The sequence below is a fragment of the Anabrus simplex genome, chromosome 1 (assembly GCF_040414725.1).
Source record: "Anabrus simplex isolate iqAnaSimp1 chromosome 1, ASM4041472v1, whole genome shotgun sequence".
Classification (NCBI taxonomy): Eukaryota; Metazoa; Arthropoda; class Insecta; order Orthoptera; family Tettigoniidae; genus Anabrus; species Anabrus simplex.
In genome coordinates, this window is record NC_090265.1 from 1,089,447,867 (window position 1) to 1,089,553,694 (window position 105,828).

The window sequence follows — 105,828 nt, forward strand, 5'->3', positions numbered from 1 at the left end:
ATCTATGTCGGTGCGACGTAAAGCAAAATAGCAAAAAAAAGTAGTAATATTAATAACAATAATGATAATAATAATAATAATAATAATAATAATAATAATAATAATAATCTAGGTCTTCAGATTCGTGATAGGAAGTGGAAGATAATTGACACCTTCGAATGTCATGATATCGTGTACAGGAACTGGAGGAGGAGTATGGTCGGCTTGAAAATAGTTCCTAAATCTCTACTTTCTAGTACAAGTGTTAACCAAGGGAAATGGTGGTGAGGTTACGGTTATTGTATATTTGTTACTGTGGTTTGGGTGATGTTGTGTATAAGAGGTTGCAAAATATTCATCACTTGATATTTATACTTATTGTTAGTGTATATATATGTAACGTATTTGTGCTAACTTGTTTCGATGTTGTATATGTACCGTCTTGGATTGTACTTTTAAAAGTAAAAAAGCTAGGTTACCATCCAATTAAAAATATATTGAAGAATGAAGACATTGAATTCTGATTCCATATCGAATTAAGAAAGGTATTGCCATCAGAAAGAAAAGAAGATAATACTTCTCATGCCTGGGAAACATATATTGCTATTTTCAGAATAGAATAATAATTGATCAGTGGAGGTCGAGCAGGAAACATTATCGGGAGTAACATAACTTGGTGCAGGTAAGTATATGTAATACCACTGGCTTGAACCCAGGAAAGATAGCCAAATAAGTTATGATCCCCTGGAAGAACTAGGAGAGACCTGGTTATAAAAGTGGTAAAAGGAAGTGATAATAATAATAATAATAATAATAATAATAATAATAATAATAATAATAATCTATATATTTAAAACGCAAGGCTTTTCCTTTTGCAATCCGCCAATAACTCCTTAGAGGACCGAATTTTATGAAATGTGATTTAGACAAAAGGTACTGACATGTATATTATCTGCCAACATTATTGTTCCCTTTATTTCAACTATTAGTCTATTAGTATTTTAGTTTACGAAATTAACATGCGCATAATGTTATTCGCTCATATACGACAAATATTATTTCTGTCTACAATCCGTCAACGACTTCTACTTGCCCGATTTTCAAGTTGTTTCCTTTAAATTAAAGACACATATCTCTAAACTCTGCATCACTGCGTCTTTTCGTTGATAGTTATCATTTTAATATGAATTTTAATTAATCGGTTGAAGCTTCCTCTCGACTTCACAAAGCAGCTTCAGTCCGTTCCAATAACTGCAAGAGATGGCAATACCGTACTTCATTCTGAATTCAACAGATGGCCTAACCATAGTTATATTCTAGCAAAGTCTATACACGACCGACTTGATCCCTCGCTGAGCTACAGCGACGCATCAAGTCGGCCGTGGTCTATATCAACGATCTACCGTAGAACAACACAAAGAGGCGGCAGCGCTGCCAGCCTGAAGATAATTGAACGGACGTCTGCCGTGTTTTCAGTGATCAAGAAAAGAAGTGGGAAAGGCCCCTGAATGAAGAAAAATGTTGAAAATACGCATTATAAAACCGCTGGTGCAAAATTAAAGACCGTTAACCAAAAGCTTAGAGCGTTAATAATCATAGAGTGCGAATAGCGCCATTTGAAAAATGTTGCTGCGCGAGGCCATCACTATCAGCTGATTGTAGAGTATTTCGAAAAGGATAAGGGGATTCGTCATTCAGTGGCATACGAATACGACATAAAATCGGAACCCTGGTGGGTTGTTGTGGTTCAGCGTAAATTGCCATAAAATCCGTGGACATAAATAAGTATTTATGGCGTAAGTCCTTAAAAAATCGGGACCTACGATATGTTACAACCTTTCTCATCATATTTTTAAACGTATTGCATCCCGCTATAATTGAGTATGCTTGCCGGCCCCGTGGTATAGTTGTAACGTGCCTGCCTCTTACCCGGTGGCCCCGGGTTCGATTCCAGGCTAGGTCAGGGATTTTTACCTGGATCTGAGGACTGCTTCTAATTCCACTCAGCCTACGTGATTAGAATTGAGGATCTATCTGACGGTGAGATTGCGGCCCCGGTATAGAAGGCCAAGAATAACGGCTGAGAGGATTCGTCATGCTGACCACACGACGCCTCGTAATTTGCAGGCGTTCAGGCTGAACAGCGGTCGTTTGGTAGGCCAACGTCCTTCAAGGGCTGTAGTGCCATTTGGGGAGGTATTTGTGATTGGTGTACGTTTGACTGAAATAGAACTACATCAAATAGTCCAAGTACAAGGAACGGTTAGTATATATTTATACACAGGTCTGGTAACGCTCTCAGAACTCTTTGCGTCAGCGGCCATTTTGAGACTATAGAGCTCTACTTTTTGGCTTTTGCATGTTATCCAGTGCAATGAGATTGAAGTCATAAGGATTATTGTGTCGCTCTAAATTGTAAAAATCACTCATATACCAGGTGTAAGCATAAATTTCTGCCGGTTTTATTGTGGTAAAAAAACACGTAATTTTCAAGGGAAATTCATTGACCATCGACTTCTGCACTCTTCGCCAATCTTTCAGGTAAGTTATGATGCCACAAAAACTGCTTGTCTTTTGCGGCAAACCATTTTCCAACTTCCTCCAAATTGCTGAATTGCTGTTCTGCGAGCGCGTCCCCCATTGATGCGAAGAGGTGATAGATGGCGCCAGGTCGGGGCAGTATGGCGGGTGCAGAAGGATGTCCTATCCAAGCGATTTCAAGGTGTCTTTCACTGGTTTTGCAGTGTGAGACGGCGCATTGTCGTGTAACAAAATTACTTTGCCATGTCTTCTGGCCCATTCCGTTCGTCTTTCGATCAATGTGTGATATAAATTACCGTACTCATTTGTTGGCGATAGCGTTGTACATTAATGGTATCATCGGGCTTCAAGAGTTCATAGTACACAATACCGCTCTGGTCCCACCAAGCACAAGGCACGGTCTTCACATTGAAATCACCACGTTTGAAGTGTCGGAACCATGTCTCACATGTTCTAATCGATGGAGCGCGTTCACCTTATGTTTCTACCAGCAAACGATGACTTTCTTTCCACAGCATCTGTGGGGCAAGAACAAAATTGTACTTTTTGACAATTATTTTACCTATCTTCGACTTTTGGAAAGCCTGAAACTATAAAAGACCTCGGCATGTGGCACATAAAGATCTAACAGGCAGGGCTGTCCACAAAATCTACAACTGAGAAGAGCCAGATAAAAAGAGAGTATGATTACAGATTTTCGAATACTGGTTTGGACTTTTTCAATGGGCAAGACAAAAAAACCTGTACACTTTGCATCCAATTACCAGGGTCAGAAAAATTCATGTGCAACGAAATCAGAAAAATGGATCCAGACAGAGTGCTTTGTGGAATACCACCAAGTAGACTTGTACAACACTTTGCATATTCCCATTTGGCATTTTTGTTAGTCAGATTGATTGCTTTCATTTTACTTCTTTATTATGTTCATTTTATAATGGTTTGCAAATTTTATCGATCTTGAAAGCCAAGAATAACGGCCGAGAGGATTCGTCGTGCTGACCACACGACACCTCGTAATCTGCAGGCCTTCGGGCTGAGCAGCGGTCGCTTGGTAGGCCAAGGCCCTTCAAGGGCTGTAGTGCCATGGGGTTTGGTTTGGTTTGGTTTGGTTTGGTTTGGTTTGGTTTGGTTTGGTTTGGTTTGGTTTGCAAATTTTATACTTCTGGTATTGATTCTCATTGATTTTGAGAATATTGTTAGTAAAAAATTTTGTCCTTCAGCATTTTTTATGTACTTATATGTAAGGGGTGACTAGAGGACTGACGGTATTTAAAGGTTCAACTGATAGATTGTGTTCCAAGTCACTAGTGGACTGAGGGTACTTCAGAGTACCATGAAAATACTGGGTACTTGGAATTGTTGTATTTTGAAAATACTGCTTGTGTGTTTTATTTGAATGGTATTTAAAACATTTAAGGTCATAAAATGCATTTTTTTCATTTTCTGTACTTTTGGGACTCAAAGGGTTAAATAAGAAAAGCAATGCGTGCCGCAAATGTTCATTTCCAGGCACAAACGTTGACTTGATCACTGAACGATACAACACAGACGCTAGTGTTTGGCGGTATGTTAATGTCAGACGAACAAACTGACGTATGTGTCAAATTCATACGCTGCATACTGTTCGCTGGCGCCATCTCTTAGTGAAACCGGGAAGGACTTATGCACACAAAAGGTAAAGGGACTAAATTACTTAAATTTTCGAGAGATAAGAATAGGAGGGAAAAATGGGTGCAGAGCTGCCGGCGTGATAAGTGGCAGACAACAGAACATTTACAACAATGCGAGGTTTGCTTAATAAAAATTAATCACCCATGTGTCCGCTTCCCTAGCGTAAAGTTTAGTGTCATTAGCTGCTGTCCTCGAAGGCACGGGTTTGATTCCCGGCACTGGCAGAGAATTACGAGTGGCAAGAGGGCTGGGATGTGATACAAAATGAAACACGCAGATCACATCCATTGGGGGTGTGTTTGGAAAGAGCTGCACCACCACAGGAGGAGAACATGAATTTTGTCCGACTCTATGGCTAAATGGTTAGCGTGCTGGCCTTTGGTCCAAGAGTCCCGGGTTCAATTCCCGGCCGGGTTAGGTTAAGCTACATTGGTTAAATTCCGATGTCTGGGGGGCCGGGTGTGTGTGTCGTCCTCATAACTAGAATTCATCATAAGTGGGGCCCCATCTTCATAGACACGCAGGTCTCTCCGGAAACCACACTGCATTATGTGCATGCCCTGATGTGCATTAGCAGACTTTTGAAAGACATCATGGGTAACTCAATCTTTTGGAGGGAAAGGTATTGTTCTAGGTGGAGATTTTAGACAGCTTTTGCCTTTTGTTCCACATACTTCCAAACAAGCTGTTATTCTGAACTATATTAAATTTTCTCCTCTTTGGTCAGAATTTAAAATATTTCATCTGTTTAAAATATGCGAGTAAGAGGAGAAGAATTAGTATATACTAATTGTTTGCTGAAAATTGATAATGGAAATTATCCTTTCGTGAATCATTAATCGCCAGGAAAATCTATTATTGATTGGCCATCGTCTACCATCGCGAAGCAAGACATCGTATCTGAAATTTAATTTGAGTCACCAGAATATGCTATAAGTTTCTCCAAAATTTCCATTCTTGCACATATAACGAGCACTGTGATCAAATCAAATCTACACGAAACGGCCAGAAGGTACATCAGTGTAAATAACTTAATTACTGAAGATAAAATGAAACTCTCCAATTTTCCATAGAGTTTCTGAACAGCTTATAATTAAGTGGCTTACCTCCTTATGTCCTTAAATTAAAACCTAGAGCAATTGTAATGTTATTAAGAAACGTAAATGCTTCACAGGTGCTTCTATACGAAACATGATTAATTGTATAAAAAATGCATGACAGTTGTTTTGTTTGAATCTCGAAATCATTATTGTGTTAAGTGTTGGACAGAGAGTTTTGATTCCTAGAATTGATTTAACCTCGTCGACACTACTGTTCCATTTCATTTTAAAGAAGCCATTTTCCTATTCGCCTTGCATTCAGTATGACGATTAACAAAGCTCAAGGACAGACATTAGACCGTGTTGGTTTATATTTATCCCAACCTGTATTTATCCATGGTCAGCTGTAGGTAACAATGTCTAGAGTTCTATCATTTGACAATCAGAAAGAACAACTAGTACCAGCGAGCCATAAGACAATAAATGTGGAATTTAAGGAGGTGTTCTAACATCACTACATTTTAGAGACACTGGACTTAAAATTATCTGCAAATAGGTACTAGTTAATTCCTGGAGTCTGTATATAGCCGCTGCAAACTACATGTAGGGATTGCTGTCACTGAAAAGTTTACCGAACCAGGGAATTAGTATTCCATTGAATTTCAACAACTTCAGCCTAGTAATTGGTTTATTTTACATTACGTATTAAAGAATGAAACATTATAGAAGTACAGTATATGATTTCGGATTCGATTCTCTAAGAATGTTTTTCTTCCTCTTTAAACAGTTTTAGCTAATACATTTTCTCCGGCAATCCTTTTTATCAAAAAAGGATATTGATTAACTCACTCATAGATACCTAGTATTCAGATTTAATACTTCAGAAAAATTTTCTTGAACATGTTCATTCAACGTATCGGGTTGTGTATTTATATTCATTGATTAGCACCGATTTTCATGAAACTGGAAATGTAATATACTACGTAAGAGTTCATTACACAATAAAACGATATGCACAAAATAAAAATATATTTGATTAAGGTTATAAAGTGAACTTTACTGTCAGAATATTGAAGATATTTACAACCTTCATTAGATCTATCCAGAATAATACATTGGGTTTATGTCTTCGGAGATCTTTGTATTCTTCGTGACTCCTCAAGGTTTTGACGAAGATAGCAACAAGTATTCTTCCACTACAAACTGACCGAGAGAGAAGCACACATAATACCTTTGAGGTGTTATGTGGTTGGGGAAGCCTCGCCCCGCTCCCCCAGAATGCGTGGCGACCAACCAGTGTATTATGTCGCCTCCGCCAGTCTGTAATGTCAACCGAAGGAACATTACAATAAATTTGGGAAAAGGATGGGGTTCGAACATTAGTGGGAACTGGAAACAGATCTCAGTTAAATCTCAGTCTAATAGTTCTCATTACTGCTAAACCCTCCTTTATCTGCCCTTTGAGCTATGTATTGTTTGTACCTGGTAATAACTCGAATATTTCATTCCGAGGCCATGAGTCCTGCCGGGGTTCCTATACGACTTCTTTTGGTCAATTTTTGTAGTTTTCTGACCCCGGCAGTATAAATTTTAAGAGGCCTAGGGATGTTTTCATTCTATTACATTTTTCATTTCATTTTTCGAACAGTTATTCCTCTTAGATGGTTGCCCAGTTGTTCTTCCTCTTAAAACAATAATAACAACTACCACCAGTGTGAGTCCTGATCAGCAGGCACTAATTTTGGCCTATGAAGAACCCTGTAAAGGGCTCGGTAATAGAACTCGGTACCACCGATATAACAGCCAGACATTCTATCCGACGATTTTTTGGGACAATTTTGTGTGAATTCTGCCTTCCAACGTTACCCTACACTATGAATTTCGAACGCAAACCAACGAATTCCTTACTCGTATACATACGTAAACCTTCATTATAGACAGTTATGCTTTCCAGCGCTCAGTCTGCAAGCCTCTGTGAACTTACTAAACTCCGCAACAATTCTCTACTTCTAACTAGCTCTGTGGCGTTCTAAGCTGAGTCTAACCATCGTCGTCTTGATCCCCCTCTACGTCTCTCACCCTCCGTGACCGAGTCCGTTATTCTCCTAGGTAACCTATCCTCCTCCATTCGCCTCATATGACCCACTATCGAGACGTTTTATGCGCACAGCTTCATTAACAGAGCTCATCCCTAAATTATTCTTTATCTCCTCATTCCAAGTAACCTACTGCCGTTGTTCAAACTTGTATGTACCAAAACTCATTCTTCGCTACTTTCAGGTCTGTTACTTCTAGCTTACGAATAAGATATCCTGAGTCCACCCAGCTTTCAATCCCGTAAAGGTAAACACACCAGTGTACAGAAAGTTTCGTCCGGGAGCGGACTTCTTTCTAACATACTATTGTTGATCACAACTGCGAGCTCACTGAATTAGCTTTGCTGCACCTTGATTCAATCTCACTTATTATATTACCATCCTGGGAGAACACACATCCTAAATTCTTGAAATGATCTACCTGTTCCAGCTTTGTATTCCCAACCTGACGTTCAGTTCTCTCAGGTGTATTACTTACTGAAATCACTTTAGTCGTGGAAAGGCTAATTTTCATACCATGCTCATTGCATTTATTTTCGCATTCCAAGATCCCCCTCTACGTCTCTTACCCTCCATGACCGAGTCCGTTATTCTCCTAGGTAAGAATGCAGGTTTACAGTACAATCGGCCATTAAGACCAAGTCGTCAGCAAAAACCAAACTGCTCACTGCATTTTTACCTAGCTGAATCCATCCGGCCAACTTATACCTTTCCGTAAATGATCCGTGTAAGCTATGAAAAATTCGAAGATTACAGCGTTGTGAGTACTTTGAGCCAAGAAATCATTCTACCATCAGTTCTCACCGCAGCCCATTTGCCACATAAAATGTCTTTCATTGCTTTTAATAATCTATCCGTAATCTCATAGTTCCCCTGTATGGTGAATAAGTTTTCCCTCGGCATTCTGCCATATGCTTTCTCTAGGTCTACGAAACATAAACAAAACTGCCTATTCCTCTCGTAGCATTTTACAATTGTCTGGCGCATACTGAAACTCTCATCCTGACAGCCCCTCTGTGGTCTGAAATCACACTGGTTTTCATCCAACGTCCTCTCAACCACTAATCGCACCCTCCCTTCCAAAATCCCAGTGAACACCTTGCCTGGTATGTTGATCAGTGAGATACCTCGACAGTTATTGCAATACTTCCAGTTGCTTTTCCTACAGATGGAGAAATTTCTGCTTTCGTACAATCTGAAGGTACCTTACTAACATTCCATGCTAATCTTATTACTCTATGAAGCCATTCATCCCTGTCTTCCACTATATTTCACCATTTCAGGTCTAAGCTGCTCTATGACAATGGAGTTTATTTACCATCCTTTTCACTTTCTCAAGCGTAACTTCATCAGTATCATTGTCCTCCTCCCCACGAGCTCGGTTTTCACGGCATCACCAGAAAGGTGTATTTTTATGTTGAGAAGATTTCCAATATTTTCCTTCCACCTGTCCAATGATTCTATGAGATCTATTATGGGTTCACCTGATTTACCCAAACACTATTCATTTCATTTTTCCTTCCCAAAGATATTTATTAGAAATTAATACTGTCCAGAGAGGCTTCCCGTATAACTTTCCTGAACGCAGTAGACACAAACGTCATATTTATCTTCCTGTTTTCTCAATTATTGTACTTGAATTGGTTTTGAAAACTATTTTCGCTTCGACAGCCCATTTGCCATTTAATTCTACACTGACCTTAAACTTCTTTCCCACCGTTCGGTACCTACTCGTTTCCACAGCGAATTTATTGTGATTGTTGCCACCACCCATCTCTACGTTTCCTTGTTGACACATTCATCTGAAATATATATTTAACATTACTAGAGAATACTTTCAACACTCCCCCCCCCCCAACTCTAGCCGAAAGGAGTGTGCTCTTCTAGGTGTATTAATCTCTTTGAAGCTGATGCTGATGGCTCAAAAATCTTCTGGTGATCAGATGATGAGTCCAAAGTCCACCGATGATGAGCTGGTGACTCCGAAATCCTCTTACGATAAGCTGGTAATTCCAAAATATTCTGGTGATCACCTGGTGACTTCAAAATCCTCTGATAAGCTAGAGACTCCAAAATATCATATTGATGAGCTAGTGACTACAAAACCTTCTGTTGATCAGATGGTGACCCCAAAATAATCTCATAATAATGAGCTAGTGGCTACAATATTATACGATGATCAGCTGGTAATTCCAAAATCGTCCGATGATTAGGTGGTGACTACAACATCTTTTGATGATGAGCTGGTGACTATAAACTTTTTGATGACAGCTGGTGACTGCAAAATCTTCCGATGATAGCTTTGACTACATAATCTGATGATGGTGATGATGATGATGATGATGAACTGGTGACTACAATATCTTCTGATGATGAGTTGGTGATTACAAAATATTCTGATGAAATGAAAGGGCGTATGGCTTTTAGTGCTGGGATTTTCCGAGGACAATCTTCTGATGATGACATGGTGACTCTAAAATCTTCTGATTGTCAGCTGGTAACTCCAAAATATTCTGATGATGTCCATTCTCAGTCATCTTGATGTCCATCTTGGCAACACATTCGGAGGGATACAGCAGTCCTGCTACCAAAAGAGGAGGGTTACAGGAAGGTAACCACGTCTCTTAAACGACTCTTTTTCTTAGAACACTGTAACTTCCGACTGGAAGTGTGGGAAAAGCGTCAACACACGACCCATTGATGGTATGTCAGTTCGTACGACATTAAAGGTGTGCTCTTAATGGGGATCAGCCTCGTTATGTAGTCATTGTGCGGACCGTACAGAGAACAGCACCACACAACAATAGCAAGTTTAGTATTTACTGCGGACGTTGAGTGTTCCCAGAAAATAATTATTTTAAAAGTAATTTAATTGTACAGATGAAACCTCTCGTTTTTCTTCTAGACAAATTAATGTCACTATAAATACTATAAATGTATAATACAGAATATGACGGATTTTCATTGAAATTGCGTGCAAATCTATTCGACATATTTTTGTCTTTCACTTTTAAGTATGTTATTCTTTAAGAATAATTTCCAGAATATATTTCTCATATAATCACGTTGTATCAAGCTTTTGCCTTTTATTTGACCCACGCAAGCCTACGCAAATAAAATTAGTTCACAATTTACATTGTAGAATAATAAACACGATATTAATAATAGCAACAGTTTCCTTGGAAACTTAACTAAAATATTTCTTTTCCAACTTAATATTTGTGATTCTGCAAGCTAGCTTTTACTCATATTTGTATAAGTTGTTTCGCGTGAACCGCAGCTTGTCATGAAAGGCGAACCCCAGGAATATGACGTTTCGGTTCTAATAATCGCACATATACTGCCTAGAATTCGATTGGCTGCCGCCTTGGTGAGATACCGGAGGCGGTGATACTCAGATATGCTCCCCTAGCATTTGTAATTACGGTAATTGAAACTAATTTTTGAACGGAGAATGTTAACAAATACAATGGTTTATGTAACGCAGGAGTTCCTAACCTGGGTCCGTGGATCGCCTTCAAGGTGTCCTGAAAGTGAAGTAAAAATGATTATTTAATTATTAATTTTAGTTTTCGTAAACTGATATGCATTTCTATAAAAATCCGTTCCCCGATGATAACTGACAATGGTGCGAGTTTATGAAATACTTGACTGTTGCGACGTTGTCCTCGTCTATTTAAAAAGTTTACTAAAAGTAGCTTTGTCTAGTCCGTCAAGCCATTCTACTGGACCGAATTGCTTTTTTTTAATTATCTTTCGAATTACCTGCCGGTGAATGATCAGACAATGACTGTTCCCTAAATTCAGTCAAATTTGCGAAATCCTGAAATAAAATCACTAAATGACCACTCCAATAATATTGCTGGCGAAGGCTTACCGTAGCTCGCAATACATCCCGCACTTAGCGGCTTGCTAAGCGCTTAACACTTTTAGGCAATTGGGTGCAAATAGGTGATTTTCATCCTTAGAACTGCGATTGCATGCAGCCATGTATGATTACAACCTACCAAGCCACAAAATATCCACCTCCTACGATAATCGAAAAAATACTGTTCTCTGCTAGATACTTATTGATCCTCTGACGTTTCCCAGCTTCTAAATAAACTCGATAGATGGCAGAACATTCCTAATATATGGCATGCTGCTAAGAAAACAGTCGACGTACGTCACAGATGGGAATAAAGTCGACTAGCTTTCTGCATGACTATCAATGAAGTGCAGGGACAAACTCTTGAAAAAGTGGGTGTCTACTCACCCGAGCCAGCATTCGGTCACGGCCAATTATGTTGCACTATCTTAGGCAAGATCGTTTGAAAATATTAAGATTCAGATACGCCGGAATGCCTGGAGCACCGTGAATTTTGTATACAAAGACCTGTTGTAAACTACAGAACGAATGAATCAATTATTATGTACCAGAATTACGTGTTCTTAAAACTATTGAAAGCGGCAGGCAAAGCAATAGGCATATCAAGACGAGTTATCTGACCTATTTATAACAAATGCTGCGGAGCATCACGCGCCCACTAGTTATAATATAAGGGGAGTACAAATTGTTTCTGTTCGACGGCCGTGCAGTCCTGAATCGGGATGCCAATCAAGCAAAATCGCCGTGAGCACTGAGGCATTCATTTCACCAACGCACCAGGTTGAAGATCCCCGTGTCGTAAAACACCGTGAAGAAGTCCGTAACCGCCTGCTGCACATCCTCCCCCGGCGGAAAGCGTCAACCCTTCAAGGCTTTTCTGAGGGCACCAAAGGCGTGATAATCGCATGGGAAGAGATCAGGACTATAGAGCTCATCCGCCGCCCGCTTCTTGCTGTCCGTAATGGCCTCCCAGATCGACCGGCGTCTTGTGCCGAAACGCGATCCGCACGAAACTTGGTGCACCGTTCCACGACGGTAGTTTTCGACAGACATTCTGCCACATATGCAATCTTCATTCTCCGATGGATGTCCACCGGTGTTTAACCTTCGGCAGCAGAGAACAGAATAACAGCACATTGGTCCTGTTTGGACGCATTTGGTAATAACGTCGCCACAGTTCATGTGGTCGCATTTAACGCACGCACCTCGGCACGATACGACTGAATCCCTTTGCCCACATGTCCGTGTTTATATACGCGCTACATTGCCTGTCCGCTGCAGCAACGCCCTCAAACTGAAACTTTTGATAATGCCATGTCTGTCTGTTAGGTCATCAGCCCAGAGGCTGGTTGGATCCTCAAATAGCACCACCAAAGGTTATGCGGTTATAAGAAAACCCCAAAAACCAATGGCAACACCAAAATGAGGCGTACTAGGCAAGATGAGGAGTGAGGTAGTTTGCCATTGCTTTCCTCACTGGGTCAGAAAGTACTATTGCAGCACGACTGACCCTATGAGCAGCACCTTTCATAACACTCAGATGCACTAGTCGTGCTCTGAATGTCATTACTCAGCACTACCCATATCCCAGCAACTTCCATATTGTCACAGCCAGGGATGAGACTGGGACTTCGGCGGAAGCTACACTTTACTCTGGCCTGTGCCAAGAGATGGACGCAAAAGTACTGTATCCATCAAGAAATGACAGCAGGCAGCGATAATGCCATATATTAGTAATAATCATAATCATAATCTTCATCATCATTATCATGTTGCGGCCTCAGCTATACTGTGCAGGAATCTTGATTTAACGCATTTTGATTGCCTGTGCGTGATTTCCGTTTTCCTCTTTTCTCGAAAAAATCTGAAAGAAATTTGAGCCTTTTACCAGGAGACCTAATGCTGAGTTTTAATTAATTTTAACTGCTCATTACCGACTGTGTCACCAGAGATATTTTTCACGCCATTATCGTATGATATGGGATGGATCCATGGTGTGACCCAAAGGAGGAGTATAGCACAGATGAACGACATCACAGCCAGACATTTCTGAGGACTCCATGGACGCAAGTAGCATCGTTCAGCTTTTCAAGTTCCTGTAAATTAACTTACCCTGTTTCCCAACGTTTCTTGTCCGTGTGGCTTTACACCATCTCTGTTCATGTAGAAGAAAGAAAGCCTGTGCTGTCACTATGTTAGCAAACGAAATAACAGCTGAGAGACAATATGGTACTAATAGTGTGTCTATTTTTACCGCATGAGTCAATATGTGATGCGCATACATTTCCATAAGGGCAAGATAATTACCGATGTGATCAAAACAACCACGGAGAACCTTGAGTTCATGAACCAAACGGAACAGCACACGTCATAAGCTGTATAGAACTACTAAACATGTGTGTCTTTCGGAACTGTTAATTTCAGCTATTCATCCGAAATATTCCTCATACATTTATTTATTTACTAGCATTTATACCAGTTATTCGCACGGCAATTTGCAATGGAATATAAGTTCGCTTCATAAATTTACATCAAGTTCCGTGTCTCAAATCACACATTAATATACGGCACCTTTAAGTAATATGTTTCTCCGGATGCTGTGGTAGTAGTGTGGTGCACGACAAAGCTGAACCGAATCAAGACTAAATAAGGAGGATTTCCAGATGGATATTGCGATAGAGAATCTGGCCCAAACTTGCGCCAAATTGCATTTGCTTTTCAGCTGCATACCGTTGTCCCACGACATTTTGACTAAAAATTCAGTTTTCATAAATATTTCCATCATTATCCGTCGTACGACATATATGGGACTAAGGGAGAGACATACTAAAATAAATGTTTCCATGTCCTCAAATTAGTTTATTTTTCACTGAACTTCACTATAGCAAGCTATTCAAAACCGCTTATGCCAGCATTTATGTAACACAGAACTGCTTACAGATCAACTTCTCTTCAATTACCCCCCCCCCCTGTGAGTGTTGGGAGTAGAATAACACCCACGGTATCCCCTGCCTGTAGTAAGAGGTGACTAAAAGGGGCCCCAGGGGCTCTGAACGTTGGAGCATGGGTTGGCGACCACGGGGCCCTTAGCTGAGTCTTGGCATTGCTTCCATTTACGTGTGCCAGGCTCCTCACTTTCATATATCCCATCCGACCTCTCTTGGTCAACTCTTGTTCTTTTCCGACCCCGACGGTATTACGTATGGAGACCTAGGGAGTCTTTCATGTTCACGCCCTTCGTGGCCCTTGTCTTCCTTTGGCCGATACCCTCATTTTTCGAAGTGTCGACCCCTTCCATTTTTCCTCTCTGATTAGTATTATATGGAGGATGATTGCCCAGTTGTACACTGACTGAGCAAATGTCATGGAATAGCGGAGCACTGATGCGCAGGTGTGTTGTCTGCGCACCACACGCCCCCCATGCCAGCGGCAATTGTATAGGAGACCTTGTGAGCAGTGGCTGTGCATGTGACAGGTGTAACAAGGAACGTCGTCATGAGCTGACACCGTTCGAACGGGGTATACTGGTCGGTGCCCGACGGATGGGAAGTGCGATTTCGAAAGCGGTGCGGGAATTCAGCTTCACACGATCAACCGTGCCCAGGGTGTATCGTGAATGGTTGAATGCAGGTGTCACCGTCCACAACAGACGAATGACCGGCCGTCCAGCCACCCTCGATAACCGTGACCTGCGACATCTGAGACGGATTATCAATAGTGACAGACGGGCAACCGTGCAACAAATCACAGCTCAGTTCAACACAGGTCGTGCTAGACACGTCTCCCAGTGGACAATCCGTAGGAACATGGTTCCTATGAGGTATGGGAGCCGGCGATGCACACGGGTGCCACTGTTAACCCAACGTCATCGGGCACAACGACGCACATTTGTCGCCAGTCACCAGGGATGGACACTGGAACAATGGCGTAACGTGATATGGTCGGACGAATCACGATTTCAACTGCACCATGCCGAGGGAGGGCGCAGATCACATAAAGCGATGGATCCCGCCTGCCTCGAAGGTGTGGTCCAGGGCGCTGGTGTCTCTGTTAGGGTCTGGGCTGCATTTTCCTGGTATGTAATGGGCCCCCTAGTTGTTCTGGAAGAGACTTTGAATGGTACGCGGTATGTTGAGCTCCTCGGAGACCATCTCCACCCATTTTTGGCCTTCCAGCGCCCACACGGTTCTGCGGTGTTTCAAGATGATAACGCGCTCCCACATCGCTCCCACGTCGCCCGGGAATGGTTCCAGGAACATGCAGCGGAGGTCCAGCGACTGCCATGGACACCCAGGAGACCCGATATGAACCCTATCGAGCATATCTGGGATATCCTGGAACGCAGGCTCCATGCCATGGATCCTGCACCCACGAACAGACCAGCATTGGCGGCCGCTCTGCAAACGATTTGGTGTCAGTTGCGTCCAGAGGACTACCAGGGACTTGTTGACTCACTTCCATGGCGTCTCACTGCAGTTCGCAGGGCCAGAGGAGGCCCCACGCGCTATTAGGTGACTATCCCATGACATTTCCTAAGTCAGTGTACATCTAAAACAATAATCACCACCACCACTCTTCAGTTACCAATAATCTTCTTGCTGGCCATTCTCTCATTTTTGAGTCAGAACGTGATATGATTTGGATCAGTTTTACGGCCGGATGCCCTTCCTGACATCAAGTCTAAGTGGAGGGATGTATGTGTTGGGCGTGACTGAAGTGAAGTGTATTAAAACGAACATATCCATAGAGCCATAGAAATTAATCATATGGATTTAAAATCTCAGAACAGGCGTAAATCGAACCCGTCACACTCTGCATAGAAGACCAGGCAACTGACCAATCATCCAAGGAGCCGGACTTTCAATTACCAACAATTGAGAAGTTTAATTCCTGGAGTTTATTTTTATCAGAGTCTCTTCCATTCAGAACAAATCTTATGTGCCATTTACAGTAAATAATTCTGCGAAATTTCTTCTAAAAATTGAGTTCCATATCCGCAGTCGCTTAAGTGCGGCCAGCATCCAGTATTCTGGAGATAGTGGGTTCGAACCCCAGTGTCGGCAGCCCTGATTTTGGTTTTCCGTGGTTTCCCATTTTCACACCAGGCAAATGCTGGAGCTATTCCTTAATTAACGCCACGGCCGCTTCCTTCCCACCCCTACCCCCATCGTCGCCATAAAACCTATCTGTGTAGGTGCGACGTAAAACAAATTGTAAAATAATAATAATAATAATAATAATAATAATAATAATAATAATAATAATAATAATAATAATTGGTCTTCGATCAAGAGATTATAAATCGTGAAAATTGTCTTCGTACTAACAGGTTGCGTGAAGTTTTTCTTTCGATAGTTTTTTCAACACAGCCGAGATTACGACCAGTAGTTTTGCCAAGTATTTTTAGTGTGTAGTATACCGTGATGTACTGAGTGTTTATTTAACGTTCAATACCGAGAACGAAACCATCCGAAACAGAACTGAGTCACACCAAATACGTGAATTAGGATACTTGTTATATTTTTGCTGTCAGCAAGCTCATATAGTGCAAATTGTCACCAGGCTTGTTTGTTGACACATTTTACTGCATGACTTATCATCTACTATTACAGTATGCTGTAATGCATTAATACTGAAGCCCGTTAGATCGTAAATCAGGCTGATTACATTCCTGTGGTTGTGAATACTATATTCTATTCAGTTTGTCGACACTTAATTAAACAGTTGAATTAATTGGATGGATACCTAAATAAATGTTCTTGTATGCATATAAAATACTGACTTTGCTGGCTAGACCTAGTTTTTAAAGTACTGGTATGCTATGTCTTCTGGTATGGGCTAAAACAAATTTGTAACTGCCATTGACCAGCCTCAGTCTCATCCCTTACTTTGACTGTATCCAAGAGACTGAGGTATGAGCGATGGTAGTAATTTCATTTCTTACGCAGCGAGTTCCTTCTATGAACGATCCGAAAATATAACTCATAGGTTGATGCCTGCAATTCAGTGGGCTTGTTCGCTCAGTGACGATGTGCAATAGCAACTTCTGGCTCGGTGTGGAAAGCAACGGAAAACTACTTCACTCTTCATTTCCCTTGTAAGCACAATGCTGACGATATCCATACGCTGGAACCATATTATAATTGCGGTCTTACCTGAGACTTATATGCCCTCTCCTTTACATCCTTAATACAATCCCTAAATAACATCATAACCAAGAATAGATCTGTAACCTTAATTTACAAACCCGTTTATGTGATTACTCCAATAAAGATCTTTCGTAGGTGCTTTACAGTAATGCGCATGAGAACATTCCACTCAATCAATCAGGCAAATGCTGGGGCTGTCCCTAACTGAGGCACAGCCCCAGTATTTGCTTCTTGTGGAAATAGAAAACCACGGAAAACCATCTTCAGGGCTGGGGTTCGAACCCCACTATCTCCCGAATACCGGACACCATTTCGAAATAAGTCCTGAAGAAGGTAGTACTCATTATGAGGTTAATTATTATTTGCATGCATACTTATATTACTCGTATTTACATATTGTGAAGTAAAAATGCGGAAGGAAGTTTGCAATCGATGGAGCTGGTGACTGCCGTGGTTGTAGCCTAGTGCGGGCTGTGTTGCATGATACGGCTACCAGATATGTTTGCCTGAAATCTGGTGACACGTGTCAACCCCACAGTAAAATCACTACTCCGATACCCTTAATGCTATGGTTACTGTTGTTATCATTCAATATTATTATCATTTTATCTCTATATTAACTAAAATTACTAACAAACTGAAACAAATTATCCTGCATAAACCACACATATTTTCCGATGAATGAATATTTTGCAATATGCCTGGTCTTCAAACAAACTTTTTTACAAATTCTAGACATTTCGTCAGAAAATTTGTGATAACAATCAACATGGACTCGACTGTATTAACACGTAACCTACCTTGTTTGTTCACGATCATAGCCAAGAAAACGCTCCCAGCCGAATCACTGCTCCCTTTTAATCTTGTGATCTGACCTTGCACATAAGTTTTACTATAAATACTACAACATTTTATTTTTTTAAGCATGAACTCCAACGAATGCGTGCTAATGAAGACGGAGAAAGCACTGGAACAACAATTACTTCTGTTTTAATTTTTGAACGTCATAGAAGCACTACGAGCACGACCAGTTGTAAAGGGTTCTATCACATACTTCCAGTCGGTGTAGCCTCAAAGTAGAGCCTCGTGCAGAGTATTTAATTATGAGTCAAGTAGTTCACCAACACTGCACAACACAAATAAACACAAAACACACTACCATTTAACGTATGAACATAAATTCTTTTCAAGCACATTCTCAATAGAGACGAGCTGCGTATTATTTAATGAATAGCCTGATATATAATTGTTACAAAATGACTTAGATATTGAATTATATTATGACCAAAAGTACTTCTATGTTGCAATAAATCCTCATAATTTTATTATTGGGGTTTCTACTCTTTTGTAAACCAGAATAAAATAAATAAATAAGTAATCTAGTGGAGAACTTCGACTACAGACAGTTTTATCTGTCATACGCTGTCAAAATCCTTTACTTTATTGAACAATGATAATCTTCTCTCATATTAACGACAATTGTAAAATGTCAATATAATAAAAATCTTCCGGGCTATTATTCCCTGGTCTACTCCTCTCGCTTCTCCCAGACGTTTCGACTACTGCTGCGGTAGTCATCTTCTGTGGCGTCCTGTAGATACGCTCTCCTGTACACTCGGAAGATTTTTATTATATTGACACCGGCCATGAAAGCCTTCATACTTTAATGTAAAATGTCATGTTTGAAATCTAGGACCATTTTGGTGTTTTTGAAAATTCGGAGACATTCTGTGGATAGATTTTAACGGCGGACAAATATGTACATTCGAGGTCTGCCCTCAGTAAGCGGGGATATCTGATGACGTTACTATAAGGTCCTACTACTAAGTCAGATAACTCATAAATCAACAGTAGTTAGTTAACACAAAAGTGTATTCTCTCTACATACTATAAGAAATTCGTGATGTGGTGTCTCACTTTCACGTTATGCTTCCGATATATGGGGCACTGATATCTTGAATGTGGTCACCTCGCTGTTACATACCATCTTTAAAGGAATATTGCTCTTGCTGAAGCGAGGCTCCAAAGATAGCGAATAGAGAAAAAAGTTTTTAATATTTCGGAAACGATACAAGTGTGGCCCTCGGGAATCGTGTTTGACAAGCTTTGATTTACGAAGCAGCCTCCGGTATCGTCTAGCCCTCTCGCGGCTGCCAAGAAGTTTCCCTGCTCCTTGCCCGCGCTTGAACTAGGGATTATGCGGGAATATATGGATCTACGTCGATACATCAGTGGTAACTGTGAGGTGACCTCGATAAAAGACTGAGCGAATTTTTAAATCTCCACAGCCTACACAGGAAGTCAAGTGCCAAACTTATATTCAAACGCTTTGGTTTGTCGTATGAAATCAAGACGCTGAAATATCCTCTTCACACCCGAGGCACATTTTCATGGAAAAATTAAATCGGTTTTTGGTGTTTCAATACATCCATTACTACTATCTCTGATCCCGGTTGCAACTATGCAATTAAAATTTGTTCCACGTTTGGACCTAATGTCGACAAAATAATAATGTACTGAATTATTTGAAAATATATACGAAAGTACTGTATATCATGCCTGTTGTATTTCTTGGTGGGTGCAGTATTTTTGTATATTTCATTTGACACAGGTCGGGAGAAAATGAAGCTTCCACCGAGGTCTCAGTCTGTTTATGACTTCAACAGTATGGAAGCTACTGAGGTATGAGTGGTGTTGTAATGACTTTCGTAGCACAAGTGCATTTGGATGTTATGAAGGGTGCTATTCATGAGACTGGTCGTGCTACATTTGACCCAGTAAGGAAAGCAATAGCAAACTATTCACTCCTCACCATGTCTTCTGAGACTCATTATGATGCCATCATAGCTTCTCTTGGTGCGGGCCGATGACTGAAAAGAGAGACCGTACATCTTCCTCGCCAACTATTACAGACCTGATCCTGCATCAGACTCCTAGACGAATTGCTTAGCGTTGTATAGGGAATATTAAAATAACATAAATGAAGTTTTCATAGCTTTTAGTACCAAACAATTTCCTTAATGCTCGAGCCATATTTTTGTACAAAGTTTATCCATGAAATACTCAAGAATTGGACGTATCAATTCTTGAGTTCGTGCTACGAACTAAAATGAACAACGTCACTCGTATTATCAAAATGGGAAAGACTGTGTACCCATAAAGTAATCCTCTGTGAATTCCTGTATCTCCTTCCCTGTGGGAGGGGGTGGTAGAAAAATACCTACGTTATCGCCTGAATGTCGAAAGAGACGACTAAACGGGACCCCAGGTGCTCTCAACTTGGGTCCACGGGTTGGCGACCACGGGGCCTTTAGATGAGTCCGGGTATTACTTCCACTTACTTGTGCCAGGTTTCTCACTTTCAACTTTCCTATCCGACCTCCCTTGGTCAACACTTGTTCTTTTTCTATCCTGAAGGTATTAATTAGGTTTACGGGCCTAGGGAGTCTTTCATTTTCACGCCTGCTGTGGCCATTGTCTTCCTTTGGCCAATACCTTTATTTTTCGAAATGTCGGACGCTTTCCATTTTCCCCTCTGATTAATGATATTAGAGGATATTTACGTGGTTGTACTTCCTCTTAAAACATTCATCACCACTACCAACCTGTCTCTCCATTCTTCATGTGTAGGATGTACACCAGGAACTGTGGAGGACACTGTCACAACCTTCGACTCAGACTAATTAGGCAAATAAAGTGGCTACAGCGAGATCATGCGACAAAATTTCATCCTAAACCAAACTGCTTGAAAATTCTAATTTCATCGATAATCATAGCACAAACTCTATTTTTCCTCACATGTGGACATTGAACCTTGAGATGACATATTCCTGTTAATTCATATCACGGACTTTGGTAATCCTGGTCACAGTCTCGTGTGTTCGGAGTATGTATGAAATTTAATTGATGATTTGTGTTGTTGAGGTTACTCTATCGGTTGTTTATATGTCATTAATTGGGAATAAGAATGGGATTACATACTCGGAGGGCTTGTAGTGGGGACCAAGTAGAAAACATTTTGAGTAAGAACTCATGTCCTGAAATGTACCGTTACCCCGCTACAAGTAAAACACCACTACGAGTTTAAATGTTCCGAGTGTATTACTATCTGATGTCTGGCACCATAGCTAAATGGTTACAGTGCTGGCCGTTGGTTACAGAAGTCCCGGGTTCGATTCCCGGCAGGGCCCGGAAATTTTAAAATTCATTGGTTAATTTCGCTGGCATGGGGGCTGGTTGTATGTGTCTTCATCATCATTTCATCCCCATCACGACGCGCAGGACACCTGCGGGTGTCAAATAAAAAGAAGTGTACCTGGTGAGCCGAACATGTTCTCGGACACTCCCGGCTCTAAAAACCATACGCCACTTTATTCTAACTATCTGATGGCACAAACCTGCGCGAAGTCACGAGCTTGCTGGGGAAACGAGGGGAAGGAATGTAGTGGAGGGGAGTAACTACTGCTCTGCAACTGGGTGCAAAATGAAGCCTTTCCTCACTAATGCAGTCGTCAGGAGTCATGTGATCACCTCGGTAGCAACTAGCGACGTAAACATTCCTCCACTCTCACTCACACTGCAGCAAGTAGCGAGCAAATATGGTTTTGTGCCATCAGGTTGCAACCGCGCTGTAGCTACTGCTCATAAGTAACGCGTCAGACACTGCTGTAATCCACATCGATTGCACAGACTACAGTATCGTTCGCGAACTCATCGACGAGTCCTCTTCAACTTCAGGATGTTAGGTGTCTTTAAGACTGGCCTTGGGGCACCATAGTCGGCCCCGGTGGCGGTGAATGTATCTGATTGATGGAGCCGCTTAATTAACTCAGGCAGGATTACTTGATTCGAGAACTGGAAAATTCCAAAGAAAAGCAGCTCGATTTGTTCTGCGTAATTTCCGATAAAAGAGTATCGTTTCGAAAATTTGCAAAGTATGAGCAGGGAGATCTTGGGGAAAAGGAGACGATCTGCTCGACTAAGTGGTATGTTCCGAGCTGTCAGAGGAGAGGTGTCGTGAAATGACATTAGAAGTTGAATGAGTTTGAGTGGTGTTTTGAAAAGTAGGGAAGATCATAATATGAAAATAAAGTTGGAATTTTAGAGGACAAATTGGCTCAAATATTTGTTTATAGGAAGAGGAGTTAGGGATTGGAACAATTTACCGAGGAAGATGTTCAATAAATTTCGAAATTATTTGCAACTATTAATGAAAGACAAGGTAAGAAACAGATAGGGAATCTGCCACCAGGGCGACTGGGCGACAGTGGTGATTGCTTGATGACTGATGTGCGATTGTGTCCGAAGGTGAGGAAAATGTTCCTGATATAGCTGACGAACAGCCCTCCCATTATACTTCGCTTCGTTGTACAGTAACATCATATCGGAATACTCTCAGAATATGTAGTGGTGAAACGATACGTTTCCGGATATGGCTTACTGTTCACAATGTTATCCTTTCGGTCTCCACTTGCAAGCCCTCTGTATGTGCTTCGTACCATCCTGGCATTCGCTTGGAGTTGAAATGACACGAGCATTAGATCTGTAGGAAAAAATAATGCATCCATATTTTACTGAATGTATTTCGGCCCTTTAATTTGAAGAACTTGATGGATGTTGTTCAAAATTAGCAAGTGTGCAGTAACACGTTTACGTGAGTCTGAACGCATTCCACATATCTTACCCAGATGTATCCGACCTTGAGTTTGACAAGTGAACATACAATATCCAGAGTCCAATCCGTATTCCCTTTCGTATTTCGTGCAGGTAAGAGGGTTGCATCCGAGTGATTAACGGGAAGTTTGACTTGAAATCCAGATTTCCATAAGAAAGAGAAGAAAACTGTGATTGCGAAAGTTATCTCACTCAGCTAATATCTACAAATGTTTCTTGATCTCTTCTTCCTTGGCGTTTTCCCTTCAAGATGCGGGCTTCACCATTCTTCACACACACGTACAATATTCAAGGTCCACTCCAAATTCTCTTTCGGGTAGGTAGGTGGGCTTTGAAACAAGCTACAAATGCAAGTTAAACCAGAAAACTAACTTTTCAGCAAACGAAGTGGTAATGTAGCTAGAATTCCAAAACTGATCTCACTCACTTATGAAAAATAATGGATTCAACCGACAAAACTTTCCAAGAAACATACCAAGCCTACATCAGAGCCCTAATTAATTTTGTGGGAGTTCTCTATTTCAACATTTCACGTTCGATGAATTGTATTGTTAATTTTAGATACGAATTTATGACAGACTAAAAAACGTTATTAAATATCAAGCTGCGATACTGATATTATTATTATTATTATTATTATTATTATTATTATTATTATTATTATTATTATTATTATTATTCCGGGGTTAACCGTGGACCAGCAGAGATGAAAGAAGGTACCGGCGTGAATGGGTCTAACTACCATGTCAAGAATTGAATTTAAAACGTAAACTGAAGGTTATATTTTTGAAAACAACAAAATTAACAAATTTTCACTTAGTGAGATGTTCGACTCGTTGGCTGAATGGTCAGCGTTGTGGCCTTCGGTTCAGAGGGTCCCGGGTTCGATTCCCGGCCGGGTCGGGGATTTTAACCTTAATTGGTCAATTCCAATGGCCCGGGGGCTGGGCGTTTGTGCTGTCCCCAACATCCCTGCAACTCACGCACCACACATAACACTATCCGCCACCACAATAACACGCAGTTACCTACAAATGGCAGATGCCGCCCATCCTCATCGGAGGGTCTGCCTTACAAGGGCTGCACTCCGCTAGAAATAGCCACACGAAAAAAAACTTTGTGGGATAACAAAAAAATCCAAGATTTCAGAACTTTAACTCTCTTGGGCTTCCAGCCCCTAGTTTTACAATTTCTTGAGCTCCTAGCTCAAATTTACAAAAAGCACAAATTTACACCAGGGCATGGAGCGCTTGCTCCCAACTCACAATATCAAGCCTTCCAGAGGCACTTTTACAACACTAGAAAAGAGCTGTCGTGCTCTGAGTTTTCCAAGCCTATTCAAGTAGATATCAGAAAATTACAATCACTTGCCATCAAGGCACAACTTACAAATTTGAAACAGAGGTATCTAGTACGCAACCTATTGGGCCTTAGCGGAAAATAACAGATTAAGTAAATGGCCCGAAACACAAATTGAATGGAGGCGTGTACTTGCTCCCCTACATATGAATTCTTAAAACCTAAAGGGCACTAAGCCGATGAAACAGGGGCTATTCCCAAACGATGGAGGAGACTTGTATAAGAATAAATTAAGACATTACGGAAAGGAAGAAAACCAGTTACAAAACGTAGTCACCTCAAACCAATATGAAGGGGAGCTCGAGAGGGTACATCACACTCTATCCCCGATTTACAGTTAAAGTTTTATGAAATTATTACATAAGCAGGCCGAAGTTACATTTTCAGAAAAGTAGGTTACATAGTTAAAGTTTCGTACCTCTCCCTCGGGTTAAACTGCAGAGCTAGCAAGAAATAAAGATGTTAAGTGGCCATTACCTTGTCGGTGTACTGCTGCCTGATGAAAGAGGCGCCTCCCGCCTCCTGCTTGAAACACTCACTAGGTTAGATGACGATCAATTGGCCAAGAGACGAGAAAATCCGCAGTTTATAAACCCTCGGGGAAAGTTCGAGACCTTTCACGAATAAACCAGTCACACCCTCTCAATTTATTGGTCAGTTTGAAAGGTTTCACTCCAAATCGAAGAAGAAAGCTGTGATAGGTTGAAAATTAATTACAGAAATTTGGGATTGGCTGGATTCAAAACTGGTGGAAAGAAAAGAAAAATATTGCCAACCCAAAAATAAATGAAAAGCAATTAGTAAAAAACCTTATGAATACAAAACTTCTTCAAATCAAAGGTTCCTTCACTTCGCATCAGGGTGCATGATCATAGTTTTTCAGCAGTGACATCTATGGAAGAATGTCCAAACTTCTTGATGAAGGACAAACAAAGCAAGTAGAAATTCACACAGTACAGGAAACTTCACAATAACAAAATTACATCAAATTTCTGTGGTGACATCTTCTGAGTAACGTTCTAAATGGTTGTATTATTGGTTTCACATTTGGTAGATAGAGGAGTTCTTTTAGGCGCTCATTTTGAACGCGCTCGGTACAATTATTATTATTATTATTATTATTATTATTATTATTATTATTATTATTATTATTAGTATTATTATTATTATTATTATTATTATTTAGGTTCGAAAGAGCAACTATAGACTACGTTCATACCAAGTGCTTCTTTCCTTTCTTATTCCTTTTCTCCCATATTTATTTCATTTTATCTCTCTTCGTTCCTCATTTCAAACGGCACCATATTTCTTTCCTTTATTCATCATCATCATTATCATCATCATCATCATCAAGATCATCACCGTGTATTCAGCCTTACAACTGGTTTGTCCGCAAGATGAGTCTTCTCAAATGAATATATATTCGGCTGTTCTTGTAGTTTCTTCATAATTGTTTAGACCAGTACACCTGGAGAACGTGTTCATAAACGTGTTCCTTCCCCACCCACAAGCGGTTTTCCATTTATTATTTCCGTCAAGTATTTCAATGATTAAATCTCCATGTCGTGATATATGCCCTAGCAATGATGATCTTCTTTCTTTGATCTGAATGATTAGCTGTCACTTCTCGTTAACTCGCCAAAGTACGTCCAAATTGATCAAAGTCTCCACCCAGTCTATTTTTCCACACGTCAGCAGCACCGCATCTCAAAGGCTTCTAGTTTTTGACAACTTTTTTGAATGTCCACGTTTTGCCACAATATATACCGTAGCAATTGGCCACGCGTAGGTATTTTAGGAACTTTCTCCTTAAGCTGAGGGAGAAGTTGCGTTGACATATTTTTATTATTATTATTGTACCGGGAGGTACACCTCAACGCCGCTCATTCAAAATAACCGCCTTTATAAACTCCTCTATCGATCAAAAAGTGAAACTAATAACACAACAAGTTGGAACTTTAATCAGAAGATGTCTCCACTGAAATATTAAGATATATTGTTATTATGCAGTTTGATAAACTGACTGAATTTCTCCTTGTTTTGTTTTGCTACGCATCAAGCAGTTTGGACATTTTTATACAGATGACACTACTAAAAACTATGATCATGCACTCTGGTGCAAAGTGAAAGAACGTTCAACTTAAAGAAGTTTTGTATTTCTAGGTTTTCCATAACTGATCTATGTTCATTTATATTTGGGTTGGCAACCCTCCTTTTCTCTTTCCGCCAGTTTTGAATCTGGCCAATGAAAAATTTCTGTAATTAATTTTCAACCTATCACAGGCTTCTTGTTCGATTCTGAGTGTAACTTTGAGATTAACCAATTACATTGAGAGGGTGTGGCTGGTTTAGTCTTGAATTCTCCCGAACCTCCCCTGAGGTTTTATAAACTGCGGCTTTCCACGTTTCCTTGCCAATTGATCGTCGTCTTTCTGTCTGTGTGTGTGTGTGTGTGTGTGTGTGTGTGTGTGTGTGTGTGTGTGTGTGTGTTAGGCAGGAGGCGGGTCCGCCTCTGTCTTCGGTCAGCAGAACATCTATAAGGTCATGGCCACATAAATTATATCTTTCTTGTTGTAGCCACCTCCGCAGCTTAATCCGAGGGGAAAGGTCCGAAACTTTACTATGTAACCTTTTCTAAAGTATAACTTTTCTTTCGCCTGATGTAAAAACTTCATAATATCTTTAATTTTAAATCGGGGATAGAGAGTGAGTTACCCTCTCGAGCTCCCCTTCATCTTGATTTGAGGTGTCTGCTATTTAGCAACCTTTCTTGTAATGTATTGCAGTTATTTCCATGCGTGCCACCTTAAGTAGCTTGGGATTAGCCCCTGTTTCATCGGCCGAAATCCCTGTAGGTTTTAATTTTTCATTGTCTGGGAGTGCAGTGTACGCCTCCATTCAGTTTATGTTCGGGCCGTTTGTTTAACCTGTTCTTTGTCGCAAAGGCCCTGTAAGTTGGGTACTAGATACCCCTGTATAAAATTATTCTCTATTTGTAAGTGGTGCCTTCAGAGGCCAGAGATTGTAAGTTTTGATGTTGTCTTGAGTAGGCTGGAAGAAAGCGAGAGCCTGTAAGCTCTTTTCAAAGTTTTGTAACAGTAAAGTGTGCCCTTGGGAGGCTATATATGTTGTCATTTAGGGATCAAGTACTCTTGAATTAGGAGATTTCTGCCCTTAACTAAATAATACCATTTCCATTTGTAAAATTGTAAAACTAGGGGCTTGAAGCCCAGAATCTGTAATAATCACTGATCTTGGATTTTCCTAGCCTTGTTTCAAGATTGCTTTTGTACCTGATATATTGTTATGTTCACTCAGTGAAAAATATTGTTAATTTTGTTTTTGGAGAAGAAATATAACCTTATAAAGTTTTAACTCAAGTTTGATATTGTAGATAGACCCATTCACCCCGGTACCTTCTTTAACCTTTTTCTGCTCCACGGGTATCCCCGTAACAATTATTATTATTATTATTATTATTATTATTATTATTATTATTATTATTATTACCATCATCTTCATAATGTTAGAATGAAATGTCATTTAATTGCTTTGGTACAGTACATGCTAAAAATGTGAACCATCATGAGACACATGTGCTACTGTTCATAACGTTACTAAAATTTATTGAACCCATTGATGAAGAAATGTTGCTGTAAGAACACAAATATGGGTTATCTCGTCGCATAATTTGGACATATTTTTAGGTGGGTCATTTATTTTGAAAACTGATTCTTTAAATATGCTCGATATGGAGGCATCTGGGGCCGGGAGCTCCGGGGTGAAGGAAGGGTACATGAAAGGAGTTCCACGAAAAATTAGACGATTTCCCAGGTGTCGTACAGAAGGGTAAGTGACTCCCCATAGTGTAGATTGTAGCTCCATCTTACTGAGTCCACTGATCTTGAACGGGTAAGTTTATGGCAAGAAAGAACTGCTCAAATCCCATAGGAATGTGGTAAATATGACTATCTGGTTTACTGTTTTTGTATTCTGTACAGCAACCTCTGCGAAATAAGGACCCAATATTCCGTAACTACTACTCTTTGTAGACTCTGACACCTCTTGGAGAAATCGTCAATGATTCTTGTTTGTGGTGACGGTTCTTGGGTGCCCTATTTTTCCATTTCGTTGGCATAATCCTTATTCCGTGTGGCAGGCGGCTCACACGAACTCAGCAACTTTTACCTGTTCAACACCCGAACTCCGTAACTTGCCCAAAACAGCCCTTAGCGCTAGTACACGACTCCAAAATTTGCAGCAGGCCTGTAATTTCTTCTTTGTCACTCCCCGTTACACATCAGTAAGCCACACAATGGCGAGCTTCAATTATCAGTACTATTATTCAGGAGATATTTTTAAGCTAACGATAACATTTAAGCTTCGTACGAGACACATTCTAAAAAGTGAAATCTGTCCATTTCACCACTTTGCCATTACACAATTTTCTTCTGGATGTCGTTCTTCCGTTTTCTTGTCAGTTTTTGGTACGGAATCGGAGACGACACGAATGTAATAAGTGTCTGCTTTTTCTCTTCTCAAGGTGGATCATGAGTGTGATTCCCGACGTGCCTAGACAAAACATGATCACTTCCCAGTGTTGAAAGTTTGCATAACACTTCTCCTTTCTTCGAGCATCTCCAAACCTATTCTCCAGTAGATTTCACTGTCCTATAATGTGTGAATGTAAAGATAAAAAAAAGTAAGAGTGACTGACTCCTTCCACTATACATTACTTTTACACTGTTCTTCATCTTCAGTAACACTATTCTAAACGTCTAACAGCACTTTTCAATGCCTTACTTTCTCGGTACTAAATGCACCGCTACTATGCTTTTCTCTGCCGCCAGGTTCAAGCTGGTTGGACGCACCTGTTTTTCTATCTGAAGGGCAAGTTGCGGAATTCGGGTATGGTGATTTACTGGTCAATTCCGCGACCTTTCCTGAATTGCGGTGTTCGTGTCCGTCCCTGACAGAACTTGTCACAGACAGCTTACATTGTTCAATTATTTGGTGCCTCTTTATTATATCTCTCCTGGTACTGTTCTTTAACGTGAACCAATCCCAGCCCATTCTGACACCCTACTCCGTATGCCCAAAATTATGTTCTATGATAAACACCTTATTCTATGTTGTGAGAACCATAATTGCAGAAGTCAACACAACACTGAATTCATAACATGTCAAACCATTATTTACAATAAATAAATAAATAAATAAATAAATAAATAAATAAATAAATAAATACATAAATAAATAAATAAATAAATAAATAAATAAATAAATAAAGAAAGAAAGAAAGAAAGAAAGAAAGAAAGAAAGAAAGAAATAAATAAATACATCGTTGCTAGGTTAATGTGTACAGGAAATTAAGAATTATTTCAGTGTCGTTTGTTTGCCACATACCATAGAGGATCGAAAATAAACGAAACCAATATTGAGAGTAAGCATTTGATTGATACATTCTGAACTATTATGGTTTCTATTGATATGAAAAGTCAAAGAATTATTTCACTCATGTTCATAAAAACCAGAATATCTTGAAAAACTAGAGATAGGAAGTTCATATTCACAGAACATGTGCACTAGTATGTTCTGAAGAAATGATTAGCATTTGAACCATATCGGCCCACAGGTGCAAGGTCCACATCGCTATATCGGCGCAACACCACCGACTGGTAAAATGTGCCTGCGGCTCTCATTCTTGTTATAAACCGAATGAAATGGATCAGTGTGCTTTGATCACACGTGGAGGAAACCTCGCAGATGAATGCGGGAATCGTACCGTCAAGTGAGTGAGTTTGAAAGAGGGCGCACTGTTGGCATGAGAGAACGCGATACATAAATCCGGGAAATTGCTGCTCGTGTGGGATGAGTGTGTACAGAATGGTTCACAGAAGGCCGTAGAACACGACGAGATTGGTCTGGTCGCATCACCCATACCATCCTCCGAGAAGATCGACGCCTCATCAGAATGGCATTGCAGGATAGATTTGCGTCCTCCTGACCTTTGGCGCGACAGTGGAACAGTGTAACACATCGTACACTATCGGGAGTGACAGTTCGTCGCCGTTTATTACGGTCTGGGTTACCTGCATGCCGTCACCTCTCCGCCTACATTTGACTAATGTGCATAAACATGCTAGTTTGCAATGGTGTATGGAACGACGGTCACTGGGGTCAGGAATGGCAGCACATAGTGTTTTCGTTCCAGATTCTGTTTGTTTGAAAATTATGGCCACATTCTGGTTCGCCTCAGACAGGGGGAGAGGCATAACATTGACTGCATTCGCACAAGACATACAGCGCCAACTCAGGGCCTTATGGTGTGGGGTGATATTGGGTACAACCACAAATCACAGTTGGTGTGTGTCCAGGGCACTGTGACCAGTTTGACCTACGTGAATGACATCCTGCGACCCGTAGACATAGCCTTTCTGCACGACACCCCAGACGCCACATTTCAGCTGGACAGTGCGCGACCAAATGTTGCTGCACAAACACGTGCCTCCTTGTTGTCACAGGATGTCAGACTGTTGCCCTGGCCTGCACGATCACCGGACTTGTCGCCAATCGAAAATGTGTGGGATATGGTGAAACAACGGGTGCGGCGCTGTGACCCATTGCCAAACACCAAAGTTGAACTGTGGAACCAGGTGAATGCAGCATGGATGGCTATACTCCAGGACGCCATTCACGCCTTACACCCGTCAATACCACCACGCATGGAACAAGTTATCAGTGCCCACGGAGGACCAAGTACCTACTAGGCAACAGGACACATGCTGAACCTAGATGACTGAAATGCTAATCGTTTCTGCAGAACATACTAATGAACATATTCTCTGAATATGAACTTCCTATCACTAGTCTTTTAAAGTGTTCTGTTTTTTTTGTTTTTTTTTAATGATCATGAGTGTTAATTCCCCTTCAAGGCGGCACGAATTACCTACTTCAATGTTGTATTTCGACCATCGAAACCACTGATTTCATTGAAATATTTTTGCACATTCATAACGAAGCTAAGTGGTTAAAATCCTGAAAGAAGAAAATATCTCTGTACATGGACGAATTCCTAAGCCTTAAACTTTCAGCAAAGAACTTTTTTACCTGATATAAATTAAGGCAGACTTCAAATCTGGCAGACGCAGAGAAGAATGCACAAATTATAACCCAACGAGTCATTCCTGGTTTAGTGTTTCAAGTTTCTCTTCTAAAATATTCTACTCCTAAAACGTAATCACGAAAACAATTTCCTTTGTCGAATTCCTTGAACAGTAAAGCTATTATTGCTAATTAGATCAATGCACAACAATCTCCAAACATAATACAATGATTCCAGATTGATTGATTGATTGATTAAAGCAAATAGCAAAAAAAAAAGAAAAGAAGCATGGATAATTTTAACAAAACCTTTAAAGGTTTTCCAAGAACATACATACATACATTATCATTGTAGACTGTTATGCCTTTCAGCGTTCAGTCTGCAAGCCTCTGTGAATTTACTAAACGTCGCCACAATCCTCGATTTGCAACGAGTGTTGTGGCTTCATTTAGTTCTATACCTCTTATATTTAAATCGTTAGAAACCGAGTCTAACCATCGTCGTCTTGGTCTATCTCTAGTTACATTAAAATTCCTCTTAGTGCAAATCAGCCGCATACAGTGAATAATAATATATTTTTCACATGAACTTAATTTAGTTCCACCTCAGCAGATGGCTGTAAAGCAATAAACACAAACACTTGAATTTTACGTTCACTTTGCATAGTTCAGTTTGTTTGTTCAGATGTATAAGTACTGGTTGATAGTTCGGTAGCTGCTCAGTTGAGGGGTTCGGCGGAGTCATGAAGAAGTTCACGGTGATTATATTTTGTATCCTGGTTCTTCTTCACCAAGTACTTTGCCGGAAACATGGAAACCGCATGCGTCACGTGCTTCCAAGACATTTAGATCACTGGTTACCTAGAAGGGCAGCTCACATATTTCCCCGGTATGTTCTACAAAGTTTGTTGGGATGAATCATCATAGTTCTTTTAGAATAAAGCTCTTGCTGTAACATTAGGTATGTTTATGCAACATTAAATTGAAATTGAGTATTACAAGAAATATAAAGAATTTTGTTGATTAATGGACGGGGGCTTCAGCACAGAAATTCTTCTCGGAGATCTACGTCAGTGGTATGTTTCACCTACATAACTTACTTGGCTTAAATACATTATGTTAGTGACAGAAATGATTTATTTGATTTCACTACAGTTTAAATTTTAGAAGCAGGTGATAATGGTTATTGTAACTAAAGTCCTGAAGAGATTACACATGATTCGTTTCAACAGTGTTTCGTATTGACTTACAGATTGGACGAAAATAAATTACACAGAAAGCAACCCATGCTGTGCATCGTAGGTATCGTTGGAAAGATAACACGACAAGTCTGTGGCATAACCTTTGTGTGGCAAATATATGCTACTAGCAACACCACTATCCCACCCCACCTCGGGCTTCGCACGGGAGCAATTTTGAATAGACCGTTTGAGAATTCGTTGTAGACAAGATTGGTTGTTTCCTCTTGATGTATGCACAGTCAAGCGTGCAGAATCTTGCCAATATGGGAACAGTGGTTCATGTCGGTAATGGAACGTTATAACCTGCTTGCTTCGCCCAGTGCCAGCCGATCATTTGGCTCTTGCAACTCCGTGTGTTGATTGACAGCCTACACTTGCCCTTTGTTCGTGCTGTTGTCTTACGCGGTCGAGATAAAAAGAATCAGGTTGAAATCTGATAGACTAAAAACCTTCATATATTATATTCACTTAGTTATTTGACCACTGGTTTGATAGTAAATGAGTACCTTTCCTGTAGTGCAAAGCGTTCAACTGGAATGAAATCTCTGAACTTTTAGGGTATCAAATTAAACACATCAGTAATTGTAATAGTTTTATTCCTTTACATGACTGAAATACTAGTAAATACATTTTCATTACATTTAGTTATTTCCTAATTGTGATTATTTGTTAGATACAGCTTGTTGTCCAAGAAATAACTAACAAATGGAGAAAATGTATACGACTAATGTGACTACTGCTCGTGTTAGAATGATTCAGAGTGATGTCTCCAGAGTTTGAGAAAATTTCAGAGACAAAAGATAAAGTCACCTCCTTACAGGCTACGAAGGCCCTTGGAGGTGTGGAAGGTAAAGGCTGCCACCATTGTTAACCGCGGCACGTGATGGGGTAGAGTGGTTAGCTCTACGCCCGGCCGCCTTTGCCCCCAGGAATTAACCTGGTACTCACTTTTGGTGCAGGCTAAGTGAACCTCAGGGCCGTTTGCACCTCCGGAAGTGGAAATCTCGTTTCTTAAATTTTTATGACTTCCTGACGGAGATTCGAACCCACGTCCTTCCGGGCGAACCGAGCACGCCTTTACCGCCTCGGCCAGGCAGCCCCTCAATGGACGGCACCACTTTTAAATATTCCCCGGATTGTATTCAAATGTTTAAATGAAATGGTAATGCCAAAGTTTGACTCGGCTATGATCGAAGTTTACAAGTACATTCCGACTCTGGGGAATAATCTCTTGTTCAAATTAGAACGCACAACGAAATCCAGACAGGTACTCAACACACAGCATGATAGTCGCTTGACGTCATAGTATCAAGGTCGTGAATCAAACCTGGCCCTCTCTGTTTTAGTCCATCCTCATTAAGTGATACTTCATTATGGCACTTGTTGGAGATCCAACCGGACTTCAGTCTGAGGACTCAATCACAACAGGCGAACCAGGACCAGATCACAGTATAAACCAAGGACAATTACATTTTGAGCAGGTATATGTCCGAGAGTTTAACGAAAAGTAAAAGCTCTTTGCTTTCGTGGTGGTCTTTGTTGTCGGTGTTGTTCAAATTAATGTGATCTATTTTCTGCTTATATTATTATTCACCAAGTAGAGCAGGCTTGGGCACAGCGCCTAGTTTTCGCTGGCCTTGCAGCTCTACATTCGGTCCCAACAGTCGACTGCCCTCAGAATGGTTTTCCGTGGTTTTCCATTCTCCTACACTAAGGCGAATGTCGGGACAGTACCTTTATAGGCCACAGCCGTACCTACTTCATCTTCTCCGTCAATCACCTCACCAACACAAATCTCCTTGCTCTGAGAGACGGCGTCACCCTCTAGGAGGCCAGCCGCACCCTGTCTGCGTATGGAATGAATAACAGCCACGGTATTCCCTACCTGTCGTAAAAGGCGACCAAACGGGGCCCCAAGGGCTCTTAACTTGTGAGCATGAGTTGGCGAATACGGGCCCCTTAGCTGGGTACTGGGATTGTTTCTACTTACTTGCGCCAGGCTCCTCACTTTCATCTGTCATGTCCGACCTCCCTTGGTCAACTCGTGTTCTTTTCCATTAGGTTCTGAGGGTTAGGGAGTCTTTCATTTTCACCCCGCCCTTCGTAGCTCTTGTCTTTCTTTGTCCGATACCTTCATTTTTGGAAGAGTCGTACCACTTTCATGTTTCCCACTTCTCAGTGTTATATAGAGAATGGCTGCCTAGTTGTACTTCCTATTAAAACAATAATCACCACCACCACCACCACCCCTATCATTTTTAGACGCAAGTACATTCGTAACACTTGTTTCAATAACTGTTCACATTGATACAAATAATTGAAAATACATTTTTGAGGCGTGCACATTAGAATCGGATATTCTCTGCAAGAATATAATGAATTAAACACATTACACCTTAAAAATATAGCGTAATTTATTCTGGTATACTCCAATTAAAATATATACATATATAGTTTTCTTTTTCTTTTTTGCTAGTTGCTTTACGTCGCACCGACATAGATTCGTCTTATGGCGACGATGGTACAGGAAAGGGCTAGGAGTGGGAAGGAAGCCTTAATTAAGGTACAGCCCCAGCATTTGCCTGGTGTGAAAATGGGAAACTACGGAAAACCATTTTCAGGGCTGCCGAGAGTGGGGTTCGAACCTACTATCTCCCGAATACTGGATACTGGCCACACTTAAGCGACTGCAACTATCGATCGGAAATATTTGGCCAGTGCTTAAATTTGCTACAGTATGGTGTAGATCAGGGGTTTCCAATTTGTAAGGGCTCGGGGGCCATTTTGGAAACCTTAGTCATGTTCGCGGGCCGCACTTGAATAGGCCAATTTTCGTAAAATTCTGCAAATAGCGCACAGGTACCACTGTGAAATAATATGCATATTTCAACTTTAAAACATTCAAATTTGGATAAAAGGGTGAAATTTGGAGCCGGGCTGAGTGACCCAGACGGTTGCGGCGCTGGCCTTTTAACACAACTTCGCAGGTTCGATTCTGAGTCAGTCCTGTTGTATTTAAAGGTGCTCAGATACGTCAGCCTCGTGTCGGTAGATTTACTGGCACGTAAAAGAACTCCTGTAGGACAAAATTTCGACGCCTCGGTGTCTCCAAAAACCGTAAATGTAGTTAGTGGGACGCAAAAATAATATTATTACTTGAAATTTGGATTTTAAATGTTTTAAAATAAAAAATAATCTGTTGAGAACAAGTGCATACGTGAAAAGAGGAACTAGTACTAAAGAATAATTAGTTCTGACTTGGGTCTATAAGGCGTATACAAATTAATACGTTTTTGAACGATCTAATAAATATTTTTGTGACTTTTCTTCACATTATTTCTTACAGTGCTTTCGCGGGCCGCAAAAATGGCACCGCGGGTCACATGCGGCCCGCGGGCCGCCATTTGGAAACCCCTGGTGTAGATCGTACAGGCAGCGACACAACGCCGGGAGTTGGGCGGCGGGAAGTAACCTTGCACCTTAAAGGGAGACAATGACTCTGGGCGGATGAGCTCTCGTAAGAGGGTGATGGACCCTCAGTGAAGAAAATGACATCGGCTTCAATCGGGTAAAGGTCGTTCTCAACGTTAGGAGTGTATACAAAACGCATCTGTTCACTAGGTTACAGGGGCTTATTGTCAAGTGCAGAATGAAGGAGTACTCTGCGCTCTATTTGGATTTTATGGCGAAAAATAGCTGGCTCTATTGCAAAGTAGTCTTTGGGATTACAATCCTCGAAAGATCTCAGGCGGAAAATTGGTAACGAAGATACTAAAAGTGAATTCCTGCTACTTGAAGGGACATTTTTCCTTGGAATCATAATGAAAGGTGCCTAACGAAGTGCAAGCAGTCACAGTAACTGAAGCTAGGCTGACCGAGTATTAGATCCACCGTGTTTGAATGGTCCATTACATTCATAACTGTGTTCACAATGCTGATATTGTATATTATAGAAAAACGTATAATTGTCCCCACCACAAAAATGTATTTATAGTCGGCCAAAAAAGTATTGTCACACCTACATTTCAGGAGCTGGACAGTATTGGCACACGTATATCACTTGGGCCGATGACCTACATGTTCCGTCCCTTTAAACAACAAGCAACAAACATATGACACTGAATGGTGTGTTCTTTCTTTCGCAAAAGTGCACAGTGTAATAGCTACTGTGCATTAACTTCGCTTTGATAACAGCCTATAAACGCCAAGGTATGATATTTTTTTCAAATTCCGGGTCACCTTCAACCTTTCTTCCAGGAGCAGTCTCTCCAAGCGCTGTTTTCCGGACGAACACTGTTGTCTGACTTGCTTGTCGAGATGTCCACAGGTTATCGGTTAGGTTGAGATCGGGACTCTGCAATAGGGTAATCACTAGACATGGGATATTTAAGCTTTTGCCTATTATTTTTCGTATCACCCTATCAAGCCTATCTGTGACAGTTATGCGTATTATGTACCCACAGAATTTTTTTTTGCTTTAAATCGTATGTAGCTTACATCATATAATAAGCAGTAGTTTCATTAACTTATTCGACTGTTAAGTTTTCACAGTACGCATCTAAGATAAAGACGCAAGCCATGCATTAATATTGTCACCGGACGAGTGGGCCGCGCTGTTAGGAGCACGCAGCTGTGAGCTTGCATCCGGGAGGTAGTGGGTTCGATTCCCACTGTCGGCAGCCCTGAAAATGATATTCCGTGGTTTCCCATTTTTACACCAGGGAAGTGCTGGGGCTGTACCTTAATTAAGGTCACGGCCGCTTCGTTCCAACTCCTAGCCTTTTCCTATCCCATCGTCGCCATAAGACATATAGTGCAAAGCCACTAGCATTAATATTATCAATTTATCATATTAAGTTTTCACGGCACACATCTAAGAAAAACAGTCAGCAAAGCAGTCGAGAGGGCGAGTGTGGGGGTTGTAAGGGAAGCCTGGAACCACGAAGTCACTGATTTTACCGTTATCCCCGCACCATTCTTTTCTACTAGAATGAGACAGAAGACAGGGAAGAGCAATATCTACAGTTTTCGGATAATGACGGTATCAAATTCGTGGATTTCAAAAACCTATTTGATCATGGGCATTGATAAATTATTTTTCTTTACAGTTGACTGAATGAGTTGAGGCTAAAAAATCATACGAAGTGCTAGTTTCCTTTTGATATTTTGCTAATGTTACAAAATGGTCTAAAGAAAGAAAAATCAATAATGCAGTGGATTGCAGACTTTCCGTGTTCAACTACAGATGGAAATTTATTTACCTGTCAGCAGTGCAACAAATAAGCAAATCGAAATGTTTTAATTAAAACTTTTCTTTTCACTTCAGGGATTATGAAAATATGTTTCTTTTCCTTCTTTTCACAAATTACATCAACCTTACGTGTCCGATGCCGTTTGTAAAGATGTCCTTTTTTCAAGGTAATATACGGCCGATGCAAATGAAACTTATAGCAGTAAAGGGGCATTTCCCAACTACCAGAATTCACAATCCATTATATTTTATACACACTTCGTTGTGCCAATTCTCATAGCATGGGATATATGAAGCAACGTTCTAGAGCTAAAATTTGTTTACTTTTTCCATATTAAACTGTAGTTTAGGCAATATTTTATATATTCGTAATAAAAAGCAAAGCAAAGTCACCTCCGTCCAGGCCATGAAGGCCTTTCGAGGAATGGAAGGTAAAGGCTTCCACCATTGTTAACCTCGGCATGTGATGGGGTAGAGCGGTTATCTCTACGCTCGGCCGCCTTTGCCCCCAGCAATTAACTTGGTACTCATTTTTCGTGTAGGCTGAGTGAACCTCAGGGCCATATGCACCTCCGGAAGTGGATATCTCATTTCTTAAATTTTACGACTTCCTGACGGGGATTCGAACCCACGTCCTTCCGGGCGAACCGAGCATGCCTTTCCGCCTCGGCCAGGCGGCCCCTATATATCCGTAATACTTTTATATAAATCTGAAGGAAAACTCGTTTTTTTTACGAAGAAGCATTTAATTACACTCTTTTAATGCTCATTGTAGCTAATTTTAAAAAATCCTTTAATGCACCTCAGTAAAACCTTGTTTAAGGATGTAGCCTAACAAACGCTTGTACCATGTTAAAATACAACAATGTAGGCATGGCGTTCGACAGAAATCCCTGGTATATAGTACTGGAAAATGTGTCAGATAGTTTGAATTGGTGTAAACAGACCTGCCAGAAGGATTTAATCCTGTAGGGTTTCACTGTACAAGTACGCTCCAGTCATTTCAGTAAATGAAATATCATTCTCTGCATTCAAACTAATCTTCTACAGCAAAAGCCATAAAATTACATCACAACTTTGAGGAATGACAGTGATTCACCGTGCACAAAATTATGGCAGAAACGACAGTGAGAACGACAATGATCCACGAATAAATTTGTTGTTGTGTTGATCAAGTTTTTCCACTTTTAGCGATTTCACCTCAACCAGATTTAAACTATTGTACGCAAGTGCTAAGTTATAATGTCTTGCGTGTTTAAAAAGAATACAGACACTGCATTAACCATGAACGTAAATAGTGGGACGTAAAATAACATTATAAAATATAAACACAATGTTTTACTGTGTTAGAGTATTCCTTCATAGGTACAGTACATTTAATTTCATTGCACCTATTTTAAAACAATAGGAACCTATTTTATGCATTTTCCCCTCCTATATAGGTGCCTAAAACTTCTTATTTTAGGGACCTAAAGACCCAATGTCTAGTAATAACCCTACGTGGAGGGTTATTTATAGTAACCACTCCCAGGTTTTCATGGGAGTATGTTTTGGGTCGTTGTCTTGCTGGAAGTAAAACAATCCATCCAGTCCCAATTTCTGCACACTAGGGAGCAAATTACATCGCAACACGTCGATGTAATTATTTCATATAATCAATTGCACCATTGACTGCAGCTAGGTTTACAACGCCGAAAGCCACCATACATCCCCGTACCATGACACATCCTCCACCATGTTTGACCATGGGAAGCAGGTGTTTGACTTTGAGCTCTGTGTTGGGCTTGCGCCACACTTTCTTCCCTTGATCGGATTGACTTTCGATTCGTCCGAAAGTACAAACCATGTTCCAAAATTCGATCGGCTTGTTGCTGCATTCCTTTGCAAAACGCAGACATGTTTAAGGTTAACTTCCTGAAAGATCTACCATCCATATGAAGCCCATTCAAATCTTTGCGTATAGTTTAAAGACTAGTCCGCCTGTTGGACGTTGTCTGAATATCCGCAGCAACAGTTCCTGAACTTGTAAATGATTCTCTCTGAGAGAGACTGATAATTCGTCTACGCCCTCGGGTTGTAAGCACTTTCAGACGTCCAGATCGATGCTTACTTCTCTACTGGTCTCCTTGTATTTTAATTATGGCTCTTGCTGTGGTGTAGCTAACAGAAAGTTCCCCACCAATCTGTCGATAGCTTTTTCCGCCTTTGAATGGAGCAACACTGCCCTATCATGTAATGACACTGCATGTTCCTTCGTCTTCGGACTCATGACACAAAACTACATCAAAATCTACCATAACCAAGGTAGTTGAATTGGAAAGAATGCTACTAGTTAATAAAATGTGACTCTACAACAGGAAATATCGTATTATATTATATTAAAGTTTTGGAAGACAGTGTTTTGCAAATTAGGTACTCTTTTCTGCTGTCGATGAGATTCAATCAGGGTGTCTCCGTCCTCACGTATCCGCTAGTTCTATCCTTAGAGCTTTGCTCTCATTCTAGCCCTTGAATCTGGTGTGATGAGTTGAACTCCTTTCTATCGTTGTAGTCCTTTCGAATATACATATAAGACGATGTGACGGCACAATTGAATTCACACTGCTCCATGGAAGTGTAAAGAATCTTCCGCAACATCGATTCACGACCACGTTTTCTGTTTCTGTGGAGCTATGTAAAATACTTAACTTCCAGGAGTAGCAGAGAACGAGGTTTGTCGTTGTCAGCTTACATGCACTTTACTTAGGTAAAGGTGTGTCGCGATAAAACGTCTTATTCGTTGAGGTAAATCATTCATAACAGTTCATTGGTTACAGATATTACTTCCAGAATGTCCCAATATAGCACAGGCAAGCACACCACTGGCTTTGAGATCATGCCGTTTCTTCCCTCGTTGAGAAGAAAGGCACAATAAACAATCTCTCTCTCTCTCTCTCTCTCTCTCCCTCTATATACAGGGTGTTAGGGGTATACGTGCAGACATTAAGCTAGACGGCAAAGAAAAATACATCTCACAATATATGCTATGTATTTTTTACCTTGTCCTATTAGTTTGCCCATAACTGAGCCAAATATTTCAGGACCTAATGTGTTTTGAACGGCCGTAGCAGGATATGCCGGTTACGTCATTCTGTCCACGCGTAGTGGAAGCACAGTAGCAGAGTATAGGGCTTGTTGAACCTGTTTCTTATCGCAGGCCAACGCATGTTGTTGTGCACTTCCCCTAAAGCCTTGGCAAGTAGGAGAGGATGACTCACTTGCCAAGCCACTTGCTGTACTCGAAAAGCGGTCTAGGGTACTCTGTGTGAAATGTACACAGAATTCTTACAGTGACCTCGAAGATACGTACCAGCACATACATGCGAATCAAGTATTGTGAAGTTGTGTGTGATTTTTAAGACGTCAATGGCATTACTCAGTGATCCCAGCTGACAATATGAAAGGAAATAGTTAATAAGTAAATTAAAAATGAGCGCAACATTTCTGTGCTCTTATTGCGACAGTCCACGATGAATTTCTGACAATAGACAATGCGAGTTTTCTATGCTTATTCATAAACTTTTCAGGTCAGTGAAAGGACGGTGGACACTGAAAGAAAAGGTTGTAAGTATTCAGTCATACTGTAATTAATGAGACAGATTTCAAAAACCGTAGCTGCAAATATGCGTGAACATTGCTTGAAGGAAAAATAGCTACTGTGGATTTGCTTTGCTAGTTACTTTACGTCGCACCGAGACAGATAGGTCTTATGGCGACGATGGGACAGGAAAGGGCTAGGAGTGGGAAGGAAGCGGCCGTGGCCTTAATTAAGGTACAGCCCCAGCATTTGCCTGGTGTGAAAATGGAAAACCACGGAAAACCATCTTCAGGGCCGCCGACAGTGGTGTTCGAACCTGCTATCTACCGAATACTGGATACTGGCCGCACGTAAGCGACTGCAGCTATCGAGCTCGGTCTACTGTGGAATTGCCGCCGGGCATTTCTAATAGAAGGCTTATTCTTCTTTTTCCTAATCTGTTTACCCTCCAGGGTTGGTTTCCGGACTCACCACTACCGCCTCAAGGGCAGTGTCCTGGAGCGTGAGACATTTTCCTAATCTGTTTACCCTCCAGGGTTGGTTTCCGGACTCACCTCTACCGCCTCAAGGGCAGTGTCCTGGAGCGTGAGACATTGGGTCGGGGATACAACTGGGGAGAATGACCAGTACCCCTCCAGGCGGCCTCACCTTCTATGCTGATCAGGGGCCTTGCGGGGGAATGGGGAGATTGGAAGGGATAGACAAGGAAGAGGGAAGGAAGCGGCCGTGGCCTTAAGTTAGGTACCATCCCGGCATTTGCCTGGAGAAGTGGAAAACTACGGGAAACCACTTTCAGGATGGCTGAGGTGGGAATCGAACCACCTCTACTCATTTGACCTCCCGAGGCTTAATGGACCCCGTTCCATCCCTCGTATCACTTTTCAAATTTCGTGGCGGAGCTGGGAATTGAACACGGGCCTCTGGGGGGTGGCAACTAATCACACTAACCACTATACCACAGAGGTGGACAGAAGGCTAATTACTGGACAGTAAGTGCCGATAGGTAATGTAACGGACCCGTTTAATTAAAACTTCCGTAATAATAATGTTACTACTACTACTACTACTACTAATATCTTAACGTTTCACTCACTAATTTTCACGGTTTTCGGAGACGCTGAAGTGCCAGAATTTTGTACCGCAGTACTTTTTTAAATGCAAGTAAATCCACAGACACGAGACAGGCGTATTTCAGCACCTTCAAATACCACCGAACTGAGCCGCCATCGAACCTGCCAAGGTGGGATCAGAAGACCAGCGCTCTATCGTCCGAGCTACTCAGACCGCCATTGGAGCTTAGAGTAAGTTGATCGTGCGGTTAGGGGCGCGCAGCTGTGAGCTTGTATTCTAGTGATAGTGGGAAGATGGTTTTTCGTAGTTTCCCATTTTCACATCAGGTAAATGCTGGGACTGTACCTTTATTAGACTTCGAACGCTTCCTTCCCACTTGTATCCCTTTTCTCTCCCATCGTTGCCGTAAGACCTATTTGTGTCGGTGCGACGTAAAACAATTTGTAAGTACATGTTTCGGTAATTTCGGAGACATGTCTGCAATTATAATATTAATAATAATTCGGACCTGTTAAAAGTTAAAAGTTCACTATTTTCTTTAGTGTTTTCTGACAGATTACGAGCTACTATGTTTGAGTGGGGCGATTAACTTTTATTTAGTAATAATAGACTAACACAGTTTTTATAATAATATTGTTACTGGCTTTTCGACGGATGCAAGCTGACAGCTGCGCGCTCCTAATCGCACGGCCAACTCGCCCAATAATAATAATAATAATAATAATAATAATAATAATAATAATAATAATAATAATAATAGTAATAATAATAATAATAATAATAATAATAATACATCTTTACGTGCCAATGGAGACGCGCGGTGTCGGAATTTTGCCCACAGGTATTCTTTAACGTGCCTGTAATCTACCGATCAGAAGCGGTCGTATTTGAGCACCTTGAAATACCAGCGGACTGAGCCAGGATCGAGCCTGCTAAGTTCATGAAACCAGTGCTTGAACAGTCTGAGCCACTCAGCCTGGCAACGTTTATTTTGATACGTTTAATAGGCACTGCAAAATCAGCAGTAAGCTAGAAGGCTTTCATTTACATTTAAAGTTCTCTTCGGTTGGAAGCACGAAAGGAAGGTACGTCTAATTCATTTATGTTCATAACATGTCCCTTACTTGTATGAAGTAAAACGTTCGATGTGTTTTGACATTTCAGTTCCGATACTACTCACTTGGAAATCATATCCCATGCATTCTTTCGTTGACGTAATAAACTTTATTTACATAGACGTCAACGCGGGATGTTTCTGCATACGGCGAGTTGCACTCCCAAAAGACCATGATATTGAAATCGCACTGTGGGAAAATATTCCACGTAAGCAGTTCGACAAAAGCACTAAACGTGTCTCGTGCCGATTCCGTTGTCTGCTGTACCTAGGGAAGGGGATGTGGCTGGACGGGTTCCCCGCCCCTACATGAAACCGGTCTGTCTGACCTTGACCTGAATAACAGCTGTCAGAGATGCGAATTATCGTCTGTACTAGTACGCGAGTTACTTCGTAGTAGTAGAATCAGTAGTATTACTTGAATAATGCCAGTGTATGAATACCACGAATACCATGATATGCTGCTAGTGTATCGTGTGGCAGAACAGAACACGGGTCGCCCTTCATGAATCTATCGGGAAAGGCTTCGAGCAATTTATATTTTGTTTTTTATTCACTACGAGTTAAAACAGAGGACACTTTGATTTTAAGGGCCGATGACATTAAGACAGCAATCATCATCATCATCATCGTCGTCGTCGTCATCATCATCATCATCACGTATAAATATTCAATAAAATAATTGTTTTATATTCATCATTACTGAAATAGGAAGTATAAGTTAACATTTAACTTAAGAAGGTTGCCTAGAGTGTTTTGTTAATTTACAAAAGAAAAATTAAAATTTCTTTTAGTGTAAGGCAATCTGTATGTTTTTGTTTTCTAAACTGTTGTACTGTAATGTTTAACATAGGTACATTTTGTTGTTCACAGGCGTTTTCGTGTACGTTCGTAAATCCGTACTTTTCTATTCGAGATAGTCTTGTTACCGTCCACCTGGAATTACGGAGCCCGTACTGTATGGTAGTTATTTTTCTACAACAGAGTGTTACTCATGCGACTGTAGTTCCTACGACCACGCCACTCTTATGTCTGTGTCACTAATGTGCGCTTTGTTCGGCTCTGTACTGCTTGACCATGTGGCTCTCGTTACCTTCTTCTGCCACTTCTTCTACTGCAGCCTTATGTCTTATTCTACCGACATCATCTTAACACGCAGTAGCGTAATCTGTTGCGATTTACCGAGCTCGATAGCTGCAATCGCTTAAGTCCGGCTCCATGGCTAAATGGTTAGCGTGCTGGCCTTTGGTCACAGGGGTCCCGGGTTCGATTCCCGGCAGGGTCGGGAGTTTAACCTTAATTGGTTAATTTTGCTGGCACGGGAACTGGGTGTATATGCCATCTTCATCATCATTTCATTCTCATCACGACGCGCAGGTCGTGGATACAGGTGCTTATGTACCACAACATCACCGGCTTTCAGGCCGGCTCCTTGGCTAAATGGTTAGCGTGCTGGTCCTTGATCACAGGGGTCCCGGGTTCGATACGCAGCGGGGTCGCGAATTCTAACCATCATAGGTTAATTTTGCCGGCACGGGGGCTGGGTGTGTGTGTTGTCTCATCATCAATTCATTCTCATTACGACACGCAGGTCGCCTACGAGTGTCAAATCGAAAGACCTGCTTCTGGCGAGCCGAACTTGTCCTCGGACACTCCCGGCACTAAAAGCCACACGACATTTCATTTCAGCGTGGCCAGTGTCCATTATTCGTGAGATAGTGGGCTCGAACCCCTCTCTCGGCAGCCCAGAAGACGGTTTTCCGTGGTTTCCCATTTTTACACCAGGAAAATGCTGGGGCTATACCGTAATTAAGGCCACGGCCGCTTCCTTCCCTGTCCTAGCCTTTCCAGTCCCATCGTCGCCATAAGGCCTATCTGTGTAGGTGCGACGTAAAGCCAATAGCTGCTGCGATTTGTTATTAGCACCATCATAGTAAAATGTAATATAGTTGTGGCGGAATCTTCTTAGATACCTTCGATATCTGTGGATTGTGTATAATTTGATAACTCATCTGTACTCATGAAAGCGACCGTCGGCCTGGCGTTCAGGTTAATAGCTACATCTCTCTAACGCGTAACCTTGATTATGTTTCTTAGATTTGTTGATGTGTATGTTTGATGTTTATACCCAGTACGAGATTACAGCTGACTCATCCCCACGAGCTTGACCTGGTTCTCGTCTTAAGCATAGTAATCTGTAGGTAACTACTGCGTCCGATGGTAACTCACGTGACATACATTTCATCTTGTTTCCTCTTAAACCACGCGTATTTTACTATTTTCTTCCACGTATTTCAGCTTTTAATTACGGTACCTGATAATAATAATAATAATAATAATAATAATAATAATAATAATAATAATTGTACCGGGCGGTACACCTCTACACCGTTTATTTAAAAGTTGCGCCAGTTGAAACTCCTCTTCTGGAGGAAGGTTGAACTTTATCTACTCTATTAATTCTCTACTTTCTCAGAAGATGTCACCACGTGGAAAATTTTGAGTTTTTGAACTGTGTCACTTTTGATGTGTTTTTGTTTCGCTTGAAGTAAGAAGTGTGAACTTTCTCTTCTAGAGGACACTACTGAAGATCAACAATAGCGCACCCTAGTGCGGAGTCAAAGAACTATTTTGTTGGAGAAAATTTTATTTCAAAAGTTTGTTTCTTGTTAAATTTCTTTCTGTTATTGTTTAAGTTGGCTGTATACCCCTCTTTTTCCCCTTGTTTTAGATTTATCCAATCCCGAATTTCTTTTAGTAATTTCTGACCAATCTGGTGTATCTTCCCCCAACTTGTATCTGTTGCGGGGTCCTATCCAATAAAAACATTGTGGGCGGGTGTTTTCATTCCCCTAACGCCTAGAAACTTCCGCGAGAGTATATAAACTGCTGATTTTAGGGTCTCCGGGCCACTTCTGTTCCATCTTTCAGTGTATTAAGTACATAGCAGGAGGCGGGAAGCGCCTCTTTCCTCGGCGGCGGTCAACAATAAGGTAACGGCCGATTAATAAATTCTTTCTTTTCTTGCTCAGCAGTTTAACTTTCGGGGCGGGTTCTAAGCGTTCAACCATGTAACCTTTTCCTAAAATGTAAAAACAACTGGTATCTATTCTATTTTAAAACGACATATCGGGATAGAGAGTGCTTAACCCTCTCGAGCTCCCACTCACATCGTCTTGAGGTGAACTTATTCTCTCAACCAATTCTTCCGTAATGTAATGTAAATTGCTAATAAGTCACCTCTGTAGTATGGGATTAGCCCTTGTAATAACGGCCTAGTGCCAAAGTAGGTTTTAAAATCAAAGTGTATTAGGAGTGCAAGTTCGCCTCCTCTCAAATTGTTTTAGAGGTCATTCAATTAACCTGCTTTTCATTTAATAGACCTCAGTAGATTGGGTATTTTACCCCTGTGTTTATGTCCGTTGAGGACAACTTGAAGGTGGAGTTTGGTGTGGCCTAGGAGAGGCTTAAATTAAAGAGTGTGTGGCTCTTTTGGAAACGGAGTGTTGTATGCCTCGAGGAGGCTTTACTGTGTAATTTGGAGCAAGTGCTCCAGGGTTTGATTGGGGTCTTTTGCCCCTTTGTTAAAATTTGTATATCGGAAAGTTGGGCTAGTTGCTCAAAAATTGTGAACTCAGGGCTCGAAGCCCAAACTCTGTAATCCCTGTAATTGTACATTTCAAATTGTGTTTCGGCTACTAAGTACCTGTTCTTTGTTATTACTTAATATTGAAAAGGAAATATAACCTTGTTAACTTTTACATTAACTTTGATTCCGTAGTTTGAGACCCATTCACGCCCGCACCTTCTTACACCTCTACCTACCACCAAAACTCGGTAACAAGTGGTAGCAGAGCGTGGTTGAATGGGTCTCAATTTAGCCCCTTTTGACGGCTAAACATTGTTTGTTCCGAACTCTAACCATTTTCTCAGTTGCTGGAATTTTTTGATTTTTTTTCAAGTTGTTCTGTCATCATGCCCGGCCCTCGCGATGTTCTCCTTCTTAACTATTTGCGCAAGGAGGAGTTGATCTATGAATTGACTATTAGAAATGTACAATCTGGAGGCACGGTTGCAGTAGACACTAACAAGCTTAGAGAGTCCCTTGATTTGCCCATTTCCATCCCCAATTTGGGAGAGAAAGAAATTGACGACTCTCTTTCCACGATCACGGAGAATATTACTGGGCTAGCTTCTGTAGTTAGTTTTTTTGATGAAAATGATCCGTCTCCAAATCAAATTAAGCGTGTGCAAGGCAGGCTATATCATTTTTCGAATAGGGTTAACGATCTGTTGTCTCTAAAACTGAATGACGTTCAGAGGAAGGAAGCTAGTACGCTCCTGGAAAATATTTCCGAGTTATCTAGTAAGGTCACTCAATTGTTAACTGGGGAAGTTCCTCCCAAATCTGATCAACCCACTATAGTGAATCCAGGTAGTGAGGAAGCGCCTCCCAAGGGAGAAGTTAATAGGATAACCGTTGCTGCTCAAACTATCCCTGCCCCATTGGACAACGAATCTGAACGTCGTGCATCATTGAGTAACATCCGTTCTGAATTGACTTCCTGGCCATTGAAACCTTTACCTACTATGTCACCCGGATTTAGTAGCTTGCCTCATCCATTGGCAATGTTGCTCAGAGGTATATCCAAGTTTTCTGTTAATACCACCAGTGACGTAATTTCATTTTTAAGATTTCTAGTGGAATTTCAGGATCATGCCCTGGTTTTTTCTCTGTCTCCATGTCAAATCTTGCAAATTATCTATCCGTATGCTATTGGTATTCTCTCCGACAAAATAGTAAGAGCCATAGCTGAACAGTCATCTATTGAAGATTTTCATGCACACTTGCTTGCAAACTTTATTCCCGCCCGCGCGAGGTCATCTCTGATTCAAAAGTACTATTATCGAGTACAGAGGTTGGATGAAAACTTGGCTGATTTCATACAAGACATTAAGTTTTATACCAGGGTGTTTGCTCTTCACTTCCCTGAGGATCAAATTGTACAAGCTATTGTGGAAGGCATTTCACCATCTTATAGGTCATACTTGTGTTTTGCGGCGTGCCCGCAAACTTTCTCTGAACTTGAAGCGTTGGCCGTCTCAGCGGAAGGAGTTAGATACGCCGATTCTTTGCGTGTAGCGAAAGAACCCCCGCCTTCCTTTAGTAACACTCGGCCTCCACCTCGCCGACCAGTCACGCCCCGTAAATGTTATGCTTGCGGGTCGCCTGACCATCTTCGCAATAAATGTCCAGTAGTCAAAAGTAGTAGGGCAAATAATGGAGCTGGTTCAGCACAAGGCTGTTTTAAATGTGGGGCCTTCTCACATATCGCCAAGAATTGCCCAAACTCAAATAGCACCCCCTCCTGCTCAACTTCTGGTGCAAATTCCACCTATGCCAATAATAAAAAGTGACTAGTGGCTTCGGCTGAGTCGACTAATCCATCTTCCCGAGACTTAGCCCCTAGTAAACAGATTGTAAATGCAGAGAACGATCAGCCTTCAAGTTCATCTTTTGAATGCCCTAAAGAATGTCTTAGGATTGCGGCGGATACCCCCGCACCTGTTCCTTTTCTTAAGATTGAGGTAAATAACGAGCCTATAACAGCTCTCTTAGATTCAGGTAGTGTTTGTTCGATTATTGCGGCTGAATGGTATTCTAAATTGAAAACGGTTTGTAAACTTCCTGACTATGTCTCTTCTCCTGTTCAATACGTTTCGGCTAATTCATCTCCATTAGAAATTCTAGGTTCCTTACTGGTCAAAATTCGTGTTTTTAAGTTTACATGGAAAGTTAAATTGTTTGTGGCCAAGCAATTGTCTTGCCCCATTATATTGGGAGCTGACTTTATTTCTCACACTGGTCTTGTGCTCGATCTGCAGTCTAGGTCGTGCACATTCAAATTTGCTTCTAGTTGTAAAATTCCACTATTAAAGTGTAATTCTGTGTCATGTGTTTCTATTTCGCCTACCCAGGATGAGATGTTGTTAGACCTTAGACATCTACCTGAGGAGCAGGCTGATAGTATTCGCAAACTGTGTCAGTCGTTTCCCGAGGTGTTCTCTGATACTCTTGGTGTCACTGACCTTATTGAATACAAAATTGAGGTTACGGATTCGATTCCTGTCCGTTTTCCACCGTATAGGCTATCTCCACCTAAAATGAAGGCTCTAAAGGAAATCATCGATCAGATGTTGAAGGACGGTATTATTAGGACCTCTAAGTCAGCGTATTCTTCGCCTATTTTTCTAGTACCGAAACCCCAAGGAGGTTTCAGGCCTGTCATTGATTACAGGGCTCTCAATCGGAAGGTGGTGTTACAATCTGTGCCCCTTCCCGACCTTCATTCTTGTTTTTCATGGTTTCGTAAGGCCAAGTTCTTCACCATCTTGGACTTAAATCAGGCCTATAATCAAATTCCCCTTGCCGAAGAGTCTAAACACCTTACAGCGTTTGCCACGGACTGGAATTTATACGAATACAACCGCGTGCCTTTCGGGCTCCCCACGGGGGCAGCTGTGCTCACTAGGCTACTAGATAGGGTCTTCTCCGACATCAAATTCGAGTACTTATATCACTACTTAGATGATGTCGTAGTATTTTCAGAGACTTTTGAAGAACACCTAGATCATCTGCGAGAAGTTCTCGATCGCCTTCGTAAGGCTGGGTTAACTGTTAAGTTGTCCAAGGTTGCCTTCGCTAAGCCCTCTATGTCTTTCCTAGGGCATATTGTGTCACCCGATGGTGTAGCAGTTGATCATTCTAGAACACAGGCCATCCGTGATTTTAAACCTCCCAAGGACATTAAAGGTATCGCCAGGTTCATTGGTATGGTGAATTTCTTCAGAAAGTTCATTCCTAACTTTGCTAATAGAGCGGCGCCCTTAAACCTTCTTCGTAGGAAAGGCATCAAATTCGAGTGGGGACCTTCTCAAACAGCCGCTTTTGAAGACCTTAAATTAGCTCTTTGTAATGCCCCTGTACTTGCTATGCCTGATTTCTCGAAGAAATTCATCGTCCAAACCGACGCGTCGTCGTCAGCAGTAGCTGCAGTCCTTCTTCAAGAGACTGAACTAGGGAGGCGACCCATCGCCTATGCGTCTAGGACATTGTCGGCTCAAGAAGCCAAGTATTCCATCTATGAGCTCGAAGGTTTGGCAGTCTTATTTGCCTTAGAAAAGTTCCGTCTCTATCTGGAACACGTTAAATTCGACCTGGAGACAGATAATCAAGCCTTAAGCTGGGTCTTAGGTAGGCCGCGTCGTACTGGTCGTATAGCCCGCTGGGCTATTCGTATTTCCGCCTTCCAGTTTGATGTTAGACATATCAGAGGTACCGAAAATGTTGTTGCTGATGGACTCAGCCGTATGTTTCATAACGACGTAGAGACCCACGAACCGGTCGACAGTTCATCACCTTCCGAGTCCATACTATCTGGTGTTAATGCCATCTTAACAGATGCTCCCATGCTTTTTAGGGATATTGAGAAATACCAACGTGAAGATCCGACGCTGGCTCCGATAATGGAAACCCTTTCTTCTGGGGAACATGCTGTCCCTTATGTTCTGAGGAATGGTGTTCTATGTTGCCCTTCGAGGCATGATAAGTTGATGAAAGTTGTTGTTCCAGCGGTTCTTGTACCTATGATCTTCAAATACTATCATGAGACCCCATTGGGGGGGCATCTTGGAATCTTTAAAACTCGTGAAAAGATTCGTGAAATGTTCATATGGAAAGGTATGGACGGTGAAATTCGGGAACTTGTAAAAGCTTGTAAATCTTGTTTGATCAGTAAACCCACCATGTCCACTAAAGTAGGCCTTTTGTCTTCTCATCAAGCGTCGCGCCCCATGGAACGCCTGTATATTGATTATGTGGGACCCTTCCCCCAGTCAAAGGGTAATGCCAACAAGTTCATCTTTGTGTGTGTAGATGGTTTTACAAGATTTTCCTGGTTATTTCCGACTAAGCTGGCTACCGCTCAGTCAACTATTACTTGCCTAAATTCTATTTTTGCTTCTTTTGGTCCGTGCCAATACATTGTATCTGATAATGCTAAGGCTTTTACATCTAATTTATTTCGTAAATTCTGTTTTGACTTGTCCATCTCTCATGTAACTACTTCCGCTTATTACCCTCAACCATCTCTGGCTGAACGGGTTAACCGTAATCTCAGGTCCGCACTCATTGCCTATCATCATGAAGATCCTTCCAGGTGGGACACGTCCCTGCATTGGATAGCTTTTGCTTTGAATTCGGCGGTTCATGAATCTCACAAGTTCACTCCAGCTTCTTTAATGTTCAAGTTTGTTCCCAACTCGCCGCTCTCTAACCTCTGGTCTCTGAATGACATTCTACCCGAGATAATAGATCCGGACAACATTAAAGATCTTTGGAAGAAGGCTAAAGCCAATCTTAAAGTGTCTCATGAAAAGGTTAGGGAAAGGTATGATCGTGGACGGAGACCAACCCCTTTGAAGGTAGGTGACCAGGTTATGGTCAAAAATTTTGTTCCCGCGGGCAAGCTTGCCCCCAGCTTTCATGGGCCTTGTATCATTCTCGATTTTCTTACGCCGGTTACCTTATTGCTAAGTAATCCAGCCACCGAGAGGATATTTAGAGTTCACCTGTCCCAGGTGAAACCGGTGTAATTTCTGTGTTAACTTGCTTCATATCATTTTGAAAGGATATGAAGGTTATATTTTTTTTTGAGTTTCACTTTTAAGGCATTCTGCCCCTTCTGTAATATTTTGGTTTTAGATGTAAGCCTTGTGTAAAATCTGCCCCGACCCGTTAAACTGCCATCCTGTTCTTGCCACGGCCATTACCACGCTCCCGTCTCCTGCTCCACCTTACACTGTGGCTTCATAATAGTAAATGCCATGGATATCTACACGCCGCTGGCCCCTCAACCTCTCCACAAGCCTGTACCCTCAAAGAAGATGATAGTCCAACACAATTCTGCCGCCTAGCTTTAATGTTTCAGCGCCCCCGCAGCCGCGCAGCGCCGTGCAGCGACTGGGGAGGGGGATGGGCCCCCTCCTCTCCAGCGAGGACGACATGTGCACGGCGAGCCGGAACTCTCCTCCCGGCCAAGGCTGATGTGCGGCGCACGACCTGCTACTGGCCCGCAGCCTGTATATGTTCACCGCGGGCGCGGCGTGCTTCAACACCTCTGCTCCCCTCATAGTGCGGGCGAGCGGTATCTCAGGGTACTTGAGGGGTCCGAGCGGCCTCCTTTTGGACGCAAGCTGCAACGGCCGGTCCGGCCATCCAACTTCATCAACATCAACTACATGGACAGTTACTATAAGAGATAACTACATTTGGGAATTCAACAGCAATATTTGGTGGACCGTGCAAAAAAAATTTCTTCACTTCTAAGTATTAAAAGTTTATCTTCAGAAATTCAAATTCTACAACTTAAAGACTTTCATTCACCTGCAACAACAACATTTTGAAACTGAATTAAGAAATCTTGTAAATGCTTCTGCTATCTATCTTCGTATCAACATCATTACTTGGACTTTGTTTCAAACTGATTTCATGTGTCACCCCTGGAGGAACTTTTGTGGGGGGGAGGTCTGTACCGGGCGGTACACCTCTACACCGTTTATTTAAAAGTTGCGCCAGTTGAAACTCCTCTTCTGGAGGAAGGTTGAACTTTATCTACTCTATTAATTCTCTACTTTCTCAGAAGATGTCACCACGTGGAAAATTTTGAGTTTTTGAACTGTGTCACTTTTGATGTGTTTTTGTTTCGCTTGAAGTAAGAAGTGTGAACTTTCTCTTCTAGAGGACACTACTGAAGATCAACAATAGCGCACCCTAGTGCGGAGTCAAAGAACTATTTTGTTGGAAAAAATTTTATTTCAAAAGTTTGTTTCTTGTTAAATTTCTTTCTGTTATTGTTTAAGTTGGCTGTATACCCCTCTTTTTCCCCTTGTTTTAGATTTATCCAATCCCGAATTTCTTTTAGTAATTTCTGACCAATCTGGTGTATCTTCCCCCAACTTGTATCTGTTGCGGGGTCCTATCCAATAAAAACATTGTGGGCGGGTGTTTTCATTCCCCTAACGCCTAGAAACTTCCGCGAGAGTATATAAACTGCTGATTTTAGGGTCTCCGGGCCACTTCTGTTCCATCTTTCAGTGTATTAAGTACATAGCAGGAGGCGGGAAGCGCCTCTTTCCTCGGCGGCGGTCAACAATAAGGTAACGGCCGATTAATAAATTCTTTCTTTTCTTGCTCAGCAGTTTAACTTTCGGGGCGGGTTCTAAGCGTTCAACCATGTAACCTTTTCCTAAAATGTAAAAACAACTGGTATCTATTCTATTTTAAAACGACATATCGGGATAGAGAGTGCTTAACCCTCTCGAGCTCCCACTCACATCGTCTTGAGGTGAACTTATTCTCTCAACCAATTCTTCCGTAATGTAATGTAAATTGCTAATAAGTCACCTCTGTAGTATGGGATTAGCCCTTGTAATAACGGCCTAGTGCCAAAGTAGGTTTTAAAATCAAAGTGTATTAGGAGTGCAAGTTCGCCTCCTCTCAAATTGTTTTAGAGGTCATTCAATTAACCTGCTTTTCATTTAATAGACCTCAGTAGATTGGGTATTTTACCCCTGTGTTTATGTCCGTTGAGGACAACTTGAAGGTGGAGTTTGGTGTGGCCTAGGAGAGGCTTAAATTAAAGAGTGTGTGGCTCTTTTGGAAACGGAGTGTTGTATGCCTCGAGGAGGCTTTACTGTGTAATTTGGAGCAAGTGCTCCAGGGTTTGATTGGGGTCTTTTGCCCCTTTGTTAAAATTTGTATATCGGAAAGTTGGGCTAGTTGCTCAAAAATTGTGAACTCAGGGCTCGAAGCCCAAACTCTGTAATCCCTGTAATTGTACATTTCAAATTGTGTTTCGGCTACTAAGTACCTGTTCTTTGTTATTACTTAATATTGAAAAGGAAATATAACCTTGTTAACTTTTACATTAACTTTGATTCCGTAGTTTGAGACCCATTCACGCCCGCACCTTCTTACACCTCTACCTACCACCAAAACTCGGTAACAATAATAATAATAATAATAATAATAATAATAATAATAATAATAATAATAATAATAATAATTGCTTTACGTCCCACTAACTACACCGAGCTCGATAGCTGCAGTCGCTTAAGTGTTGCCAGTATCCAGTAATCGGGAGATAGTGGGTTCGAGCCCCACTGTCGGCAGCCCTGAAGATGGTTTTCCGTGGTTTCCCATTTTCATACCAGGCAAATGCTGGGGCTGTACTTTAATTAAGGCCACGGCCGCTTCCTTCCAACTCCTAGGCCTTTCCCATCCCATCGTCGCCATAAGACCTATCTGTGTCGGTGCGACGTAAAGCCCCTAGCAAAAAGACCTATCTGTGTCGGTGCGACGTAAAGCAAAATAGCAAAAAACTACTTCTACGGTTTTCTGAGACGCTGAGGTGCCCGAATTTAGTCCCGCACGAGTTCTTTTTATGTACCAGAAAATCTGCCGACACGAGGCTGACGTGTATTTGAGCACCTTCAAATACCACCGGACTGGGCCAGAAGTTGGAGTCAAAAGGCCTGCACCTCAACCGTCTGAGCCACTCAGCCCGGAAGGAGGTACGAAATATAGGTACGTTTAATTTATTTAGTTGTATAACATGTCCATTATTCATTTGAAACTAAACGTTCGATGTGTTTCGATAATTCAATTCCGATGCTACTCATTTGGGCATCCCATGACTGTTTTCGTTGGCGTAAGGAACTGCCATCTTTCTTCTACCTTTACGCAATGCACAACGGGGATCGTACCGTATTTCACGTCCTGGCGCGCTTATCCCAACCAATAATTATATCAGTCGTACTGGTCCCGCACCGATACAGGTTTTCAGGTCATTTCCATACTCACTAGACCACGGGGCTGATGACCACAGATATCCCAACCCCCTAAATGACAAAACAGCAAATGAACCAGTATTAACGCTGAGAATTCGGTACATCTTCAGGGTCCGAAACCGATGACCAGGGTTGTCTGAAGCCCCTAAACGGAAACTAAATACTTACAACAACGAACCCAGTCTGGCGAGAATGTAACGTAATATGGCATACACTACTGTAGTAGTCACCTTCAGCTGTTATCATAGCTCAGTGGCTCTTAAACATAAAACCAGTTTGACAAGTATGTTACGTAACATCTCGTGCAATACATTGGCAGCGTTCAGCTGTTACAGTAGCACACTTGCTTGTAAACATAAACAGAAACCAGTTTGGCACGAATGGCGCGTGACTCGCCTGTTCTCAATGCGAAGCTATTCATTCACAAGAACAAGTCATACTACCTATTCTAAAAACATCGTATCTTTTTGCTCTCGAAAATAACTTCCGAGGATTACTAAAAGTTTGATATATAGTGGTTCGTCACATCGTTCTCTATTGCTAGAAGAAATATCTGCAGGTATACACCTAACACCCTGTATAATAACATGTCCTGACTGACTGACGGATCCATCATCGCCGAGTCAAAACTACTGGACATAAAGAAATGAAATTTTGGGGACACATTTATATTAGAGTGTAGGTGCTCGCTAAGGGAGGGTGTATGGATAATCCTTCGCTAAGAGGGTGAAAAGGGGGCTAAATTGCTAAAATGAGTATATCTATATCTCAAAAATTAAAAGTTTACAGGCGTAAAAATTGGTATTTGGAATCTAAGTTTACAGACGTAAAAATTGGTATTTGAAATCTTACTTAAAAATAAAGAAACGCGTATTTTTTGTTTTTGGAAAATCGTATTAAGGGAGAGAACAAATGTGAAAAGTTCTTGAACACCTTTTATGGGGATACTTATATTTCAAAAACTGAAGATGTTACACACATTAAGTTGGTATTTGGAATCTCACTTAAAAATAAAGAAACATGTTTTTTTTCTTTTTTGAAAATACAATAAATGGGGTTGAATAAGCGTGACAAAGGGGGTGAATTTTAGAAAATATTCTATCTACAGTATATCTCAGAAACGTAACATATTACGGATGTGAAAACTGGTATTTCGATTCTCCTGTGAAAATAAAGAAACATAGTTCATTTGTTTTCGGAAAATCTACTTAAGGGGAGCTGAACAAGTGGGTGAATTTTTAAAATGAGTATATCTACAGTATATCTCAAAAACCAACATATTACAGACGTGAAAATTGGTACCTTTAATCCCTTTTAAAAATAAAGGAGCATATTCCTTTTGTTTTTGGAAAAGCCGCTTAAGGGGGTTAAAAAAGGCTGAAAAGCCGCTTGAAATATTTTTATTCGGATACTAATATCTCAAAAGATGAAGACGTTACAGACGTAAAATTTGGCGTTTGGAGTCTTCTTTAAAAATAAATATGTATTTTTTTTTTTTGAAAATTTCTTTCCCCTGCTAACCATGTGACCTTGCCGTGGTGGGGAGGTCTTGCGCGTCCCAAGGAAGCAGATAGACAAGCCGCACGTGCAACCATATCGGATGGGTATCTGTTGAGAGACCAGACTAAGGAATGCTTCATCGAAAGGGGAGTAGCAGCCTTTCGGAAGTTGCAAGAGCAGCAGTCTAGATGATTGACTGATATGACCTTGTAATAATAATCAACATGGCTTAGCTGTGTTGATACCGCTACACGATTGAAAGCAACGAGAAGCTACAGCCGTAACTAACTCCCGAGGACATGCAGCTCTCTCTGTATGAATGATGTATGGATGGTGGCTTCCTCCGGGGTAAAATATTCCGGAGGTAAAATAGTCCCCCATCGTATCTTCGGGTGGGGACAACACGAGAGTGGGCGATCATCAGGAAGATGGATACTGACATTCTGCGAGTCGGAGCGCGGAATGTTAGAAGTTTGAATCGTTGTGGTAGGTTAGAAAATCTGAAAAGGGAGATGGATAGACTAAAGTTAGATGTCGTTGGTATAAGTGTAGTACATTGCCAGGAAGAACAGGATTTTCGGTCAGGCGACTACAAAATTATGAGCACAAAATCAAACAGTGGAAATACAGGAGTTGGTTTAATAATGAATAAGAATTTTTTTTTTCTATTTGCTTTACGTCGCACCGACACAGGTAGGTCTTTTGGCGACGACGGGAGAGGAAAGTCCTAGGAAGTGGAAGGAAGCGGCCGTGGCCTTAATTAAGGTACAGCCCCGGCATTTGCCTGGTGTGAAAATGGGAAACCACGGAAAACCATCTTCAGGGCTGCCGACAGTGGGGCTCGAACCCACTATCTCCCGATTACTGAATACTGGCCACACTTAAGCGACTGCAGCTATCGAGCTCGGTGAATAAGAAAATAGGGCAGCGGGTAAGCTACTACAACCAGCATAGTGAAAGAATTATTGTTGTCAAGATAGACACCAAACCGATGCCCACCACAATAGTGCAGGTCTATATGCCTACTAGTTCAGCGGATGAGGAGGAAATCGAAATAATATATGAAGAGATTGAAGATTTAATCCAATATGTGAAAGGTAACGAGAATCTAATTGTGGTGGAAGACTGGAATGCTGTGGTAGGCCAAGGAAGAGAACACAGTAGGAGAATTCGGACTGGGACAAAGGAAGGAAAGAGGAAGTCGGCTGGTTGAATTATGCACTGATCATAATTTAGTCCTTGCCAATACTTGGTTCAAACACCACAAGCGACGGCTTTATACGTGGACGAGACCTGTACAAGATGTAGAAAATTTGGTCCTGGGACAAGAAGAGGCTGTTGATGCTGATAAAATGGGAGATCCAATTTTGAGGCCAGAGTTGGATAGAGCTGTGAGAGACCTAAATAGGAACAATGCACCTGTAAATGATGACATTCCCTCTGAATTACTTACTGCCTTAGGAGAAACCAGCATGGGAAAATTATTCCATTTAGTGTGTAAGATGTATGAGACAGGAGAAGTGCCATCCGATTTTCACCATAATGTTGTTATACCTATTCCCAAGAAAGCCTGTGCTGACAAGTGTGAAAACTACCGCACCTTTAGTTTAGTTTCTCATGCCTGAAAAATTTTAAAACGTATTATTTACAGAAGAACGGAAAGACGAATTGAATCTGAGTTGGGAGAAGATCAATTTGGCTTCAGAATAAATGTAGGAACACGTGAAGCAATCCTGACTTTACGTCTAATCTTAGAGAGGATCGAATTAAGAAGGGCAAGCCCACGTATATGGCGTTCGTAGATCTAGAAAAGACATTTGTTAATGTTGATTGGACCAAGCTATTTAATATTGTGAAGGTGATTGGGATCATATACCGAGAACGAAGAGTTATGTATAATCTGTATAAAAATCAGTCTGCAGTGGTAAGAATTGAGGGCTTTGAAAAAGTAGCAACAATCCAGAAATGAGTGAGATAAGACCGCAGTCTGTCCCCCCTCCTTTTCAATGCTTACATAGAACAAGCAGTAAAGGAAATCAAAGAATAATATAAAAAAGGAATCACAATCCAAGGAGAGGAAATCAAAACCTTGAGATTTGCCGATGTTATTGTTATTTTATCTCAGACTGCAGAAGATGTCGAGAAGTTGCTGAATGTTATGGACGAAGTCTTGGGTAAGGAGTACAAGATGAAAACAAATAAGTCCAAAACAAAAGTAATGGAGTTCAGTTGAACGAATGCAGGTGATGAAGGAAATGTTACATTAGGAAATGAAGTCTTAAAGGAAATAGATGAATATTTTTACTTGGGTAGTAAAATAACTAACGATGGCTGAAGTGAGGAGGACATAAGATGCAGACTAGCACAACGAAGGAAGAGCTTTCTTAAGAAAAGAAATTTGCTCGTTTCATTGATATAGGAATTAGAAAATTTTTTCTGAAGACTTTCATTTCCAGCGTGGCGTTGTATGGAAGTGGAACATGGACGATAACCAGGTTTTGAAATGTGGTGTCACAGAATAATGCTGAAGGTGAGATGGATAGATCGAATCACGAATGAAGAGATACTGAATCGAATTGGTGAGATGAGATCGATTTGGCTAAATTTGAAGAGAAGAAGTGATAGAATGATAGGGCACATCTTAACACACCCAGGACTTGTACAGTTGGTTTTTGAGGGTAGTGTAGGCGGGTAGGAACGGTAGGGGTAGGCCAAGGTATGAATATGACAAGCAGATTAGAGCAGGTGTAGGATGCAATAGTTGAGTAGAAATGAAAAGTTTAGCACATGATAGGGTGGCATGGAGGGCTGTATCAAACCAGTCTATGGACTGATGAATCAAACAACAACAACAACAACAACAACGTTAAAAATTCCATTTAAGGAAGGGGATGAAAGAATTTAAAAAATAGTGGAATTCTTTGTATGAGGATACTTATATCTCAAAAACTAAAGATGTTGCGAGTTGCTTTACGTCGCACCGACACAGATAGGTCTTATGGCGACGATGGGACAGGAAAGGGCTAGGAGTGGGAAGGAAGCGGCCGTGGCCTTAATTAAGGTACAGCCCCAGCATTTGCCTGGTGTGAAAATGGGAAACCACGGAAAACCATTTTCAGGGCTGCCGACACTGGGGTTCGAACCTACTATCTCCAGAATACTGGATACCGGCCGCACTAAGCGACTGCAGCTATCGAGCTCGGTGGAAAGATGTTGCATCCATGACAATTGGTATTTGGAATCTCCTTCAAAAATGAAGACAAGCGTATTCTTATGTTTTCAGAATATCCACTTGGGAGGGGGTGGAAGAATTGAAAAATAAATTTGAATTATTTGTATGAGAATACTTATATCTGAGAGAGCTAGAGAAGTCACAGACGTGAAAATTATTATTTGGAATCTCCTTTAAACGAACACTTATTTTGGGGGGAAAATCATATGAAGGGGGAGGAGGAAGGAGTTGAATTCTTTTTATGACGATACATATATCTCAAGAACTGAAGATGTTACTGTCGTGATCATTGGTATTTGGAAGCTCCTTTATAAAGAAAGAAACACGTAATTTGTCGGAAAATTCATTAAAGGGGGGTCAAAGGAAGTGAAAAAAAAAGAATTCTTCTTATCGATACATTTACATCTCAAAAACTGAAGGTTACAGGCGTGAAAATTTCTATTTGGAATCTACTAAAACAAACAAACACGTCTTCTTTGTTCTTGAAAAATCCACTTAAGGGGGGTGAAAAAAACTCAAAAATTAGTTTAATTATTTGCATGAGGATACTTATAACTAAAAACGCGAAAGGTGTTACAGATGTGAGAATTGGCATTTGGAATCTCCACAGAAATGAAGGAATACGTATTTTTTTCGAAAAATCAAATTCGGGGGGGGGGGGGTTTGAAAGTAAGTAAAGGAGGAGTTGAATTCTCTTTACCGGGCAAGTTGGCCGTGCGATTAAGGGCGCACAGCTTTGAGCTCGCATCCGGCAGATAGTACGTTCGAATCCCACTGTCGGCAGCTGTGAAGATGGTTTTCCGTGGTTTCTCATTTTCATACCAGATAAATGCTGGGGCTGTAGCTTAATTAAGGCAACGACGGATTTCTTCCCGCTTCAAGGCCTTTCCTATCAAATCTTTTTCAAAAGACCTATCTATGTCGGTGCGACGTAAAGCTAGTTCTAAAAAAAAAGGAGAATTCTCTTTATGAGGATATTTATATCTCAAAAACTTAAGAAATTACAGACGTAAAAGTTGGTATTTTGAACCTCGTTTAAAAATAAAGAAACGTGTTTGTTTTCGCAAAGTCCACTTAAATGGTTGGGTGTTAGAAAGAAGTGAAGAAGAAGAAGTTGAATTATTTTTATGAAGGTACCTATATCCCAAGAACTGAAGATGTTACAGACTTGAACAATGGTATTTGAAATCTCCTTTAAAAGTAAAGATGCACGTAGTTTTTGTTTTCAGATGATCCACTTAAAGGGCTGAAAGAATTGAATAAGCGGGTGAAATTTTAAAATGAGTACCGGTATATCTTCATTATATGTCAGAAACATGTTGCAGACATAAGGCTTGGTATTCGAAAGGTCCTTTAAAAATACAGGAACATGTAGTTTTTATTTTCGGAAAAGGCACTTAACGGAGGTGGAAAGAAGTGAGAAAAGTTGAATTATTTCCTGGGAATACTTATATCTCAAAAACCAAAGATGTTACAGACGTGAAAATTTTGTATTTGGAATCCCCTTTAAAATAAACACGTATTTTTTATTTATTTTGGGAACACTTACTTGAGGATCGGGATGGGTTGGGATGGGGTGGGGGAATGACTTATAAATGGTTTGAATTATTTTTATGGGAATACTTACATCTCAGAGCCTCCGTGGCTCAGACGGCAGCGCGTCGGCCTCTCACCGCTGGATACCGTGGTTCAAATCCCGGTCACTCCATGTGAGATTTGTGCTGGACAAAGCGGAGGCGGGACAGGTTTTTCTCCGGGTACTCCGGTTTTTCCCTGTCATCTTTCATTCCAGCAACGCTCTCCATTCTCATTTCATAGCATCTATCACTCATTAATATAAATCACTTTGGGAGTGGCGACCCCATCGTAATAACAGCCTATATATATGATTCATTAATTTCATCCCTGACCCGGTCAAAGACTGGAAAACAGGTTGTAGGTTTTCGTTTTTCACTTACATCTCAAAACTGATGATATAACAGACGTGGAATTAAGTATTTGGAATCTCCTTTAAAAATGCAGAAACATGTATTCCTTTTTTCGATTTGAGGGAAGACTGTTTTTCAAATGTACAATTATATGTCATCTTAGCCCCAAAATGCAATACTACAAACTGGGTTTACAGGGATTTTCTGGCTAAAATGAAATTAACTTTTCGGTGAGTTTTTATACTTCAGGGATTTTCAGATAATGTCTTAGTACAGTACCGAGGAACGATTACTTTTATCAAATTACGAAATCCACTGCTGGTATTAAATAAATAAGCAAGTCACTCGCCTAGCGACCCAGTTACAGTATAACACTTGCTCAAGTCGATGTTATGTCAATAAAAATTCACACAAGACGAGTCAATAAATAACATTCCTGTGACCAATCCTACACAATTATAATCCATGCCATTAATGTGATGGGGACAGTATATAAGCTTTAAAACTATATTGATGTCAGTAGTAATATCAAGTAGATAGTCTCAAAATACTTGTACTTCAATAACACTACAAGCAAGGACGGCAATAATATTTCCTATTCCCTAAAATACTCTAAATAATGATTATCCTATGATACTGTACATTTAGAGAAAATGAAACTATGCGTTCAACATCATTCCGAGCAACATTAGTCTTTATAGACATTTATTTCGAAAAGGTTTCTTTTTCTCTTCTTCTAAACGTGACATCGTATTTACTGTCTCTAATTCCACCTGAAACCATTTCAGCTTACGGAATGTGAGTGTCGGACTAACATTGCAATTCAGGCGGCTTGCTAAGAGAATGTCTTCGATGAAAACTGCGAGGCCTCAAGAAAGCAGGGAATGTGTCAAAATTGTTAATTATTGATCTCATATGGTTTCTCTTTACCTATATTTAACAAACATTCCATAAAATGTATGAAAATGTACCTAACTGTTAGGAAATTAGCCAAATGTCCGTGTACAGGGAATGAAGTCTGTGACTTGAAGATGAGAAAACGAGGATTGTCGATTACAATTGTGATCCCGAGTGACGCCTCATCTTAAAATAAGGTACCATAAGACACTCACTAATTAATTATTCCTTTTCTGTTTCAGTGATCTTGGAAATTTTATGAATTCAAATATGAACGACTATGTTGATAAGGTGGTAACCAGTTTAGATTCACGCCTGGGGAAGATGGGATATGACCCAATGCCACTGCCCGACGAAGTGAGGGAATTTTCCGTGGTGAGTAGAATTCTTTACAAATACTGCTATCAAGTATAATTCTATTATCTGGGATGTTGTTAAATGAAACATACGAAACCTGTTCACAAAATTACCAAACTTCGAAGATACAGCGCAAATGAATATTCATCGTTGCGTTTGATATTTATTTATTTACCTACGTATTTATTTATTTATTTATTTATTTATTTATTTATTTATTTATTTATTTATTTATTTATTTATTTATTTATTTATTTCTGTACATGGCGGGGCTCAGGCTATGAGGCCTATTATTATGTCAAACCATATAGTTATACACCTGCATAAACATACGAGTAATATATTGAGGATTATAAACCAAAACCCATGGCGCAAGAGCCCCGAAAGACCATGGCCTACAAAGCGACCGCTGCACATCCCGAAGGCTTGCAGATTATGAGGTGTCTTGTGATCACCAGGACGAATCCTCTCGACCGTTATTCTTGGCTTTCTAGACTAGGGCTGCCATCTCACCGTCGCATTGCTCCTCAATTGCAAACACGTAGGCTGAGTGGACCTCGAACCAGCCCTCAGTTCCAGGTAAAAATCTCTGACTTGGCGGGGAATCGAACCCGGAGGAGGCCCCGGGTAAAAGACAAGCACGCTACCCCTACACCGGGGGGCCGGCATTGAGAATTAAAACTACTAAAAATTAAAAGAAAATTTAATATAATTCAAAGCTAACAAAAGATGTAAGTTAACTGAAAATTAAAATTATCATAAATAATATAAAAGTTATTAAATGAACGTTTCCGCCTGTGTGGTGTAGGGGTTAGCGTGATTAGCTGCCACCCGCGGGACTCGGGTTCGATTCCCGGCTCTGCCACGAAATTTGAAAAAGTGTTGTGTGGGCTGGAATGGGGTCCACTCAGCCTCGGGAGGTCAACTGAGTAAAGATGGGTTCGATTCCCACCTCAGCCATCCTTGAAGTGGTTTTTCGTGGTTTCCCCACTTCTCCTCCAGGCAAATGCTTGGATGGTACCTAGCTTAAGGCGACGGCCGCTTCCTTCCCTCTTCCTTGTCTATCCCTTTCGGTCTTCTCATCCCTTCACAAGGCCCCTGTTCAACATAGCAGGTGAGGCCGCCTGGGCGAGCTACAGGTCGTCCTCCCCAGTTGTATCCCCCGACCCAATGTATCGCGCTCCAGAACACTACCCTTGATGCGGAAGAGGTGGGATCCCTCGCTGAGTCTGAGAGAAAAGCCGATCCCGGAGGGTAAAGACATTAAGAGAGGAAGAAAGAAAGGGGATTAAATGAATGTACAGTATTTACTATGGTTAAAAACTCAATCTAAAGGACATTGACGACGATAAAGTATCTCATTTTGAGGAACTTTCCTTAACTTTATACCACAGGCATGCCCCATTGCGTACTGCTCGAATAAAGCGACCCTCTAACCCTTGGCTCAATCAAAATATTCGAGATCCTCAATGAGGGCTTCTTCGTTCATTTAAAAAAAAAATCCTGTATGTGATTATCTTAGGCTTGTATTTCGGACACAACAAAGAGTATGCAGCGTAAATCATATCATGGCGAGAAAGACCGGGTACTGGCATATGCCCATGTGACAATATGCGGCCATTATTGCTAACAATGATTCGATCGAGGAATGTGTGCGAGATTCAATCAATCAATCAATCAATCAATCAATCAATCAATCAATCAATCAATCAATCAATCAATCAATCAATCAATCAATCAATCAATCAATCAATCAATCAATCAATCAATCTATCTATCTATCTATCTATCTATCTATCTATCTATCTATCTATCTATCTATCTATCTATCTATCTATCTATCTATCTATCTATCTATCTATCTATCAATTAATAAATGATAAGGATTTTGGTATCGCCCAAGTGACATATTCCCTACCAATTGTTTACCTAGCATCTTCTTAAACGTTTTCGAAGTTGGAAATTTATTGAACATTGCCCTTGATCATGTATTCCAATGCCTTACTGTTCGTCCTATAAATTAATACTTGCACCAATTTGTACCCTTGATATCCAAATTATCTTCATATTGTCTTGCTCCATGACTAAATTGCTAGCATGCTGACCTTTGGTCACAGGGGTCCCGTGTTTGATTCCCGGTACGGTCGGGAATTTTAACAATAATTGGTTAATTCCCCTGGACCGGGGACTGGGTGTATGTGTCGTCACCATCATCATTTCATCTTCATCATGAAGCGTAGGCTGCCTACGGGCGTCAAATCGAAAGGCCTGCATCTGGCGAGCCGAACTTGCCCTCAGACACTCCCGGCACTAAAAGCAATACGTCATTTCATTTCATCTTTCATACTTTCAAAAGCTCCACTCAAGCTTTCTCGTCAACAGATGTCATTCCACGCCATATCTCCGCTGAGAGCTCGAAACATGCCACATCTCGTCTCCTTACTCCCAAGTCTTCCCAGCCCAAAGTTTGTAACATTTTCGTAACACTACTCCTTAGTCAGAAATCACCCAGAAAAAAATCGTTCTGATTTCCTTTGAATCTTTTCCAGTTCTCGTATCAAGTAGTCCTATTGTGGACCCCATACGCTGAACCCATACTCTATTTGAGGTCTTACGAGAGACTATTACTCCCTTTCCTTTACATCCTTACTACAAACCCTAAACACTCTCATAAGCATGTGAAAAGATCTGTATTCTTAACAACCTCGTTAATATGATTATACCATTGAAGTTCATTCCTTATATTAACACCTAGGTACTTTTTTTTTTTTTTGCTAGGGGCTTTACGTCGCACCGACACAGATAGGTCTTATGGCGACGATGGGATAGGAAAGGCTTAGGAGTTGGAAGGAAGCGGCCGTGGCCTTAATTAAGGTACAGCCCCAGCATTTGCCTGGTGTGAAAATGGGAAACCACGGAAAACCATTTTCAGGGCTGCCGATAGTGGGATTCGAACCTACTATCTCCCGGATGCAAGCTCACAGCCGCGCGCCTCTACGCGCACGGCCACCTCGCCCGGTACCTAGGTACTTACAGTGTTCCCCACTAGATACTGTCACCCCATCAACACTGTAATTTAAAAGGAGAAGACATTTCCTCTTGGTGAAACAACTTGACTTTTGATCCCATTTACCATCATACCATTTTCTGCTGTCCATTGCACTGCATTCTCTAGGTTGCCCTGGAGTCGCTCAAACTCCTGAAACTCATTTACTACTCTATACAGAATAACATCATGCTCAAGTAGCCTCGTCGGTGATTACAGTTCTTTACTAATATCATTGATATATAAGAAAATATAAAGGTCTAATAATACTACCCTTTCAGACCCCATCTTAATCGCTATAGGATTAGATAACACTTCACCTACTCTAATTCTCTGAGTTCTATTTTCTAGAAATTTAGCCACACATTCAACCACTCATTGTCTAGTACAGTAGCCCTTATTTTCATCAGTAATCTCCCATGTCTACCCTATCAAAATCCTTAGATAGGTTAATAGCGATACAGTCCATTTGATTTATTCAATCTAAAATATCTGCTATATCTTGCTGGAATCTTACAAGGTAAGCTTCACTGGAATAACCTTTCCTGAACCCCTCTATCAAACCAGTTAGTAATTTCGCAAACATGTCTAATATAATCAGAAAGAATGCTTTCCCAGAACTTACAAACATCACATATGAAGCTGACCGGCCTGTAATTATCCGCTTTATGCTTGTCAGCCTTTCGCTTGTACGCTGGGACTACTATTGTAACTCTCCACTCATTTGGTATAGTTCCTTCATGCACACAGTAAACAAATAAGTACGCCAGAAACGGTACTATATCCCAACCCATATGCATTAATATATCCCCAGAAATCTTATCAATCACAGCTGCCTTTCTAGCTTTCACCTTTTGTATCTATTTATAAATGTCTTTATTATCATAGGCAAATGTCATTAGTATGCCAGTATTAATCGCCTACTCGATCTGGATATTACCTTTATTTCCAACTACGTTTGCATACTGCTGACTGAATACTTCTGCCTTCTTAAGTCCTTACATATACACTACCCTTGTTAATTAATTATCAATGGAATGTCTTTCCTGGAACCTGTTTCTACCTTAAAGTATCTAAACGTATCCTTCCATTGTTCCCTGATATTCATATGACTCCCAATTATGTTTGCCGCCATGTTATCTTTAGCTGATTTTTTCACTAAATTCCATTTCGCAATAAGCTCCTTCAATTTCTCCTTACCCTCGCAACCGTTATTAACTCTATTTATTTCTAATCTTCATCTTCTTCTTAATATCCATGTTACCACTTTTCAAGGCACATATCTGTTTTCACACTTCTCAGCAATTGCTACAATAATCTGAATTATATTTATCGTCTCATCATTTACAATCATTCTGACATCAATTGTTATAGTATTGGCCTCAATTCTCTCCAAAAAAAATAAATTGATAAAACATCTCCACCTAAAAAAATTACACAAAACAACATTCTTATAAATAAAATACTAGTATATTCAGCCAAAACAATTAATGCAAACCCACCACTTCTATATTCAACATTAAATCCTGAAACCAATTCAGACTCCCCTTCTGCAAAATCAAAGGGAGTTCGGTTAGTTTCCGCTTTATTGCTACAATAAACAAAAATAAAAAACTTAAAAAACAAATAGATACTTTTCCGTTGGCAATAATTTTTTAAACATTTCTCTATGCCTCTCCTATCAGCCATATGGTATTGCTTAATACTCCTAAATTTACGACACTTTCTAACGCATTAATTTTTAACTACGAAATAAAACCAGCTTCATGATCACTTATACGACCTATCACTTCAATTTCTCTATAGAGGTCATCTGGTATGATCAGCACCAAGTCTAGAATATTTTTACCCCTAGTTAGTTCCATCACTTTATGATTCAGCTGTCCTTCCCATATTTCCATTTGTTGATCATGCATTCTGTCGTTCGCATTCCTTTCCCATTGAACATTTGGTAAGTTCAGATCACCCGCTACGCTAACGTTCCTTTCTGTGTCGTTCCCCATAGAGCTGACTTTTTAATCAAATATTTCCGCAACAGCGTCAGCGCCAGCTTTGCCAGGTCTGTACGCCTCTAAAAACATTAAGTAGCCTGTTATATCTACAGATAGGCCTTACACCTAGAATTTCATGTTCCTCATTCTTAACCATTTCGTAGGTTACAAATTCTTTTATCAGTATGAATACTTCCCGTCCTGTCGTTCCTAACCTGTCTCTACGATAAATACTCCAGTCCCGTGAGTAAATTTCCACATCCATAATATCACTTCTCAGCCATGATTCAGTTCCTATTACAATGTCTGGTAAATATATATCTATCAAAATACTTAATTCTATTCCTTTCTGTACAATACTTCTACAGTTTAACACCAACAATTTTATGTCATTCTTAATTGTTTTCATGCTTCATGTACCGTCGTCACCGCTCTCTAGTCCCCTCCGTTTTCCTGAATGTACCTTCCTATAATTCTTGTAAACAAACCCCCTAACTTATATCCACCATTGCGGTTCGTGTAAAGGTCATCTGAGCGTAAATCCCTATCTCCTACCCACCCATTACGATCTACAAATCTCTCGCCCAATTCCCCCAACATACTCATTTCATAGCCTCATTTACATCCCCAGTTACCCTCCAGTCAGTATTCTCCTACACAGTAGCCCACTGATAACAACCTCTGCTTCCTTAAACTTCTTATTTGTTGTAACCAGATCCCATACATGCTCAACTATGTGAGTACCTGTTCGTGCTTGCCCTATGTTGTGTGGGTTTTAAGGGCAGGATTGTCGTATTAATGGATTCAAACATACATGTTAGTCTCATGGACTCGTAGTTTCATTCGTCAGGTCAGTGTTTACTGCAAGTCTCCCATTGAAATAACATGTTCACACCTGTATATTAAATTCTGTAGCGCTTCCTCCGGATCCATGATGTTTCCAGTCTTCGGTGGGCTATACACTATACCGAGTAAATACTTCGTCCTATGATCTTCGATTTCTACGAGCAAGAAGTCAGGTCTTTTAGAGTATTTACTTGGTAATTTAAACATTGTATATTAATCCCCTATGGCAGGTCTAATGTTCTTTAAACCAGTATTTAACAATGAGGTTGCGGAACGACCTCTCGCAACAATGTCGGCCCTTGAGCACTCTACGACACGAAACGCTGGCCGGCTACGAAAGATGATGGCAAAGATGCATATTTGATCAGCCGTTGTTACCATGTTGGATCATAATTCCTATGTAAATATAACAGAAGGATTAGGCTTTGCGCTGGTTCAAAAAATGTTATTGAAACCAGACTAATGTGATATGGACATATGCTGCGAGCAAACTCCAAATGGCTTCACTGATGGGCTTCACACCGGAAGTCGTTGGATAGAGACACAACAAATGGTATACGGAACTGTGTATAATGGGATATATGGTTAGATCTAGTGGTCGGACCTCGTAGCTCGGTCGGTAGAGCGCTTGTCTTTCGATCCTGGCTCAGTCTGGTGGTATTGGAAGGTGCTCAAATACATCAGCCTCGTGTCAGTTGATTTACTGACACGTAAAGGAACTCCTGCGGCAAAAATCTGGCCCCTCGGTGTCTTCGAAAACCATAAAAATATAGTTAGTGGGACGTAAAATAAATAACATTATTAACATTATTACATCTGGTGGTTGTAGCGAAAACGAACTCGGATGCCTGTGTCGATCCTAGGCACTTCGAGAGCGTACGAAATGATTTTCTATTATTGATCTTCACAGAGAAATTTAGGGAGTCGCTAACACAATTGAATCAAAATGTGTAAGCTAAGAAATTTTTTCTTTCTTTCTTTCTTACTTTCTTTCTTTCTTTCATTCTTTCTACATTCATCAGGATGACGGCTGGGAAAGTTAAAGCTGTTTTAATTCCAGAGCCTTGTTCCCTGGTATCTGACCATGACTTCGTGAATGACTCCAGGGCTGAGGAGAACGCTAGATGCTCTTTCATCTATGATAATGTCAGAACCATATGTAGGATGTATAGCACGGAGCTTTTCGCCATCTTGGAAGCCCTGCACATTTGGACTGAGATTCAAGCTAAGCTATTTTTTTACGTGTACCGAATAATTCAGTTCTTCGCAGAACCACTGATGCAGCAGTTTCATGATCTTATGACCAGCATAAAAATTACTTTCGCGTGGCTTCGTGTCCACATAGGGTTAATGGTAAAACAATTAGCAAATCAGGATAAAAAATAAACGGTGTCTCTACCAAATAGACCTGTGAGCGTGGCTACTGGGGGTATTAGTTGTCAGCTGCGCCGAATTATCTGGGCTCACTGGACAAAATATTAGTCACCTCTAATACCGTGTACCACCGCCTTCAAATTTGACAACTGTCTTAGTTTGGTGAGGAAGGGAGACCACAAATGTCTGGAGGCATGCCATAGCCAGTTGTAGCCACACACTGAGGACGAGATGCCGTAAAACCAACACATTTTGGAAATGGTGATGTTTTCATTTCACCTGCTGTCATAAATAGTCACATTTTCAAAGGGATTAAGGTCGGGGGATTTATCAGAACATTTGAGGTGTTACAGGGTGTCGGTGTGTTTGTAAAACCCAGTATTGTATGCGTGCCGCCCTGTGGAAATTGTTGTTGTCCTGTTGGAAAATGGAGTGTCTACAGGATACTCATCAAAAAGATGTTGAATTAAGGGCAACACTTGGTCACAAAGAATGATGAAATTATAATCCTGGCTCATGTTTGCAGTGACCTGAATGAGTGGGCCCTTGTCACAATAAAAGAAAGACCCCCCAAAACTTATAGAACCACCTCTGTACAGAACTAATCTCTCCACACACACTGTGAGTTAAATGCATCATAGGATCATAGACTTGATGTCTTGCATAACTTGAAAACTGGCAATATTAAAAATTATTGAACCACACTAATTGCCTTCCAGTCAGCTGCTATTCACATTCACTGTTATTTGGCTCACTGAAGACGTTCAACTTCATGTACTGTAGTGAGCAATAACCTCGTACGATGTACCCTACTCCAAATGTTAACTGCGCACATTTTCCTTCAGAGTGTGTGGAAACTGTTTGGGATGGACCTTCATTTACTGACAGCAGCCATTTATGTCTAATTTCAAACCGATTTTTATTGGCAAAGCACTATACTCGCCTCCAGTCTCTGCCAATCAGCATCTTTCTATAACCATTGTTCTTATAAAGTGTTTCATGACTGTGAGTAGTATGCAATTCCTGGCAGATACGTTGGGCAGTCTGTGTTTATATACCGACAAATTGGGCAACTTAGCCACCCTATCCTGTGCTAACCTTTTCATTTCTACGTAACTGCTGCATCTTGCATATTCTCAAATCTGCTTGTCATATTCATACGTTGGTGATTAAGAAGAATGCTGAAGGTGAAATGGATATATCGAATCACGAATGGAGACATAGTGAATCGAACGGTTGAAAGGTGACCATTTTTTCTGAATTCCTCCAGAAGAAGAGAGAGAATGATAGGACACATCTTAAGACAGCCAGGACTTGAGCAATTGTTTTTGAGGGAAGTGTATGAGGTAAGAACGGTAGGGGTAGGTGAAGGAATGAATATGACGAGCAGAGAGTGTTAAACATCCAAATACTTCCAATGAATCAGTGATTTACAATGTAGGGATACTTGATGAAAATATGTAAACAGATATAGATGCAACATGATTACCGTAGGACAGAATATGATGTTATTAGCCTATCATCTGCAAGATAAAGCAATAAAATTATGAACGAAAATGTATAACAGTTGACATACTCGTAATTACATGCATGTACAGTAAGTAGTATTAGTTAATTATATTGCTTTGTTAAAGCAGGTAAAACAACATTAATGATTTTGTGTATATTTCTAAAATGAAACATTAAAATGATATGCATATCTTTGTTTGAGAATACTTACACAAATAAACTTGATTATATTTAGTCAAAGCAAAATTTTCTGAATATTAAGTCTTGGACAATTAGTAAAATAAATAAGTAAAGTTATTCACTGTGACTTTCCTAACTCTCTTACTGATTTTACAAACATATAAAACTGGATTAAATTGAAAAATTTGAATATCTGCATTTAATATGAAAATTAACATTCATTAAATAAAATACACACTCGTCGGACCTTGTACTCACACTTACTTGTTACCTGCTTACTTACAGATACGTTATTTGAAGGGCGCCAGCTGCCACTCAGTGCAGCAATAATAGAATGAGACTCTTGACTATCTCTAGGGTGTGGGGTAATAAGCTTACTTTTGACAACATACCATATAAGTTCTGGGAAAAGGAGATTGGCGTTCGGTTTCCCTATTAATTTTGAGGTTAAGATATTTTACTGTCAATGAAAGAAAACTATGAATTCGTTTGATAGAACAATATATATTCTTTTAATAATATATCAAACAATAGTGAGTCTTGTTGCGATACAACAGATGAGAATATGAAATTATGACATTGCAACTGAAAGAAACTAGGCATGAATTTGAATTCTTCTTGACCGGACATTTAACAATTTATACGAAATATTTCCCTCACTGATTCACTTGACTGTACCTTCAACACTTTTCGTGTAATTACGACGTATTCCTTTGATCTGGTGTTTACTGTAGATGTGTCACGCCTAACTTGGTGATACATCCTTGTGACTGCTTCTTCTCCATATCATCTGACTTCTTTGTAAGTCAATATGGTATTACCTCTTGGCAGGTCCAGGGTTGCCCTCTCTGACTCCATGGTAAGCCTTGCGTCCGTGTCTTCAACTAAGTGACCAACTAACTTTTGGCCTCACTCTCTCAATGACCAATGATTAATGGCTCACTGAGTCTTCTCCATCTCTCGTTCACACTCGTTGACTGACCGACTGAGGCCTCTTCATCTAGTAGACTACTTCACTGTTCAGCTTCCGTTTAACTAATGACCTTTTATAGACGTTGGTTGACACAGCTACGTAATCTCCAGAAATAACAATGACATACTCCCACAACGCGGCAAATATTACATATAGTTGTGAAACCGCCGCCGGCTCGTTGGGTTTCTCAAAGAAAGTGAGCTCAGTGCTAACTAAATACAATGACGTAGCCATTACTTGGCAGAAATGCCAGAAATATAACGACGTCACATCCACATCTGATATACAGAAACTCTCACTATACAGGTATTTAATGTGAATCTACATATACGTATATATGCATACACTCAATTACAAATACGCAAGCGACAAGCTTTGCAAATTGAATTGAATAAGAATTATAACAAAATAATAGTAATCTCACAGATAAAATAATAATAATACGGACATAATAATAATAATAATCATCATCATAATATACATATTATCTTGTAACGGGATTTGAACCGTTGCAATTCGCCTCTCTCATAAATAAATCGAAGAACAAAGAATCGATTGATTTATGAACAAACTTATATATATAACACTGACACAGACAAACACTTTAAATGAGTATACAACAATAATTTTCTTTTTCAACATCCATACATTTTATAAAATATCACAAATATGAGAATTTTTCTCGCACATTGCCATCGTAGATAACTGTTCAGTGTCCCATTCTCTTTTTCTCTCATACAAATCACAAGAGTACAGCACTCAATTTAACACATACAAATAATTTTAAATGATTACACTACATTCTTCTTTTTTTAACATATCAAAACTTTTTGTGAAATATCACTTATATGAGAACTTTTCTCGCATATTGTTATCGTAGATAACTGTCCAATGTCCTGTTCTCCGCTTTTGCCACACAACACATGAAAATAGCACTTATTCTTCCAATACACCAATACGACACTTGGTTCACACGCAAATTCACATATGTTAGTTTTTATTTTGCCAGATTCTCACACAAATTAATCACCTTATTCTTATCTCAACAAATCTCACGTGAAGTACTTCTTTAAATTCTTAATGTTGTAAGTACCGACAATCTTCCCTTCCTGATCTTTTAAGGAATATGCACACTTCCCGATACGGTTCACAATAGTGAAATACCCCTGATACAAAAGAAATAATTTAGACATATTTCCCGCCTCTGCAGATGATGGGAATGGAACTCTGAGTAGCACCTTGTCACACAAATTGAATTCGTCCAATTTTGCCCTTTTCTGCTAGCGAATACGTTTATTACCTGCTTTCATTTGCAACCAAGTCAGCTCCTAAAATAACTGAATACCCAAGTTCTGGTACAACAAGGCATAGTTGAAACTTACAATCATCTTCTATCGTGATTACTACCGCTATCATCTTATTTACTCACTGTGACTTACCCAACGACTGTTATAATATCTAATAGTACCTTCATTTACCTTCACAATTTCCATCATCGGAGTTACTACCTCACTACTTACAGTATATTCTCAGTATTATAAGTACTTACATCACATTAACAGATCACTTCTTACGTCTAATTTACTGCTACCATTAATTACTTCATTATCTACGACTACGTCATTACTTAAATATCTCACTTAACATTACTTAGGTCACAATCACACTATTCTTAAATCTATTTTCACTACTTAACTACTTATACTAAATACCTGTTCATCTCCTACCTTCAGCCTGTCTACTTAACTTACCCGATTCCCGGTGAATCTGAAATACTCTGGCTCGATAAAGACACCTGGATAACATTCATATTAAGACTATCATAGTCTCTCTGATAACTGAAATCCGTACGCCTCCCATCTTCCGATTCTCTCTGATTACTCTTCTGACCTTCTCTCTCATAACTCAAATACATCCGCCTCCCATCTTCCAATTCTCTCTGATTACTCTTCTGACCTTCTCTCTCATAACTCAAATACATACGCCTCCCATCTTCCGATTCACTCTTGTTACTCCTCTGACCCTCTCTCTCATGACTTAAATTCATACGCCTCCCATCTTCCGATTCTCTCTGATTACTCTTCTGACTCCTACCACCATCGACACAACTATTAATCCTCTGCGGATCATGATCACTACTTCTCTGATACACGGCTAACATTTTTCCCCCTCTCTCTGCTATACTACTTTCCCCAGCCATCATGCGCTCTCTCTCTCGCGCGCACCCTTCCACACATTCCTTCCAAAGCCAGTCAATGAACACTTTAAACTCTCCTAAATTAAACATATTATTCCAGTACACTCGAAACCATATTTTACTTTCACCGATAAAAACATTAGACAAAATTTCCAGCACGTATTCTCATTCAATAACATTATTCCTCAACTTACTTGCAAATCGTTTCTGAACTACTTTTTCAAGTTCTATAGAATTCAACTGTTCTCCAGAAAACCCAGTTAAATCACGATCCCTACTGAACAAACCACTCGCTATCACCTCACCCGCCGACTCACTTGCAAATTCAAATTCCTGCCGTATCACTCCCTGGCAGTTCACAACTTCTTTTTTTCTTCTTCTTCTTCTTCCGCTGCTCTCTCAGAATTCTCTTCCACTCTTCTCATGTCTTCCTGCAATTCTTCCTCTCTCTCTCTCACCTGCTGTGATAGCATTTCCTGTTCGTTCCGTAGTTCAGTGACCTCCACAAGTTTGCTTTCAATTTGCTCATTTCTACTAATCTGTTCCCTCGTATCTTCCCCAACTGCATTGTAACTCTTGTCCAATATTTTCTCGACTAAGTCATGAATTTCTTCTCGATTACTCGAAATTGTATTACTTAACAGTACGATCTTCTTTGTACATGTTCCTTTGACATGCTCAATTTGAGTATGAAAACCGCTCCGACTCAACTTCCTTTCTCCTCTAAGGTCAACAAACACTTTATTAAACTTATTTTCTAACTTGTATATTTGACCAGTTACCTCTACTATCTTAGTATCTATTTTAGAATTTAGTGATTCACTTAACCTATCTAATTTATCATTAATCGCACTGTTACCATTAATCAATTCTTCGATTTTTCTACTTATAGCGTTAATCTGTGTATTACAATTTTTATTATTAGTACTAATTAATTATTTCATCTCTTCCTTACTATTTTCGTTACTACTAATTATTTGTTTCATTCGTTTATTACTATTTTCGCTACTCATTTCAATCTTTTCCTCCATTCTTTTCTGACTATTTTCGCTACTAGTATCAATCTTTTCCTCCATATGTTTCTTGAGCCCGGTCATTTCGGCCATGAACAAATTAAAAAAGTCTTGGTTCATTCCCCCCACGATTTCCTTTTGGGTTTCAGTATGCTTCTCTATTTCTGCACTTTCCTGAATTACCTCAGAAGCTTCCATCGTATTCACCTGCTCCCTACTCTGAATATCACCTTGGAAGTCCGCAGAAGCAATGACCTCGTCGTCACATGACTTGTTATTGTCTTCCTTGTCAAACTTTGGTTCACTAGTGATAGTACGCGATCTCAAAGTAATTTCCCTCTTCAAATCCCTTGACATATCCCCAAAATCCAAATATATATCACAAACTTACACTCCTAACATCTACCGATTATAATTCCGTTGGCTTAAATGTGCATACTCTTCCCAAAATGAACCTATGATATGCTGTCATTCAGAACAAATTCTGAATTTATTCGAGTCCCACGTTGCGTCGACACATTGTTATTTTCCTAACTGTCTGACTAATTTTACAAACATATAAAACTGGATTAAATTGAAAAATTTGAATATCTGCATTTAATATGAAAATTAACATTCATTAAATAAAATACACACTCGTCGGACCTTGTACTCACACTTACTTGTTACCTGCTTACTTACAGATACGTTATTTGAAGGGCGCCAGCTGCCACTCAGTGCAGCAATAATAGAATGAGACTCTTGACTATCTCTAGGGTGTGGGGTAATAAGCTTACTTTTGACAACATACCATATAAGTTCTGGGAAAAGGAGATTGGCGTTCGGTTTCCCCATTAATCTTGAGGTTAAGATATTTTACTGTCAATGAAAGAAAACTATGAAATCGTTTGATAGAACAATATATATTCTTTAAATAATATATCAAAAAATAGTGAGTCTTGTTGCGATACAACAGATGAGAATATGAAATTATGACATTGCAACTGAAAGAAACTAGGCATGAATTTGAATTCTTCTTGACCGGACATTTAAAAATGTATACGAAATATTTCCCTCACTGATTCACTTGACTGTACCTTCAACACTTTTCGTATAATTACGACGTATTCCTTTGATCTGGTGTTTACTGTAGATGTGTCACGCCTGACTTGGTGATACATCCTTGTGACTGCTTCTCCTCCATATCATCTGACTTCTTTGTAAGTCAATATGGTATTACCTCTTGGCAGGTCCAGGGTTGCCCTCTCTGACTCCATGGTAAGCCTTGCGTCCGTGTCTTCAACTAAGTGACCAACTAACTTTTGGCCTCACTCTCTCAATGACCAATGATTAATGGCTCACTGAGTCTTCTCTATCTCTCATTCACACTCGTTGACTGACCGACTGAGGCCTCTTCATCTAGTAGACTACTTCACTGTTCAGCTTCCGTTTAACTAATGACCTTTTATAGACGTTGGTTGACACAGCTACGTAATCTCCAGAAATAACAATGACATACTCCCACAACGCGGCAAATATTACATACAGTTGTGAAACCGCCGCCGGCTCGTTGGGTTTCTCAAAGAAAGTGAGCTCAGTGCTAACTAAATACGATGACGTAGCCATGACTTGGCAGAAATGCCAGCAATATAACGACGTCACATCCACATCTGATATACAGAAACTCTCACTATACAGGTATTTAATGTGAATCTACATATGCGTATATATGCATACACTCAATTACAAATACGCAAGCGACAAGCTTTGCAAATTGAATTGAATAAGAATTATAACAAAATAATAGTAATCTCACAGATAAAATAATAATAATACGGACATAATAATAATAATAATAATAATAATAATAAACATATTATCTTGTAACGGGATTTGAACCGTTACATCACCAACAGGCAAACAAAGAAGTGTGAATGCTGATTGTGGCAACCAACACAAACAGTTATGTGGTCATTTTTTACTTAATCAAAATATGCATTTCTGCTACTTGCGCAATTTTGTATTGGAGAAACTTCTAATATAATTGTGCTGGAAGTTAGAAAATTATTTTACTCTGCGACGGAGTAAAAGACATGCTATTATTTGTCACATTAATCTAAAAATAAGTTAAACTGGACTTATGCTATTTTTACGAGTGCTACAAAATTATTTCCAAATTAAGAAATAGAATTGTTTTTCAGAATGCCATTTCACAACAGAGATCAGGATAAATATTATTTATTGTGTTCGATTAATTTCCTTTCTGTTTTATTGTAGAAAGATTTAATGGGCTTTGAATGGCATGGTAAACTCGGACTACATAATGGGACGCTCGCAGACTTGGCTACGATGAAGCGGGATGGTGATGTAATTATCTCCTACAACAAGACGAATCCGGTTGTGGACGTGACCATGAAGTTTGATGATTTGACTGTGAGTAATGAATAACTCTCGTATTTATGGTGATAGAGATGGTATTAAATAGTGCCAAGAAATTTTAAGGATAGATGATTTTCTAGGAACATTTTTCCAGTTGCTTCTTTCTGTATGTGAAATGATACACAGATACTCAAAATCTTGTGGAAGGAGTCTAGAACAGCCGAAAATATGAACAAGTAATTTATCAGTTAACTGTAACATTATGTTCCTTGTTACTAATTATTTTACGATATGCTATTCTATTATTCATCACAGAATAAACAGTCTTAAAGCCAGTTTCAAAAATGCTGCTTCTTCTCTTGTTCCTAGCTTTGCCATCTATGTACTTCATTGATGACGTCCTGTTTGTGGTACTGCTGCTGCAGACCTTAGATTCAGTGGAGCGCAGTTCGACTTTATTGTTGACAGCTACTTGTGTTTCAGAATCAGTGGAGCCGTAATGTTGTTGTCGCTTCATATGTCGGACCCCGCTGTTTTTAGGTCTTCCTTTTCTTCGTACCCCAGGTAATAAAGTCAAGTGCATTCGTTCTATTCGTTCAGCTTCTCGAGCAATATCACACGCTCAGGCTCACCCTTCTCCACGACTTCACGTGTAATGTGCTTCTAATGCGCTGATTTCGAATGCGTTCTTTCATCGAAACTCCTGCTGACATTCTCATCATCCTCATCTTAGTGGTATTTAGACGGCGCTTGAAGTGTTTATTGAATGGCCAGAATTTCGAATCATCAGTCAGTACCACTATCATGTAGAAGTTTCCTCTTATCCTAGATCAAATGTGAATGTTCTTCCGGCTTCAGCCAACCAACACTGATCCTGCCATTTCAATCCTCATCACATCCATTTAGTTATTTATCCACGGAGCCAAGATATCTAATATTGCTACCTCTTTTGGCTACATAACTTCCGTTCCGTTCGTTCAACTTCTCGAACAATGTTACCCCCTTACGCTAAACATTATCTACGACTATATCCTTGTAAAATGGCAATAAGAAACTTTCCCGGAACATATTTGGTATTGCGTCACCTTTCTTAATTTTTTCCGCATTTGTCGCCATTCTTAAATACCACATTGTCGCTAATCAGTGCCACACCATCAACAAACAATAATGTCTGAAGAAAAGTATCGAGTTCCGAGTCAGAGAATTGATTACGAAGATGAACAGGAGCGGCTAGAGAACAATGCCCTGGTGGACACCAACTTTGACTTGAAAATGCTTTGATAGATCTGATGTACATCTCACATGGGTTTCTGCATCTTTTTACATATCCTGGATCAATTTCACATAATATTCTGTAATGGTGTGAGCTCCTATTGCTACCCATATCAGATCTCTCGGTACTCTATCAAATACCTCCTCAAGATCGATGAACTCTATGCAGGTCTTTTTTCGCATTTCTGTATTTTCGTATAAAAATCCACTTGCCCTAAATTGCATCTACAGTTGGCTTTTCCACTATAAATAAGCAATGGCTAGGATGTATCTTCACCTAAAGAAATTTTCTCACATAATTTGTGATTAATATTACTCAAATCTTTATAGTATGTGGCGCGAATTCAATAAATCTGTAGTGTCCACAGTTTCTTGAGTTACCTTTGTTCTTGTAAAAGGGCAATAACAAACTTTCCCGAACATATTTTGCATTACGTCACCGTTCTTGATTTGCTGAACAAAATTTGCTAATTTCCATTATCACCACATCCCTTCCACAGCTCTGTTGAAATCTCATGAAGGCCTACTGCTTTTCCAACCTTCTTCAACAGTGATATCACCAAAGTAATTTGAGTTAACTGGGATATTCCAGGAAATCTTTCATGTTGTTGTGTCTTTGAACTGCGAAGTTGTAGAGCCTCATACAAACCATTTGGAGTTCCTAAATCGTCATACAAAGACTCACAAAACGCATACTTTCGCTTGCGCCACTGCTTTTGTTGCAACATTCTTCTTCAGGTGATATTCATTTTCCAGCCTGTTCTCCTCCGTCAATCTTCGGTCACACATTGCCCATGCCTGGCACGCCTGTTTATTCCTTCATGGTGTCCTTCTGGAACCATATCACTTTTTGATGTCCAGACGTTGCCATTCGTAGACAAAAGTATTCTTCATTTTTCAGACGTCCTCATAAGCCAGGCGGAAGTGTTGGGTGCAAATATTTGAAATTTTGGGTGAACAGGAGAATAAATTCGCATTTATTGTTAAAACATTGCCAGAAGTATTCATTAATTACCTTTATTTCAAAACATAGAAAAATATACCGTCAACTACAAATTTCAGTTAGCAGCAGTCTTATAAATGCTATTGTGTATAATACATTCATGGCAGTGTGAATCTGTCCATAATACTCTACCCTCAGACATTCCAAATTTTCCCCTACTTTCTTTCTCAGAAACTTTGTAAGGGCCAATCGCACCCCAATTCAGAGTCTCCTTCCTCGGGCATTTCAATAGTTATGTCAAACTCAAACGATGGAAGCATATTCATTTGCGCAGCTCGTGGAAACTTCAACATGATATTTATCATGTTCTAATGTTAAATGGAATAAAAATAAAAATAATGAACTCCGACAGTTTGAAGAATAAGTGTCATCCAAGAATGGAGGGTAGGGTGAGGTAACGGTTATTCTGCCCGAAGGCAGGTCCGAACCTCCGCAGAGGTGTTCCTGAGCCGGAGTTTACGTGCGGTAGGGTGGCCAGTTCCTTTCCTCTCCTCCATTCCCTTATCCCCACCAACAGCCCGTGGCAACCCATCCAACTCCTGACCACGCCCAACGTTGCTTAACTTCGGAGATCTCACGGGATCCGGTGTTTCAACACGGCTACGGCCGTTGGCAAAGATGGGAAGGGCTATGAAAAAATAAATTAACACCATCGGGTTAGAAGAGGAAAGTTGACCTTGAAGGAAGTGTTGAATGGATCAAGAAGAAACGCCCGGTATCAGTATTCTTGTTATTCTCTCGTACTAGGGTTGGACATACACACATTTGGATGAAACATACAGGACAAAGATGAATACAAAGTAATAATACCGGTAAACAATGAATAATACATATATCAGTCAAGGTGTCATTTTAAGTCCGTGACATAAGAAGCTATGTTCGTTCAGTCCGTGATATCTGCCTGTGTATATGTGTGCGATGCCCAGCCAGGTCTACGGCACGCAAAGATCTGATATTTTTATCATAGGTAGGTACAGCATTTCACCGAAAACGGATGACTGTGTCAAAAAGCAATTTTGCTCCAAGAAATGAAGCTGTCAACGCAATCAACAAGCAACATTTACAAGAATTACCCGGTGTTCTACAAATTTACAGGACTATAGATACGACATGTAATACAGGTGATGCTGTCAACGACACGACAGAGTTTTTGAACAACTTGGAGCCACCTGAAGTATGTTCGAACATCTTGGAGCGGACGATTGTGGCACCGATTACTTTTCTCAGGAATATAAACCCTGCTTCCCTCTGCAACAGAGCACTACTCTCAGTCAAGGAACAAATGGCCAATATTATTGAAGCCACCATCATGACCGGACATGCCGCGAGCGAAATAGTATTACTTCCTCGGATTCAAATCATTCCTTCAGCTATACCGTTTCAGTTCAGATGGCTGCAGTTCCCCGTTTGTTTGAATTCCTCTGTGCAATAACAAAACAACAGGACAATCGCTTAAAGTCGTAGGACTCCATCTTCGGGCTGCGTTTCCCCAGTAGTCAAATATACGTCGGTTAACACATGTTAACTCCAAATGGAAGGACACTTAATATAGGATAGTTTACGTGAAAGCTCTATAGAGAAGAAAAACTTTTATCCATACACCCTGTATTGAAAGGAACAATATAATTAAAAATAAAATAATATGTTTCATGTGATTTACGTCAAAACTATGTGAAGTTAATAAATATATATTTATTTAGCTTTTAAATAACTGGTTTAGATGCATTTAACGGTTTAATTAATAAACGCGGGAGAAGCCGCGGGCACATGCTAGTACAATAATATACAGGGTGAAGCGTAATTCGCGCACTCGGGCGTCGCAGCGCGACTCCTCACATGCCAGCAATAAAAAAATGTCTCTTACAAAATTTCGTCTTGCGAGTATATCCAGCAGAAAAATGACGTTGAAGAGTGGCAATCTGGCAACACTGTAACCACATGTAGGGTAACTACCTCTGTCAGGAAAAGTTAGTCGTACTGTACAGTTGGTGCAGTGGATAGAGTTTTGGGTTAGCATGCAGGAGGTCGAGTGGTCGATCCTGGGTTGAGGCGTATGTTTTTTTATTTCGTAAATGTAGTCCAGGTGGTATTGTATCAGGCATCTTAATCGTCAACAGCGATTGCAGTGGGTCCTCTAGAAACCATTTTCACTTACATACTACGATCCTAGAAATGGACGAACAACCGTTTTCATTGGTCAGCTTTGAAAGGCGCCCTTTCCACGTCGTGGGCGTGAATTTATTCGCACCACTTCATCTACTAGATGTGAAACCTGTTTGTTTCAGCTGTCTATTTCTTATTAGTCTAACCAGTTATTTGTTGTTTCAGCGTTACAAGATGTTGTAAATGTAGGATACATGTGACCTCAGAAACGGTGTCTTACTGTATTGCAGTAGGTAATGTCAGATGGAAATTAGCAAATAAAAAATGCGCCTCAATCCAGGATCGAACTACCGACCTCCTGCATGCTAACCAAAAACTCCACCCACTGCACCAACTGTACAGCACGACTAAAATGTGCTGACAGCGGTAGTTACCCTACATATGGTTACAGTGTTGCCAGATTGCTACTCTTCAACGTCCGTTTTCGACCGGATATACTCGCAAGATGAAAATTTGTAAGAGACATTTTTTTATTGCTGGCATGTGAGGAGTCGCGCTGCGACGCCCGAGTGCGCGAATTACGCTTTACCCTGTATACATGTTTACAGAACACATACGGAAGTAAATAGCATGAAAACAGAAAAGAGTTTATACCCATTGGAAATGGCCGATAGATAAAAGAAGGAAATATAACTTTCAGTTGCCAGATTCGTAGAACAGGATTCTCGTCGCCATAAGACCTATCAGTGTCGGTGCGACGTAAAGCCCCTAGCAAAAAAAAAAAAAGAACAGGATACAAGGAACTCTCTGTCTATGAGGCGTCCGTAAGATGTCCACGAATTTCACTAGCTGAAGAGGGGGAATACATCCACCATCCCGCTAATTTCATTCAGAGATCTTAGGGCCTGCACAAACCAAGAGTTCCTAAGTCATTCAGTTCTACACCTGGGTAAGTGAAAGGTGACAGCCTTTCGGGTATTAAGGGAAGGAACATGAATTGGTAGCAACTGGAGTAAAATAGAAAAATCAAGGAAATTGCTGATACATTTGTGTATGAAACGTGCATTAACATAACCTGCGCGTAGTTCCAAGTGACTCAATATACATCTTTGTCGATGACAATTTGATACCCAAACACGTTTTAATGATCCATTTTGAGAATCTGATGTGTACCCGCTCTAAGGCATTAATTATTGCCGTGAAGGGATCCGCACTACATAGCAATACTCTAGACTCTTCGGCATCAAGTTTTCTTGTCACTGTTTTCTTGTATTGTCTTAACAACTTGGTATCACGAGCCGTAGAGAGTGTTATTTATTCTGCCTTGAATTGCTCTTTCACTTTATATTGAGATATCAAAGTTTCTAGAAGCTAAAAATCATCTTTTATTTCTCACATACAGTGTTGATATTAAATTCTTCATAAATTGAATTATGAATCAATGTCATTGCCATCATAGGGAAATCAGTGCAACATTAAGTTCAAAAGCACAGGCTTGTTGATATTACAATTTATAAAATGTGTCACTTGTGTATTTCATTAATGTATATTAGTATTTATTACAGAATATATCGAAATCCATCTAAACAAATACCAGTATATACAAATAGCTCTAATTACGCAGATTAATCAAGCAGCCAGTATTGCCAACAGTATGAAAGTTCTCTGAAACGTTGTACTCTCTTGATGGAAGATTAAAGTAGTTATCGAAATAACACTATATTCAGCATTGTATTACTTAACACAGTTGGTTGTAATGTAGGGTTTGTAGTTCTCTCTCCTTTATTTCGATTAGTAATATGTTTTATATTGGATGAAAAGTGAAACAATATTTCAGTTCGCATGGCGAAACGCATGTGTAATTCTCATGTAAAAGAATGCAGTTGTTTACCTCTGGAATGAACACAATAAGAATGATCTTGAAGTATTACTACAATAAAACTGAAAGCGGTAATATAATTTAGCCTACAGTATTAAAAAATCGCAAATACTTCCCGAGATTGTAAACCATGATCCACTTTAGTTTGAAGTTTCTAACGTTTGAGTTCAGTATCAGACCACTTATGAGCTTATGAGAGTGCAGACCCGTGAAAATATCGGGCTCATTTTCTACAGATCCAATATGACTATTGCCTACAAGGCTGGGAAACCTTCACAATCACCACGACGGCGGTTGTGAAAGCTTAGGATAGTACTGTATATTAGACAATTAAGTATTGTTTAATCTAATAATACCTATTCTAGTGTGTTACACTGAAATGGTAAAAACCATTTTAATTTAGCTACTTTATTAATAAAGAAAGCTATAATAAAATATCATCATCATCATCATCTGTTTACCCTCCAGGTTCGGTTTTTCCCTCGGACTTGGCGAGGGATCCCACCTCTACCGCCTCAAGGGCAGTGTCTTGGAGCTTCAGACTCTTGGTCGGGGGATACAACTGGGGAGTATGACCAGTACCTCGCCCAGGCGGCCTCACCTGCTAAGCTGAACAGGGGCCTTGTGGAGGGATGGGAAGATTGGAAGGGATAGGCAAGGAAGAGGGAAGGAAGCGGCCGTGGCCTTAAGTTAGGTACCATCTCGGCATTCGCCTCGAGGAGAAGTGGGAAACCACGGAAAACCACTTCCAGGATGGCTGAGGTGGGAATCGAACCCACCTCTACTCAGTTGACCTCCCGAGGCTGAGTGGACCCCGTTCCAGCCCTCGTACCACTTTTCAAATTTCGTGGCAGAGCCGGGAATCGAACCCGGACCTCCGGGGGTGGCAGCTAATCACGCTAACCACTACACCACAGAGGCGGCCTTATAATAAAATATAATGAGAAAAATTAATCCATTGTATAGACTCTAAATACTAAGTGTGCGCCTGCCATTTTGGCATGCAAAGGCATGTTTCGTAGATCCTAATCGATGTTCTTTCTATTTTCAGTTGGTCTACAAGTATGATGCTTTAATTATGAACATAGGACCACAAGGTACGATCGAAGCAATTGTATCAGGCCTTCGGATTAACGTAATACTAGAGGCTGACCTGAAGACAATGAAGATGAAACTGAAGGAACTGCACTTACTCGACGCCAGGTAAATGCTGTAGTAATATCTGGATTTAGGAATAAGATATCTTGAGAAAATCTTTACAATCAAAAACGCAATTATTAATCTTGTTATATCATTGAATTTTTAATTTTAAAATGAGAGATGTACGGTAAGTTTCCTCATATACTTACTGTGCAAAGACTTCCTTTACAACTTGAATGCACTGTGGACCAAAAGTGGCTAACTATTCCAATGTTTTCCTTGGGAAAGAGGGAGGATCCTGACTTTATACCACAATCACGATAGTAAATAAGAACAATGCGATGAAAACTTAATTCTCTAAACGATATAAATCGGCTGTTAACACCACTATTTAAGTTGTACTGAATGTGTTCATATTATACCTATTTCACTAGCGCGTAATGTTTTACCTGCTATATTATTATTATTCCTTATTTAACCCCTTTACCGTCCAGGGTTGGTTTACCCCTAAGACTCAGCGAGGGATCCCACCTCTACCGCCTCAAGAACAGTGTGCTGGAGGGTGAGACATTTGGTCGGGGATACAGCTGGAGAGAAGGACCAGTACCTCGCTCAAACGGCCTCACCTGCTATGCTGAACAGAAACCTCGTGAGGATTGAGATGATTGGAACGGATCGGAAAGGAAGAGGGAAGTAAGCGGACGTGGCCCAAAGTTAGGCGCAATCCCGGCATTTGCCTGGAGAAGAAGCGGGAAACCACGGAAAACCACTTCGAGGTTTGTTGAGGTTGGAGTCGATCTTCCTCTACTCAGTTGATCACCCGAGGTTGAGTGGACTCTGTTTCAGTCCTCGTGCCACTTTTTAAATTTCATGGCAGAGCCAGGAATCGAACCGGGACCTCCGGCGGTTGGAGCTAATCACACTAACCACTACACCACAGAGGCGGACACCTGTTATATTACGAGATATAAATTCGTAAATAAAGAAACAATATTAACTGGTCAATTAAATGTATGTCAGGTAACATCTGAGATATATTGAACCCATCCGTTGATTCATGAAAGTGAATAGGAAACATTTCACTTTACTTCATGAATTATGTAATCATGAACATTTGGGGATATATCTTATCCGCCTTGCAAAGCGCCATTCAAATGTGGAAGGCCTTTTATCAGCCCCTTACACGACACATAAAACTTCGATCGCTTCATTATCAGATAAGTATGGGCTGGAACCTTCTTAACTATTTATTATTCTGTGTTATGGTATGATATGTAGCCTCCGTGGCTCAGACGGCAGCGGGTCGGCCTCTCACCGCTGGATGCCGTGGTTCAAATCCCGGTGACTCCATGTGAGATTTGTGCTGGACAAAGCGGAGGCCAGACAGATTTTTCTCCGGGTACTCCGGTTTTCCCTGTCATATTTCATTCCAGCAACACTCTTCATTATCATTTCATAGCATTTATCACTCATTAATAAATCACCTTGGGAGTGGCGACCCCATTGTAATAACAGCCTATATCTGTTTCATTCATCACATCCCTGACCCGGTCAATGACTGGAAAACAGGTTGTAGGTTTTCATTTTCATTTTCATGGTATGATATGTGTTATAAAGGCACTGTGGTGGAGCTAGACCGGGTCAACACCACTGAGAGTGTATGGCGGGAATGTTCGTCCGAGCAAAGTGTTGCACGACACGAACATTTCCAGCCAATCGGGCATATACACTCCTGCGATCAGTACATTTGCGTCACAAGTGACTGAATATCTATGCTTACGAAGACTAACCAGTTGATAATTGATACTGTCCCTTTCAATATGCAACAAAACTTTGGATCGGCAGGGGCTAATACTTTGTCTCTCCTTGTAAAATGTCGTACTGTGTATGTTCATGAAAGTTACCAAATCTAAAATTAGATAAGTGAAAACAAGTATCCACTTAGCTCCTTTGAAAATATTTTTAAGAGCTTACGTTTTGATTTAATACCGTACTTATCTTTATTAAACCGAAATAAGAGATTACTGAAATAACTTTAAGTCACTACTCACGCTTTAAGTCAATACTGAGGAATCTAAGTAGAAACTATTTTGTCAAAATATCACTTGCGTTTTTGATTGCTCACTGAATGATGAGTACTTGAATTACTCCAAATAAAATTAAACACTCATATTTATGCCATAGAAAAATCTTGTACTTGTGGTCACACGTGGAATATCAGAAGTAATCAAATTATTTCGTATTAATGATACATAGATGTGTTTCATCTTGTAATAAGTACTTACCAAGTTTTTGAACATTTTGTTGTGTCTTCTCAGTTATTGTACGATGAGTATAACTTAATTATATAATCAATTTACGTCTACTGTGACGAGTAAATGCCTCTCTAACTTGATGCAATGTCTTATTTCATGTCAGTATTGAGTACATCGCCTTTTGCGGACAGTTAAATGTCATGTGATGTATGAGACAGAAGACTGAATCCATTTGACACCAATTATTATCATGTATTATTCTAAAAACCTTTAGATTTAGATAATAGCTTCCCTAAAGACGGCAATTTCAGAACAGAAAATAATTAAAATGCTTTCAATATATGAAATCTAACATTTCTGACATTCTACATGGATACGATGACATTTCAGTAGAATGACTGCCATTCATAAATCCTAGTGGAACAGCTCGAGGACAGCCGCGAAATCAAGGATCGTCACGAACTGCTTGAAATCTTCACTGGTATATAGAAAACGATTATGGAGAGAAAACAGGTCAAACTACAAGGGGTGGAAATTAGATTCCAAAAACGTCTAGAGACAGTTTGATGTAGCCTACAGAGAGATGGTACACCACGGTAGCGCAGATGGAAAAAGATTTCAAATTTTACCACGAGAAAGAATGAAAGAGGGTACGAACATCATCAGAAACCTTACGGATATCCTGAAGAAGAAATTCCACTACTTATACCATGGATTGAAAATTTATTGAACTCGTGCCACATTCTATAAAAATTTGAGTAATATTAATCACAAATGATGTGAGAAAATTTCTTTAGGTGAAGATACATCCTAGCCATTGCTTATTTAAAGTGGGAAAGCCCACTCTAGATGCAATTTAGGCCAAGTGGATTTTTATACGAAAACACAGATATGCGAAAAAAGACCTGCACATAGAGTACCGAGAGATCTGATATGGGTAGCAATAGGAGCTCACACCATTACAGAATATTATGTGAAATTGATCCAGGATATTAAAAGGATGCAGAAACCCATGTGAGATGTACTTAAGATCTATCAAAGCACTTTCAAGTCAAAGTTGGTGTCCACCAGGGCATTGTTCTCAAGCCGCTCCTGTTCATCTTCGTCATCAATTTTCTGACTCGGAAATGGATACTTTTCATCAGACATTACTCTTTGTTGATGGTGTAGCACTGATCAGCGACAATGTGGTATTTAAGACCGGTGCGCAACTCTTTAATGTCCGCCTCTCTAGCGGAACGGTTAGCATTATTAGCTGCCGTTTTCGGGGGCCCGGGTGCGATTCACGGTACTGCCAGAAATTTAAGAATGACACGGCTGGTATATGGTTCTAACGGTACATGAAGCTCACCTCCATTGGGGGTGTTCCTGAAAATAGCTGTCCCACCTCAGGATGAGGACAAGAGTTAACAAATATTCAATGAAGGAAACTACAATTTCGTCTTCACTAGTAGGTAGTCGCTTATTGGTTCAGTCTAGGGAATGGTTTCGTGTTTATTTAGAGAACTAGAAGGATTTTGGAGCTGAAATTGTATACATGTTCAACTAAAACACTCTTGAGAAACAAAAAGAGATCCAGGTGAGAGAACCTTAAATCCATGAATACAAGGCGGTAGTGAGACCTATATTATTATTTGGTGAAGAAGTATGGAAAATGACGAGAAATAGTGAAGAAGTGTTGAGAACACTGGAGGGGAAAAGGAAGCTGTATGGGCCAGTTCGAGATAACAGAGAATGACGTACAAAAATATAACATGAACTGCGCAGTAATTACAATTATTACCATAATAAAAATCAGGAGACTGTAATGGTTGGCAATTTGACGAGAAAGACCGAAGAAAGTACAGTAAGTAGAAAGCGTGTTCCAGCTTAAGCCTGATAGTTCGGTTATGTCTCAAAACTCACGAGTTTCAAAACTCACGGGCTAAAATTAGTTACAAATAGTATCAAAATTCACGAATACAAACTGGTTGCTAAAGTAAACATTCTAATGAGTCTCAAAATTCACGACTCCGGACAGCAGGTGGTTGCGATGACCGTAGGAGGGATGAGGTGCAAGGTGACTCACGCTTCTCCTACGACAGGCAAGGTATACTGTGGAAGTTATTCTGCCATCCCGACCCACAGGGAAACAATAATGGCTGGTGAATTAAATAGACCGATGTGTATTATTATTATTATTATTATTATTATTGTTATTATTATTATTATTATTATTATTATTATTATTATTATTATTATTATTATTATTATTATTATTATTAAAATATTTTGCTGTTCTCTTAAAGCTGATATATTTTTTTACCTTTCACCGGGAAGTCTGGTGCAGGTCTTTAGAGTTGACGCCGTACAGGCGACCTGCACGTCTGTGAGAATGAGGCCCTACCTAAAATAAAGTCGGCATGAAGGCGGCACAAACACCCAGTCCCCGAGCCATATGAATTAACTAATGAAAGTTAAAATTTCTGACCCGACCAGAAACCGAACCCGGAATACCCCTTGACCCCATGGACCAAAGGCCAACCATTTATGCATGCAGCCGGACGACACAAAATTGAAGTAGGTATACAGTATTGCCCGCTGCAAGTTAAAAGAAACTGTCAGTTGATAGTACTGCGACTAGTTCCATTACGCGGCCAGAAGGCGGCAATTACTTGAATGAGGAATTTCATTTAGAAATATTTAAGATCAAGACAGTTAATTCACTCATTTAGTTTCAATACTTGGAGATTCACTTGAAAAAAAAAAGTATTTCTATTTTTCGTAAGAGTTCATCTATTCGCTTATTTCAATAGATCATCTACCCGACACACTTAAACCGAAACATATTGTTCATGACGCATCCGATTATTCTGCGCGGAATAACTGAATGATATTTGAAACTCATTCGATTATTTAAATTGATTATTCATTCGATTATTTAAGTAATCCGATGGAAGTCATTCGATTATTAAAAGTATTCCATTATCCCATCACTAATAGGGTGGACATTTATCCTTTCAAAGGAGAACTCGCCTTGCTCATGAGTTTTGAGACTGGCCCAGGTAGAGAAACCCGTTCTTACTAAGCCTCTTTCTGGAATTCGTGAGTTTTGAGACTCGTGAGTTTTGAGACGACACGGATAGTTCAGGAAAGAAGGGAAGACCCGAATGAGATGGTAAGATAAATACAGAGAAATACCTCAGGAAATTCAGAATGAGATATGAGTGTCAGCTGTTGACCGAGAAGAAGCAAAGAACAAATGATAAAGGCTCTAGAGGAAGAACATTGAAAATAAAAAGGAAGGATTCAATTTATGACGGTGCTCTATTTATCATCTTCATATTTTAACTTTCAATGTGCGGTTATATTTTTTATCGAATAACGAGGAGGCTTGTATCTAACTTCTCAGCCAATATAAAAATCTAAAAGTAAATGTAGTAAATGTTACGGTGAAAAGAGGATAGTTTAATAAAGTGTAACTAAAGGTGATGAAATGAAGTGGCGTTTTCGTGCTGGGAATGTCCGAGGACAAGTTCGGCTCGCCAGATTCAGTTTTTTTGATTTGACTCGCGTAGGCGACCTGCGCTTCGTGATGAGGATGAAATTATGACGAAGACGACACATACACCCAGTCCCCATGCCAGAGGAATTAACCAATTATGGTTAAAATTCCCGACCCTGCCGGGAATCGAACCCGTGACACATGTGGCCCAAGGCCAGCACGCTAACCATTTAGCCATGGAGGCGGACACTAAAGGTGATAAGGAACCATAACCTAATATCGGAAGATAGTCATATGGACAAGATTGGAGCAATCGGAGTGTAAGTCTGACATTGCCAGCCCAGTAAACTTGTAACATTCTCTTAGCCGTGATGAGATTTATGAAATGATAAACTATTACAATTTGCTTTCATAACTTATTGTAGCGAAAATACCATTTCACAATCTGTTTGTCGTTTGTCTCTACTCATCATAATATTTTCACTAATGAGTTTATCAGTTAAGATATTGCTTACTCGATCTCTTTCGTAATTAGCTTCACTATCATAAAGGTCACAGCGTCTTCCTATAACAATTTGCATTCTGGTTAATATATCTAGTGAAACAAAGAAAACAATGAATTTGTACTACTTATTATACGATGCTGCAAGACTTACGCAGTTTTTATGTACTTTGATGAACGTGTTTCTTTTTATTTTCTTACAATTTACTTAACGTATCCCCAACACAGATAGGTCTTATGGCGACGATGGGATAGGAAAGGGCTAGAAGAGGGAAGGAAGCGGCCGTGTCCACCATTTATTTATTTATTTAAGCATATACCACCAACAGAAACATTCTCAATTTACAGGCAGATTTTACAAAAATATAATGCGCATTATAAAAATTGAATTTGTAAAAAAAAATAATAATAATAGTATTCAAAATATGAATAATAAGAGAAAGAGGAAAACAAACATGAGAATGCAATTTATTCTGTTGTTTGCAACATAATATTTAGCATAAATATTAATATTATTATACGGAAATACAATTTTTAACATAATATTTGAACAAAACCTGTTATATACCCGTCTTTCATTTACACTAACTACAAACTGATACAATATTTCACTCTTTTATCAGAAGATGTCATCTGTGTGAAACAACCAGACTGCCGCTTCCTTCCTACTCCTTGGCCTTTCCTATCCCATCGTCACCATAAGACCTATCTGTGTCGGTGCGACGTTAAGCAAATTGTAAAAAATAAAATAAAACACGTTCATCAAAGTACCTAAAAATGTGTAAGTCATGCAGAATATTAATGTGTTAATAGAATCGTATATTAAGGAATATAAATTCAGTTTTTCTTGGCTACAACCCCAGCATTTACCTGGTGTAAAATCGGGAAACCACGGAAAACCATCCTCAGAACTGCCGAACGTGGGTTCCAACCTACTATCTCCCGAATGCTAGCTGATAGCCTCTTCCTCGGTTTGTGAACGTGTGAGTTCCTGATTGATATTTAAGTAATTCTTGTCCCCTTCTTTTCCTTTCTTTTGTTTGTGTATGTGTGCCTGTATATTTGAGTGAGCGTGTGTGTAAATCTGTAAGAAATATGCCATTAATCGATGATTACATTTTCTTTTCAGCAAAATCAAGGTTCATACGAAGGGGCTATACCTGGCAGACTACGTAGTGGACGGTATTGCTGACTCCATCACGTTTTTAGCCCAGAAGGTCATCTTAAAGCTGGTAGAACAACGTGTAAGAGAGGAGGCTCATAAAGTGGTAGAATCCATAGACCTCAAACAGTACATAGGCTAGCAACTTCAGCTCAGCCAGTGCTAACAGACTCCAGCATAACCAGGAATACAAAACAGCTATCAGAGTACATTTCAAACGTTCCTGACCGTACTTTCCTCCACTGTAAAAAAATTGATTATCTCGTTCATGAATAATGAAACATTACCCTTTGAACCTGAAGTTACCCAAATGTATTCTAACGTCTTGATGCTATGGTTATGACATCTATAGGCAAATACAGTGCAAGTCCTCATAAAACTATTTTCAGTACTGTAACGAAATATAACTGTAATTTCATGTATCGAATTATTCCGTTTTCTAAGTAATTCTTGGTAATTAAACGTATCTTATGGAGCAAATGTAAAGATGAGAACACGAACAGTAGTTTTGTTATCATCGAAATGAAATGTGATTAATAATTCAAGAAATGTTATAAAACCTAAGGAAAGAAGAGAGATAATAAAGAAAATACACGTTCTCTACTATGCAATTAAAATGGTGTGCAGTTAACTAGGTCCTGCATAAAGTGTACCTAATAATAACCTCTTATTATTATTATTCCTCTCCTATCCAGTATTTACAGTTGTGTGATACTATTGCGAAGTTATAACACAATGCTATTTTCTTCAATGTGCTAGGTTATATTATTTGCAGGAATGTTTGGCACTTTGTATTTGTTCAGCCATCAAATTAAATCATTGAACTGGAATGTGGCAAGCAGTATATCTGTACCAAATTACAGGGTAAAACGAATACAGGACAGAGATTATGTGTCTGTTGAAGATCAACATTTTAATTTGAAATCAGGTAGGCAACTATTAGAGTAATCAAATTCAATTCATTACATTGTAAAGACAGTAAATATGCCCGACACATGACACAAACTAAGTGAATGCCTTATGGATATGCCGCTAAACGAAGTTAAAATAGCAAAGTAAGCACGCTCATAGATTTATATGACTGTTGATATAGTGATCACAGATAGGAGTTTCCCAGGTTAAAGTTTAAAGTCACATTCGGACCCCAAGAACTTGAATTACCGTTTCAAAAATTTTGCATTAATCAACCAGGATGCATATCACGATCGTATTATTGTGGAGCCAATGACAATGTGATCTTCTTCTGGGTTTTAATAAAATGGAAGTCTGTACATTACAAATATGAAACTATGGCATGATTCAACTCGATGAAGAAAATTCTTATGATTTATTTATTTTTTTATTTATTTATTTATTTATATATTTATTTGTTTATTTATTTATTTATTTATTTATTTATTTATTTATTTATTTATTTATTTATTTATTTATTTATTTATTGTGCTGTAAATTTTCGGAATATGAAGCTTTGTTGTCATCCACAACCGACATTTTGTGCGTACCTGCCTGATCAAATACGTTTTTATCTTTTCTTTCCTGGTGTAAAAATCTGCATGCTCAGTATCATAGCAGGCACGCGAAGGAGCGAAACGTACACTTTCATGTATTCCCTAAAGCCACTGACATAAAAAAATGGTGGCAGTAAGAAGTGACCAAGACATTATTGAAAGCTATCTTTCTCAGCTTCGAGGATTCGGAAGATTTTATGACCATCCTTTTCCGAGGGCTGTGACGCAAAGGGTGAAATTATTGCTTCTCAGCCTCAATGCTTCCGAGGCGATAAGAAATTCCAACTGTTCTCCGGAGGATTATGGAACATTACGTCCAATTAAGTAATATGCCACTGATGAAGTCGATCGAAACTCGGATGTCGTGTGCTAGTCTAACGCCAGCGTTGAGCTCACAACAACCTATTCTTTACCAGAGGATGAGCAAAGGTTCGTTAAAGCCCTTGAAGAGCTAGTGGAACAGCTCGAGGACAGTCGCGAAACCAAGGATCGTGATGAACTGCTTGAAGACTTCACTGGTATATAGCTTTATGGGTAAAGAAGAAGAACCTCGATATAGAAAACGATTATGGAGGGAAAACAGGTCAAACTACAAGGGGTAGAAATTAGATTGCAAAAACGTCTAGAGACAGTCTGATGCAGCCTACAGAGAGATGGTACACCAAGGTAGCTCAGATGGAAAAAGATTTCAAATTTTACCACGGGAAAGAACTGAAAGAGGGTACGAACAACATAAAAAAACCTTACGAATATCCTGAAGAAGAAATTCCAGGAAATTTTTGAGTTTGCAATTTGTTTCGCGAGAAGTCGTTCTTTTATTCGAATGAATGCTTTAAACAAAAGTAAGACAATCAGGAGACCGGGTTTCAGTTAATACAATACCGACAAAGAAAGAAGAAATGTAAAGGAATTCAACTGATGCTATAGATACGTGTGTTTGATAATACATTTTTAAATACCAGCATTATTCTTTGTGTATAACACAATGATAACAGTCACCCCGTGTCGAATCCGGTACCTAAATAAACATGTTGTGATTTATGCAGAGCAACAAAATTGTTTTGTATAGAAAAGGTGGACCACTCACGTTTATTATTGTTATTCTCATTTCAATACGGACCCATTATGAATTTTTTAATTTTAAATAAAGGTTTAACTTAAAAATAACACACCTGTTAATTTTTTTATGAAAGACAGTTTCTTATGTTGTGTATGAAGGCAGTGCCAAGAATGTTAATATACAGGCTCATGCATTTTTATAGCCTATCTAATGTTAACGTGGAATTTTCAGTTCCTGGCACTTGGAGGAGAACATTTACTGTACTCTTTGTGTTGTGGACAGTTATAGTTTCCTAACATTTGCTGTTTGTGTCGTTGACAGTGTATATAGTTCCCTAATATTGTTTATAACAACGAACATCCTTCTTGCAGTCATCAAGCTTTAATGGTCGAGTGTGTAACAATTAAAGCCCCCTTATTATTGTTAACATAGGTGTTGAGAATATGAACATATGGAACGGCCATTCCACTGCGATCACAGTAATAGCATTGTTACAACCTTTTATACAGATTGAAATACTTCAGAAACGCTGCTTGATTCACACTGTACTTGATCTTCTATTATTACTCTAACGTAATAGTGAAATGGAATGCCTTTTCTGAGGTGATGTTAAAATGTCAATGCAGTTCTCTTATCTCTAAGTTGTGGCTAAAACAGAATAGCTTACAGCTGTGTGTTGGCTTCTACAGACTACAAGGCACTGAGGGTTCTCAATGACGTCACCGACGGCCAAGCGTGGTGGGGAGACCTCTTACTCTACCTACCTTGAGGCTTACTATTTGACAATTGTAGCAAGAGCTGCTCGTCAGTAAATACAACAATTGAAGTGTGATACCTTTCACTTCTGTATCTGTACAATAATACATACATTATTATTGTAAGGAAACTAGGAAGGTGTCCAATCTACATCCTTTTGTAAAATTCCAGCAATGTACGCTACTGTGTCTATGGCGTAAAGAAATGTAAATTCCACTCCCAAATTACATATTTTCCTCCTAATTTCTGATGTTATGATTCGGAATATTTATGAAGCCACTCGACAGATCAGAAATAATATCGATGATATGTAGTGTAGTCGTTTAGTCGATATCCTCCTTTTCCCATGACATTCAGATTTGAGAGCTCTGTGGCTCAGATGGCAGTGCGTTGGCCTCTCATCACTGGATACCATGATTCAAATCCCGGTCCCTCCATGTCAGGTTTGTGCTGAACAAAGCGGAGGCCGGACAGGTTTTCCTCCGGTTACTCCGATTTTCCCTGTCATCTTTCATTCTATCAACACTCGCCATTTTAATTTCATAGCAATTAACAGTCATTCATAAATCACCTTGGGAGTGGCGACCCCATTGTACTACTAACCTATATATGGTTCATTCATTACATCCCTGACCCGGTCAAACACTGGAAAACATGTTGCAGGTTTTCATTTTCATTCGGATTTGAACTGAACTGAAGTCGGTGCCATTCGAGTGGGATTAAAATTGATAACTTCTGATAAAAATTGTAATGCTCCACCTTGTCTTCAAATAAGTAGCAATTAAAAGAATTTTAAACAAGTATTTATTACTATTAGTATTATTATTAATATCTTGTGACTTCGATTTCCCAGAGTTTATTTTGACTTGACATCACTGGGCGACTTGTGGGTCACTTTGAGTTTCCGTTCGCGCATTAAATTATCTATATATATAAAATAGCTTGTCCTGACTGACTGACTGACTGACTGACTGACTGATTCATCATCGCCGAGCCAAAACTACTGGACATAAAGAAATGAAATTTTGGGATTACATTCATATTAAGATGTAGGTGCTCGCTAAAGGTGCGGTTTCCTATGTGCAGCGGTCGCATGCGTCTGCTGCCGACCGCTACTGCATCCATCCCCTCCCTGACTCCTACAATGGAATGCTATAGGACTGGTTTCCTTCATGCAACTCCTAGAAATCATCGCATGCAGTAGACGCAGGCAGTGCTGAGTATACCAGTCGGGTGCAGCGGACGCGTGCGTGCATTATCTCATGATGAGCTTTTCTAAAGACGAAGAGGCGAGATTTATTGAGTTTGTTTCCGGAAGACGGGAACTATATGACTGCTCCCATCAGGACTATAAAAATATTGTGCTCCGAGACAAAATCTGGGAAGAAATAGCCTCCAATTTCAATGATAAAACAGATGAGTTATTATTTCAAACTGCCCCACGGTTTCATTTTTATAAAATGTTTACACAACGTATTTACAAAAGTTTTCAAGTCACATAGCGTTTTATGAATAGTAGTAAACAAAAATTAGTATATTATTTGCTCATACCGTACAACGGAAACATTGCTTTGTGAATACCAATTGATATGAATATTCTCTATTTTGAATTATTTTGACAGTGTTTACAAAATTTCACAACTGCTTAAAATATTGAAATGGAACACGTTTATACAAGCGGAAAAGTGCGTTATGTACAAAACATATATACAGATGAAGGCGGAATTCCAAGGAACCGATTTTCCTTTCCGATAGATTTGTTTCTGCATTGCATTCGGAAAAAAACGGAAACTTATGAAAGAAAACATTAACATATCAATATCTATTCTTGAATGCCACTCGAATATCTTGACTGATGTATGCATGTGATCCACGGATTTCAGTAATAATAATAATAATAATAATAATAATAATAATAATAATAATAATAATAATAATAATAATAATAATAATAATAATAATATTTCACAACACTACACATCCACGCACTTGGTTTTTATTTCTTGTTATGAATACACCCGTGAATTGTGTACGATAATTTAAACAGTTTGGAAGAGTGAGAATCAATGAATGGTAAATTGGTTTGCGTCACTTTTGCACCAAAGTTCGTGTATATGATCATGGTTTGAACATAATGTGGCCGTCATGGCCAGTATTTGCTCGTACAGTACAACACAGAGCTTAAATGATTTCATTGCCACAATAATTTTATCCGCATTTTACAATAATATTATCCGTAAATAAAATCTTTTCCACTCACGTGTTATGCAGATTCCACTTTACTCAAATTTCATAACGCAATAAAGACTGTTATAATCACAGGAACTGCGAAACGTTTCCACTTCGGACAAGCTTTCGTCTTGAAGAGGTTTTACTGTGTAGTGAAAAATATAGCTGTCCATACCAAATCCCTGGTCTAATTATGTGCCTTGAATTGCTCTCTCTTGCCATTCAACTTTGCCTTCTGCTACAAAAAAGTCCATGAAAGAATCTCGAACCTGGAATCCTTCTGCCTGGGCGAATCCTCCATTTCTACTAAGAGGTATCATGTTCCTCACAGCTATTTCACTGTGAAGTCAGAAGTGATTGACAATCTTCCATAATTAAATTGTGGAGGCAGCCTGCAGCTAATACTAACTTGTCACAGGTTTCAGGTTTAACTCCGGTTGGGGAGTAAAACAATCTGAAAACTTAACACAGTAAACCAAAAGCATTCTCAGAAACACGCCTGACTCTGCATAGACGGTAATTGAAAATTGCTTTTTCAAAATTTTCCTTTGCCTGGGACCTATTAAATGGTTTCAGAATGTTCTTGTGAAGCCTGAATGCTTCATCCCCAACAATTACATGTGGCAGAACCCTCTCAGAACCTGGCAAATTTGCTTCTGGTGGAAAGTCGAAATTGTTCGAATACAACTTTTTGCCCATATTCGACTTTGCAAATATTCCATTATCACCTTCTTTTCCATACGACCCGACGTCAACTGCAACGAACTTGTAATTCGCGTCCACGATTGCCAAAAGAACAATGGAGAAAAAGTTCTTGTAATTGAAGAACAGAGACCCGCTCTTCGAAGGGCATACAATCCGGATAAGTTTCCCGTCAATTGCTCCGACACAATTAGGAAATTGCCATCTTTTCCAAAATTCAGTGGCCTTCGACTTCCAAATACTTTCTGTTGGTCTATGTCATTTTTAATTGCAGACAATACAAATTGAAACTGAAATGTCGTATGGCTTTTAGTGCCGGGATATCCCAGGACGGGTTCGGCTCGCCAGGTGCAGGTCTTTCTATTTGACTCCCGTAGGCGACCTGCGCGTCGTGATGAGGATGAAATGATGATGAAGACAACACATACACCCATCTCCCGTGCCATTGGAATTAACCAATTAAGGTTAAAATCCCCGACCCGGCCGGGAATCGAACCCGGGACCCTCTGAACCGTAGGCCAGTACGCTGACCGTTCAGCCACGAGTCGGACAATTGAAACTGATATCTCGTTAAACGAAAAAAATTATGAAACTTTATTTCGTCGTCCAGTAGGTGCTTGGAAATTAAATTGGAATGATACCCTTCCTCATTTCTCCTTAAATACATATTATCTACCTTCTTCCTTCTCTTTCTTTCTATTTCCATCATGATACTGTCTTCCATTTCCTGTTTTAAAATGTACAACCAAGCTTGTGTCACAACACTCGCCATTGCGCGAGTAGACTGGCCCTTCTGAGGCGCGCGCACCAACTGCACGATGGAAACTGACAAGGCCATGCGTCCAACGCATGCGCCCCCTGCATGCAGCAATCGCACGCGACCGCTGCACATAGGAAACCGCACCTTAAGAGAGGATTTTTGGATATTCCGTCGCTAAGGGGGTGAAAATGGGGGTTAATTTTTAAAATGAGAAACTTAAAGGTTTAGAGTAATAAAAATTGGCATTTAGAATCTTCTTTAAAGATAAGGAAACGCGTATTATTTTGTTTTCAGAAAATCCCAATAGGAGGGGTGAAAAAGGGGTTGAATGCCTTCAATCAGGATACCGGTAGTTAAATCTCAGAAACTGAAGATATTACAGACCTGAAAATTGGTATTTTTCATCTCTTTTAAAAATAAAGAAACACGCATTTTTTGTTTTTGGAAAATCCAGTTAATGGGAGGGTGAAAAGGGGGGTGAATTTTTAAAATGAGTGCATCTATATCTCAAAACTTTTAAAGTTTACAGATGAAAAACTTGATATTTAGAATCTTCATTAAAAATAAAGAAACACGTATTTTGTTTTCGGAAAATCCCAATAGGAGGGGTGAAAAGGGGTGAAAAAAGGGTGAATTCCTTTAATGAGGATACTTATATCTCAGAAACTAAATATATTACAGACCTGAAAATTGTTGTTTAGGATCTCCTTTAAATATAAAGAAACTCGTATTTTTTGTTTTTGGATAATCCAATTAATGGGGGGTGAAAAAGGGGTGAAGTTTTAAAATGAGTGTATGTATATTTCAAAGCTTTTAAAGTTTATAAAATTTGGTATTTAGAATCTCCTTTAAAAATAAAAAACACGTATTTTTTGTTTTCGGAAAAACCCAATAGGAAGGATGGAAAAGGGTGAAAAATGGGTTGAATGCCTTAATGAGGCTACTTATATTTCAGAACCTGAAGATATTACAGACCTGAAAATTGGTGTTTGGGATCTCCTTAAAAAATAAAGAAACACGTACTTTTTGTCTTTGGGAAATCTAATTAATGGGGGGGGGGGGTGTGTGAAAAAGGAGGTGAATTTTTAAAACGAGTGTACCTACATCTCAAAACTTTTAAAGTTTATAGATGTAAAAATTGGTATTTAGAATCTCCTTTCAAAATGAAGAAACATGTATTTTTTTGTTTTCGGAAAATCCCAATGGGAAGGGTGGAAAAGGGTGAAAAAGGGGTTGAATGCCTTTAATGTGGCTACTTATATTTCAGAACCTGAAGATATTACAGAGATGAACATTGGGTTTTGGGATCTCCTTTAAAAATAAACACGTATTTTTTGTTTTTGGAAAATCCATTTAATGGGCGGTAAAAAGGGGGCGAATTTTTAAAATTAGTGTATCTATATCTCAAAACTTTTAAGGTTTATAGATGTAAAAATTTGTATTTAGAATCTTCTTTAAAAATAAAAGAAACACGTATATTTTGTTTTCAGAAAATCCCAATAGGAAGGGTGGAAAAGGTTGAAAAGAGGTTGAATGCCTTTAATGAGGCTACTTATATTTCAGAACCAGAAGATATTACAGACCTGAAAATTGGTATTTGTGATCTACTTTAAAAATAAAGAAACAAGTATTTTTTCGTTTTTGGAAAATCCAAATAATGGGGGGTGAAAAGGGGGGTTAATTTTTAACTTTAAAAGTTTACAGATGTAAAAATTGGTATTTAGAATCTCACTTAAAAACAAAGGAAGACGTATTTTTTTTTCTGTAAATCCCAATAGGAGGGGTGTAAAAGGGTGAATAACGGGTTGAATGCCTTTAATGAGGATACATATATCTCAGAAACTGAATATATTACAGAACATAAAAATTTTATATGGGATCTCCCTTAAGAATAAAGAAAAACGTATTTTCTTCTTTCGGAGAATCCAATAAATGGCGGTTAAACAGGACTGACAAATTGGGGTGAATTTTTGAAAGACTATATCTACAGAATATCTGAGAAACGTAAAATGTTACAGACGTACAAAGGGGGTATTTGGAATCTCCTGTAAATGTAAAGAAGCACAGGTGATTTGTTTTTGGAAACTCCATTTAAAGGGAACTAAAAAGGGGTGAAATTTTAAAATGAGACTTTCTACAGTATATCTCAAAACACTTAACATATTACAGAAGTGAAAAATGGTATTTTTTATCTCTATTAAAAATAAAGAACGTGTATTTTTAGTTTTCGGAAATACCACTTGGGTGGAGGGGGGGGGTAAAAGTGACTGAAAATGGTATTGAATTATTTTAATTAGGCTACTGGTATCTCAAAAATGAAGATGTTAGAGACGTGAAATTTGATATTTGGAATCTGCTTTAAAAGTAAAGAAACATGTATTCTCGGAAAATCCAATGAAGGGGGGGGGGGCGCTGAAAAATTGAAACATTAATTGACTTAATTGTATGAGAATATATACATCTAATAAAAACTAAAGTTGTTACAGACGTGAAAATTGGTATTTTGATCTCCCTTAAAAACAAAGAAAAGCGCGTTTTGGGGGGAAAACCATCTTGGGGGCGGGAGTGAAAAGGATTTGAATTCCTTTCATGAGGACACATAAATCAAAAACTGAAAAAGTTAAGAGTCGTGGTAATTGGTATTTAGAAGAACGTTTACTATTAAAGAAACAAGTATTTTTTGCCGGAAAATTCACTTGGGTGGGGGGGGGGGGGTGAAGGGAAGTGAAAAAAGTGAATTATTTTTATGGGGATACTTATATCTCAAAACTGAAGCTAATAGACGTGAACATTGGTGTTTGGAATCTCCTTTAAAAACAAAGAAACACACCTTCTTTTGATTTTTTTGGGAGGGGCGTTAATAAACTTAACGGCGGTGGGGTGTAAAAGGAGGTGAGACCAATTGATTTGACTGTTCATAATGCACTTATAAGGAGCCTCCGTTGCTCAGGCGACAGCGCGCTGGCCTCTCAGAGCTGGGTTCCGCGGTTCAAATCCCGGTCACTCCATGTGACATTCGAGCTGGACAAAACGGAGGCGGGACAGGTTTTTCTCCGGATACTCCGGTTTTCCCTGTCATCATTCATTCCAGCAACACTGTCCAATATTTCATTTCATTTGTCATTCATCGATCATTGCCCCAGAGGAGTGCTTCGGCAGCCGGCACAATTCCTATTGCCACTAGATGGGGCTTTATTCATTTCCATTCCTGACCCTATCGAATGACTGGAAACAGGCTGTAGATTTTCTATGTACTTATTCTGATCATAAACCGATCATTTTTAATCTTTCCTTTGTTCGTTTTCAACAGCCATCTTTTCCTTCGGAGAACGTTCTTAGATTACAGTAGATTATCTTGGCATATAAATAAAAATGCAAACACATTTGAAATAAACGATAGCAATGAGATTGACCGTCAAATTGTTCACCTCTATAATAAGGTCAATAATGCACGGAAGTACAGTATGTCATTCGTATCGCCAGAAATCCCGCACACTTGCCTACGCGCGACAATGGTGCTGGTCACATTATCAACAATGACAATGGAAGCAGATATAATTTACCGCCAAGTAGCGGTCTTGCATCTTGCTGTGGGGTCCAGAACATCTAATAATAATAATAATAATAATAATAATAATAATAATAATAATAATAATAATAATAATAATAATAATAATAATAATGTTCTGGACCGTCGTCAAATGTGTGGACCGCGCTGGAAACGGGTCCTGGACGGGTAATGACTAAGAATGCAGTCCGGCCGCGGGTTCAGTACCGCCAAGGCACCCAAGACGACAGCACGCCGGAGCTCCTGAAGGATTTAATCCATATTAGAAATGCTTATAGGAAAAAATGACAAAGATTTAGGGGCCCAACTTACCGGGTATAGTACCTGGACCTAGTCCGGGAAGTACGAAATCAGTTGCAGGAAAGAAAGATTGAAAAATGGGAGGAGACTTGCCGTAATCTACTAGAAAACGAGTCAGATCGCGAATTTGGGCGGTTTCTCTCAGAAAAACAGTCAGATCGTGAATTTCGGCGTATTATATAATTAAAACAATAAGCATTCAATTATAAATTTCAGTATAATACCATAGCGAATCACGGGTATCTTGCTAGTTTTAATATATAATAAGGGGAATAAGAATATTGTTATTGTTTTTACTTCCAGAAAATTCCTTTACGGTTTCCAGAACCGTAAAGAGGCTGAAAGTTTGATCTGAAAAAGTTGATGTCTATTTAATCTACCGACATGAGTTTGGCGAATTTGAGAAACCTAACTGAGACACAATCACAGTACAGCCTCCTCCCATGAGAGAACAATACTTCACCTCTATTATTTTTTTTGCTATTAGCTTTACGTCGCACCGACACAGATAGGTCTTATGGCGACGGTGGGGCAGGAAAGGCCTAGGAGTGGGAAGAAACCGGCCGTGGCCTTAATTAAGGTGGCCCATTTTCACACCAGGCAAATGCTGGGGCTATACCTTAATTAAGGCCACGGCCGCTTCCTTCCAACTCCTAGGCCTTTCCTATCCCATCGTCGCCATAAGACCTATCTGTGTCGGTGCGACGTAAAGCCCATAGCAAAAAAAACAAAAAAAACAAAAAAAACAAATACATCCCAATTGGGAAATATCGTGGTGGCAATGATCACTTAGTGTGATAGTAAAGATAAAAATGATTACGCAACAACAACAAGAGCAGAACAAGCAATTCCATGGTAAGAAAATATGATAAGAAATACTATTAGTTTGACATTCTAAATCCAGCATTATCCTTCATCATATACAAATTCACACGAAGCTTAAGTATTTCAAAATTTTACACTTTGGCTTACAAGAACAACAACGACAACAACAGCAGCAACAACAACAACAGAAACAAGACTACAACAAGTAATTCCACGGAAAGAAAATTTTACAAGAAATGCCACTAATGAATTCAATCAATTTCTGGCTACCTTTC

At 39.9% G+C, this 105,828-nt stretch overlaps 1 protein-coding gene across 1 annotated transcript; it reads left to right on the forward strand.

Moving 5' to 3' along the window:
- The first annotated feature begins 32,182 nt into the window (after positions 1 to 32,182).
- LOC136876370 (uncharacterized) lies at positions 32,183 to 94,443 on the forward strand. The gene is made up of 5 exons (XM_067150263.2): positions 32,183 to 32,369; positions 63,444 to 63,576; positions 78,944 to 79,099; positions 86,354 to 86,505; positions 93,813 to 94,443. The coding sequence occupies exons 1-5, from the start codon at positions 32,224 to 32,226 to the stop codon at positions 93,985 to 93,987; spliced, it is 762 nt and encodes a 253-aa protein (XP_067006364.2). The 5' UTR covers positions 32,183 to 32,223; the 3' UTR covers positions 93,988 to 94,443.
- The last annotated feature ends 11,385 nt before the right edge of the window (positions 94,444 to 105,828 follow it).

Coding starts and splice junctions, on each gene's coding strand:
- LOC136876370 (XM_067150263.2), top strand. CDS start 32,224: ATGAAGAAGTTCACGGTGATTATATTTTGTATCCTGGTTCTTCTTCAC. Junction 79,100..86,353: donor TGAAGTTTGATGATTTGACT/GTGAGTAATGAA, acceptor TTCTATTTTCAG/TTGGTCTACAAGTATGATGC. Junction 86,506..93,812: donor CTGCACTTACTCGACGCCAG/GTAAATGCTGTA, acceptor TTTTCTTTTCAG/CAAAATCAAGGTTCATACGA.